Consider the following 144,179-nt stretch of genomic DNA (forward strand, 5'->3'; position numbering starts at 1 on the left):
TTGTCTCTTTATTTTTCCAGTCTAACCTGTGGGCATTCACCAGTGATAAAGTTGTCCTTGTTAAAACACCTAGCACCAGCTTCTACATGGGCATTAACCGTCATCCTGTCAATACTCCTAAACCCCAGTACAGCGCCTCCTTTCAGCAGGAAGCAGAAAGAAAGAAAGAAAGAAAGAAAGAAAGAAAGAAAATCTTCACCCTTTTTCCTAATAATAAAAAGATGGCAGCGAAAGGATTTTGTCCCCTGGATGGGAAGCTGCAGCGGTGGGAGGCTGGGAGGCGGAACCAAGAGGCTCTATTTGAGGTCACCTTTCCTGCCCCTAAGCAATTTACTTGTGGTGCGAAATGAATTCCATTGGGCTACCTGTGCATCAATAATGCCCCTTAGGCTCCACCCCAAACCTAAGCTACATGTATGCCCCCACACCATGTGTCCAGCAGAGAGAAAGCCAGACCTCGGAGGTCATGGAGTCTCTCTCCACATTCTTAAAATAAAGGCCACTTTTAATTCATACTTATCTTTTTAGCCACACCGAAAATTCTATCAGAATCTTGGAATAATTCCCAGTCCGCAGTGAATCTCTAGGTCTAATAAGGAAGAAAATCCTGTTTTTTTGTTTCCAAGTGTTGCAGAGGTAACTGGACACATGCCTTGTGCTTCACTAGAATTAGAAGAAGAGAAAACTCCCAGGAAGCAGCACAGAGAGGGGGGAAAAAAGAGGCTGGTACTTTGGGGCTGGTGTGTGTTAGAATTTTCTGGTGCAATAGAGAAACAAAAAGTTCAAAACAAAAAGAACAGGTTTATTGAGGACATGGAAAGGAGCACACAACCCTTGGTGGTTAGTCTGTCTCTTTCTACCAGATACAGAGAGGCAGAGAGTTATATGATCTCTGATTTGAAGTGGTGCATGGGGTGGATATTGACGACCTGTGAGGAACTGATTGGAATTCTCTGTGTGTGAAAACAGGAAAGAGAGTTGCAATTAGGGCTAAAGAAGAAGGAGGAAGTGATAAGCATTTCTGCTTTGGCTCTCTGCCATATTAGACCACTGCCATAGTTGTACAGTAATTTATACTAGGGCATCAACCTTTCATTCCCATCTTTGTATTGTTACAAAAAGGGCAAAGATTGTCTCTTAGTACTTCCTGCTCGATGAGGGCATCCTGTTGGGGTCCAGGAGGTTGATGGGATGATGGTTGATGCCCGTGTAGAGACTGGTACCAGGTGTTTCAGCCAGGACAAGGAGTTTTTTGTTGGTGAACGATCACATCCTAGATTGGAAAAATAAAGAAACACAAGGTGCTTTGAGGAGGCAGGTCACTATCATAATTAAAGGACCCAGGAAAGGTAGAAGAAAAGCTACTGTTGATCTGAATGTGTCATTCCATCAGGGCCATGGTGAGAATGAATCTGAAAAGTAAGCATGGAGCTAGAAGTGGTGAAATTAAAAGAGGTCATTATTCCCCCAACTGTTTTTTTTTTTTTTTTTTTTTTTTGTCTTTTTCTTTTTATCAGTATCGGGGATCGAATTCACAACCACACATTTGTAAGACAGGCGCTTATGCTGCTGAGCTAAATCCCCAGCCCCATTCCCCCATCTGAAAGGGTAAAAGTGTAGGTAGGATTTGTCCTTGGCCCAGGAATTGAGCTGGAGAGAATGTGAGGCATGAGAAATGTAAGCGCTGACAGTTGAATCATGTTTGGGAAATTATAAACTAAGGGTGGGTAGGGCTGTGGCTGCGTCGCTATAAGTGAGATGAGACTCTAGATCAGAAGGGTCTCATGTTTAGAATGTAAGAGATTAGGAGCCACAAAGGATAACAAAACATGATCTAGCCTGAAAATTGTGACCGTGGGACCTTGGTGAGATGGAGATGGAAGATAGGAGATGTGTGAGCACTCGTGATGTTTAGAGTCAGGGGAGTCAGGGTTAGGAGGGCACCGCTCAGCTTGAGTGATGTGGAACCAGGATGGCAGTCCAGCAACGCTGACCGCCATTGAACTTCCGAGGAAGACCAGTAGGGGCCACTCCATTTTAGCTGTAGTCCTGTTGAGGGATCTGAGAAATAAAGATTAGGCCATTATCTGACTGGATACTCTGAGGTAGACCAAACTTTGGAATTATTTTTTGAAATAGGACTTTAGTAACTACGTCAGCAGTCTCCCTGGTTGTGGGAGAGGCTTTTCTCCATCCTATAAAAGTACAGACAAAGGTGAGAAGATATTTGAAAGTTTTGTGATGGAGCATGTTTGTAAAATCTACCTGCCAGTCTTGACTCGCAGGTAGGTGTGTCCACAAAATTGATGCATAGGAAAGGAAGGGGTGGTATGTGTCCCTCAGGAGAGGTTCTAACCTGATATGACAGGTGTGAGTAAGTTGTTGAGATCTGGGGGTGTCTGGGTCAGTCTACATAAATGCAAAGGAATCCTGACAATCAGGGTGTAAGGGGATGGTAAAGAAGGCATCTTTAAGATCTAGGACTATGAAGTGAGTGGCAGAGGGAGGGATATGAGAGAGCATGGTAAAAGAGTTTGGCACCACTGGGTGAATTGGGGTAACAGTGTCAGTCAGTGATTACTCTAAGGTCTTGTACCAGATGATAGGACCCATTAGACTTGAGTATGGGAGAATGGGACTATTGTAGAGTGAATGGGTAGGTTAAGAAAACCATTGTCTAAAAGATGCTTGATTATATGTTTAAGTCCCTGTAAATGTTTGGGAGCTATAGAGTATTGGGTAATGCAAGGCAAAATTGAAGGATCCCTGAGACAAATTAAAACAGGCATAGCATGGGTAGGGTGGGCAGGGTTGGAGGTGTCTCAAACTATGGGATCAACCAAGGAAGAAGGGAAAGGAGTGGATGGCTTTATGGCACACTGTGATGGTGTTTGGAGGATGAGAGCTGTGGGGAGGGAGAAGGTAAAGGAAAAGTTAAGCTTTTGGAGAAGATTCCTACCTAAAAGAGGTGTGGGACATGTTGGAATTACCAGAAAGCTATGGATGAAGAAGAGTTTGGAACCTGCATGCAATGGGCCCTGTTTGAAGAGACTGTGTTCGTTGGCTATCAACACCCACTACAGAGACTGAGGACTTAACACAATGCCTGAGAACTCAGGAATAACACTATAAATGGCCTCCATGTTTACAAGTACAGAGAATGTCTTACCTGAGACCTCCAATGAGACTTAAGGCTCTGAGAGGCGTACCTTAATGGGGTCTGTGGCCCCCGAGCCCCATCAATCTTCAGCAGCAAGTCTGAGTAGATCAGCCAATGACAAATCTGGTGGTGATGAGATCTCCTGTGAGGGCAAGGAATTAGAGGATGGCTTACCTGCTCTCTGGTGGCTGGACAGTCACTCTTCCAATGGCCCTTGAGGTTGCAAAGGAGGCACTCTCTTGCCCAGCATCCTTTTTGTCACTTGCAGCATGGTCCAGGAGGGGCTTGGGCAGCTCACCTTGTCATGGTTTACTTGTCTTAGAGCTCCAACTACCACTGCTAAAAGATCAGATTTTTATTTTTCCTCTGAGTTTTATCTCTGTTGTTGAAAACATGAAAAGCCATATTAAGAAGGTCTTCCTGTGGGGTTTGAGGGCCAAGTTTAGCCTTTTGTCTTGGGATCTGGCCCACAGCAGGAGGATCTGTCTCCTCAAGGGTCATAAGACACCTGTCCCCTGTGTTGGTTCCTTTGAGGCCCTAACCCTGTCTGACTGCCTATAATATTTTTAACTGACTCAGCTGCCTGTAGCATTTTTCCCTCTAAAGGAGTAACCCAAACTGCCATGAAGGGTAATGGGCAATGACAGATCTGGCTTCTTTAGACTGAAGGGGGTTGAAGCTGTCAAATAGCAGTCAGGGATACTCTGCAGAGCTTTTAATTAGTGGCTCTCAGTAGATAGCAGACATTTTATCTTGGGTAGGTGTACAGCCTTAAGTCTAGAGGAGACAAAGGCAATGAATCAGTTAAGTATGCAGGGGCCAAATAATAGAATCAACAGGGTATCTATGAGTATAATTCTGTTAATGGCTTCCCACAAGGAGGATAAAGATAAGGTCCAGGGAATTTTAGAAACTGGCATATCATTCACACATTTAGCTTTTACAATTATATAAGTATTTACTATGCTGTTAGAATATCTACTGCCATCTGATTTTGGAGGATGGCCTGTTTTATTAATTTTACCTTTTTTATTTAGGAGAGAGATCAGCTGTGGTGCCATTTAAGCCTCAATTGTGGTTAATTATAGCCTCAATATGCATCATATATCCTTTTTCTGGAAAAGATCTGGTGGAGGTCAGTAAAAGGAATCTAAAAGGAATTTATAATTATCTCTTAATTTTACTTGTTCAGAAGAAAAGATTGATAACAGTACAGTGTAGTAGAGGCAGTAAGCTTAACATAGAACATTAAATTGGAACTGTTATTTTCTATTAGCCATGGGTGTTTCAACATTTGAGATGACATTTTGTAACCCATGTCCTTTAATAGGATGTCACTGAAGAAATTTGAGACATTGTTTGGGCTGCTCAATATTTAAGCATCTCTAAGTGTAGTGGCACATACATAACATATACATTACATAAGCTTTTGTTTAAAAATTACTGTTTGACTGATGACTTCACGTTGTTTGACTTGAATCTTTTGGCTGGAGCACAAGAAAAATGCAGATGTCTGGATCTGAAAGAGAATGTTTATCATCAAAAATAATCCCAATTTTATATATGAAGGCATGAATATACCATATGATCAGCAGCACTGAATTGTCTTAGCCATATGAACTTTAGTTGGGGTGTCTCCTATAAGGCTATGGAGATTATTGGGACCTCTAATTAATAAGAGATGGATAAGAAAGTGGCCAGTTTCTTATTCATTAATTGAAGTCTTGTCCAATCTCTCCTCACCGCAAGGGATTTTGTTTAACCAGTTTTAGCATCATTTTGACCAGCTGGCAACCTTAGGTGGAAGCATGATTTTTAGATCTATACCCCAAATAAACCTGGATTAAATGATCTGAAAACACAATAAAATTAAAGGGGAAAGACTGTTGAGCTCAAAAAAGGAACAGCTGTTTACAGAGCAGACAAATAGACTAACATGAGAGATGATCTGCATAGTTTAAACTGGACAAACAGAAAACAGATGTATATCTGTTCAGACAGACTGACAAACATCTTATGAAATCAGAGTACACTCAAATATATTTGGCCAATTTGGACTATAATAAATAAACCAGTGTGAACATTTTTGTAGGTTAATTAATAGAGATATCTTGAAATAAAAATAGCAGAAAAGGCACTTAATTTATGATTACTCTGATGTAGGTCAGTGAGGGAAAAAGGAAGATGAATATGAATTGGTCCTTCAGGGCCAGCCTATTTCCAAAGGGAGGGCAGGGACAGATGCTGACAGGCTGTGCAGTGGGAGGCCACTGAGCAGGCATTTGTGGGCAGTTACCAGGTGATCCACCACACAATGGTCACTCACCACCATGCAAGAGGGAAGCCCAAGATGGCAACTGGTCATCATGAGACAACAAGATGGCTGCTGCTGATCCCACAACGAGGGACCACAAGATGGTGGCCGTTTATTCTGTTACCTGTCATAAGATGGTGGCACTCTGTCACATGGCAGAGGACCATAAGATGGTGGCTGTCCTCCATGTGAGCCACAGCAAGATGGCTGCTGAGGACCATGTGGTATGGAATTGCAAGATGATGTTTGAATACCATGTGGCCTGCTAGATGGCTGAAACACATGAGATCGAGTAGGGTGAGGTGGCGATGTAAGAACAGAGGGGAAAAGAGAAGAGGGCCCATCTGATGGGATGGACAGCTCAGATGGAGGATTCATAGGTTGGAGAGAGGAAGTAAAGGAAGAGTTAGAGACTGCTGGGGTGAGGAAAGGGAAGAGAATGAAACGGGGGGCTCAGAGACCTGTGGTTGAAAAGGCCGAGGGGATATGAGAGGGGGGAGTAAAAACAGGTGGTGAATCATCTAGCAGTGTGGTGGGCAGGAGGGGAGAGATCCTGGGGGAGCAGAGTGAGTCAGAATGTCTGGGCTACTATACAAGACAGACGGAGAGAAGGACAGGACCTCAAAGTGAAAAAGTCCTAAAAATAAAGGGGTTTCTGCCAACCTGCCACCATTGTACCAAAAGTATAAATAAAAGGTCAGCTTTTTGGTTTTTATAGCCTTCTTAAGGCCAAGAGCACCAAGGTTATGAACCAGGCACCTAGAGGTGTTTCTCAGGGGACAGGAAGTGGTCCCCAGGACCTAATTATAAGTGAGCTGAGAGAACAAGTTTGCCTCAGGACATAAGAGCTTTAGTTCCTCAAAGCTGTCCTAGATCCACCTATCAAAAGAAGTCCTCACCTGTTTTGAAGGTGTGACACGGAAGGTCCCAACACCCATTCTCATTGGCCATTACCAAGAATGCGGGTGGGATCCTAGAGAATAAGAGGTAACAGTTTTGCCAATGCTATCTCTGTCCAAGGGTGTAATGGACAGGTTTTCTGATGCAATTTTGTGAATTTTAGGAACAGAAACAGAAAACCTCAGACAGCAGCTCACCTGTGATGACTGAGGAGTGTTGGTTGGTGTTGCATGCAGATTAGAGTTGGCAAATAAACGGGTCCCAGAGGAAGGAAAGGTGGTTCGTAGGCAGGGGAGCTTGACTAGGAGTGACTCCCAGGAGCTAGCATGCTCTGCCATCCGAGTCTCAAAGCACCGAAATGTTAGTTTTCTGGTGCAATATAGAAGCAAAAGTATAAGACAAAAAAAAAAAAAAATAGGTTTATTGAGGATGTGGAAAGGAGCATACAACCCTTCAACCAGATAGAGAGGAAGGTTATATGATCTCTGATCAGAAGCCGCACACGGGTCGGATATTAATGACCTGTGAGGAGCTGACTGGAATTCTCTGTGTGTGCAAACAGGAAGGAGAGTTGCAATTAGGGCTGAAGAAGAAGCAGGAAGTGGTGAGCATTTCCGCTTTGGCCTTCTGCCATGTTAGACCACCGCCATAACTGTATACCAGGGCAAAAATCTTTCAGTGGGGAAGGAAGAAAATTAGATGGTGACAGGCCATGGCTCCTAACGTGGCCCAGGGACTTGCCTTGTGGTGCTTCCCAAGACAGTAGTTCATCTGCCCAGTACTGACCGCAACACACACTCGATCTGTGGTTCACTGCAAGGAAGCATTTGTTTAATACACACACGTTTCCTGGCGGGAGACTGTCCCTCTGCAGCTCTCAGCCCTTGGCTTTAGTTCCATCTTTTAAGACTCAGGTCTACCAGGAGATAAACTCTGGTGAGCTCCTGATTCCATGCCTCGGGCAGGCGGGTGATGCAGGCCGGCTGAGCGGAATCAAAGCAAGGAGTCCACAAGGTGGGCACTGGTGCTTCAAGCTGAGATGCAGTTCCCAATACCTGGGCTCCTGGGCCAGAGCTGATCTCGTAGGAGGGCTCTGAGTTTTCTGCTTGCAGCTCTTGAGGTTTGGCCTTCTGCTAGAAAGTCTGAGTGAAGTGTGTAGCCTGTGCCCAACAAAGCAGAGATGAGGAGAAATGGCTCCTGGCCCTACACCTGTGCCTCCTCCTGCTGGGCAGGTCCTGCCCCTGAGCTTTGCCTTGCCTGGCTTGTAAACTCCCCCTGTGCTTCTGTTTTAGGGTGGCTTCTTTTACCCAAGTATAGCAGCAAACTTGGGGATACCCTCTGCTCCCTCTTCACCAATAGAGTGGAGAAGCAATGGCATCCTTCTCCTTGAGACTTTAATATAGATTCCCCCCCCCCCCATCCCAGGCTTGTCTGAAGCTCACAATGATCCTCCTGGCTCAGCCTCCTGAATGCTAGGGTTGCAGGCACGCACCACCACCTGGGCTAGTCAATACCTCTTTTTAAGAATCAGCCTCTGTGTGGATCATTAGCTTGCCCCACTTGTGGGCTTGACTCTAGTCAAAGCTCTTGAAGCTGGTGTTCAGTTAATTTCACAGTTTTTAAAATAAGGAGGGAACAAGTTAATGAGATGTAACATTTTATAAAGAGACGGGAGTTATATGTGACTGGGTGTCCAGCAGTGTTACTCACCGCTACGCCTGGATTGGAAGCTCCACGACAGAGTCCTGCTTTTTCCTTACTGGCACTTTAAGAATGGTAGTCAATAGCTCCAAATGAAGGGGAAGAAATTAAATTGCCTGGACAAACTTTTCAAGTTTTATCAGTATTGTTTGGGGTTTAATAAGTGTTGAATAGGTGTCGCACATTCTTTTTTCTAGTAAGAGAATATATTTCTCTAAATAAAACCAGCGGAGCAAATGTACACTGTCCTTGGGTCCACGGGGGTGGTAAACGGGCTTTTCTACTCCAGGAAGAGATGTGTTTTCTTGTTTCCAAGGCTTCAACCTGTTCTTCAGCAAGTCCAAAATGTTCCCTACATTTACTCCTAGGATTCAAGTGATGTGTGACCTGGGAAAGTTCCCCAAATGCTTTAACATCTCAGCTGTAACCTGAGCAGTTTGGACGGTATCAGTGGCTTTGACTTCGGTGGTGGGGGGAGGAGTAGGATTCTCTGTTCAAACAAAGCTTACACAAATCCCCGATAAAGTAAATCATCAAACCGATCCCAGCCGGGTGTTCTCCCCGGCATTTTCCAGTTGCAGACACCTAGCACCTGCTCTTCCTTAAGCTTTTGAATAGCTTGGTTCTTGCAAAGGGCTTTCTTTCCTGAGCTGCTGCTGAGGCCTCCTGAGTGTGCCACACCCCTTGGCCTGTGGCCGCCAACCGATTTAGCTGCAGAGAGGTTCACTGGGGCTTAGAACCCCCGTGGGTTTCTCTGGGAAGTGGCTCAGAGCTTAACTGGGAAACAGAATGTAGCCCCAGGCAGTGCAGACCCAGGCCCTGTGCGTGGTCCTCCTACAAATCGCCTCTTCCATGGTCGCTGGAGGTCTGGGAAGCTGTCCCCTGACTCATGCGTTCTAGGGTTAGTGTCACTGGGGGAGGGAAGCCTGGGCCTTTGTTAGTACCTCACCTGCCTTCGTGAGTTCCTTGCCTCTGCAGGCAGAGCTCTCTTTCCCTGAACAGTGTGTCCTTCCACCGTCACCTTCACTCTGGGGCCCTGTGAACCTCCTGGGTCGTAGGGAGATGGTTCACGCAGGATGCCACCCTCCAAGGCTGGCCTCATACGTTGCCTAGAACTTTGTGAACAAGTTCCGAGGCGCAAGTATCGACGGGGTTGGCGCTCCACCTAGTGGCAACAGACAGTAGTGCATGGGATAAATGCGTTAACTTTTCCTTGAAGGATAAATAAATGAATTAATAGTAAAGAAAGCCGCGTTTGGGCGTCTCCTGTCAGTAAAACTGACTGCTTTTAAGTATGCTTCAGAGAAAAAGTAAACTGGATATGAGTTTTGCTTATTAATGATTCCCAAGAAATGCCACTGTCATTATACTGAACACTCATGATTAAATTTCTCAATGATAAGAATCTCCCCACCAGTCTGTTAACGTTATCACCTACAAAAGAAATCAGGAGAAATGATGCGGCCAGTTAAGAGGACACTCACTGCTGAAAAGCAGCTCAGACTGTCAGACTATATCTTCTGAAACATGGAAGATTGATGTTGTGAAAAATCCAGTCCTAGGCTTAGCATTGTCTTAGCCCGGGAACTTGGTTTCTTATAAAATCTTGCTCTGCTGCTCCTTTTTAGATTTATAACCTTGACAGTCGGCAGCAGGGGAAATCATGAAGCTGTACGCGTTATATTTAGATTCAGTAGACACCCGAGATGTAACTTATGCTGTGGATCTACGGAGTTTTTCAACACACGTTCTAAGGTAGCTAGCATTAAAAAAATGACCTCGGAGGCAATGGTGCTAGCATGGACGGGGCCAACCTGAGGCTGTTTTGCAGCTGTCTTTGTATCAGTTTATCCTTGACAATGGTATCACATTGCTTTGGGTTCTGCTCAATTGTAACTAAAGCCTGCTTTCCATGAGAGTTTCTTGGATGATGGCTTTTTCGAAACATTAAATTCTCCTAAAATATGAGAAGACACAGATCTCACATAAGTCACCATCCCTCGCTAACTCTAGGGGACACTTTACTTTTGAGGGGCTCACAGCGATCACTTTCTAATGGTCTGAAGAGGGAAAGATGAGCAAGCGGGTGGGTTAATATCCAATTAGGAAACGTCTCTATAATTTCCAACAGAAAAGTTTCAAAGGGAAGTTGAGGGCCAGAGTAGGATGAGGAAGGCCGGGAGGTGCAGCTCAGCAGCACAGAGCCTGCCTGCAAGCGCGAGGTCATGAGTTCGATTCCCGAGTTTGATTCCCAGCACACACACACACACACACACACACACACACACACACATGCAGCAGGATGGGTGATCGTGAAGAGAATGTGAGTCTTTACAAAGAGGACCGCCTTCGGGATGGTTTGGGCGCAGCCCAGATGATGGTGGAGAGGCAGACTCGATTCCTATGAAGAAAGAAGAGGTAACAATAAATTTGCAGAGCAGTTTACAAAAGTTAAACTGAACGCTTGACTAGTGACAACATAGCCCTCAATCATGTGCTCACTTAAGTGAAATGAGAATACTGGTATAATTTTAATACCCTGAATTATTTCAAGGAAGCAGCACATATCAGTGGTTGGTTTTACATCGGTGCTTGCTGGCTGAGAATAGGTGTTAGGAATGTGTGGTCTCAGCCCCAAGTTTAAATTCTATTTTGATGCTGAGCAAATTACATAAGATCTCTGTGCCACAGGGTGCAGGTAAAGCAACTGTGACGATCTTTGCGCTCCCTTGAAAGAATGTCATAAGGAAGGCAGGAAGAGTTTCTGCTTACAGCAGCCGTTCTAAAGAAAGAGCACAACTGACTGCTGTGTTACATTTTATTTTATTTCTTTTGTCTTTTTCAGACAGAGTCTGCTATGCAGTTCAGGCTGGTCTTGGACTCACTTGGTAGCCAAGGCTGGCCTCAAATTCACAACAATCCTCCTGTCTCAGCCTCCCGCGTGCTGGGTTTGCGGGCGTGAGCCACGCCACCTGGCTGCTATCACCTTTCTTAAATCCGGCAGATGTGGATAAAGGACCAGGAACTTGCTGTGACCTGGGCTGATGGTGTGAGCGAACATTCTCTCCTGAGCAGTGAGCAGTGGGCTTTGTTTTAACCAAAGGTGGTTAGGTCTGCAGACTCGTTGCATCCTGTCTTTAATCCTTAGTTAGGGATTAACCACATGCACCTTGCTCGGCTAGTACTCTCACGACTCTTACTTTTCCCTGCCAGAGAGCTGTTGCTTAACTTGGTGAACTTCTTCACTAGTTTGTGGTGCTGTGTGTGGCAAGTCTGTAGACTCTAGACTAAGCTTTTAATATTTACTTTTGTGGTAATAGGAATTGAACCCTGGGCCTTTGCCCTGAGCTACACCCTAGCCCTGTTTTATTTTTACTTACGTAATTTATTTTTGGAGATAGCACCTTGCTTTGTAGTTCAGGCCGGCCTTAAACTGACTGTGTAGCCTGGTCGGGCCTTGAACTCACATGATCCTCCTACTGCAGCCTTCCAGGATCCAGGCTAACCTTACTGTGCCTGCCCTCCTTTCTTTTTAGTATTTTTTATTTTTGAGACAAGTTCTTGCTAAATTGTCCAGATTAGACTGGACCTTGCAGTTTTCCTGCCTCAGCCTCTCAGAGTGCTAGGATTACAGGTATGAGCTGCCCCAAGCTTTTAATCTATGTGTGTACCTCGTCTGTTATCCTCTGCCTATCCATCCATTCATCCACCATCCCATTGCTTTCATTTATTTATTAACTTTGTTGTTTATTAACTTTATTTGTTGACAGACTAAATAAATTAATTATGCAAGTAATTTAGAGTAGTGGTTTGCTAAGGTAAACCCTGAGATGCAAAGCTGTTATTGTCTATTTACCCACTGGTATCTTGTGTGTTAATTATACATCTATAAAAGTATGCATGATTATAAGACATTAAGCCTCAGAAATAGAACCTCTCTGAGCCAGGTTCCTAAATAATGATGTGTGTGCAGGAAGAAATGCTAATCCTCTCCCACCCAGGTCTCAGTTCAGGGCCAGAAACCTTGAAATCTATGTTATTCTTTCTGATTGTAACATGGATTTTTGCACACTATAATTGTGAGCTCTGTAGGGAATCAGAGTTGAAGGCGATTGTAGGCTGATGAGTGTGTGCAGAGCCTATTTCTGAAGCTGAGGATATGCCCCGTCTCGGATTCCTTCATGGTGATCTTGAAACTTAACACCTGCAGCCTAAAGGGAGCCAGGTTTACTTTGGCTCAGGTTGCTGCCCACAGTCTGGGGCTCCAAACAGAAGGGAATGGTATGGGGCCTGGCGGAGGAAGAGCTGCTCACTTCATGGAGGCCACGAAGCAGAGAAAGAAGAAAGAGACGGAGAGGAGAGGGAGAGGGAGGGAAAGGGGGAAGGAGGGAGGGAGGAGGAGACTGGGGGAGAGATGTGGAGGTGAAAGCAGGGAGGGGAGAGAGAGAGAGAGAGAGAGAGAGAGAGAGAGAGAGAGAGGAACCAGGAAGGGAGATACACCTGTCCAATCAGGCCCCCATGGACCCATGTCTCCCACCCAGACCCTGCCTCCTAACTGCAAGTCATCGACCATACCCTCACAGTCCAGCTGCCCTCCAGAAGCCCCGTCTGAGTGCAGGAGGCCTGGGGGCATCTAGACATGAACCCTCACCCGCATCAGACTCCCGGCAGAGCACGCAGGCTGAGCTCCCTTGCGGGAAGCTGGTTCTGATTCTCAGAGAAAGGCCGTACGGAGGACTCTTCTTAGTAGGTGATATCAAAGACTGATGTTTCCCAGAGCTCCTCTTCCCAGGAATCTGAAGCTCTGGGTTCTGTGCTCACCCAGCGGGCCAAGCATGCTCCAGGGGCCTCATCCACCCACTGCTCTCAGAGAGGTCCAGCGGTTGCTGATTCCCACCCTCCTGTCCTCCTTCCCTGGTGAGGGTGGCACGTTTTGAACTGGCCATTCTGAGTCAGCCCCGAAGTTCCGTAGAATCTTGGGCACAGAAATGGGTGGGGTCCCCAGGGTCAGGGGCTCTAGACTCCCTGAGAGAATCCATTTCTGCAGCTGGAGGGTGGGTACTGGAGACAACAGGGACCCTCAGAGGAGCTCAGCAAGGCCGCGCTCTGCTCTGCTTCATGTGTGAGTTATTCTGCTTCTAATTTTCCTTTTAGTTACAATTAAATAATCACGTATTTGGAAGCTGCCCTTCCAGTCAGCTGTCCAGTTGACGCAGTTGTAGCGTCTTCCATGGAATCAGCCCTGAAGGGACTATAGAGGGAAGAAGGAAATGTGGGTGTGGAAACTGGCGACAAACCACCTCTTTTGAGGTTCAAGGTGAATTCTGACCAGGATAAATATCACAGTGTTTCGGTAAATGGGTTTGGATTCTAGGGGATGTGATTCTACGGTCTGGGGCCTGTGGCCCCCTCCTTAGCCCCTTCCCTGGTGCAGAGGAGCTGTGTTCTGCTTTTCTCCCTGGACTCACAAAATAGAAACACTCAACACTTGAGGAGAAAAATTGTAATAGAAGAGAGATCCAAGCTGCATGTTATATACCATCCAAAGCAAAAATAGGGACTATATTAAGAGAAGAGAATCTGCTAGCAATGCTAAGCAAGAATTATAAAAAGAACCCAGTGGAAATATCAGATATTAAAATAAGGTAACTGAAATAAAAGACATATATGATAGAAACGGGTAAATAAGCAGAAGAATGAATTGGTAAGTTGGAGACAAACTTAAGAGAATTTTCCTAAAGAAGAGTAGGAAAAGACAAAGAGACATAGAAAGCTAAGGTGTAAGAAGTTACCAACCTCCAGCTAACAGAAGTCTCCAAAGAAAAACCCCAAACAAAACAAACAAATAACCCAGACAAAAGGCAACAGGAAGCATGTGAAAAAGAGATAAAGCTAATTTCCCCAGAATGAAGGAACTTGGGAGGTTTTCATTTAAATGGGCCTGCAGCATACCCCACAGAGAGGAAAAGAAAAACCTGCCCCTAGACATACAGAAAAATAAAACGTTAAGAGCGTCACAAAAAGTCTACAACTCTAGAGAAAAAGCAGTTGTCTTGGAGAGGATTAGGTAGCGGATCCCAGATGGCTTCCTGCCAAGTACAGGGTGTTATTAACGGATAGAGAAGCTCACTTCTAATTTATAGTCTTATATTCTGGCCACATTCAAATGGGAGGATTTTCCCTCAGAAGGTTTGCCATCAAAAGCGACACTGGAACTACTTTGGAGGAACAGCCTCACCTGTAACACAGACACATGATGAAGAGAGGAGCAGAAAGCAGGTCACCTAGGATCTTGGAAACTTGATTAACCTCCTCCTAGTGGCCCCGATCAGGATGCTTGGTTTTGCTTTCCACAAATCAGTCAGAGGAAAATTCTGTCTGCATTGGAATGGAGAGGGGCGGAAATTCATATAAAGTAGCAGACAAAACAAGGATCCCTTGTTACTCTATTAACGACTGGCCCTTTCACTTAATTACCTGGTGTTATTTCTTCTCCCCTTTTGGAGTGCAGACTAGTACAACCACTGTGGAAATCAGTGTGGAGATTTCTCACAAAACAAAGATTGGAGGTCCCATTCAACCCAACTTTTCCCTTCTGGGTATTTTCCCAGAAGAACTGAAAACATCATTCCACAGTGATATATGTGCACCCATGTTTATAGCAGCACAGTATATAATAGCCAGATCTCAGAAACAACCTAAATGCCCATCAACAGGGATGGATAAAAAAGATGTGGTACACTGTTTATACAATGGAGTACTACTCAGCTATAAAGAATGATAAACAGCACTTTTATAGGTAGATGGATGCACCTTGAGAACATGCTCATTAGTGAAATAAATAAGACACACACATGCAAACATTGTATCCTTTCATTAGTGTGACAAGCTGAAAGAACTATTTATGTGTATGTATATGTATATAAAAATAGTTAAGATTTCTCTGAGTTTGCTAAAGAGACAAATTTGTGCTGGTATTGTTCAGACAATTGAAGGCAGATTTTGTGCTTTGGGTGAATGACTTGGAGATGACAAGGCGCAATGTATGTACCATTGTTACTCCCGATTTTGTTGTAGTTTACTTCTTCTCTTCTTCCTTTCCTTCTATCTGTGAATAAAACAGACTTAAAAGTAAATGAAAAGTGAACAAAAGCACCTTCTTGCCCTGGGAGGGAGAGAGGACCGGCTTGGATGTAGGAACCAGGGCCTCAGAGCATTTTGTGTGGAACGTGCTGAGGCGGTTGGGGCCCAGGAACTGAGGCTGAGGGCCGGGCCGGTGACTCCATCCAGGGGGCTGAACACCGCAGGGGCTGAGCTCCGAGCTTGCGCTGCAGCCACTGCCTCTCCCTCCCTGGTCTGGAGCCTTCCCAGCCCTTCCTCCTCCTCCTCCTTTTCTTCCTCAAAACTAATTTGGTGCACTGTCCCCAGTTCTCAGGCTCAGCCCACCCCGACTTCCTGCCTGGTTTCACGGTGCCCCGCGGTCTCCTATCAGCGCCTGCCACTCTACCCCGCAGTGCCACTTAGTGGATGTTTCTCTCGGGGACCCAGGCTGGCCTCTAGCGATTTGGGCTCACAGTGATCCAACCGTCTGCTCTCAGCCGGGGGCTCCCCATGGTTACTCCCCTCTGCTGTCCTCTCTCCGGCCAGGAGGTGACCGCTTTGCAGAGCCAAAGATGTGCTTAACGGTGCTTTCCCTTTATTTGCAAAACTTCCTGTGCTCCTGCTCTGTTTAGGGCAGCAGACCGCAGCACTGTCCCTGCCCCATAGAAGAGCTGGCCACACAGTGCTTAAAAGCTTTGCATCTGATTGGCTGCAAAGCGATACAGAAACACAGGCAGAAAGCTGGAAAACCAAAGAACAGAAGAGCGGCGTGCGTCACAGTTCCATCATTCAAAAGCAGTACAAGTAGCATTTTAATTGATTTCTTTAGGTAAAAAAGCTAACAGACTTCGCTGTTTCAGAGCAGGTTTTGCTGTGTGGTGAAGTGGGAAGGCTAGCTGTACTGCTGTTCCAAATGCTGAAGCCGTGGATGCGCCATTACTGACTAGGTTGACGCGGTGTGTTGTGTAGCTGTGGCTTCTGACAAAGACGACAGATCAGTCCCTCCGGCCTCAGCATCACGGCTCACCGTTACAGCGCGTCTTCTAGGCTGTCAGAGTCTGCCAGGCTGCTTCTGTGTGTGCAGCTTCTTCCTTTATTTCTTACGATGAGCCTAACGTAAGCCTGCTCTTCCTGCACCACGGTCCGCGCTTGGCCGCTCCCTGAGGCTGCACACTCTCGGTGCAGACCCTTTTCACTTAAAAATTAGTTCATAGAAACAGCTTTCCAGGAGGTGGGTGGCACACAGGGGGCAAACGTTAATTTAGAGGCCTCAGCAGGCAGAGTCTCCCAACACCTCCCAGACAAAGGGCCTTTGTCCGCCGGCTGGAGGCCTGGCCCGCTGGCCTGGCCAGTGCAGGTTTCCCTGTGGCTGCCCACACCCTGGGGACAGGCAGGGACCGCAGAGGCCTAGTCCTTGGCTTCTCTCCCTCCGGGAAGGACTGGAGGCACACGGCCCCTCTTGCTGTCATCTGCCCAGGGCACCCTAGAGCCTTTACCCTTGCAGCTGCCAGTTTTAAAGTGAAATTAAAACTTTTTTGGCTCTTAGAATTGGTTGGCTCAGTGAGAGAAAATGGCCCTGGTGTTCACGGAAGTGAACTGGGGCAGTGTAGAAAGGTTTTGATGAAATGTGTCACTCTGATCACCCAGCAAGGTCAGACTGCCTCACGGAGGCTTCAGACTATGTCACGCTGTCCAGAAGGCCAGCCCAGAGGGCAGACAGCAGGCAGGGTGACCCTGGCCGCTTCTCATGAAAGGCCACACCAGAATCAGTGAAAATAATAGCAGCTTTTTTTTTGTTTATGCTGGGGAACTGATAACCACAACACTCCACATCTGCACCCCCTGGAATGCCACTTTCCTACCCAGAAGCTCCTGTGTTTAAACATCTTTTATTAGTATATGTTTATGACACGGTGAATACATTTATCGCTGGAGAATCCGTGCATACACAGCTGGCCTCTCCCTCTCCTGCATCCCCCAGGCCCCTCTCCACAGCCTGCCCTCCTGCTCTGTGTTGAGACCCCAAAATCACATTTCACAGTGGCGCCTCCTCCTCTTTCTCTGCCTCGGCCCAGCTGCCTGGGCAGGACTGGAAGCCAGACCGGAAGCTGAATCGGGCCGGGGCTTTGCACACGCACCTCAGCTTCCCTTCATAGCCCACTCCATCCCCACAGATCAGTGAGCCCCCCAGGTCCCAGTGCACACAGAGCTGCTGTGCATGCAACCTTGTTTGTTTTGTGCTCTTGGAATCTGGCCTGTCCCCTGACCTCTGCCCCGGAACTCTGTCCCGACCACTTCCCAGTCTGACATTCTGGCTCACAACAAGTGCACTGAGGTTCAGCTCACTTCCAACCCCACCAGCTCTCTCCTCTGGGTGGGAGGGAATGAGCGGTGTGGCCCTGAAATACATAGCAAAGTGCAGATTCCGTCGGGGCCCTGGTGTCTGGGAACTCGAGGAGAACGTGTCAGAAGCACAGGCTTCGGGCCCCAAAGACCTGGGTGCGAGTCCTCCCTCTACTGGCTATGCTGTCTTGCTTCAAGCAGGTGACTCTCCCACTCTGGGCCTCGGTTTCCTACGCTCGGAATAGGGCTGGTCACAGTGCGTATCTCGCAGAACACTGCAAAGATTATGTGGGGTGTACGATGGGAAAGCACCGGGCCTCCAGGTGCAGGGAAGCCCTCTGCGTGCTGGAGTTTAACCCAGAACTGGAGCCCCAGGTGGTCAGCAGACCCCTCCACATTGTGGGCGGCAGGGTTCAACTCACATACTGTGTAAATAAAGATTCCACTAGGAACTATATAGGAGTGAAACTGTAAAGAAATCAGCATTTTAGGGGCTGGGGATTTAGTTCAGCGGCATAAGCGCTTGCCTTGCAAGCAGGTGGTCGTGAGCTCGATTCGGGGGTACAGATAAAAAAAAAAAGAAATCAGCATTTTGATGATTTTCTCAACCTTATGTATTTTTTCTTACATAAGGATCACATTCCTCGTTGGGAGTTGGTACATACACCTAGTGCATCGCACTTCTTTTTAGGATCTTTCCCCTCCCCTCCCCTCCCCTGTCTTCCCCTCCCCTCCTCTCCCTTTCTCTCGCTTCCCCTTTCTTTCCCTCTCTTCCCTCCATCTCTGCCCCGCTTCCCCCTGAGGGCTGAGCCGGGCATGGTGGCGCATACCTGTAATTCTAGCACTTCGCAGGCTGAGGCAGGAGGATCGCTGTGCGTTTGAGGCCAACCTGGGCTACAAAGTGAGTTCAAGACCAACCTGAATGGCATAGTGAGACCCTGTCTCAAAAACCAAACCAAACCAAAACAAAGAAACAGACAAAGAAACAGACAAACCCCAGCCCTGAGGGCTGGTTTGGAGGAAGGCTGGGTTTCGGCTAGGGTTTTCACTCCTGCGCCCAGACCTGCGGCTCCTGCGCCCTGAGCCCGGCAGAGGGCGCTGCGCCCACGCGCGTCCCCAGCTCCCCAGCGCCGGCCGGGAAGTGGGGCCGTGGCACCCAGGCCGGGCGGACGCGAATGGTGACACGTGGCCGAGGTCGGAAGCCGTGAGGTCTGGCGTCAGCGCCCGGTGGAAAACAAAGTGCTTCTGCTGGGCAGGCCGGGTGCGTACGTCTGCCCACCAGGGGTGCCGGGCATTTCCAGGCAGCATGAGTTCATGCGAAATCGCCCGACTGTGTGTGACTCAGATCCGATCTGTCAGCTGGAGTCCGATTGCACCTCTTCTCACTTTGGGCCGTGATTTGGACTTTTCCGGTCATCAATCGTTTCTGTGCTGGCTGAGGACTTTTGAGTGTTTCATGAGCTGGGGCGCTGGGCGAGGGGGGGGGGGACTGACTTAGGACAGATGCGAGGTGGCTTTATGTGTGTGCTGTCCCCACCCTCAGGGGTTCCCTCCAGGGGATGCCCAGAGCTGCAGGTAGCACTGTGCCCCGTAAGTCTTGGGACTGGTATGTGCCTATGCCGTGCTGCTGCTCTATCTCCAGACAGCGACCTCAAGGCCAGCATGGGTTTCTGTTTCTTCTCCACAACTGCATTCATAGAAGATTCTTTTCTTTCCTTTCTTTGAGACAGGGTCTCACTGGGTACTTCAGGTGGGCCTTGAATTCTCTATGTAGCCCAGGCTGGCCTTAAACTCCAGGCCACCCTCCTCCGAAGCCTCCTGAGTGCTGAAGGAAGTGGATCTTAGCAACCTCAGCATGTGAATTCTTTTCCCTTTCCTTATTAAGTGGAGGACCTTTAGCTTACTGCTTAAAAGAAACACCTCCTAGCTGCTCTTTGGCTTGTGCTTTTGGCTTGTTATTAAATAAGATAAGGGCTACTGGGACACAAGCCCTGCACACAGTGAGGCCATCCTAGTAAGCATAACGGCTTCTCAGTGACAACTGGCTGAGTGGTATATACAGTGTGGATACGCTGGACAGAGGGATGCTGCCTGCTCCAGGCCAGACAGCAGAGACAGGGTGAGGTTTCATCACAGCACTGTGAATAGTGTGCAGTTTAGAACTTAGGAATGGTCTAATTCTGGAATTTCCATTCAATGTTTGGGAATATTGTTGACCAGGAGGCTAACTGAAACCACAGAAATCAAAACTGCGGATAAGGGGGCAACTCCTGTGTACTGTTTATGTTTTCAAAAGAAATCTGTGTAGAAATCTAAGAGAAGCATGCCAAACTTTTTTTTTTTTTCCTGGCAGGAAGCCCTGGAGGGGATTTTTCATGGGGGCTGGGATACCTGGACCAGGCATGGGAGCAGGGGTGCAGGTGACTTGTGAGGGGAGCAGCTCCTCTCTTCCTCACCCCTCCTGCTTCCTCCCTGTCCCCTTCTCCTTTCTTCCTTCTCCTCCTCTTCCTCCTCTCTATCCTCTTCCCTTGCTTTTCTCCTGCTTCTAACCTTTTGAAAAATCTTATGAACTGAGTCAATGACAGCAGTTCTGGGTCATCTGTTTTTGAGATTTTGGCTGAATTGGACACTGGGTGACAGAGACAAGGTGCACTTAGAAACTAGAGAAAACCAGCAGAACTGGGAGGGTTGGAGAGGGTGTGAGCAACTGAACTGGAGAAGCCCAGGTAATAACACCCCGGAGAGCAAGTGAACCGGAGGAGACTGGGTAATAACACCCTGGGTTCACACTGGGAGAACCCCTGAAGAGCAGTGTCCTGGGGGTGGGGGAGAAATGTCATCTTCAGGGGCAGCAGCGGGCCTGAGCCTGCCTGGGTCCTGTGAGGGTGACTCTTGCCACTTGTCCCTCTAGTGCCCTGCTCTAGACGTGCCTCTATGCATATTGAAGGGGAATCCGTCCTTTGAAGTCCCCCACACCCATGGCTAGTTCAGGCTAACTGGGCCCCTTGGAATTTTTCTACTGATTTTAATCCTCTTGCTCAGTTTGTGAAATCCCAAATGTCTGTCTCTCAAAAGTTTTCCACTAGAAATCTTTATGCCAGGATGTATTTTGTGTGTGTATGTGTGTCTGTTGATTTAGGTACTTTCTTTTTTGACCTTTAAGGTTTTTACAGAGGGAAAAGTGTTGGTGACAGGATAACGCACAAGGCATCTGGCCTGTGGCCTCTGTTGGGCTTTCTGGTTGTCTTGCTGAGCTTGTGCCTAAGTGGAACCAGAAGAGGGCGGCGGGGCGGGGGGGGGGGTGTTAGTGAGCCACTGGGCACTTCTGAGATGCAAAGACATGAACATCTCAGGTGGGCAGGTGAGCTGGCAAACACACAGGCGAGCCAGCAAACAAACAAAATCCCAAACATTTGTCCAGCCAAGTCTAGGAGACGTAGCTCTGTCCCACTGGACTCTGCCCCACCCCATGACACACAGGAAATGTGGTGGTCTGACATGTGCTTGGTCCTCGTGGATGAGTGCAGTGTCATGAATAATGTTTGGCTTGTGACATAAATCCTACCCCTTTCTCCCTCACTCAGAGGAGTATGCGGAGGCTGAGAAGAATGAAAGCACTCGTGTGTGTGTGTGTGTGTGTGTGTGTGTGTCTTGTGTGACAGAGAAGACAGGTGCTGAAACTTTGCCCAGTGATAGGTTATGATCGCTCCAGGGCATCGGGGCAGTGGGGAACAGTAAGACTTGGAAAGAAAATCACTAGAGTCAGCACACATAGACTCCCACATGTAGGCTGTCACTTTTTAGTATCTGCTCTGTGCCGAATGGCTAGGGCAGAGTCTATCGTGGTGGAGATACTGATACTGAAACCCCCAGAGGGCTTGAGTGGATTCCCAGAGACCATTCATGTCAGAAATGTGACTAAGGTTTTCAAGTCCCAATCCTGTCTTTGAAAATCTGCCTCTCAGCCCTTTGCAGCCACTGGCAAAGACCAGGTTCGGGTCTGAAAAGCGCTTCATTCTCTTTTCAGAGTAACCGAGGTCAGGTGCCTGACTCCTACAAGTCAAGATGCTCTTGGGTGAAGGTCCTAACCCTGGGTGATGCGGTCTGATGAAGTCTACACCCCTGAAGTAAGCAGACGAGAGGCTGCTAGGATGTTGCACTGTCCTCTCTACTTTGAGAGGAGCACAGTGTCAGTCGGACTTTTATCACGTACCTCTCGTCCCTTCTGTGGACTGTTTGCATAATGGAAACTTCCTGTCTGTATCTTCAGCATCTGATTGTCCACTGTTGCTCAAGTGCATGTGGCCATGCTTCACTGACTCATATCTGATGCCTCTGATAGAACCAGTGACTGTGGAATGGAAAGAAGACGGCATGGAAAGCCCAGCGAGTGTCCCACGGGCCTGCCCTGCGGCTTTCTGCTGATTCTTCAGGACAAGTTGCAAGAAGTTTAATTTTCAGAACGAGCAGTTCTGTTCACTTTCCTTATTTGTGCTGCATTGGAAAAAGGACACAGTGTGTGATAAAGCAGAAGGGCACGGGGTGTGGCCAGTGTCCTAGGCCAGCGCTGGCAAACCCACGGCACCTGTGCTTAGCCGGCTGCTTGTCACTGCTGGGAGCTCTGAGAGTTTTGCCATCACTGGGCCATTCTTTGCAAGGGCCCATCAGCCCCACATCTGCGGCCAGCCAAGGCCTGGCGGTGAAACAGCTGAGTCACAACTTTGCTGCTCCTCTACAATTACAAGGTTATCACTTCATCTGACACAGAAGGGGTGTGGGGTGGAGACAAAACACACGTCAGGAAGAAGCGCAGAAGCGCATGGAAAACAGAAAGCTGCTTTCCCAAAACTGTAGCTTAAGTTATAAAACCCAGAGCAATCGTCTCCCCTTTCCACCCCCTACTCAATGGGAGATGAAAACACAAAGTAAATGGCACCATAAATTTCTCGGCCTAGCAACGCATCTTGTAGTTACTGTGCCTCGAGTTCTCGGCAGCTGTGACCGCTCCTGCACGGTGCCGGCTGCCGTATTCCTTCCCTTCTCCCGCTTTGCTGGCGATCTCGCTGTCTCTCAGCACCTTATTCTGAATCACCTTCACTAGGAAGTGTGTTTGCCCCCTGTCTTGTCCTTTAGGGTATTAAAAAGAAGATTGTTGTTCTTAGGCCCTTCCCTGGATATGCCAGCTGTCTGCATGGAGACCCAGCTGACTCCGATTTCTTCCGGGGCAGAGGTAATACCTTGGGATGCATTTTTATCCACCTGCTTCTTCCTTCGCATGGGCCAGCTGCAGTATCAGCAACACCCAGTGTCATCTCTAGCCACTGCCAGCCTTATCTCCTCCCAGCTAAGCTAAGCACAAGCCCCCTTCCTTCACCCCATGTGAACGCCACCCCCCCAATAGCCAGGGCATGCACACTAATTAAATTTTATATTCCACCTCTACCCAAACATGACCTTGCCGAAGTCTCTCCCATTAGATGACAAATCCTGGTGTTTCTATTGCACGGTTGCTATTTGCCACATGCTTCCTGGATGGGTTTCCAGGTAACCTTAATGGTTGTGTGCTTCTAGGGAAGGAGGGGGAGAAAATAACTCACCTCTTCAGTAAGTGGTTTTAAAAATATAACAGCATTTAAAAGCTTTTAAAGAGCATTTCTTTCCTTCCGGCTGCTCCGGCCCTGTTTGTTTTGTGACAGGCGCACCTGTGGTGCTTGTGAGTTTGGCAGCCTCTGGCTAGGGCAGCAGGCAGTTTGAAAGGACAGAGGATTGATTTTTGTCTTTGTAGGGCTTTCCATGAGGGGTGTGGGAGAGGAATTGCTTGGGGAAGTGCTGGTCAGGGAGGGGTACTTCTCCATATGCTCTTCCTTCATGGGTAAGGCTAAGCAGCGTCTGACTCAGCCTGCGGAGCTGTTTGTCCTGGAAGTCCCAAGGAGGTGGCGGAGAGCGGGAAAGCAAGGGTTTGGGGCTCCCACAGCTTTTCTGCCCACTTTCATTTCTCCTAAACTTGCTGGGGAAGTGCACCCAAATTGCTCCTGTGTTTCGATTTGATGTGGCTGCAGAGGGACCGGGCACAGCTGGATTCCATGCTTCAGACTAAGCCTGACCGTCCCATTGGAAACTGGAAGGTTTCGCCTCTTCCAGGGCTTAGGGTTTACTTTCCCCGCAGCATTGAGCAAGGACCTCATGTTTACAGAGATCCCAGGTGTACTGGTTTCTTCCTGTCAGAGCAGAGAGAGGAGGAAGAGGGTCAGGGTGTGGAGGAGATTTCACAACTGTCTTGGGGACATATTGGTGGAGTCGTGAAAATATACTTTAAAAATACTCACAATAAGCCAAATCATTATATCTTCTGTGTATAGTTTTATTTTTTCCAAAGCTATTCGTAGCACCATAAAAAAAAATCCTGTATACTAAATGCTCTCTGAGAAATGTTACTTCTTGTTTATTTCTGGTAAATTTGGTAAGTTTTTGAGTGCTGTTGTGATGCCTTTAGAAGACACACGTGCATAGCTGAAAGGTTTTTGAAATCAAGTGTTTGTATAGTATCAGATGCTACCTACCAGCTCCTGAGTCCCCTCAGGTTTCCCATTTATCTAGTGTTGCCAAGAGCAGAAACATCCCATCGTATACACACAGCAACCGTGCCCACACTCCAGATATCACCCACAGGCTCTTCTGTTACATCTCCTAGGTCCTCAAACAAATACATCAAAGCCCATTTATATAGTGGGCCTCTGGGAGACTTAAATAATTAAAGTGTGCACATATGTCTTTTAGAAGACATGAGAGGCTGGGGCTATACAAGTTTTTACATACGTGTAGAGAGTAACCTATCGACTTGGTGTCCGTTAGCTCTATAAAATGAAGATTCCAATCTTCCACCAAGTGGAGGAATGAAGGCTCAGCTTTAAAGACTCTAAAAGTCCTAGGTTTCAAAGTTTCTTTAATGAATTGGAGTCCTTCAGGGGTGGAACCACAGGATCTAAGCTGTTCATGTTAAGGCAGCTCAAGTCTTGGTGAGCCCCAGATTTCCAGCAGGATTTAACTCTCTGAGTCACATCAACTTTGGATGCAAGTTTCACTGGGAAGCAGGAAGGAACGAATTTGGAGGATTCTGGAAAGCAGCGCCCCAAAAGGCCTTTAGAGTCTCCCCAAATCAAAACTACCTGGATTCGTGTTCTGCTACCCTACCCCACGTAATTTAAAATAAAGACTATTTGAAGCCACAAGATAAATATGGAAAATAGTTTCCGTGATAACTACCAAGTTGATTAAAATATGTGCAGGTTTTCCTTTTTCACTTCTGCCACCCGAAACATGTGCTCAGCCCCTTGCTGGTTACCTTAGCGTATCTAACAAGACAACGTGAGGGCTGCTAGGGAGGTGGCTGTCTGAGAGAATGCAGGTGGCCGCTGTGGATAGCAGGTGGCGAGCCTCTCCAGCTAAGGGTCAGAGGGAAGGGACAGCCCCAGCAAGAGTTTCAGAGTGGATGGGTTTCAAGATGTACAGAACAGTTCCTTTTCAGTGCTGAGGGCTGGGCGACTTGCACGCTGCTCTTCTTCTCAAAGGCTGAAGGCAGACATATTCCACTCAGTAGGAAAACAACCCAGGAGCTAAGTAGGATGAGGAGGCAGACAAGGGTGTCTCATCATCCTTCGCAGTTGAGGAGAGGCCAAGCCAAACCCTCAAAGGTCAGCCAGCTAGGACTTCATCAGACTAGGAGGAGAAGGGAGTTTCAAAGGGCCTTTTGTGGAACACACACAGCTCCGACCCCTGAGATTCAAATCAGGATCTGGAAACTTGTATAGCAACCGCCCGCAAGCACGATGCTTAGAGACCAGCAGGGACCTTCACGCTCCACTTCTCTCCCGTGCTCTTCTTTTTATGAGCACTGAGGTCTCCCTTCTGGTGGGAAAGAGGTCATCAAAACAACAACAAGAAACCAAACTAATTGGAAAGTAACGCAGAATAATCAAAAACTGAAATTATCTACCTATTTGTAGACCCGAAGGAAAAATGTCAGATAATAGTTTTTTGGTTGCATGCTAGTCAACAAACTACATAGGAAATAGTTTTTGAATCTAAGACATCTTTGTTTGTATCATAAATTCATACTGCCTAGTGGTATGGGGAATGTGTTAAAATATATGTATATATTTAGGCATGGGCTTCTAACAGAAGGTCGCTTAGATAGAGGTTAGACAGAGCTAGCTCTTTTCTCTCATATGTATGTGTATGTCTTGACATCCACATATATTACACAATATAATATATCTATGTATATATGTCTCAACATATACACCAAAACTATGAGTAGATTAGCCAGAAACTTGCTAAATTTCAAACATATTTTAAAGTAGATTCTCACTTGGGCTTGAACTCCTGTTTCTTTTGCTAGATCTTACCTTCCTTGCACATTGTAATTTCATTCCTTTCTATCTTCTGGATTATAAATTCCCTTTCGCTTGCTGGCTCTTGCTCTTGCTCTCTGTCTCACAGGAAATCTGTGCTTACTGTTTTGCTCCCGGGTCTCATCGAGTTTTCAGTCAGCACACAGTCCCTGTTTGTTTTCTGTCCTTGGTTTTGCTCGCCCAGCAACTTTCAGGGCTCCGGGCTCTTTGGTCTTGGTGTTTGAAGAGAAGACCACACCCGAGAGCAGAACCTTCCCTGGCTCGAGTCCCAATCTCTAGTTTGTGGTCTTTGGCTGGTCCTTTAGGTCCTCTGAGATCCAACTTTTGTGAGTGTTTACCTCACAGAGTTATTGGGGACATCAAACAAAATATAGACTACCTGGTACCACTCAGATACAAATTACACATTACTGTTAATAAAGTTTCTATTTTATACTAAGACAAAGGAACACCAGTAGTCACTCGCTTGGTATGTTTTATTTTTTATTCTTATTTAATTCACACGCTCCCTTCTTCTATTTCTGTCCATGGTCTTCAGATTTTATACATCTGAAATGATGCTGTCATTATCGAGTCATTACTGAGTCAGCTACTGAGAACATGACTCAGCTGAACCTCAGGAAAAATCATTGCAAGGCCAGCAGGAAGTGACATTATGGAGTCCACATCCGTGGAGGACTGAGAACTTTCCTTCACTGTAAAGTTCTTAATGAAACCCTAAGTCAAACTAGAACTTCTAGGACAAAGAATCAGGGGGACTCGTTGGACCATAAGGAAAGTCTGAGGGATTTACAAAAACTTCACAGGGCAGTTTTGAACCTGCAGGCCTGTACCCTCTAATCGTTCTGGAAGACAAGAATATCATCCTGCCAGCAGCTGGATGAAGCAGGCCCAGCCCACGGTTATGCAATGGCTTGCCTTGCAGTTCTGACAGCTTGCTGACAACAGGTTTTCTCTCCACCCTTTCATTGAAGTATTCTGGTCCAGGATAGTTGAAACTGTCTAGAAGCCTGGGCTCAATTAAATTCCTTAAGCATTGGTCATTATCACCTCGGATGTTCCTATTGTGACTGATATATTTATAAACCAGCAATTCAAGTTCATCTCTGAAACCTATTACAGGGAGTCTTAGTCTTTGGTTTGAACTGTGGTTTCATAGAAGCACTTGGCCTCATCTCACCAAAAACAAAATAGTCAGGATACCAAGGACTGATTATACGAAGAATAATTATCAGACACATTTTTAAAAACATGAAATAAGTGATATTTCACATAGGTGCTTTATTCTTTTGGTGGTTGTGGTGGTGCTGGGGGTTGAACTCAGGGCCTTTGTGCTGAGCCATATCCCCAGCCCTTTTTAATTATTATTTTGAAATAGGGTTTCACTAAATCAATAAGTTGCCCAGCCAGGGCTTGAATTTGCAATTCACCTGCCTCAGCCTCCCACAGTGCTGGGATTATAGGTGTAATGTACCACACCCAGTTAAAATACCTCTTTATTAATATGGTAAATTACTGGAAGGTTTAATAAATATTTTTTTGTACTTTCAAAATAGTCATAAATTTACATTCTGTAATGTCTAAGTTATTGGCAACAACTACTGACTGATAAAGTCACAGGTCACCATTTCCTGATTGAATGAAATGCTAAGTTTCCGTTAAGGCTGGTGAAAATAAATAGATCTTCTCCCCATCTGAACTGGTAGAACTGCCATGCTCTGAAACCCATGCAGGAGGGCATCGCATTTCTCTACCAGGTAGAGAGGGCGTGCCAGGCCCCGAGCTAAGTGCCGTTGCTGAGGTGGCTCCTTTGGTGCTGGCCCAAAGCACAACCTCAGGGATTCAGGACAGCATCACCTGTGCCTTGGTGACCCTATTTCACCTGCCCAGCATCCACAGCTCAGCCCCACGTGGCAGGCTCCTGTCCTGCCGCTTTAGCAGCAAGAAGTGGTGAGAGTGGGACCTAGGGTCAGCGTATGCGGTCCTCGCTCTGTGTTTTTGCGAAGGTGACCTTGTAGCTTACAACAGGCAGTCAAGGTTTGGGAAGACTTGTCACAGTAAGCACTCAGTTACAGGTTGGCAGAGGCCCATGTCCCGATGGGACACAAGAGGGAGAGTGAGAAGAAGTGAGAAACGTCTGGGCTCCTGCACGAGAGCCAAGGTGGGGCAAAATTTGGCAGAGTTTCATCCCCAGCCCTGGACCTCGGCAGCCACAGGTGTGGTCCGGTGAAGATGCTGGCAGCCACTTTGTCAGCACTGCCCCGAGACACCACATGATAGAACTAAACATAAAATCAATCAGTCTCTCCATCTGTCTGTCTGTCTATCTGTCTGTCTTCCTCCTTCCCTACCTATCCACTGCTTGAGGGAACTAGTTTTATGTAAAGTTCTAAAAAGAGGCAAAGGGACCGAGGATATAGCTTGGCAGCATAATCACCTGCCTGGCAGGTGCAAGGTCCTGAGTTTGATTCCTAGTAACAAAACAAAACAAAACAAAACAAAACAAAACAAAACAAAACAAAACAAAACAGCAAAGGATGGACTGATTTGCAAAACTAGGCAACCACTACATACAATTTATCCAAGAAAACAAAGGAATTCAGTAGACCTTAGAAAAGTGCTTTAACATTTCTGGTGCCATAGTTTTTAATGTAGGTGAAATTTTTTAATAGCTGTGGCTATCAATGTTTTTTATTTTAGTGTGCCTATCTTTCGCAGTGAATCTTAGTGGCATTGGCCACGTTTTATATCCATGTGTGTGTATAAATTTAGAATATGTACTGGGTATTATGTACATACATATTATATATGTATATACATATATTATGTATATACAGTTTGTTTTATAAATCCTCAAACCTGTCCACAGCGGCCATACACACAAAGCTAGATGACCAAGAATTCCTTTGAGAACATGAAGAATGGTCAGCCAAAGCCACGATGTGACATCGGAGGGCTCGTGCTTCCTCTCTTGTCTGTCACTGAGTCATATGCCGGGTATTTCCAGTTAAATGTCCCAGGGAGCTGCACATGCTTTGAGGATTGAGTCAAAAGGAGATGAGAGAACTGCTATGAATAGAAAAGAGAGAACGCAAGTTGGTGGTGGGTTTAGGAAATGTGGAAATGAGATTCTATCCAGAGAACAGCAAGTTGACTTTTGAAAATCACTCTTCCCTGAACTGGTGAAGAGCGAGTGGTCTGGCGTGAACATGGAAGGGGCTTCTGGGAAGTGGATTTGGTTGGCTTCAAGTTCTTTCTCCTGGAACAGAGGACGCTGCAGGAGCCACAGTGGCTTCCAGGTTGGGCTGCTGCTCCCAGGTGGCTCTGTTCAAAGCCATGTGCTTCCTGCAGTGACTCTCCCCTCCATGTCCTCACCGTCTGCTTCCGAGCAGCAGGCTCGTCTTGTTAGTTCTCTACGCAGTGGTTGCTCCCTTTAGTGGAAACTCGCCTGTCATCCTCTGCCCTCAGGTGTGCTGGCGTTGAATCTGGCTGTCCGCTTCCACGGAAGGTTGATGGTTAAAGGCCCAGCCATCTGTCTACCCAGAGATGTGGTTTTGGAAACATTCTGGGTTCTTTGCTCTCCTGAAGAACCTGACCTCGGCTTTACTTTATAGAAGTTGTTTCCTTCCTGGAACATTTAGAAAACCACTGTACACAGTGTTCTGGGAGTTATGGGAGGATTAAGGATGACCTTTAGCTGAGAAGGGAGGCAGCACAACTACAAAAGATTCTGACCTATTTTCTTTTCATATGTATCATGTTGCACCTGTATGGAGAACGCTGGCGAGGCCTCAAGGCCAGCCTCAAGGAGACCCTAAGTATTCTCAGAGAACTGGCTTCAAACTGTAGAAAATTTCTCTAATGACACCCAGGGCAAAACACACTTATAATCTTCTAAAAGTGTCTCCCATTTAATGGGGGGTGGTGTGGTGGGATTTCTTTTCAAAGGAAGAAGGTAAGTTGCAAATGGTGTTAATACTATTACCTCAGACTGGGGGTCACTTGATATCTTGAGAGCACTTTTACAATTTTCCCGCTTGATTTTTCAGACAGAACATTGAGAGCAATGATAGAGCTGAGTTTTCATTATATAAAAGATACAATTAACAAAGGAGCAAACGCGTGCTTTGAAATTTGTCACGTGTTAGTTAATGAAACAGGTGTGGTCAAAGGGATGAATCGTGCTAGATATATGAACTTTACTCCGAAGGAAAACACGGATTCGTAAAACACCTACTGGAACTCAGGCATTGTGGAAGAATCTTAACATACAGGATTCCACTTGATCCTTACAACAGGTTGGTGATGTTCGGAACTTTATAAAGAAAAAAGGCAAATATTCAGGGATAAATGGTGTCACGGAGGGCAGAGGGTGTCCTGTGTGTGTCTGGTGTCTAAATAGCCCCAAAGCCCACTGTTTTGCCATTATACCCTCCTACCTCAGGCTACCTTGGATGAATGTTACCAATCATTTCTTTTCTTTTACCATCCCTTCAACTGACTGTGATTTCCCTCTTCTCTAACTCTCCATAGCTCCATTCTTCACCCATCACCGTCATCATCATCGCCATAATAAGGACAGTCACTCGCTGGTCCCAGTCAGAGCATCTTAATGTAGTTACTTAGAGACTTCTCTTCTTGCTAAGGTTGAAAGTGGGTCTTATTCATTTTTATATGTTTAACTGCATTTTGCATACTGTCCTGCATCTATTATCTCCTGACTACCTGTTTCTGAATGAATCTCAGTGAAGTGAAATGCTCATAATCCGAGTCCATAAACAAGATGGTTAGAAATCTTCCTATTCTAACTAAAAGATGGTATTACTCATTGCCATGAAACCTACCAAAAATGACTTTTTAATTTTTTTAATATGGTACTGGAGATTGAACCTTGGGCCTTCACACCGAACTACATTCTCGGCCCCTTAAATTTTTCTTTTTAATTTTCAGACAGTTTCACTCAATCACTGAGTTGCCCAAACTGGGCTCAAATATGTGATTATCCTGCCTCAGCCTTCCAGAGTCCTGTGATTACAGGTGTGTGTCAATATGTCTGGCTCAAAATGGCTTTCTAACTGTACAAAGTCCATTTATGGGCAGACTCTCAAATCATATAGTGAGGCAAATACAGTGAAACTGAACCAAATCAAGAAAAATTATAGAGATTTCAAACATACATTCTCAATTCCAGTTTGGGAGTGGATTTTCCTGCAAGTGATAGAAGGGACTCTTGGTGCTACTCTTTGAACAAGGACTGAAGTTATGGATAGGACCCAGGAAACAGGCAGAGCATCCCTCGGGCAGTGCACTCTGTAGAGAGAGAGGATAATTAGACAGCTAGAAGGAAGATCCTGGGCAAGATGTCTAGAATTCCTGCTTAGGAGAAGGTGGAGGGGACAGGAAACATGAAGAAGGAGTCGTAGCAACCAACTTCACACTGGCGGAGCAGATTCAGGAGAAAGCAGTTTCTAACAAATAACCAAAGAAAATGTGAAAGTGCTGGAAGTTGCCACCATGGTCTTCACGACTGCTCTCCTGCTGGACAAACCACTCATCCGAGAGGTCAGGGAAAGAGGCAGACACGGCCCTTGTGAGTAAGCAGACCCTGCCTGAAGCCTGCGGTAAACCTTGCTCACCCCCAGCTCCTCTCTATAATTAGTAAAGCAGAAGAGAACTTCATTTCCTTTAGAGCAGAGTGTGTGCTTTTTACTTGAACTTTGACATACTGACAACACCAAAAGTAAATAAAGACAAAATCCAAAAGCAGACAGAGGGAAGAAAATGTATAGTCAAAGGCGGGTGAAGAATATATTCAAGAAGATTTTTCCAGCCAACCAAGAAGTTTTATATTATCTACAGTCTCAAAACAAATTTTAAAAAATGTACAATTATTTGTGATGAATTTTAAAAATGTGATATAGGAGGTCAAAGAAAGATAGGGAAAAGAGCATGAGGTGAGCTAAAAGCAATGAGAGAAAGATAAGGAAGAAACTATCCGAGAAATGCAAATCGCATCAGAGCCAGATAGTTTTGAAAATACACTCAGTGACAGAAGCCAGACTAGAGAGAATAAAATAGCATTTAAATTGGCAGGGAAACCAAATAGTATTAAGCTGGGAGGAGATGACAGCTATTAAAGACTGTCCTCAGCCAGCCAGCACATGGGTTAGTGGTGTCCCTGAATTAGACAAAACAGCAAATGAAGCAGGAAAAAATGTCCCAAGTAAAGTTAGAGAAAATGCCACTGAAGTAAAGGATGCTGCAACTGTGTAGATGAAGAGAGAATTCAGGTGGGAAAACATGGTCAAGGCAATTGCCATGAGACACAAAGTAAGTCAAACCACTGAACCGTGAGGCCAGGGGAAGCATTCCATGTACATTTAATAGAAAAGGCCAGTTTCCTATAAGGTCAAAAAGAGCAGGCTGACCTCAGGTGTTTCAACTGAAATATTCGACTAGAAAAGAAGGGGAGAATGAACTCTAGTTAACCAAAAGATGAATCATAACAAAAGAAGAATCTAAAGTCAAAGGCAAAGGTCAAGACTTGAATCTGCCTAAATATATGGCTACACCACAGGCATGCAAAATCGTGGTCAAAGAACAGAATGCTGACAGGGAAGTAGCGAGAAAGGAACTCAACTACGTTGTTGGTGGGAATGTAAACCAGTACAACCTCTATGGAAACCTGTGGAGATTCCTCAAAAACCTAAAACTAGAAATTCCATTTGATCCATCTATTCCCCTTGTAGGTATTTTCCCAAAAGAGTTAAAACCATAATACGGGAGTACATGCATAGCCATGTTTACAACAACACAATTCATAACAACTAGATCTTGGGAACAACATACATGTCCATCAGTGGGTAACGGATAAGGAAATGATTGTATTTACATACAAAGGAGTACTCCACTGCCACAAAGAAAGATAAACTTGAGGTGTGCATAGATAAATGAATGCAATTGAGGACATAATGTTACATGAAATAACCCAGATACACAAGCTCAAATATCACACGCTTTCTCTTATATGAGCGCTATACATTTATTTATAACTATCTATCTATCTATCTATCTATCTATCTATCTTATCTATCTATCTATGGGTTTAGATATATATTATACACCCAAATGAAAGGTAAAATAGAAAAGAGAGAAATAGAAAGTAGGGAGAAGTTCAAACACTTCCTCAGGTTACATATTCTGTGTAAGAGTATTTCAATATATATAACAATGTTTCATTTATGCTACTACTTAATCTTAGTTCATTGAAAATAAATTTGTGTATTATCTGTTTCCTTTTCATAAGGATGTTTTTGACTTATGTCTTTTTTATTTTAAAGAGGGTAAAACAGAACAAAGCAGACTAGAAGAAAACAATGTAAGTGACACAGATTTCAAAGCAAGACAACAGGAGATCAACAGCGGCTACCATAATGTATTTTGTTTCTTCTGAATAGTTGTCTATATCTCCACACACAATGAATTCATGCAAGACAAAATAGTATAAAACTGATCAAAACAGAATAATGAAGGCATTACAGGCCTTCAAAACCAGACAATATGAAAATCAGCAATAGCTACTGTAATGTCTCTTCAAAATAGCTGTCTATATCTTAATGTATGTTGAAATTAAATAATACAAAACAGACTAAAATCACTCTAAATAAAGAATAACAGCATTACTGGGTTTCACAGCATGATGATACAGAATCAGCAATGGATACCATAATGTCTGTTTTTCTTCAAAGTAGCTGTTTATATCATCACTCATAATACAATTGATTCTCATAAACTGTTTAGGAGAAGTTCTAGGCATGTATAAGCCTCACATATACATCTATCCTTTCTGCATTAGAGAGAAAACCAAAAAAAAATCCAAATTACTAGAGAAAACAAAAAAGACATAAATAATAATAGCAAAGAGCCCAAAACAATGACTATATAGGCCCTCAAAACAAGGTGGTAGGAACATGACTAAGGTTGTTATTATGCCTAGTGGTCTTCAAAAGAGTTCCTCAGATCACCAGACACAAACATGCAAAACTGATCCAATCCTATGAATGTTAACTGTTTTGTTCCAAGAATGAATAGAATTAGTAGCACAATCATCTTAAGTGTGTTTGTACAAATTTAGATAGTTTTTCTTTTCCCCCTTTTTCTCCCCTTTTCCCTGAGATATTTTTTCCCTTTAAGCAAATTCTTACCCTTTCACAGTACTTAGTGAGGATTTTGCATCTTGTGTACTCTCACCATTTCTGACTTATGTCTTGTACTGAGTAACCACTTTGAAGATAACAAATTACACAGTGTAATAATGACTGTTATTCTTTTAGCTGGATATGGAATTTTGTTTTTTGTTTATAAAATAAAAAAGTATAAAAGAACAAGAAAAAGAACGGAATGCAACATCATCATAGTATAAACATACAACATGACATATGATACAATGACATAATCGTTCAAAATTGTAGGCAGGAAAATAAGAAAATTAGCTTTTACTTTTCTCTCCTGAGTCACAGGATGGAGTCATAGTTACCACTAAAACTTACTGAATTCAAAAAACAAAATTTACTTTCTCATATCTAGAAATCAATGATGTACCATATTTCAAAGTTCTAAATTTATAAATGATTTCTGAACAGTCTGTCAGTTATGGTATATTTTTTTTGTCTTAAGAGGATTTGATGACTGAGACAAGAATTAATAATTAAAATGCTGAGCCACAGAGATACAATTTTTTTTCTCTGGCCATTGTTGGAGATGGTTTCCGTGTTTTGTTTCATGTTGTTTTGTTTTAGAGACAGGGTCTCATTATATAACTTGAGTTGTCCTTGAACTCACTATGCAAGCTGGTCACAAATTTGTGTTAATCTTCCTGCCTCAGCCTCTCAGATACTGAGATTACGAACATGCACCACCACACCCTGATTTTTACTATTAGGAATAATCTGATTCTCAATCAGGAGGACTTATTATAATATAGAATTATGACACAAATGAGAGAATATCATGCAGTTGTTAATAAGGATAAAATAAATCAAGAGGGACTATCATGGGATGATATACAAACAATATTATTAAGTAAAACTTTAAGTGGCAAATCTATAGCTTGGTATCCTATTTGAACACACACAAAAAAAGCAAAAATACTGCATGGAGCTGTATTTTCTCCACAACTATCTTTGAAGTACGGGATTAGCGAGACAGAATAGAAACATACTTTTTGTTGTGTTTACTATGTAGTACTTGAAATTTTTTGCAAAGAGCAGGAATGGTTTTCCACATCAGATGAACATGACCAAGGTCACATCTTTGTTTTGAAGTGGATCACTGTTATGGTTTGTGTCTAGATGTCCCCCTAAAGCCTCATTCAATCATAGAATGTTTTTGAAGGTAGCTGAATCTACAGTGTGTGATTGATTCATAGGGCCATGTTGGGATTAACGGTGCTGGGCTTAAGGGTGGGTGACTGCTCGATCAGGCCACTGATTGGAATTGGCACCTCCCTAATCCTGGTAAACTGGATACCATATAAGGGACAAGAAGAGGTTTGTCTCACTCTTGTTGCTTTTGCTGTCTTCTGTGGCCATGAAGATTGTCCAACTGCCATGTGCTACCCTGCCTTGGAGCCAGTCAATTACAAACTGAGACCTCTACAAAGTATAAACCTTCCCTCAACTTTGGGGTAGGGTATTTTATCCCAGTAATGAGCAAAGTAACTAAGACAATCACCATCATAGTCATGGTTGTTTAGTTAGGGAGGTCATGGGGTGAAATTACTTTGCTTGAAGGTGTCCTTCTGATTCTGTCCTCTCCTAGAGCATTTCTTGGGTACACTTATGCCACAGAGTCCACACCTGACCCTCCCATCTGTCCTGTCCTTCCCTCCTGTGAATGGGGTCCAAACTCACACTTTGATTTCCAGATACAGTGTATACTGCAACATCTCAACCTGATGTCTGGCAGTGTGTGTGTGTGTGTGTGTGTGTGTAGGAGGGTGGGGGCCTGCAAACCCTTTTTAATGGGTATTTTTTAAAATATAAAGACACCATAAACTTCTGCAGTGCTGCCAGCATTGGCCACATGGCCACACACACCTGCACACCTCATCCTGGTCAGCTGGAACTGTCATGTCCCCTTTGCTGTTTACCGTGGCCCCTGCAGCATCATCAGACCAAAGCCACACACTGCCTTTTGTCCAGCATGACCTTCATATTGCATTCTGCTGCTGGTTGTACCTTGCTTCTGAGCTCTGGTTTGCCCTTTTTGACGTTGGCAGTGGGGAGTCCCTTGAGCCACGCCTGGGTCCTTTCATGGAAATAACATGCAATTTCCTGCTGTGCTGTCTGCACAGCTGATCATGGATTTTGCCCAAAGACCCAGCAAAATGCAACACTTTGTACCAGAGGACCCAGCCCCATCCCTGCCTTGTCATCTTGAGAGATGTGGGAAAGGGACCAAAAGGTGACAAGGAAATCCTTCCAATTCTCCACTTTTATTTTTCTACATCAGGCCACTTCTGGAATCCTTTTCTGTGGCCTCTGATTCAATTCTTTAGATACTGAATGCTAAAGAAAACTTCTCTTTAGAGGAAAACTGTCAGTCTTAGGTCACGGGTCAATGTTTGCAGTAGCACTTAGTGATCAGAATGTTCTGTTTGTGGGTAAGTTTTAAACTGGCACAAATGGTCACTCAAAAATCAGACACAACACTCCAGCATTGTGCTGGCGGCAACAAGAAAGCACTCCGCCGCCATCTTGCCTGGGCCCAGAGTCCTGCTCTGTCGCTTCCTGGGTGGCTGTGCAACCTTGAAACAGGTACTGAACCTTTCTGTGTTTCATCCATAAAGCGGGGATAGAACCATCAGTGATTATGAAAAGCAGATTACTCAGTTATTTCCAAAGTGTTAAAGCAACACTAGGCATGCAGGGAAAGTTATACAAGGGTCTGTTAAAGAAGACGTTTGAATACAGAAGAATTTGTTTCCTCTGTTCTTCCCCTGAGAATGTTTGGTGCTGACTTTCACATTGTAAATATCTTGAGGACAGGGACCTTGTTTTGTTGACTACATTATCAGTGCCCAGAGTGCTGCTACCCCATGGCACATGTGCCAGAATGATTTGTTTTATTGAATGCATGAGCTATGCCATGAGGTGAGGCAAGCCACCAAACTTGGACAGGTTGCTGAACTATTTTTTGTGTCTTCTCTCACATTTTCCCTCTTCTGTATGTTTTCACATCAGAACCTTGAGTACTCACATAACAGACTGCTGCATCCTTTCAGTTCACTACTTTAGAATTTCTTGGATGGCAATCAGCTGTCATTCATGGACTGACAAATAGAATATTTTTCAGAGACAAGAAGAATCCATATTCTGTTTTGTTCTGTTTTTAGCAAAAATTAAGGTAGTTTGAGGGCTATCGTTTTATTCCTAAAGGAATTATAGTGGACACAGAATAGAATTGTTACCATCAGAGTCTGCATTTCTGAAATTAGGTTATAAGGGACAGTGACTTTCATCATGGGTGTGATTGCCTGTGTTCGATCATCTCTCTGGAAGAAGCTGGTCTGTATGTGTGAGGACATTCCCCAAGGGTATGAACAATTCCCCATGATGAGGAACACTGCGTTCTGGCCAGCAACCATGTGAGTAAGCCTGGACATGGATTCTCCGGCCCCAATCAAGCGTCGTGCTGAGTACATCCTGTCATCCGCTGGTTACAACCTGTGAGGGATCCCGAGCTAGAACTACGCAACTAAGCCCTTCCTAGAATTCTGATTCTCAGAAACTGCATGAGATAACAAATATTTGGTGTTTAATCTACTAAATTCCGGAGTGATTTGTTGCACAGTAATAGACATGTATTTGGTAAGTGTTGGTACAGGACATTCAGTTTACTATTTGGAAATTTCTTAAATGATGAGGTATTTGTGGAGAATGCTCCTAACCAAAAAATAATGAGTCATATTTTCAGAACTACTCATCTTTAAAATATGACCATTACAAATTTTTATTGTATTCCAGGCTAGATTTTGTAGAATGTAGCAGTTGAGATGATGAATGTTTTGAAGTTTTCTTTGCTTTCTGTAACTCAATTTTGAGTTTAGGTAGTATGAGTTTTTAGATGCAGGAAACCCACAGAAATATAAACACTCTATTCTTTTGTTTTTCATTTTAGAAATTATACCAATACTATGTTTTTAATCGCGTAAAAAGAGATTAGAAACATGCAATAAATATTAGTGAATCACAAAATTATTAAAACATAGATGAAAAGATATCACTGACTACAGACGCGGGGACATAGGTACACACCAGAAAACCCAACTAAGGCGATCAATTACAACTGAGTACTAAACATAGTTTTCAGTCTTCCAGGCTGACAAGCAAATTAGACAACACAGTGGGCTCCAAAGTTCTCATTATCCAGTACAGGGATACATTGGCTCACCAGAAAAGACATACTTTTGTCTCCATCCTTGTTGTGGTCAGGGTTTACAAGGGAGTGGATTTGATACAGGACACATAATTTATAGGATTATTTTACAATATTAACCTAAAGAGTCAAATGCAAAAGAGTGCAGGAGATCTGTCCATGCATTAGAGACCCAAAAAGTCTAGCTGAGGGCTTGGATACCATAGCAATGTCCTGAATGAGTCCAGCTGAAGACCCAGAGTCCATGGCAGTGTCCTCCATGAGTCCAACTGGAGGCCTAGAGCCTACAACAATGACTCATACAAATCTGTTTTACAGTTCTGCTCTGGGAAGGCCCAAAGATCAGTGGTAGAGGTAGGAAAGTCTATGTGAGTAGGATGAAGGATCTGGGTCAACATCTGCACTAGCACTAGGAAGGAACTTTCAAGGTATGGACTGAGCTCCCTAGAAGAGAACCACAGCCTTCCTCAAGGACAGCAAGGACCTGAGCTCCTCTGATGACAAGAACAGCTGAGTTCATATCAGGAAAACCAGCCAGACAGAGAATCAACACCATCTTCTCCTCCAGTTCTCTTTTCCTGCTGTTGACCACATTCCTCAGGTGGGTCTTCCACACCCAGATCCATGCCAACTCCACTCAACAAGTCGACCATTAGTTAACCCACCACAAGCATAAAACTAAGAAAATTTTATTATGTGGATTTATAAAGAATGGTAGAAAAGTTTTTGAGAGTGATGGATAAACAAATGAAAGGATATTCTGTAGATAGCCATTTCTTACGGGACCTCGGAGCCCTGGTAAAGGGATGTAGCATATGGTCACAGTTGCGCCCCAGCTCAGATTTTCTCATGTGAAATCTCAGGCACCATCCTGGAGTCCACAGGCTCACAAAAGCAATGTCTATTTTGCAAACTTTCCTCAGAAGAAAATGGTAACATGAGGCTTCCGGATAAGAACCTCAAGCACTTCAATGTCTTTGGTAAGGCAATCATCTGAAATGCTGGGTCTTGTGGAGGGAATCATGTCTGGGTTCATCATCTCAGAAATGCCTCGTGAAGGCAACGCAGCAATGGAAAGAGGAAGCCCAATAACAAACAGAGCAAGACGCTAAGTGGCTTTTACTGTTGCGAAGTGAATTGGGTAAGCATGCACTCAGCGAGTGCCACAAGCATTCTTATCACAGGGCTTTGCAACATGCTCTTTCATTCTGGTCCTCTCCTCTCAACCAGCAAGTCCGAGCTCCACAGCGCTTCCTGGGGAGGCCTTACCCCATCCCCCCACTGCTCTTCATCTAATTGTTCATCCCACAGCTAAACTTATTTTGCAGCATTTTCTACAATTGGAATCAATTTCTATAATTCACATTTGCCTCGTTCAGTGCTGTTTTCCTGCTATCAAGCACAAAGCCTAGGTGCATGTAAATATTTGCTGAATTAAAACACAAATGCTAGACTCACAAAAACATTTAACAAGTATTATGTAGGACTTTCTGACAGCTTCGGTTGAAGGCATAAGGCAATTGGAGCTATTTCATCTTGGTTTACCTCTACAAGAAAAGTTGTGTCCTGAACCCACATATGGGGTTGCAAAGAGTGTGGTGAAAACCCTAGTTTTGTTCCCCTTTGCTTGTGCCTCCTTTCATGGCATAAGGAAGGGATAACAGTTGAGAAATCAGTGGATATGGGAAAGCAAAGGTGTCTGTAGAGAACTGATGACGTGCTCTTTTCAAAGGGCCCTTGCGAGCAGTGCCAGAAAGACCACTTAGAAAAACTGACTCATGTCTTTTTAGGCTTGGAAACTCAGAGGGCTGCTGTGATTCATGCCATAAAATAAAAGTCCACAGCCGAGCTGAGGATGCATTTGGGAAGTTGTTGTGCTCCAGGCATTGGCCTAAAGTGTTTGTGGTCAGGACAGGAGGGTGGATGAAAGCCTAGCCATCACACCTCCAGCTGGCATGTTGGCTTGCCAATTTAAAAAGGGCACCAAGCACTAGCTTTCTGAGGCCAGGGGTGTCCCATTGGAGGCACATGCTGAAGGGACAATGCAAGGGTTAGAGGAGGGCCCAAGGTGCACCGAACAGATTCTGACAGTGCCTGGGTAGATTTCAGAGGTGCCTGCCAAGACTTCTGCCTCTCACTTCTCATCTCTCCCTTGCTCTCTCGACCCCAGAGGAAGCTGAGCTGGAAGAAGGGAGGATGGTAAGATACGCTTGGCTTCCAGCTTCAGCTAGACCTAAGATGGAAAGGCAGGTGCTTTAACTTAAAATGTACTTCTGAGTTTTGGATACAAGACTGGACTTGTACACTGCTGAACTGAGACCATGCTAAATGGGGCTATGGGGTTTGTCCAAGATGAGGTGTTCTGAAGAAACTATGGGATCAGTGAGACATTTTATTTCTGAAGGCAGAGTCTCTGAACGGGGCTTGCAAGGGGTACAAATGAGAGGAGGGTCGCTCTGTGATCACCCTCCCCAGCCCCTCTACTTCAGTGCAAGGGTCTCATTTACTCCTCACCTAACAGTGGTATGCAGCTGCTACCCTAATTTATCAGATGTGGAAGGAAGATCCATGGCCTTCAACAAATTGCAAATTGCCCTGGGTCATACCCTTAGGATTCAGACCTGGTGTAGGGATCCACATTCCACTGCTTCCCCTCAACACTACAAAGCCCTTTCAATCCCACTTTCCAAACCTTATACTTTGCTTTTACGCTTATAAATGGCGAAGTGGCTTTCTCATCATCTATAAACCAAATCATCTTTAACCAAGGGCAAGGAAAAATGGTAAGCGGTGTACAGTTACAGGAGGGAGGAGTAGGATAGTTCATTCAGGTAAGAAGAGCCAGGAGCAGGGGGTTAATTGGTTACCACAGCAATGCAGACCTGTCAACAGGGGCAGAGAGAGAAAGAGGTGGGTGGCAAGGTGGCTTTACCATCGGTCCCCAGTGTCCTCTTACAGCGGTTGTCAGCTGCGGAGTTTTGTAGCTCAGGTGGCCACCAGACCCCTGGAGATCCCTAGGTGCCCCTTAAGTGAGCTGATTTAAATGAACTCTATCCAGGAGTGAAGGAAGCACTCAGAGGTGTAAGAGGGAGTCATTTTCACAGCAGCACTTGCCCCCAAAGCATCTTGTCTGTATGTCCCCCCAGTAACTAAACATGTAAGCTTACGTCCCCTCTTTTAAATAATATATTTTATATAAAAAACTGCAAAAGAGGGTAGAGAAAATATTCAAAGTTAAGCTCAATTTTGGAACAAAGGCGTTGGCACTACATAGGTTCCTGGGAGCCATGATGCAGCGAGAAGCTAATATACCTGAAGAGATTCAGAAAACAACCAGGAACAGAGCCTTGAAAACATTCTGGGTTGTGTCTACCCGGGGAGCTCAATCAATTAGTAAAATGTCTGTATCAAGCCAATAGAGGTTTTCAGTTCTGATAGGCTGCTCTGTCAAGAATACTGCAATATAAAAACTTTCCATATTCACATAAAGGATGGAAAGAAATCATTTTAAAATATGCAATGAACATGCATATGCCTCTTTACACGTGCAGTTTCCCAGCTCTGAGGCAGATGGGAAACTGAGGGCAGAGGGCTTCCGAAATCCAACTGTGGTCTATAGCTAGTACGTGGAAGAGCCAGGCCTCCGAGCCAGGCTGTCTGGCTCAACTCTGCTCTGAAGCCCTGGGCCCACTGCCTGTGCCACGGTGCAGCATCTTGGTTCTTTCCCACTCCCAGTGGCCACTCTCAGATCCGCCAAGGAAGAGTGTGCAAGCTTGCAGGGTCTCACAGCTGTCACTCGGCAACCTCATTTCATCATCTGCGGAATGAAGGCTGTGGATCTGGATACCACTGACGGGCTTTGCTAGCTCCGCCATGCCAGGATGGGATGCCAGAGTCCTCTGATTATCCTCAGGATGTCTGCTTGGGAGCTGACACAAATGTGAGGCGTCTAATACACGGCAGTGAAAAACCACTCCTGCTGAATTTAAAGAACTGTCAGGCTAGAGATAGTTTTAGAAAGATGGAAAAATCATACACTATTTTAGACTGTTATTCACTACTGGGACCCTGAGAAATGAAAGCAATTTAAAAAATACAAAAGTAACTATTAAAACTGTTTCATTTCATATTCCACTGTAAACTGTTTCAGGGAAACTAGAAATGTGAATGCTAATATTGGGAAAAAAAAACTAGTTCTTATAAGGGCCCACATAGTCAGTCCTGGCTGAAGACTCCCAATCTGCCATTGTTAACTAATTCCTATCATGATGATTTTGGGAGGAGAAATAGCACAGAAACCTGATACAGTATCAATTTTAAATATGACCTATATGAACAGCCTCTCTAATTTATTCTAGGGCAAGATACTCCTTAGCATAAGATCCTCAGATTTCCTCCTCAATCAATAAATGTTGGGGTTCTGGCTGACTCATGGCCTTTTGTTCCTTGTGAACAACTGCTCAACAGTTGTTGGTGTCCCCATGGCACCACCATTTTGTCTCTCGGTCTTTTTTTCCCTCCCTAAAAACACCTGATGAGATTGGAGGCTCACTGCAGGGGTCCCTGATAGGAGACAGAGGTGCAGAGCTCCCTCACTTATTGGGGGTTGGGGCGGGAGCAGCAGTGTACATTGGAGAAGCAGAGGGAAGGCCTATGTGACCATGTGCAGAGTGGATGTAGCAGGAAATGAGGCTAAGATAGATCGGGCTGCCCGCGTAACACAATGGGATTCTGTAAACCCAGTACAAAGGGCATTGGGACCAGCTCCTAACACACTGGCTAATTATGTGGGCTCCTTTTCAGAAAGCACCTACTGGCCTTTCGTAGGCCTAGATACGTAGTGTTTACTGTCCCATCTCCCAGTGTCCACATTATACCAGCTTTCTCATTAGAGTAAGAAAACCAGCCCGGCTGGTCAGTTGAATCAAACAGGCAGCCGGTAAAAATGACACATCTTCACTGTCACCCACAGTGGAATCCTCTGACTCTCAACTTGACTATTAAGCAATTGTAAATATCAGAGCCACCTGCTACCTCTGCCAGGCACCTGGGCGATCTTTGAAAGGTAAAACCTGAAGAGCAGGTACACATATATCTAACATTCAATAAAACAAACTCTTAAACACCCCACCTTGAAACCTCAAGGCTGCTCTCTGCCCTTGTCCCTATTGCCATCAGTCAAGGCTGATGTCAATGTTTCTACCTGCAAAATACTTCAACAAACACTCCTAAGTGCTCCGGGCAGACAGCACAGCTATGCTGAGCAGGACTCTCAGGTGCTTTCCCCAAGGAAACTTCTTTCCTAGCCCAAGGAGGAGGAGGATGGGGGAAGGGAAGGGGAGAGGATGTTTTCATTTAGAGTGGAGCACACCTGTGAGTGCCATGGCAGATGTTGCTGGGGGAAGGGCTGGTAGGCTTGGGGACACAATGACAATCTTTAGGACCTTATTCATCCTCCAGGCTCCTTGTAAACCTAATCAGTCCCTGCTGGCACTAATTGTCCTAGTCCTTTAATGCCAGTGCTGAGCTGAGGCTTTCTTTTCTCCTACAATATTCCTTCACAGAACTTCCAGTAACTGGAGATCACTAACTGGTAGTGCTCGTATGTCTGATTTCAACTGGGCACCCCTGAAAACTGGAGTCTGCTGCCGGGAGAGTCTTCTAATATGAAGAGAAGTTGGTATTACAAGAATGCACTCTTTACCCCCACGTCTACCTGTGCCGCTCCCTGTGAAGAATGAACATGCTTCAAAGTGGCAAAGTAACAACCTGTTCTCGGTATTTGGATCTCTCATCAGACTTATTCTGTCACTTGAGGTGGGTTAACTCCCCAAGAGTCATTCACAGTCGACACCTCAGCTCCAACACTCTACCTCTGGAATCGAAAGGGTTTCGCTAGCCTGTGTGATTGGAACTGGCACTTGACCTAAGTAGAGACAGGAGGGCCTAAGGAGGAGCTCGGCTGTCTCAGACACTGTCATTAGCTGTGTGTTTGAGAAGTTTCTTTTCTAAGCCTCAGGGTATGCCCCTGAATGAAAAAAGGAAATAACCATGGCAAAGAGAGATGGATACATGCAAAATGTGAGCAACAGTGGACTCTTGATCACGTGACGGTGACGAGGTCCTGTTCCTCTTTGTGATGCTGCCATGATAGACACGTACTATGCGCAAAACAAGCAGGGCCCTGGGGCAAATTCCCTGTTCCTGGTTTCCTGGAGTCACAGATAAGCAACATCTATGTCTGGGGAAGACCATTTACACTAGGGCATCAGAGAGCATTCTGTTGTCTGTATGTGTGCCGTGCATGCAGGTACATATTTTATTTTATTTTGTTTAAAGACCAAGAGCCTTGAAATGACACAAAGGAAAAACAAGTACCAGAATTGCAAAGTTAACATTTTTATTGAACTGAAATCAGTGTAGAACAACAGGGGCCACCACAGCTGCTGAGGTCAGTAACAACTGAAAAGCCCCTCTGACATTTCATCTTTGAGAGGCCTAGCATGGTTGGGGTGGAACAACTGAGAAACAGCGTATGTATGGGTGTGTGTGTGTGTATTTTTAACACTTCAAAATAGTTTGAAATGAGTCTCACACCCTCATTCAGTTTTCAGGTTACAAAGAACATTGACAACATCTTCTGCCATCTTCATTTAGTAGTGTCAGTTACATCTCCCCCCAAATGTTCCTCTCAAAGCACTGGCTCTAATTTTCCCCCATCCAGGACACACGAGAAAAGAGTTTAGTAACACTGGGGCAAGTAATAAGCTGCAAGGATTTCTGAAGCAGAGCAGCACACATCAGGCACAGAGATGACATGAACTGGCCAGAGACTCAGCCAAATTTCGGAAGCAAAGGACATAGAGGGAGGGCCAGGCAAGACGCCCATGTAGCATCTCAACTGAGGGCCCTCTGGGTCTAAACCTCACAGCAACATCTTGCAACTGTTTTACATAATAGAGTGAAACACTTTTTTGGGGGGAAAAAAGCTCCTATAAAGGTGGTAAGATCAATCAGAGAGGAAAGAAGGTTAATACTGAACTTTAATATCAATGCATTGAGTGATAATTAAAAACTGACCACACCAATAACCTCCGAGAGCAACTACTGACGGTCTCTTACTGCTTAAAGATTTGAAAGTCAGCCCTTCTAAAGTGTTTCAAGGGAAATAACCAACAAGGTAGGTGAAATCCCTACATAACAAACCCACACGGTCAATTTTTTTTTTTTTTTTCTCAATTTGGTTTAAATTAGCTGCTTGTTCAGTCTGGAATAGATTTGTGGGTGTTGGTATAAACCTTCAAGATTTCAAATTGTTTTCAATGATATGTGACTTTAAAACAGCACAACTCACTTTTTAATATTGACAGTGCTGTTTTACACTTAGGATTCTTCAAAACAAAGACTACATTCTTCCACTGAGTAACTGATACTAAGGGGTAACTCATTTCTAGGGCAATCATTTGCAAGGGTCTAAAAGTCTTATAGTGTGGAATGAAAAAGGATTATAGTGATACCACGTATTCCAAGATTTGCAGCCGATAGATATACAATATGTCCAATGTACAGAACAAATGTCTAAATTAAGGCTTTTACTGGTATGTGGTCATGTGTATGGGTGTGTAATGCTGGATTTTCATAGAGCATCTCCAGATTTCATTGTTACCCAACTTGTAAACCAGAAGATGTGCTGATGTGGGTGGGGAGGAGCTCCAAGATATAATGATTAATCAACTGGAAGGCTTGTTTGTAAACAGGTTCTGAAACAAGATTGGCAGTGAAAAGGCTGAGTGTGGGTGCCTCAGATCATGCAGAGGGGAAAAGTGATTTGCACCTGCTGATAGTGATGAGCTAAGAAAAATACAAAAGCCAATGGCTGACCTTCAGTTCAAAATTTCCAGATATATAGAGCCTTAAAAGTTTAGAGCCACATTCAAGCCTATGGTTCTAATAGTTCAGCTAGCAAAAGTCAACACATAAAACTTGTGAAAATGCAGGTCCCTGGGCCCTACCCAGAGATTCTAATTTGGGTAATGCAAGTGGTCCAAGAACCTTGCTTTTGAAAAACATTGATCATAGCATAGAGCAGACACAGTCTCTAATAAAAAAGCCAAGATGTCCAAGAAGTAACACCAACAAAGTCATTGCCTATAGAAAAAGCCCTCAGGAGACTCTGCCATAATAATATGAGAACCAAATTTATCACTACTAGCTTTATATCTTTTTGTAAGTAGAAGTATGTAATAAATTAATATTTAATAATGATTGTACCAATTCTGAGGTAAAAGGAACAGCACCAGGGATCTCAATGCTAAAAGGAATAGAATTCCCAAGGATGTCCATGTTACATAGAAATCAAATTTCTGCTATAATATTTTAGAATTGTAGTGGAAAGGGATCTTGGTAAAGTCTGTATACTTTTGTATACTACTTTTAATATATTATATAATCTTTCCAGTTAGTTTTAGAAAGAACTCCAAAGAGAAAAGTTCAGCTACATAGTCTCTTATATTCCCTAGATACCAACATTTTCTGGTTTACAGTGATACACGACAAAGTTATTTATTTATTTTGTTGGATGCTGGAGACAGACATCTTTATTAAAGATACTACCAAAATTTTGGCAAACATTTCAAAACAGATTTGTAAACATAATGCTTCCCTTTTCAACTGGCAGCACTTTGAAAAGACAACACGATAAGACAACACAACTTGAATCAACATTAGTCCAAAATCCTGTATTTTTGACCATATAACTTATGTTCCCACATGATAAAACAAGTGATAGTTTAAATCAGCGTCAACAGATAAACTCCATGAAATGAAAGTTTGTGCTATTTGATGAATCACAGTATGTTATGGTTAAATATATCCGCTTTTTAATATTCCTGGCACCCAGGATGAAAACATCTTTAAATATACATCTCATGTAGGTAATAGCTTCTTTGCATATCTCTCTTCAAAAAATACTTTATAGCAGTATATAAATATGTTACCTACACATTCAATTTTTATAATTTTGCCCCAAAACTATAGATCTGTTTCATTTTTATAACATATCAATTTTTGTCCAACATTAATAAAGCTGATAAACTGTTGAAATGGAAATGCTTTCCTCTTCCATAATAGAAGTAGCGATTTGACAGGAAAAGAATAACAACAAACCCCTACAGTAACACTCGTCAGCTGTTTAACCTGAGCGTTTGGCCTACTGAGAGTAGCAGCTTTTTCCTTCACGCATGCTCACGCCCACATCACCTCGGCACGCACACAGGTTGGGCACACGCTTTCAGACGCTGGTAGGCCACAGTGTGCTTCCCGTGGCTCTGATCGCTGGGAAGCAGTGTAGCTAATGATTAACCACACTATGTACATGACTAGCAAACACCTTAAGGCAACCATTGCAATGGGGGGTTAACTTGCAGGGTGGATTTAATAGTCTGGATCAAGTCAGCCTGTACACACAAATGTGTATAATACCTATACACATACACCTTTCTATTTTTAACCCTCCAAAACAATGTTTTAATTTTTTTTGTATTTTGTGCAAATTTCTAAATATTCTACCATTTAAGGCAAAGAGTTTGCATTAAGAAAGGTCAGAAAATAGGCTTGTTTATCCAAAAGCATTTCACCTGACACATTACTTTTTTTTTTTTTTTTAAACACACACAACTTTTAAGTGTGGACATTGGATCCCCAATATCTAAAAAATCATTTCTAATGACAAACACAAGTTTTTAAGGAAAAAAATGATTTGAAGTATATAAACACTGGATCCCCAATATCTAAAAAATTATTTTCTATTAACAAACACAAGTCTTGAGAGAGAGAGAAAGAGACGGGGCGGGGTGGGGGGGATGACCAGCAAAAAGCAGCTTCAAAATGCAGGGAAGCAAAAAAAAAAAAAAAAAAAAAAGAGAGAGAGAGAGAAAAGTAACTCAAGTTTACTAATACTGAAACTTTCAACAGGCAAAGTTTCATCTTTTTAGAATCTACAACAACTCATTTGGAATTTTAAATAAATAAGCTTAAGTTTATTCACATCTTCTGGTCCAAGCAGAGTTTTAGTGCCATGACTCTGCTTGCTGTTGGTCAAATTCACCTATTAGTCTTTTGATGTGAGCCAGCTTGTTATGAAGATACTCGCATCTGTATTTTTCTTCATGGTAATTGGGACTCGACTGCAGATAAAAAAATAAAAATCAAACAGTAAGGAATTAGCTTGATGAATTTACTGTTCTCAACTATAGGTTAAAAAGTCAACAGCGATGATACTTACCTGCTTGATCTTCTGATATTCTTGTAAGACTTCTTCATGAACATTCTACAAAATCAAAAATCAGTGATCAGGAGAGAGCAACACTGTTTTCTTTGGCAACAGAGTAGCTAACATGCAGTCATCCAGAGTGTAGCAAATGTTGACGTGAGAACTTAGCTTGGCACCACCTTCATGGGAGGCAATTTGGCAACAGCTATCAAAATAGCAAATGCAAAACTGACTCAGCAGTTCTCTCATACTACAGATTTACTCTCCTCTGAGTGAAATGATACATGCCCAAGGTTATTCACTGCAGCACAACTTGTAAAGCAAAAGACAGCAAACAATGTCAAGATGTTCCTAAATCCATACAAAGGATATCAGCAGACGGTTAAAAATGGGGGAGTGTTTTCTGTGATGATATAAAAAAAAATTCTCTAAGATGCATTATATTGGTTGGTGAAAAGAGTAAAGTACAAAATAATATCAACAGCTTCAAATACCACTATAATATAAAAATTTCCTTACTTTTAAGATGCATCTATCTTTTCATTTTAGTGAAACCAGGACAAAAAATAATGTGTCATGGTTTTTGTTGCTGGGGTGTAACACAACAATGCATCTTACAATAGAGGAAATCACAGATTCAATTAAATGTAGTACACATGAAAACTTACTTTCATATATGCATACACACATTTTATATACACACCTTAATAAAACTTTTGAAAGACTACTCTGGAAACCAGCAGTAAGGAGTGACTGGTGGTGATGGGGTAGGCAGCTGGGGGAAAACAGCTCGCTAGCCCTTATGTACCGTGTATCTAGCATGAATCTAAGCAGTTTGCAAATGCTTACTTACATTTATTACGCATAACAACTCTATGATTATCTATGATTTGTTTTGATTTGTTTCTTTGAGGCAAAGAGGCATTAAATAACTTGCCCAAGGTCATGTAAGTATTAAATGATAGCTTGGAATCCAACCTATAAAACATGTCTTCAGAGCTAGCTCTTAATCACTAAGCAATCCTGCGAATTATATTTTAGTTTAAATATGACCATGCATACTTTCGTATCATGATAACTGTGTAGGAAAAATAAAGCCCAAACTACCATTTCACCAACTTCTAATACCTTCAAATACCCCATTTCTTTGGAAAAGTCTGTAACTCCTATCAGCTTTTGATCAAGGCCCATTAATACAAGACCTCAGGCATCTCTAGGATACAAGTGGTCTTGGATTGTTTCAGTGTGTTGTGGGGAAACTCATCCATCTCTTGCATATGCAAAAACAGCAGTAGTGGCTGGGAAAGAGGCCCTGTACCATGGATGGTGTGAAGTGTGACAGAGTTATCTGGCTTATTCAAAGAGGGCAGCATTGATTTCTGTTGGTCTTTTTGCTGAGGACTATGAAAAAAATCAAAGACAGGTCAGACACTTTGAAGCTATAGTACTGCCATGTAAGATAAGGTAAAGATGGATTAAAACTGGTCACAAGATCTCAGTCTCTGGAAGCATCAAAATTTCTTCATCTCAAGCCAAAACTGTATAGTCTTATGCTCCCTTTATGGCTCACATCTGTATTGAGCTCCCCATCTTATGTCAGAGTGTGGTTTTCGAAAAGAATAATTTAAAAACAATTTATTTGAAACAGTACAGTCTGAGGGAAAGTGCCAGACCTAGGATCTGTAGTCTCAGTTGAGTTGTGGTGTAACCAAATACTTGAAGGAATCCCAGGATTCAACAATTTTTTCCTATTTGTGTCTGGCATGCTTCTCAACATGCTACACGTTACATTTCTGCCACACAAAAGTTTTTTCCACTGTGTTTCTTTATTTTCAAGAGGTATTTCAAATGTTTGGTTTCATGAACAGCAGAGAGGCTAGTCTGTGAGAAAACTGGTGTTTGGAATGGCTGGGGCTGGGGTGGCAGGAAGACAAAGAAAGAAGGTAACGCATGTGAGTGCGTCCGTGTGAGTGCACACACATTTACCTGATACTCTTTTGAGCCCGGAGAAAGGCGCTTCCGTTGTGCATCCAGTTTGATAAATCTTCGAGCTACTGTCTCCATTCTGGCATGCAAAGCCCTGTACTCGTCATACTCAGCATTGAAGTCATCCTTGTAATTCTGGCGTTGCTCATAGGACACAATAGCGATATATTTTCTATTAAGAAAGGTAAACACAGATCAGCCAAAGAACAAACTTGATGGTGCCTGAGTCTGAGATTTAAACCAACAACCTAGAAACTGTATCCCATGTCTATCCCTAGTATTTAGTGCTACTCTGCCACTGGTCTGTTGCCAGGTCATTCCTTCAAAAGACCTTCTAGGTGAACTGGTCACACAGGAGGACTTAGAAGATTCAAGGAAGAAAAGTAGACGTGAAAAAGGCACAGCAGCAATGGAATTAAAGTGCAACTACATAAAATGAGAATAGTATTTACACACATCTGGCTTCCTGAACCTGTCTCTCTACAAAACAGTTCGCTACCACACTAATGGTACAAGCCAGTTCATCTGTCACCAGTTGCGTGGAGCAGAAGGACTTGATGGGTAATGGGACACCAGAAGAATGTCACAGTCACTGCGAGCTGAAGTCAAAGCTGTCCCTGGGCCCACTCCTTTAGGACAGGGAGCCTGTTTTTTGGCCTTTCAGATCTGTAGCAAGCAGAAATCCTCAGCAAGGTTTCTCTGGCCTGCTCACCTCTACCTTTTTCCTTGTATTTCTGATTAGATAAATATATAAAATCGCAGAGGGATAGTATATTATTTTTTAAGTGAGAAACAGAAAAAGCATCCTTTAGTTCGTTTCTAACACTCACGTGCCATACTATATGCAGCAGAAAGCCAGTGCTCTATCATTAGTCAGTGCACATTTAGTAAAATGTGCAAGTCTGCTTTCTCTTCCGGGGTGTGAATGCTCTTAGGTAGGTGAAGGGCAGTTTCCCAGTGTGTCAACTCATTCAGTGGTAAGTAAATTAGGCAGCACTATTTATTTGTGAGTACAGAAACTGGGGTGTCAGGCCTGGATCTCTGCATTCTACGCTCCTGTCGTGGAATGCAAAATTCCCTTGACCACTTAAGATTAAAAACAGGTTTCACAGAGGTAGTGGGAGCACCAGGCTGCACCCTGGGGGCACACACTCTCTCTCCACTGTGGTAATACCTTAGATTTCAGTCCTTTCCAAGTGGTTTTATGTAATCATACCAGTTTTATTTAAGTTGTTCTATCACAGATGCCTAGCTAGAAATGTGAGAAAAGCGATGCAGCGAGCAAACTCAGTGTCCTCATTAATATTTTTATTCATGCTGAGATAGACAGTGTGGAGGGTTAGTTTTCTAAGTGTAACTGAGACTGGTAGCGTGCTGATTTAGAGCTGCCCTGCTGGTGGCTCAGCTGTGAAGGGAACACTGCCAGCCAGAGGGAAGCTATGCTTCCCAGACACCAGACGGAGCCCCGGGGGGACAAGAGTTTCCTGGGGATAAGCATACACAAGCAAGTGGCTGAACCAATTTTGAAAATCAGAATTGGTTTGCTGTATAATACATTTATCCTACTTTCTCCAAAGTCACACTATTAATATTTTGTTTAGTAATCTTCTTGGGGTAGAAAAAAAAAGCCGAACTGGTCAACAATTGTGTTGTTGTTTGCTTCTACTAGCATTTAAACAGAAAGCGTTTCATTACTTTTAATGAAAACCATAATGGCTTTACAGCTGGTTCTCCATGAAGTGATATCATAATATCTTTTTTTTGATATCATAATATCTTAATAAGTCTGGAAAATTCACAACCACAAGGAAAAAAGTATTCTTACATAAAAATTAATGGTGTTATGGTTAAGTATGATTGAGTCAAAGGCTTTCTAGTCTGTCCTTTTGGATTTCTTGTGAGGAAACTTAAATTCTGTAGTTTTGGAACTTTCTCATCACTTTTATTTATGTAAGCCTTAGCTTTCGGTTAAAATAAACTGCTTTTATCTATGCACACAGTTTCAGCACTAGAAACACGATAAACATACAGAAATACACTGAAGCAGATGTAGCAACCACCCTTAGACCAGTAACCTAAAAAAATCTTTAAATATAGAATTAACTAATTAGGTTGGCAAAACACAGCAACTGCCTCAAATCCATAGGGAAAAGTTCAGATTTTTTTTTTAGTCTTCCCACATGACTTTGTCATATATTACAAAGATAGATCACTATTAATAAAAGAGGCACTCAAAATCTGTCACAAGAGAATGTGAATACGGGTGGTATCCTGGTGGTTGCTATGGGAGGGGCTGACTCACAGCAGATTTTTAAGGCGAGGTGGCTTTGCAGCTGGAGGGGTGGAGAGTTGGGGGGTTGTCCCCTCTAGGTCCCTTGGAGGTAGCTACTTTCCATCAAGGTTTTCTAAAATCATATACTGTCTCAGACGACAGCGCTGTCAGTGTGGTTTTGTGGCTCCTGTTAGATGACAGCCAGCATTATGGATTCATGCTATCTTGTTCCTAAGTACAGTTTTCACACTACTGTTAAGCGGGAGCCACACATTTTAAATCAAAATGTTCTCTCCTCTGGAGACAAACAGGGCCAAACAACTGAGCTTAACTTTATCGCAAGATAAAAATGATGGAGATGCCCCAATAGGGGGGAAAAAATCTCAGTTCATGGCTGATTCCGGCTTTCTAGTCTACAGTGTAACTATTTTGCACATTTGTTCATTTTTAAAGATATCTGTTGTCAGGTCTGTTTGTTCTTTTACTCTACTTTTCATGGCCCTTGCAACTTAATCATTTTGTTCCTACAGAAGCCTTTTTATTCTATTAAAAAAAGCTAGAATTATATGTCCAACTTATAATTTTTGTGATAAGCAGTTACAAAAATGTCCCCAGCTTGGCATGTATCAACTTATTGCCATAACAGAAAAACATAGCTGATACTAAAGTGAAATCACTGAATTTTACTATTGTTGTCTCCGAAAATTAATTTGAGGGCAGAATGTATTTAAGTGAAAATCACCCCAACTCTACTTTGTGTTACTCAGTGCAGAAGTTCAAGCACTTTGTCAGTAATGAACCGTCCCTTTGGGGGGCCCAAGTGAATGGCTATGCATTGATAGACTTGTCAGCTTTGAAGAGTCAGACCCCTGAAATCTTCCATAATCAAAAGCTTGGCCTGGCCCTGGAACAAAGGCCAGGCTTCTCTATACTTAAAGGCCAACGAACACAGCTTGGAGCAGGGGGAGGAACAACCTGCTCATGCAGACATGGGTGGCTTGAGGACGGGCAGGCTTAATGGCAGCCTTTCAATTGCAGGGGTGGCTCCAGGACTCTATTTCTGGCATTTCTGATTTACAAATTATGGGAAAAGAATCTGCAAACTTTCTAAAATTAAATTGTTTTCTCCATTGGCAGATGGATGGACTTACATCAAATAATCCGGGAGTTCAATTGTTGAAGAAGGCTCCACGGAGGCAGTGTAACCCTCTTTAACTCCTAGGAAAGAGAAAACAAATTTAGAGCATTCACCAACCAGCATGGTTATCAAATGCCTGTAATTCAAAAATAGATTAGAAACATCTGGAACACTTTTCCTCAAATTCTATTCTTCCATCTCAATAAGCAACAGTGAGCAAGGAATACAATTGAACACAAACAATAGAGGCCCTATGACCAGCGCCAGCAGAACTGACGCCAGGCATTTAAAGCACCCTGGCTACTGCAGTGTCTGCACAATAAAGGAATTCCATCTTAACCCAAGGTCAATCTTCTATTCTTTCAACAGCAGTTGTGGCATCTGCCCAGCAATTCAGAGACTGTGGTGGCAGATGCAGCCACACAATGGTAGATACAGATTTGACATCAACATCTACTTTTCATGGGATTCAAACACGGCGGATGAGACAGTAACATCAGGTAACAGACTGCTTTGGTCACTGGATTTTTACTGCCAACCTTTTTTGTATGCAGACAGTGGAATTGGGTAGGAAGCTTTTCCATCGGTTTAAAATAAGGTATTACTGAATGTTGATTTATTCTCCTTTAACCTCTGGTCCTCATAACATGAAACAGATTTCTTTTAAGAACCTCACCCCTAAAGGAAAATCCACAGAAAAACAAAAAACCTCCCAAATCCCTGTCAGTCATGACGATGCTGTTACACTGGGTACATTTTCAATATTACATTTACAATGTACCATTTTCAAGGGCTATGTTTAGATCTTATACTAGGATAATCTTTTTTTTATCATTTAAAGTAAAGCTAAGCTAATAACTACAGCCCTAACTTGCCTGTTAGCATAATGTTTATGTCTGCTATAAAATAAACATGAATATCTATTCACTCCTTAGTCTAGTATTTTAAATGTCAAAACACACTAAGTTACACAGACCTGGTGGGCTTACAAAGGTCCATACATGTGATTCAGGCTTGGGTACAAGGGAAGGATAATTTGCTCTCTGCCACAGGTGCCAGGGAACAGATACAGAGGACCTAGGTTCTGAAAGATATTCTGCATGTCCTCAAGGCAGGCTGCAAAGAGCCTAGGACTGCTTCTCCCGCCAACTCTGAGAACACAATTTTGCTGGAGTCCAGTCCTCCTGGCAGGAGGTGGTGACTCCGGATCACTGTCTGAGGTGGGAAACGTGGACAGTGGAGTGTGCCCAGGAGCCTGGCTGATTAATACTGAACACAGAGTTTTACTTCTTTGTGGCTTTTCCTGACTTGACAAATTCAACCATCGGAGTGTTGGGGGGTGGGGAAAGCTTACTCTTACTTCTCAGGCCATTATATAGTATTTCACTGGTCTAAATATTTCAACAGATATGCTTTGACATGCAACATATCCAACCTAGGGCAACAAAGGCACTGTAGTATAGTATTCTACAACTCCCTTGCAAGCACCACTGAAAAAATCAGAGCTCCTCTCACAGAGCAAAAATGGTGATTAAAAGTAGGGGTTACGGTTTTCAGTGTTATGGACAAAACACAGAAAGTCAACACTCTTTCAAACTGTAATTAAAACGCTACTCATTAAGTAACCTTCTTAATGTTTCCTGGGGGATTTTGCCTTAGCTGTCCTGAGTTTAAGACTGGCTGCAGTGCTAACTGACGGACTTAGATCTTCTATTTCCTGGAACATGAGACATTATATTTTAGAGGAGTCTGTTGTTGTTAAATAAGGAAAACCTAAGTTTGCCATTAGATTTTAAACATCAATACACTGCAGGTAAGCAGTCTTCCTGCAGATTAGCTTTTGTTTAGAGTCATTAAAGTATTATTTTGAGTCTTTAGATAGCTGGCCTCTAAGCTTTCTCTTAAAGCCTGATGTGGTTAATTTTCCAAAAGCCTGAAGTATAAATTTTAATCACAATTATGCTGATTTACTAAAAATTAAGAAACCAAAACAAAAAACCTTTAAGCTTGATCAGGCTAATAATAGCCCACAATTTTGCAAAAGGTGAATTGTTTTCACTGCAAATGAAGATGATGCTATATCTCTGCAAATGTAATTTTATCTTGCGTATTTTATAAAGAAGTTGACATTTCCTTATGCTAATATTAATTAAGGTAAGGGTGACACTGTTTCTTTAAGAAAGGAAGGAATATTTCTACTGTTAATTATGTCTGGTGAAATCAGTTCAAGAATTGGCATATCACATTCATACTGAAGTCCACAAGATCTTAACAAGTAAGGAAAAGAGCATCAAAGTCCACTTCTAAAAGGGAATCTCTGGGAGGATATAAGGTCATTTTCAAATGTCATTATCTTATTAACAAATAGAGAAATCTTTATTTGGCTAAAAAGAGACAAAACACAGCAGTAGAACGAAGGTAAGTTCTGCTCAAGAGTATAATACTAATAGTTAAACAGAAAGTCATTTGCTTACAGAATGTTATTTATTTAAAACATTCGGGGATCTCATGACCTTATGCCTGGTGCTGGTGCTGCTGAGCTAAATCCCCAGACCTTAAAAAAAATTATTAATTCTAAGCAGAATAATGTCAAATTCACGACATTTTGCACCTCGAGTTCCATTAACACAAGAAGTCAGTTTTTTTTTACAGTACCTTCACTGGAATTCAGACTGGAATTATTCAGCTTGGCAATTTCCTCTTCTTCTTGAATGTCTTCTTCCTTCTCTTCAATAGTCTCAATATCATGCTTTTTTATTTGGTCCTTTTCCTTGTGTTTTTTAGACTTCTTTTTGGACTTTTTGTGAGACATTGAATGGTTTTCTTCCATAGGCTTTGGACACTTGAGTAGAACTGAACCAGGGGATAAGGTTTCCACAGAAGTCCTAGAGGTATATTTGTCTTGCTGGTCCTCATAGATGCTACCGTTCTGACTAAAACTGTCAACAGGCAGGTCTTGAGTTCCCCGGCCTTCGGGCGTGCTAGGGGAGTTGGAGTTAGAGTGCACAGTCTGCGGTGGTGGGTTGGAAACAGGCAGGTGGGTGGAAGGCAGCGGCGGGGGGCTGGGGATGGCAGCGGCTGCGGGAAGCGGCGGGAGGCTGGCGGCGGACTTTTCACTGGTGGGGTTCACATGACCATTTAATGTTGGTGGTACTCTACTTGTCAGGTGAGATATTCGAGCTTTTTTATTCATTAAAGGATCAATAAAATCTGATTCTAAAGGCCGTTTCTGAGAGGGAAAAAAAAAAAAAGATCCAGCTTGTACCAAAATTCAGTAAATTCAATAAATGTGTGATTGGTTAAACAATTGAGCAACCTTACTCATAACTAACCTTTCTCCAAGCTTAAGCAAAAACAAAACTCTACAATGACCCCAAATCAAAGCAACACAATGAAACCACAAGTAGAATAAATTTTCATGTCTAATGTCAAAAGCAAAGTCTGGCAAGTATACATCTCTTTGGAGGGTTTATTCAGTGTTTCCCGGTCACTCAGTCTCATCCTAAGAACATAAGCATTTATGCAATCTCTGTGGATGACCACTCAGGAGGGTACTACACACAGGCAGCATCTGCAGTGCTGGCTGCTGCTGGCCGAATCCTATTAAAGGGGAGGGGAAGTAACCGGTGCCTGAGGCTGGCAGATCTATAAGGCTAGGCAGGAGGCAGCACGCCGATGTCCACTTAATGTCTGATGTGCTGAAATGCTCCAGGTATGAGTATTTGAGCTGCTGTTTTTCATTTCAGCTGTCTTGAATGGGAAGTCAAACTTTTCAGAGCAATTTCTCTATCCCTATCATTGCTGAAATGCGGTTGCAATTTTTTTTTTAATTCTTAGATATCTCTTCACCATATTATAACAAGTATTTATATCTGGTCCACTAAAGAAATGTAGAAACCCTTTATAAAAAGAACCTTGAAAATATCAGCTCAGTTTAATAATATCAATAGTATTTAAGTTGAAAGGGGAGCAGATACCCCAAAGTATAAAATATAAGTCCATATTTATGTGTAAATGGACTACTGTGGCTTATATTTGAGGTTGAAAGAAAATAATAAATCCATTAGTTTATTCTGTTTTTAATTTAGCACCATTTATTTGGCACCTGCTCTGTACTTTTTTTTTTTTTTTCTTTTTCCTTTTTTTTTAATCGGTACCAGGGATGGAACTTACAACTGCCTGCTTGCAAGGCAGGCGCTGATGCCGCTGAGCTAAATCCCCAGCCCCACCTGCTCTGTACTTTGATCAGAGAAGCAGGAGCTTGGCATCTAAGGTGAGGCTTCCCCAGACAATGCACATGCAAGGACAGAACACCCCCACTTCCACATCCTGTGTGGTAGGTTTCTAACACATCCTAGTATGCCCTTTGCGTTGGACACGCTTACTGTTCTCCACACTCTGTCTGCTGTTCCCTATTTCTTAGGGATAGGGTTCAGGGACAGAGAGTGCGACAGGAGACAAGGTCGTTCCCGTGGTCTGTGCAAAGCACTCAGGACACTGAAACTCTATCACTCTTTCAGGCAGCGCTGCACCGCCTGACCCAGTATGCTCAAACTCCAGCACTGCTGGGGAGCACCCCATGTTTTCTAGGAAGGATGGCTCTTGTGGGGAAACTAAACTGGAAGTCTGATTAGGAGTATCCTGGTTCAGATCCCACTGGAAAGGGCACTTGTTGTTTATTTGCTTATTGCAAACACATTTTCCCCTAAGAACATTTTATTAGAACATGTTTTAGATAAAATTCTCAGATTAATCTACGAATTGGATGCAACTGGACAAGCTGTCTAGTTAATGACCAAACTGAGAAGCAGTAAATCTTATTAGCAAAACATAGACTTTAAAAATGGAAAGCAAGCTCGGTGTGGTAGCACACGCCTGTGGTCTCAGTACTCAGGAAGCAGAGTCAAGAGGATTGCAAGTTTGAGGTGTGCCTCAGCTACGTGGAATTTGAGGTTAGCTTGGGCTATACAGTGAGACCCTGTCTCAAGGAAAAAGAGCAAGGTATGCATTAGGTACTCTGACAAGCAGTATGGCTTTATAACTTCATTATATACCTGAGGAGAGGAGGCAGCATCTCTACTAGAACATACAGGAGATTCTGAACGGCTGGTGCCAGCAGAATTCTGAGATGGATTTAGTTTTCTGTAAAAGACACACATGTTCCAGATAAATAAAGAGAACTTTCAAACGTGCATGATAGAAAGCTCACCCTTACTACTTCTTTCCCATGTCAACAGTAAAGTAACAGTGATTAAAACAATTACTTATTCACATCATCTTTAAAGAAAAAATGGCACAAAAGAACATACCTACTGAGCACTGACTCCAGAGCTCGCCTGTCTGCTTCGCTGTATCCCGGCCAGTCCCGCTGAATCTCCTTGAACACGAAATCCTTTAGCGTATAGGACAGGTCCTTAGGATTCAGGTTGGCTACCTGGCACGTGGTATAAATACAGAATGACAGATGTTTTTGCTGTTTTAAACAGGGGCCATTAGGATTTACAATGAACGTAATTACAGACATTGGCCTTACAGTGACTGCTAATTTTATACATACCAGATCCTAATGAATGCCATTGGACTTCATTTTGGGATGCTAACAAAATAGAGAAAGTATTTTTCCTTGGAGGACCATTTCATTTGCAAAATTTCCAATCAAAAATAAACCCACACTAGAAAAAAATAATGGAGGGAATTTTTAAAAAATCAGTTTTTCTAATCAAAGGGATCCAAAGCAGTTAATTAGCACAATCACTATTTACTTCTTGTCATTACCTCCATTACTTCTGAGTCACAGGGAAAAGTCCTGATCATGTGTATCAAGTAGAAAATAAATGCTGAGTTATAAACTTTCCTTTTAGCTGTCAAGAGAAACTGTCTTTATAAATAGCGTCAATTCTAGAAACCTCCTGTCATTTTCTTTGGGGCAACCAAGTTCAGGTTTGCTGTTTGTGTCTGATAGCTCTCCTGAAGAACCACTTATTAGAAGTCCTTGAAATTCCCCAAAACTAACAAATGAAAACATAAACTTAAAAAACAAAACAAAACAAAAACCAAAAACCCACATAACTGTTATTAGCCAGATGGTTTATTCCCAAGTGTAATCTCTTTCTATCCTTTAAATACAAATCACAGAGTGTTGAGGTCTCTAATCCATTAACTACACAAATGCATGGCTTTAGGTGCTAAACCAAAAGTAATTTTTAAGTTTAGGAAAAAGATATTTCTGTCTGACATTTAGATTAGGAATGGCCTTTTAAATAACTTGACTTCTGTTTTGAAAAAATATTATAAAGTATATAATAATTCATACTTCTCTCATAGCCCAGCGCAATACTAATCTAATACTGAAGTTGTTATAAAGTAGAAAACAGGCTGATTTCAAAATTTAAATTTGCCAGTAAAAATATAAGCCACCAACAAACTTTTTTAAGTGGAATAAATAGAGCAGTTTTTCAAATTTCAAATACCCCCGACACATGTGGATACTCTGCCTCCTGGTTCCATACTGCAGAATGCTCAGTGCTTTTCTTCTGCCTGTTGCTTTTACTCTGTCTAAGATAATGGTAGTATGTTCATCTATCTATAGATACTCCACTGAACTGATACAGAGAAATTACAAGAAGAAAGTAATCCAAAAATTAATTTTCCAAGTAATTTTTTTCCTGTTTTGTTAATCTAAAATAGGGCAATGCCCTTTTATTTACAATGCTCATTTTTGCTGAGCATAGTACTACACACCATTAATGCAGACACTTGGGAAGGCTGAAGCAAGAGGACTGCTTAATCCCAGTAGCTTAAGTCCTGCCTGAGCAACACAGCAAGACCCTGTGCCAGAGGGGAAAGCAGTGAACATCTTAAGTTACTTAAAAAACCTATTATTTTGATAAATTAACAGTGCTGAAAACTAGTATATAAACAACAAATCAGCAAATATATCTGTTGGCTGTACAAGGCAGGACTTAGCACTTTAGGTACTTGTTGGCCAACTAGTTTGTATTGGATAGAACTACCAATTTTTGAATGATTTGTACTTTTTTGCTATACTTGGTTTTTTCCCTTTCATGGCTGATTTGGTCACTTTCACTGGAGCACAAGTTATTGGATGTAGGCTGTTAGATGTGTGCTAAGGGAATGTTTTGATTTAAGTCCAAATTCTGAATATGCTGTAATTATCTTCCTTGAGAGGATTAAGTGAGATTATCAATGTAACCATGCCCCACAAATAATAGATGTTATTAGTGCTTATAAGTGTATTTTCACTAGGCCGGTGGTTTTCAGCCCATATTACACATTAGAAATTACTCAACGGCTTTACACAATATTGGTCCCCAGGGTCTATTTTCAGACCCTTGGATTTAGTTGGTCTGGGGTGGAGTTCCGGCATTGCCATTTTTCAAAAAGCTCTCTGGGGTATTCTAACATGTATCCAGGACGAGACTACACTCTAGACTCTACTGAGCGACCCGTACTTTAACGACTTATTTCTCACTTGCTCAGGGTCAAGCATGTTTACAGTTTTAGATGTCTGTCTGTACACAGATAAACGATCATGAAGCTACCGTCATCTGTCAGCAGGAGCCTCTTTGAGAACCATCTCTGTCATCATCATGCCTTCCCCATCTTCAAATCAGAGGGTAATTCACAAGATTTCTAAAGATGCAGCTACCAAATATTTTATGGTAAAGACTGAAAACACTCCTTTACCCCCGTTTTTTTCTGTCATCCTTCCATTTTGGTCTCTTAAAAATGCTACGTGACCTACGAATTTAGACTGCTTCCAAAAAGTGTTCAATGGATTTAATAAAAATCCTTGCTACTGACCAAAGTGTCTAAGAGATTTGTTAATCCTAAACTGGATTTCATGACATTTTATATTATGCTTTAATATAACAAATAATGAGAATTAGGCTGTTAAAATGTTATTCTTTGAACGACAGATGACAATTTATAGGTGTTTTTTAAACAATGGAATTTAAGAATAATTTTGAAATGTTACTGCTCTAGAAAAAGAAAGATAAAGATGGACCACTCTGGTGGATCTGAATGTTAACTGACATTTCTGACCTGAGTTGGTATGAAAAAGTATACTAATTCACACTGTGACAAATCCTGACTTTATTAAAAGCAATGGCCTACTTCTATATGTAAGCTTATGACTTTAAGGTGACTAATGACAGCTCACACTTTGCACATTTGTGTCCTTTAATACAGCAAACGACCCATCTTGGTGCACCAAGAGGCAGGAAAAAGGCACGGAAGTAAGGGTAACGAGCAGCATGAATGATGCTACTAATTAGGCAACAATATTCCGGCCTATACCAACTGGAGACCAACAGAATACATCGCACAGCTTTACATAAACCAATGAAAAATAAAGTTAGTTTAGGTGACTCAAGACTAAAAACAGACAATACAAACTTCTTCCTTACTTTTTAGTGGAATTTTAAGGCAAAATTAGTTTGACCCATATAAAGACATCACCTACATTTTAACTAGTTTTTAATTAAATGCATAAAAAGTTGATTTAATTTAATCATCAAGAGTTGTTTTCATATACAACTGAAAACGACCCTGAAATGTCTCTGTCTCAATAGTACTCATGACAGCAAGAATGCCACTAAGTGAACTCTCAGGGAGAGGGGTAAGCAGAAGGAGCTGGGCCCTCACCTGTTGCAGAATGGCTCCCAGGGAGTTCTTGTCTTTCTGATTGACTCCGTCTTTCTGCAGTCGGGCCAGCAGCTCGGGTTTCTTGTAGGCCTTGAGGGCCAGTAAGTGAATCACTCTGTCCCTGTATGGCCGCTGAGAAACACTGCTGCTGCCATGTGCCTTTCGAATTGTGTTTGCAGGGTTCATGGGGGTGGACCTTTTCCTTTCAGGCACTGCGTCAGCGACAGCTTGAGGTGCTTTCCGAATCTGCACTCTTTTCCCTACAGTCCAGTGGAAATGACAGAGTTATGCATTTGAAGGTTACAAAAGCCTCCCAATTTCCACAACTGTGATTTAGGTAACTCTTCAATTCTGGAGGAATAAAGTACACTGTATTTCAATTCTTTTTCTTTAAAAAGACATACAAACAAAGCATTCTAAACAGATGGCTTCCAATATGAATTAGGAATTTTTGATGGGCTCGTTTCTTGGAATAAATAGGTATTATAGATGGATTTTGGCCACTTGACTATGCATGGATAGTAATTAGTGACACAAACTGTAATAGACTAGAAACCTTTAGTCTGCAGGTTATTCGATGTTAAATGGAAATAAAGTGATTCCCATGCTCACCTGTGCTATTTACAGAACTTACATCTGCATTTCTGAAAAGCAGATATGAATACAGTGAACATGGTGAAATGTAAGAACCTCTTCAGACCCCACTCTTGGCAAACCTAGGATTTTAGTTTATTAATTTCAGATTCAGAAGCTGTAAGCAGGAAAATCTATAAATACTAACTAGAATTATTTCTTTTCCTGTTTCCTGAAGCAAATTTTAGGAGTCGAGAAACAAAACCAACCAACCAAACAAGCAACCAACCAGCCAACAAACAAAACAATCTCAGAGGACCGAACAGATCTCTCCTCTGTGGAGCTGGATTACATAGATGAGTTGGAGGAATGGAAAATGGTACAAAGGAGGCCTTTACACCATTTGTGCATGGGCTGGTACCATTCATGAAGGTGATTCATTTTCTGCTTGGACTGAGCACTGACACTTGGCAAGTGTCTACTTCTGGAGAATTTTTGTGGGCTGCAGTGACCTGGACACTCGTGTGTGTGTGTGTGTGTGTGTGTGTGTGAGAAGCTGGTGCCTGAAACCCCCTGTACCCATCCCCTCTGAAGGAAGAAGAAGAAGGAACATGAAATTTGCAACACCTTCATTTTATGATTTCTGGTTAGACTGTTTTAGTTCATTTAGTAAACATGAAGCCCAGCTCCATGCTCTGTGGTTACAGTGGGGGAATAATTGGCAGTGACATGTGATGTGGGGTGATTACTTTAAGAACAGGACTAACAACAAGGAACAATAGGTATCTAAAAGCAACTTCCATGAGCTATGAATCAGCTCACCACGGCAGAGCTTTCCTGAACACTAACTGTGTCCATTCTGGGTTTCCTGGCCCTGTTTTGTTTGTTTGTTTATTTGTTTTGGAACATCATCCTACTTTAAGAGAAAAACTGAATATTCTTAGGAAACTTTTACCAGCTGGTTTGTTTCTTTACTATTTATATGTAACTGATTACAATGATCAGATCAAACCACAGTACAGAAAAGGAACTCAATACTAAGTGGACACTGTCTCACAAGCAAAACTATTCAATTAAATTACTTGGTTTTAGAGACAGACAGGTCAGGTTTGTGTTCTTCATGACTTAGAGACAGCTAGATCAATGATGGGAAGGGAGCTAATATTTATTATGCACCAATTGTGTGGGGAGCCACTGAACTAAGAGGGTCACACACATTACGTCACTAAGGCTCATGGTCATTGGAAAAGGTGAACACTGTCTTCACCTCAGTGAAGAGGTCTGAGGCTTTCAGTGGGCTCTGTGCAGACGTACAGTGCTCGCTTCGTGTATGGGAGGTTCTGGGGTTAAGAGACCCCAACCTTCTCACATGCACTTCTTTGTGGGGATGATTCTGTGGACGAATCCTTAACTTTCTGCTTCTTGCTGCTTGTGAGACTATGGGCTCTATAAGGACAGGGCAGTGGCTGCTTACTCCACCAGCTGAATCTGAATGGGTATTTGATGACTAAGTGAATGACAGTGAGACAGCAAATAAGCAGATTTGTCCACAGTGCCTGAATGCAGGAGCCAGAGGACACACTGAAATCCCCAAGGTGGTTGTTTTTTCCCTTTTCTGTGATGCTGGTTATTGAATCCTGGAACTACAAGATATATCCCCAGCCCAATTTTTCTTTTTCTTCTTTTCTCTTTTACTCTCAGTCCTTAAAAAAAAAAATTATCTTGAGACAGTCTTGCTAAGTTGCCAGGCTGGCCTCAAACTTAGGATTCTTTTGCCTCAGTCTCCCAAGCAGATGGGATTTTAGGCATTCATCACCAAAGTGAAAAGCAACCTACCATTTCTCAGTTATCAGAGTGTTAATATTAGATTCTTTGAAAATTTAATAGAAATTGTGGAAAAAAAAAAAAAACAGGGTTATGTTCATAAAAAGTTAGGAAATGCCATAAATTCCACACTTGCCAAGTCTTGCAGAAGAGAAAACTATTTAACTCACTCTTTTCCAGACCAAGCTGACTGGCTATTTAGAATGAATCCGGGTCAACAAAGCAAACACAAATAAAAACAGAAAGCGACAGAACTGTTGCCTGCTCTCCTGCGAGCCTGGGTCTCAGAAGGGCCCTGCCCTCTGAGTTTACCATCCTCCAACCCCAAGGAGCAACCAACAATAAAAAAAGAAAAAAAGAAAAAAAGAAAAAAAGAAAAAAAAAAAAGGAGGCTAACTGTCTGTAGGAGGACAATGTGTATATTTGATTAAAAAAAATTAGTCAGCTCCGGGGAGGACAGAATTGGAGTCTCACCTGAAGCCTGGAGCCAGGATGCGATCTCCCTCGGAATGCTCCACCCTCAGCAGACTCACTTCACCTTTTTCCTAATTGTCCTTTTACACAGCCAGTTATGGTGCAACTCATTTTTGTCAGATTCTTCAAAGAACAATCCAACCCCTAGGAACTACTGAATTATACTCAAAGATTACCTGCTCATGAACTCCTCACCCTTTTTTGTGCTTATTCAACCAGGGAGGCCTTGGCTTTAAGAAAAGACAAACTGTAGATGACAAAAATATTAGGGATGTAAAGATTTACAGGCTAGAAACGCTAAGGAAAGGAAAAGGTAAAGCAGGAAAATGTCAGGTTCAAAGGAGGCAGAATGGTTTTATTTTTATTTTTAATATTTGCCTCAGAAAAGCCCTTTTAATAAAGCCCATGGGAGAACCTAATTTTCTTCCCAGACTCAACTGCTAATCAATTCCCCGGGCTCCTTCATCATTAGCAGCAGCAGCAGTGGTACCAACAGGCCTGGGCAGTCTGAGGCTGCGTCGGTGGCACTGTTTCATAACAAGGAGTCGACTTCCAGCTCCTCCTTTCACACGGGCTGGTCAAAGCACTCGGCCCTCAGGCCAGTGGCTCTGAGGGAACAATCTGAAAGGCAGATTTCCCAGCCACTGGGGCAGTCCATCAGAGAGGCAGAGGACTGCATCGTCTGCTGCAGCTTTTCTCTTCTGCAGAACCTGACCGGACGCCCTGGTGACACACTTGTTTCTCTTAGCTCACTGAAAAGAAAGTTTTGTGCTAATATGCTTGCTTCTTCTTTGCAAGAGAGAATCTATTTTGTCTATGTCTTTTACTGTAAGTAAGTACTTTGAAGCTAATGATACACAGTATATTAATTATTGCTATCCTATTAATTAATTGATTTTGGCTTTTTGAGACAGGATCTCAAGGTGGCCTTGGGCTCACTTTGTAGCCCAGGCTGATCTTGAACTTGCAACACTCCTTCTGCCTCAGACTCCCAAGTACTAGGATTGCAGGCATGCACCACCACACCCAGCATATTCTATTATTATTATTACTGTTGTGAAATTTTGATTTATTCATAAAATAAAAAAAACAAAGCAAGTTAGTTAGGTTTATAAAACACAACTAGAAACAGCAGAATCATGACAACAATGTGGTCTCTTCTCTGATTAAACACATGATCCACTGTGAAGGTATCTATTTCTACCACCTGGCATTTGTGATCACCTTTCGAAAATGTATAGATATACCTAACAGACACAAAATGTTAAACTACAAAGGGCTTTAGATATGGTCTACTTCAAATCTTCCTCCTTTACTACTGGAAAAAATTATGCTGGTACGTGCTAACCCATCAAAAATAAGGAGACCAGGGTAGAAGCTGGGAAAACTGGAAACAGAATTTTATATATTAGGTTCATTCATTAGATAAATTTTAATAAACATAAGGATTTGCAATACAATAAAATTCTATACTTTAGTAGCCAATGAGTAGTCTAAATGCTGGGGAACCAGGATTTTTCTTAATCAAAGAGGAGTTGGAACAACTTGGTAATGTTTACCACTGACATATAAGTGTCATAGCCAGAGGTGAAACGAGAAATGAGAGTACTATTCCTAGGTAATGTTCTCTCTGGCTCCTGCCTAGGTGAGAGATTTGACTTTTCCCAGCCCACAAGAGGGAACCAAAAGTCCCTATTCCCTTTGACCTCTAAGACCCTAGCAAAACTGTCGGCTCTTAAGCCGGGCTGGTGCCCACACCAGGTCACCACAGCATCAGTAACCTCTGCCTTCACCCAGGCTGAATCTGTTGAAAGAAGCCTTGTTCAGCAGGTACCCAGGCTGGTACCAGTGAGGTCTGGTATATGTGTATGGTATAGTCAATTATGAACGAAAGGATGATCTCCTGCAGTTTCAGGAAGAGAACACAACACGTTCCTGAGGCCAGGCCCACAGCATTTGCTATTTTGCAGGTTCAAGGACTTGATACATAAAATGGAGACATGTCCACAACCGACTTCACAGACTGCATTCAGATGAGTACACGTAACGTGCCAACCACGCCTCGTATACAAGGACTCAGGAAGTGCTGGAAAACAGTGTTAAATGGGGCCTGACTAACACTGAAAAGAACTGAATGAACCAGACAGCTCTCCGATACTGAAAAAAGCAAGAAGATAAAAATTATCTGGCTAGTAGGAAAGAAATATGTGGCAAGGGTCTGGCAGTGGATAAGCTTAGAAGAAAAAGATCAAATCAAATGTGACATAACAAAGTATAGTGAAAAAACAGAACAACAGAAATTCCAATCAGGATATTAGTCCTCAGAATTGACTAGACTTTTATTGGAGTTAGGCTGTCCAGTTTGAACATAGGTGAAGAATTGGAGGCAGTCAGAAGTGAACAATAAAAATAATTAAAGGGTTGGGACTTTGTCATATTAAGAAAAGTTAAAAGGAGCTGGACTTACATTCCCCAGAGGATAAAAGGCTAAAGTTAATGGTAAGATTTAAACTCAGAGAAGAGCAGCACTATGACAGTGAGGGGGCAGGTGAGGGAGGACAAAACAGACGAGGAGGCTATACAGGCCAACTGGCTGGCAAATAGCACTCAGGGCTCTGGGGGCAGGACAGTCCTCAGAAGGGCGGAGATGGAATTTGGTTCAGACTTAAACTTTGAAAAACTCAAGTTTTCTGTGTCTACTGTCAAAATTCATATATATCATGCCTATAAGACATCTTGCAAATTCTAGAATTTCTATACCACTAGAAAGTGTACAGCATGTAGAATTTTAGGTATTGGTAAATTTGTTGAACTGCATCTGACCCTATCAAAACAAAACAAAACAAAACAAAACAAAACAAAACAAAACAAAACATTATATATATATATATATATATATATATATATATATATATATAAAACATATATATATGGGCTACTCAGGGACCATTTGATGAAAAAGTGCTGATTCAGTAATCAGTGCTGATTTTCAAACTCTGGTATCAGGCTTGAGTTTTCAGTTAGTGATACTGCAAGGGAAAAAATCACTTCGATAGTTTAAGTTTTATAGTCTTTTGTCATACATATCAAACTGTTCCACTGTTTCTAAAATCGTATTATGGTACAGATTAAAACACTTCCTAACAGGAACAGTTAATTTGTAGTTTGCACCTAATGTAAGTATGGGAGACAGCAAGTATTTTAAAAATAATTTTGAGATTTAGCCTACTAACATAGAAAGCTAATTTACTTATGAGGGGAAAGAAAGAAAGGAGTTTGGAAGTTATCTCATGCTATGGGAAAGAGAAGGAAAAAATCTCACTGCTGGTAACTTACTAGGCATGGAACTGGGCCTCCGGAGTCATGATACCTGGGGAAGCCATGAACTGTTGTTAAACTAAACTTAATGTATCTAAGCTAAGCATCAAGTCCCAGGAGCACTGGCTTTGTTCCAGAGAAATACTTATTAAAGCCACTGGTTGAGTTTCTCAAAGCTGAATGTAAGGCAGTTGGATCAGCAATGGGAAAATACAGATGAAGAATTACACTAAAACTCAAAAGACCTTGACTAAGGGATCTGCTTGTTCAAGAGGCTTTTTGTAAGCATTTAAGTTTCCAAATGCACATCCTTTAATCATTTACTATAGTGACTTGTTATGAAGCTGACCAGGGCCTCAAAGAGCCCATCCTGACTCTTGATTGTTCTATTCCTGTTAATAGTCACCATGAAGTGACTCCTCATAGTTGTCCAGGGCACTGCTCATAAAGAAGACTCATCTTGCTGGGCTGGTCTTCCTTCCCTGCAATCCAGCGCATATTTGAGTGAGCTGATGATAAAGATGACGGGAGTGGGGCGGACTCTTAATTAATGGATACATGAGGATGCAGATTATAATTGTAGCACCAAAGAGTCATCACCCTAAGGCTTTACTGGGATGCTTTGCCATAAACACATTGTACACTTTTGCAATAAAATTTCCGTGTTGTTTGTGAAGATCCTCAGAAAATATAAAATCTGCATTTAATAAGGCTATGTTCTCCAAAATTCAACTCACATATTTTACTGTAAAAACAGCTCTGTGAAAGTGTAGAACAAGAACCATATTGTCCATCACGGAAATTACATCATTCAATGCCAAAGAAAATACAACGGTACCACGGTTGCAACCTCAAGGAACAATGTGAGCAGATTCCAGTACTATAAAATAATAATATATAGACAAAAGAAGAGTCAAGACTAAGGGCCGTCATAAAACTTTCAGATCTGTTTTTCAATCTACCGCAGTCTGAAAAGACTAAGTCACTTTTTCGGGGGACTACATTATGCAAAATGCTCTGAAAACTAATCTCTGTGTTCTTACAAAGTTAGCATTACTGGTATTTACCTACAGCGAGCTTGAATTACTCCCATCAATCATCAAGAGGAAGAAAGACATCTATACAAACCTACATATGGTCCACCGGGTTTGATAACTTTTGTGCTTCGGTTGCGGGATTCCTCCTCTGCCTGGGTCATTCTTTCTCGTGTCATCTGATACGAGTCGTTTGTTGCACACACTGTAATTTTATCTTGTATAAATCCCAGGCAATTGAGCTGGGAGGCTCCAGAGCTGTCAAGTAAGACAGTGGCTTTGTTAGAGATAACCCTTATTTTGTACAGTAAAGGCAAGCAAAAAAAAAAATTGTATTATGTTAAAATCAAAAACCTAGATAAATTAAAGATCCTAAACTAATAACTAATTTTAAATGTAGATTGCTTGAAACATTTAAGCTCCTCTTACTCATTGTAAACCACTTTTTTTCATATTTTGAATATAATAGGTAAAATGAGCTTTCAAGAGATCAAATCCATGAATTTTTAAAAAACAATCAGTAGGATGAAAATGAGAGTTCCAGTGGACACTGTAACTCCACTTCCATTTAACAATTAAATATTTTAAAATTGAAACATGATGAGAAATGTTTGACACAATAAATGTTTAGCAGTTTACTTTTAGTTGGTAGCAGTGTGCCTGGTTCAGAACTGACTGTATGAAACATGCTTACCAGAATTTTTTTTAAAATAAGGTACTAGTTTTAAGGCTACAGTACTAATAAACATTAGCACATTATTGATCCAAAGTCCAAATTTGTAGAATTTATAGTCACTACTTTTGTTAAATCTCTGTATAACAAATATGGAGCAAGTGATTCTTGCAGAAATTAAAGGGAAAACTCAACAGAAACAGTCATTGAAGTTTAGTATTGACTTCGAAGATGGTTTTGTTTCAAAGTAACATCTTAATATTAGAAGAATCATAACTGGTGTTTTAAAAAATACTATAGGCTTAAAACCAAGTGGAATATAAAAGTAGATTAAGACCCTACAGCTTTGGTCCTTGATTTCCAAACTGAATTGGAAGTAACTCTATTATGATCCAAAGAAATCAAGGTAACTAAAAAATTTTGTAATTTTCTAGTAGCAGTCTTTACAAAAAATCTGTTCACTTACACCATAAATATTTATTGGGCAGGACTGCACGCTAAGTCATATGATAGGAAGAGCCTGTGACAAAGACCAGACATATACGGTTCTTCCTTCACGGAGCTCTTTTCGTGTTGCGTGAGGAGGAGCAAACTGAAATTCACACAGTGCAACAAATGCCAGAAAACAGGGGGACTCCCCTCAATTCCTAGAGTACTTCACTTGGACTTCACAGAGAAATTAATAGCTAACTGATTAGAAAGACGATTAAACAAAGGAGAGGAAGGAGGAAAACCAACCAGGGCAGGCCCAAGGAGAGTTAGTTTTTCAGTTTGGCCAGAGTGAGCTGGAAAGCACAATTAGAGAAGAGGATGAAGAAAACAGGAGAAGTAGATCACCTAAGGGTTTGAGGGTTAATAGTGTGGATTTGAGACTTCACCCCGAAAAGAGAAAAGAGGCTGAAAACACAAAAAGCCTTCATTTTATTCCAGGAAGACTAATCTTTACGGAGAACAGGTGAAGAGGAAGGGGTTGCAAGCCTGAACGGCAGGAGACCTGTTAGCAGGCTACTGAAGGGCTGGGGCAGGCAGTGCCGGCCTGCACCACAACACAGTGGCTGAACGAGGCTCCAGAGGAGGAAAGAGGAGTTGCAGGAGTTGACACAGGTGGAGAGAGAAAAGCATTAAAGATCAAGCACCGAAGTGGATCTACCATTTACGGAGGCACAAAAACAAGGGTGAGTAAGGGGCAGGCTTGGAAGAAAGAAGGCCTGAGGTCAGCATTAGAGATGGTGACTTTGAAGGAATGAGGAGAGAAGGGGCCTTAGAAGTGAATCAGCTGTGAAGAAGTCAATATTTAAACAACAGGAAGAAAAGAAGCAAGACCATGGGACGGAAAAGGTACCCACACAGAGGCAGGAGGCAAAGCAGACAGGTACTGTCACAGGTGCCACCAGAAGTGAGTGCTGCGAGCAGCAGTGTGGTCAACAGAGCTGCATGGAACCTAGGAGCATCCACTGAACTTACGGGCAGCAGAACTTAGTTCACAGCACCGTGGGGGAGCACTGTCAGCTGAACGGTGGGGTTTGAGGCCACACTGTGAGCTAAGAACCAAGTTCTTGAGGGGTGGTTTTAGTGTGTATTTCGTTTTTCAATGAGACAGACTTGAGTATGTCTGAATGCTGAAAGAGAAACAGTGGAAGAGGACAGGAGGCAGGTTTAACCCTCAGAGAAAGTGGGATAGAGTGCAAAGGGGAGGAAATTACTGCAGTACGGTGAAGGTCTAGCAGCAGGAGGTTGGTATTTAGCACCTCTCCGTAATTCATATGGGGGATAAGCAGAACCTACTACCAATCATGATGACACTGCTGCTTCTACAATTTGAGGTCAAGAAACAGATCCTTACATGAAAACAACACAGCGCTTTAGTCCCTACAGGCAAAAGCTTTTCTCTAGGTAAAATTCTCATGTCCTCTCTTCTCAAATGAGTTGCACTGAAAGTAACTCAGTCACCTAAAAGATTTGCACATGTGTCTAAAAATGTTCCTTTCATCATTCTCTGGTCTGGCTCTGGGCATTTCTGTATGCCGTAGGCCATTATTTTTGCTAATCTTGTGGGTAGGTAGATTTAGGATCTTTTTCAAAGGTAATTTTGACAGTAAGAATTCCTCCATTTTATATATGAGAAAAATGAAGTTCAAAAGGTAGGTAAAGAGACTAGTTAACCTACTAATTTGCTGAATTTGTATTTACTAAACATTGAGTTTGGCTGGAACTAAACGATTAGAAAAAGCCCATCAGAAAGCCCCTGATACTGAAGAGTTTGTTTTACTGCAGGTGAGACAAATCTGAGGAAAAATAAAAATTAAACTGAATAGAAATGATGGAGCCAGATTATGGAAAAATTGCTTGTTAGCCTGAGAGTAAAAATTTGAGCACATTTGCTTAGAAAGTGGCAAATTTTACTATCGGCCTATTATAAAACATCTTGAATTATACTGAAGGGATAGCAATAATTGTGCCTCAACTTTATCAAATAACTGGTTCTATTTTCTAGCTGTTTTATGGACAGTTTGGTCAGATTTTAAATCTCTCTCTAAATAAGCAGGGTAGAAATCAATACCCAAGGTATTAAATAGGGACAATACTTAGGATGATCTGACTGGATTTGATGAGGGGATTCAATTCCGACCTGATGTCAGAATGTTCCATTACAATAAAATACCTACAGACCAGCACTGCAGCTGAAGCCCTGCTATCAGACCACTGTGCCCTGCAGCCGTAGGAAAGCTGGCCTGGGGACCAGGGGAGCTCCTTCACTAAGCTCATCTGTTAAGTGAAGGCATTCATCTTGGGTCCTTACCCTTGGTGACCCTGCAATCTATTCCAGCGCTGTACGGCAGAGCTTTTGCTGGGAATGTTGTACATCTGTGCTGCCTACTGTGACAGCCACATGTGGCTCTGGGATGGTAAAATGTGGCCAGTGGGAATCAACAAAGGAATTGAAAATGTTATCTAACTTTTATCAGTTCCACAGTAAATAGTCACATGTAGCCACTGGCTATTGGACTGCCATGAAGAAAAAGCTCTCCAATCCACGATATAGTCAATTCATATGAAAAACGTGTTCATAGGAACTAATTTATAGAAAGCAAAATTAACACACACGCAGGGGAAATTATGGATTAAGTTAAAAAGAAACAAAAGTACTTGGCCATATTAATAGGAAGAAAATTTTAGAATGCCTTCAGTGCTGTGCCTTACTTTGTTAGCCCTGTCTCCCTTCTGGCCTGAATCACAGCTTCCGTCCCTGCTTTCTCCCAGGGACAGTGCGGCCGCTCCATGTCAGCTGCTGCAGGGATGGGCCACAGACGGGTGCCAGGCCTCAGAGCTTGGAGCCCATGTCAGGAAATTGTACCCTGAGGAAGTGAGAGCCCCCAACTCGCCCTGTCTTATCCAGGAGCAGAAAGAAACTTCCTACAAGGGCCCATTCTTCAGTCAGAAACAACAAAAGCAAAGCACAGGGAAGCAAAGGGCTGACTGTTTCCCGAGGACCTCAGTGGACAGGGCTCCATGGTACCCGTGTGAGTATATGTTCTTGTCTTCATTTCTCCCTTTCTTTCTCTCTTTCTTTTAAAGGAGAAAAAGTGACTGCTGTACCTCTATGTAATATCTAATTTCCATCCTGCTGTGAAATAAGATTTTTAAAAATCTACCTTCAAACAAGGCTTGAACTGGGAAGCTGAAAAAGGGCAAGATGTGTATTTTTTTCTTATCCAAAGGTAACTTTGAATGTAAGCCTTAAGTACCTTCATTTAAATGCAAAGAGTAAAACCTTTCCAAAAAACACAACACAACAAAACAAAAACCTCTAAAATGAATCCAAGAATGATAAAAAAAAAAACTTCAAAAATGTAAATTAAAAACTCCTTGTTGGGTGTGGTGGTACCCGCCTATAACCCAGCATTTGGGAGGCTGAGGCAGGAGGAGCATCATGAATTTGAGGCCAGCCTGAAATGCGTAGCAAGACCTTATCTCAAAAAACCAAACTAAACCAAACAAAAAAGAAACAACTCCTTATTTTAAAACAATATATCTTCTGCACTTAATAACTGCCTACCTGAAAAGAACTTCGGAATATTTGTGTTCATATCCTTGCGACAAATATAATGTCCAGTATATAGTAGTAGATACTTACTGTTTTTCAAATAAATGATCTCTGCAATGCAACTCTATAAACTATTTACAGAATGACTAACATTTATTTGATTTTTTTTTTTTAAAACACTGTTATGTAAAACCTTTGCCCTCGGCATACCTTGCAAAGCACTTACCTGGAGAAAGTCTGCTGGATGCAGTCAAAGCTGCCCTGAGGGTTGTCTTTGCCCACATTTGACAAATAGAAGTTAAAGGTATGCACTTCGTTGAGGGGATCATGTTTGGGAATTTTGACAAGCTAAAAGAGGGGGAAAGAGAGAGACACCTCAAATTACAAATCTGCCCCAGAAGATCTTATGACAAACTGGTTTGACAAGTGAGTTATTTTATAACCTTGATATTTAAGTGACCAAATACAGAACCTGACAAGCTCACCTGTATCTCACATTTTCATTTCCATTTTCTACCCTTTAGTGTTCCTAGTCACTTCTGCTGAATAATTGCCCTATGAAAGGAATCTTCTTTGTTTCAGATAAGCAAACTTATTCCAGTACCCATGCAAAGGTTATTAGTAAATTTGCTATCAAGTTCTTTCTCCTTTGAGCTGCACAAATTCTGTCTATAACTGATATAACTCCCTGCAGAATAGCTTCAGTATTTGAATGGTCTTTGAGATACAGGCAATATCCTAATCTTTTGTTCTCTTAATAAAAACACATTTTATCTTAATTTTTGCTTCCCAGAGGAGTATTTGTGAGGAAGAATAACAAGAGCACAAGGTTAATGTCCTAATTACAGACAGAGGTAAAAGGCAACTGCAGTGTTTCTTCTTGTCCCGCGATTCCTGATTCATCCTCCTATTTACATGACACCACCAGCAGCCTATAGAGAGGCTCTCACAGGCCAGCCCCGGGCTGGGCCCCAGGCAACCTGCAACCTGCAACCTGCTGATGTGTCTTCTCCTTTCTTGCTTCAGGTCTAGTTTTCCTACTAGATAAGAAGCCCCATAAGTGAAGCCCCACAAGTGAAGCCCCACAAGTGAAGGGACGGTTTCTCTAGGTGACCAAAGCCCCATTTCATATGGGATTGAGCCTAATAAGACTGTTAGCAAACTGCAATCTCACTCTCCAACTGTACCCCCATGTTAGCACCTGACACTCTTCTTCCCTTGAGTTTGCAGCTGTTGCCATGGTATAGGTGGTGAAGCTGTTCCCCGCCCTCTTTCTCTAGTAAATTACTAAAACCATGCTTGGGGGCTGGAGATTGGGAAACCACATTTTACAGATGTGCCAACAAATCCATTTTCAATCATCACATAGCACTGCTAAAGATCCATTTTTCTGGAAATCTGTTTTTTCTTCTGTTGGAAGCTGAAGAAGCAGAGCTAACTGGTGATAGTGTATGTGATGCAGTCATGAAGGTGCTAGCGGGCACCAACATGTGAGGACACCCTGCAGCCCCTGACCTAATGCATTTGATGACTCACAAACTGTGGCCTGTAGGAAAGACCTGCAGGTACCATCTTCAACCCCCAGAAGCTGAAGAAGAATGGTAACAAGGGAGATGACTTGTAGTATTTACACATAGCAGGCTTCTAATAAACACTTACTGAAGAAATGAATGTAAAAAGACAGGAAGTCAAGGAAAAACACCTCTTCAAAGGAGATTCAGAAGACCTTTGTATGGAGCTTTGAACGATCCAAGTTTTACCAAAGTTGCTATTAGAACATAACCGACAGGGCCTCCCACTATCCATGATTTTAAACCATCTTTGATTCCAGATCACAAATTAGTACCAATTCCTAGAAAAACAAGTCCCTACATTTATTACCTATTCTATAAATAGTATCTCTTGGGGATTCTTACAGTTACTCTTTAATTCTCCCCAATTTCTTCCAGTTCTAAAATGCTGTTACTTTGTGAACAAGTCTTAATTTACTTTGTCTGCAGGTACTCATCAGGCTGTCTTACTGGGTATATAACCCCACACCTAGTTGGCACATACTGCAACCTCTTAATCTCATAGCAGTGGGGAGAACAGGAGGAAAAGGAAAGCTTATGTTAATGGCAGGGGAAGCCAAAGGTCATGTGTCTGCTAACAGCATCACTAGTGTCTGCTTTGGGGTCCTGCTGACACTGAAGGAATATGCAGTATAGCCTAAAGCCTCCCTAAACCTTGGGAGAGGAGAAAGAAAGGCGGGAAAGACACCTGGATGAAACACCTTCCCAGCCACGACTCCTTTCACCTCCATCTATCTTTTCTGCTCATCCTCTACATCAACCTGCAGAACATGGTTGGCAAGATTTTCATAGTAGCCGTGGTCTATTTTCTAAGCGTGACTGGACTCTATATTCAAGTTCTACAAATATACATTATTCTTTCACTGAAAACTTTTAACTTAATTACTAGAGTCCTTTAGCTCAGATGTCTGCTAAGAGCATTACAGGAAAACTCCTAAGCAAACTTCAGAGTCAGTATAAACTTTTCTTTTCTCAGCCTCCAAACCACCCACTCTCTCAAACTTCTTAAGCAATACTTATACTTTTTAAGGTGAAAGAAATATCTTCTGAAACATCTTTTCATTTTTTAACACACAGATATATAATTCTTGTCTAAATTCAGAGAGTTTGATACAAAAGCATCTTATACGAAGCAATCACTGTGCATACTCAACATATTAGGGACTCTCCTGATGTCTGGTATTAAAGATTTTCATATTTTCATTCCTTCAAAGTGTCTTCAATAGAAAAATACTCTACAGTTGTTTAAAAAATATGATAATGATCAGAATAGGAAAGAATCAGATTAGAAACAAAAATTTTAAGTACATTTAACCCATATTATGTACCTACTAAGCTGTTTAAAAGTTTGTGATATACGTAAGACTAGAAAACTCGTTCTCAACAAAAGGTCACTGGCCACCGCCCACCCCTCCCATGCCAAGGGACATTCTGCTTAGGAGGGAGTTACAGCATGTGCTGGGAAGCGAAGCCAGAGATATTTCCTAACACCCTACAGTTCCCAGGCGAGTCCCAATAATGAAGAATTGCCCAGTCTGATGTGCCGTAATGGCACGGGTTGAAAATGTCTAAATGAAGGAGATATAGGTCAGTGCCTAAAGAGAGAAACCAGACTTTGGAGTTCCAACTTTACCCCTTTTATTTCAAATGGGAGGGGCCACTCTAACTTTATATCAGACACTCATTCCAGTTAGTTCTGTAACTTCCAATAAGAGGAAATTGAAAAGCACCCTGAGTGCACAGAGCCATGATGGCTACACATGGGTTAAATGTGATGTGGTGGGCAGGGTGGAGGCTTCGGGATCTGCCTGGGTTGGTGAGACACAGTTGTGGGAATATCTCGACAGGTTATGAAGGTGTGACTCTGCGCCTACCTCTGGTCCCTGCCCCCTTCCCTTTATACACTGCTCCCCTTTTCCGCTTTCCAGACCTCATGAGCTTAGCTGTTGCTACCCCACAGCCTTCCACCATTATGTTTCTGCCCTAGAGCCCGTTAACCATGGACTGAAACCCTGAACTGCAGGCCAACTTAAGCTTCTCCTTTATATCGGTAGGATATAAACAGAAAGCTGACTAATACTTGTGGTTCACGTATACTTACTTGCTTTTCAGTTTCCTCTCATTGGAAATTATAAAACTTAAGGCAAAGTTCAAGTACATAATGAATTGTTTAATACTGTATAAAGACATTCTCACTAACTTGTAGGAAAAGATTAAAGTATTTAAAATAGAAAAAGATTAAAGCATTTAAAATAGAAAAGGATTAAAGTAGAAAAAGATTAAAATATTTTTTAAAAATTGAGAAAATTCCTAACTCACCAAGGAATGTTCTCCTAAGATTGTTTCTAAATCAGAACTCAGAACAGATTTCTTACAGTACTATCCTGGTTTCTAAAAGCTGATCCTAGATACATCAAAATCAGTTCATGTTCACTCTCCCCTCTGTATTCCACACATTTGAAGGCCAGTTTAAAAAACATACTTCATAATCACATGGAAGAAAGAACTTTCTAGACAAGCTATGGCATAGATTCCGTACCACAGAAGTGATACACATTCCAAAATGGTCTCAGACTCACCCCAAATGTTTCTTCAGGAATCCCATAGGCTCTTGTCTATCGGAGAGTCTCCCTAGTTTAGCTATAAAGTCCCTCTCCCCAGCCTGTTCTAATGATCATACATAGTTTGCTCTATTAAGCCTCCTGCTTTCTTGCCCCTAGGCCAAAGTGTTATGCAGGCTTATTAGCCATAAACACTAGTGTTACTTTGTGTACCTATTTCGTTCTTGGGGGCTTACCTAGAGATGGATACAAGTAAACTTTTATCTACTGCCTGGGATATAGTGCAGTGGCAGAGTGCCTGCCCGGCAAATGTGAGGTCTTGACTTTGATTACTGATATTGAAAAAAAAAAAAAAAAAGACCAAAAAAAAAAAAAAAAGATTAAAGAGTGTATGACTTCAAATAGTTTCTTACTCAAGATGAAGGATATAAAAATATATCACTATGTCTTGGCAATTTTAATTTTAATTTTCATTCCAAAAATGAGACTGAAAATCAATGGCTTAGGACCACAGTCTACAACCCTCCTACCCAAACTCCAGCCTTAGATAAAAAGCTACAAAGACAAAGTCTCAAGAAACTTTCAGACATTTATAATTAACATAAACACTGTATCCCAAGACGTGTAAGTCAAAGCTTCTAATTATTCTGAGATACTAGCTCAGGCATGTGGCAGTGGAGTATGTCTGAAAGGTCATTTCAGCATCCAGTCACAGACCTGCTACTTACATAAGGATCTGGGGCAGAAGTGCAATGTGCACACTGCTGTGACTTTCACACACATGTACGCTAATAGCTGCTTAAAAGCAGCAGATAGCTTTGCAGCAGAGGTTGCCTACCTTTAAGTCAAATACTTTCTGCGCAATATTGGATTGAGTTATGTACTTGATTACAAATACGACAATGCCTTTTTTCATTTATTTAGCTGCACTGTTCTTTTGTAGATATTACAAATGATTTAAATGGCAGAGCCCTTCTTCAGCAGGAATCCTATCAACATTAAGACCCAACTTCTTCTGCCAAGGAGACAATAAGTGCTCAATGATATACTTATGAATCAGCAGAACCATGGTTTGATATGATAATTCCAGGCTTTAAAAGTGGATGGATGGGGGCAGGAAAGAGAAAATCATCTAGTTTAATTTTTCCATTTTATAAGCTAGAGAAAAAGAGGCTTGGTTTAACACTGCAACCCTGGGATCATAGCTCAGCTGGAGCATAGTTCACTTGCCTAGCATGCATGAGGCCCTTTGTGTGATCCCTGGCACAGCAAAAATAAAATAAAATAAATTAAAATAAAATAAAATTGCAATCCCTATACTCAAATCTCTTTACTTTGTTCCACCGTTGTCTAAAATACTCATTACCTCCTTATACTTGCATATTATGTTTATGGTTTTTCTTCCTCCACTAGAACATATGCTCTGCAAAGACAGAGGCTTTTGTCTGTTGTATTCCTTGAATATGTTGCTAGTATCTCAAATGATGCATGGCACAAAGTAATCACTCAACACATATTTGCTGAATGAATGAAAATGTTGCTTAATGTCTAAGCCAGCACTAGACCTGATGTGTCTGCTTTCCTTCCACCAGGATTTCCAAAGCATGCTGAAAAGTTTCCTTATGTATAAAAAAGGAGATCCTATCCTCAAATAAATTTGGGAAATGCCAGGTTAGACAAAATGACTTTCTTTATTGTAGGTCCTTTCAAACTGAACAGTTGTTTTCCAATTTGTGTGGCCTGAGAACCTATCTCCTCCATCTCTCCGTATTTCAGGAAGCTAGGCTGTCGTTAATATTGCTTGATTAAAATACCTATCATTTGACAATACATTGTGTAAACTGTACCTTTTAGTTTAGCTATAGGTAAAACCTATTGCAAAATTTAAACAGTGGAATTCTCTGTTCTCAAATTCTTTTTAGCTTCTTTATGCTTCCAATTTTCTAACAATCTAGAAAATTTACAAAAATGTATTTGCATGTACTATTCTGGTTCCACAGTGTAGGGATAGAACAGATAACCTAGAATCAGAACAGAAAATAGAAACCTGAAAGCCACAAGTCCTATTTTTCAAACTAGAGCTGCTGTCATGACTTTAGATCAAACATTATAGGTTTAGGGAAGGCGGGGGGGGGGGGGCTTTTAAGATTAGCTCCAGATGTGCAGACCGTTGGTGGAAGGGTGGTAGACCAGCTATAGAAAATGAAGTATTAGACCAGCAAGAGTTAAGCATTCTTAATGATAAGGAAGGGCAGGGGGTGGAGAGGTTCCAATGCATACTACGAACATCAGGAATTTCTTGAGAGATATTTTGCTAAGGAGAATAGTACAAAATACCAAACTCATCTAACACAAAGAATAATATTGGCAGTTATCCAAAAAATTCAGGTCATGTAGCAATTAACATACATAATTTCAGGACAAAATAAGCCCATTTATTTCCTTGTATTCTTCACCTTAATAAGTTATATTTTAAGGAAGGAAAAAAGTTATCTCACAAAAAATTAACAGTGCTATTGTGCTGGGTATTGTTTACATTTCTGTGACATATTACTGCATAAAATTTTCAAAGATCTCCACTACTGTGGCAAGTATGTAAAGAAATCCAGGAGATGCATGATAGTAGCTAGGACCAGAAGAGAAATGGGTGGATTTGGGATGCATTATGTAGTTAAAAGGATGGAAGATTCCTAGGTATAATCAGTGTGAAGAATAAGAAAGGATGACAACATAGTTTTTACCTAGAAGAATTAAATTATGTGTGCACACATACAGACATGCATGCACACATATACGAATACACTATCTTGGATGTGATGATGAGCATCTCACTATAACTGACCCCACTAACTAGCTAAGTACACTTCTTAGTTTTAAATACAATTGACCAATGTTGGTTTCACCAGCTAAAAAGGGGCTCCAAACTGAGTCCTGTTATGACTCATTTAGTAGCTGCATGGCTAAAATTAATTATCAAGAACCCAGGTGGCTGGGTGTAAACTGGTTTCTAGCTGGTTATTTCCAGGAAAAAAGGGGGGATGGCAGTTATTGGCAGGGGAAAGATGCAAATAACAGGTACTAGAGATACTGTATCAGGGAAAAGATGCTCCATGGAGCATAAGAGAATGAAAACTTCTGTTTAAAAATGAATGCAAAAGTAAGCCAAATGCTAAAGTAGTTTTTGGATGAAAAGCAAGAGAACCATGGAGAGACTCTAAGTTGTTTTCAAAATGTCAGGCTGGACTAAGCACTAGTTTTTTGATGGAAGAAAGTAGCCCCCCCCCTTTTTTTTTGTGGTACCAGGGATTGAACTCATGACCTTGCACTTGCCAGGAAGGTGCTTATACTGCTGAGCTAAATCCCCAGTGCCCGATGGCAAAATCTAAAACCTCCCACTGAGTTCAGGGATTCTTATCACAAAGCTGCATTTCATTTTTTATTAAACGGATGGTCCCCAAACTTAAAAACATTCCATAGAATTAATTCTGAGACAGAAATGAACTTCTTGCCTAATCCCTAAACCTCCTGCTTTCTATCTCCCATTTAACACAACACCATTCATCTTACGGGTAGCCCAGGGCATCAATCTTGAGTATTCTCTCTCTCACACTTCTGCTTCCAAACCATAAATTCTACTACTTTTTCCTCCTAAAATATTCTTTAGCTGTATGCTCTCATTTCTATCCTCTGCTTTGAATCAGTGTCATCATGTGCAATAACCACTTTATCCTTCGGCCTCCATTTTAAGTCTCTTCTCAATCCCTAGTCCCTCAGTTTTTATCCAAACACTGCTCATAACATGCAAGTCTGACCATTCTGACTTCAAGCATCATTTGTTTTCATGCTCCCTACAGCACAGTACAGTACTCATAGCTTCTGAGTAGGACACACAAGATTCCCAACAGATTAGCACTCTTGCCACTAAAGCAGTTCACCTGGGCCTCATGGCCCACACTGTTTTAAGTTTCAGAAGCAACACTGCCCTGTGTACCAGAGCATACTTGTCTGGGTCCCTGCTCCGGCTTTATCTTAGGCTAACCTACCCTTTACTTATGACTCAGCTTAGGTCCGTCCTTGTCTTCCTTCCCGAAGCTCTGTCCCTCCCGAGTAAGGCAGGTCTGCAGGTGTGGCCTCATCTTTGTCACTGCCTCCATTACACTGTGCTGAGTACTTTGGAGGCAAGGACCATGGTCTTGTATCTACACACACAGTAGATTTTTAATGACCATTTGTTAGATTTACCTGAAGAAATTTACAACTATATTAAATTCACTCAGAAGGTGCCAGTGATTTATAACAATTTATAAGTGCATTTGAAATGCATCATTTGCCAGTCTGTGGAGAACCAGGACTCCCCAGAGCAAGCATAAAATGAGACATGGGCAAAGCTCAGCGAGCTACTCCAAAACCTAGGCCTCATGGCAAGTTTGTGGGACTTCAATTAAACTACGTGCTTTTCTTTTTTAAAAAAAACTCTATCTCAATTTTATTAGAATACTCACAGAAAGTCTGATATCACCAAATTCCATTTGAAAATATGCCCCAAACTCTTCAAAAACACCTTATATTTTAAAGGACATCAGGAGACCAGACTAAATAATTCTAAATTTAGTAAGTAGGAAGCAGAATTGTTTTTGTTTTAAAGTTTATTTTTTTTCTCAGAAACAAAGCCCAAACCTGAACTCTGCAGGGAAAAATAGGTCTTAAATGTGACTCACAACTTGTCAGTGCCAATCCTCTCCAGTGGCTCCTGAGGAAAGTCACCCTGCAATGCCAGGAGGAGCTGCTGGCCCAGGTGGCCAGAGCCCAGCAGCTGGCAGAACTTGCAGAACCTGAGGGAGGGCCTGCGCCTGACAGACGGAGTCCTCGTGAACAACCTGGGTTCTGAAGGGTGGTGGTTCAGGCCCTAGATTTTGCAGTACACATGGTTTCTCCCCAACCTAATCAACACTACCATGAAAACGTGTAAACTCAAAGATAAATGATGGTTAAGTAAGAAGAGTATGTCCTTATAGATTTGGAAATAAATCTTGCTCTAATAGTCTGTTTTTCAGAATTGGTTATTTTTATGCTGTTAAGGGGAGGGGAAACCCCTAAACACCTAACCATAGTATTTTTTCAAAATAAAGTGCATGGAGCAAGCACCATGTATTACAAATAGACTCAGCACTGCTCTCAAGGAGGAGATGGATGGCGAGAATCTGGAAGCCTGGTGTGGCTTCTGTGGTAAAGGCCACAGAATTCCTGGGGGACTAAAAGCACAAAGCCACGGTCTACCCTAAGGAAGCATAACCAGTGACAGACCCCAATATCTAGGGGATATTATTTTACTAATTAATTACAATCTGGAACAAAAATTACCCAAGTGTGTACAAGAACGCACACTTTCCTGTGCCCTCTTTCATCCTCGTTACTGGAGACTGATCTGTGGCCTTGTGGACAAGAAGCAAGCACCCTACCACCGAGCTACATCCCTAGGCTTCGTGGGCATTTTTAAAGGGTATTAGAGCCACTCGCTGGAAGGATATGGAAGAAAAAAAGGAAATGGTGTCCTGCTGACTTGTACTGTCCCCTTTCTACAGTTTTTTTAGTTGTGAGTCCCCTTCTGTTTTTCAGTTTTAGGTTGGGCCTCCCTCAATGGGGTGAGAAGAAACAGTCTCTCTTTTTTAGCGCAGGTGGAAAAGGCAGCCCGAACTGCCCAACCAAGCCAGGTCGCGTGCTCTGCAGCAAGTATCCCAGGTTTTCCTCTGGCTCCAGACCCTGCCGACCAACTGTGTTACCCAGGGCAAGTACCCATCTCAGTAGTCCTCAGTTTTCTCACGTCGAAATGCACATAGTGATCTCGCCACTTTGCGGTCTGCTGTGAAGTCGAGAGGTGACTTATCTAAGGTGTTGGGCATAGTACTTAGTATACAGCGTGTGCCTCAAAGTGTTTGCTTGGGGGATACAGAGCTCCCACTCAGATTTCTATCTATTGATGCATGCACACATATGTGTTTTTTAGCATAATAACATGTTTGATTTTTAGATTTTCAAGGTCAGTATCTTAATGGTCAATGGCTGACAGCAAGTAGAACAGCAAGTTGGTTCTACTTATTGTCCGTTCTCAATTTCCCATGTTGGTATAAGAGAGGTCAAAGACGCTATCTAGGAAAGCAATTAAAAAGATTAGAAATATTTGTAATTGTCAAAACCCCAAAATGCAGATGGATAAGATGGAGGAACAAATCTGCCAAAGTAAGCATCGGTAAGGTTGCTGAAAAATTACAGATGCCTGTTGCTACTCTAGAAGGAAGCAAACACTGCTTCCCCAGTGCCCTAGCCATAAAAAAATATGCTGCCTTCAGAGCCCCAAGAGCCCCACATACTAGCTACAGCACAACAAAGAAACAAAGGAAATAGAATTAAGGGCTCCCTTAGGACCAGAACATTTTACTTTAAAGCATTCAATCTTCATATATTCCAACAATTTTTTTTAAGTTTTGAGCTTTTTCCTTGTGCTAAAGCTACATGCAGACCTAAAAATGAAAAGTCTGTGGTATTTTAATTTATAGAGATCTTTTCCCAAATACTACTCTGAAAATTCATTCTCGTGATAGTCTATGCCATAAAATTTATTTCTATTGCACTTGCACGATAAGATTCACTTGCTAATTTTCCTCAAGCCTATAAAGGAAGTAAAACTATTTCTTATTTCACTGCTTATTGATATGCACAGCACATCAAGAACTAAATTAGAGACTTCAGTTGATTTCTCAAAGACTTGCACATCTGCTATAAATAAGAGGTCCTGTAAAGTCTCTGAGATAAACCCATTGATGACTGTAGGAAATAAAGGACTGAAAAGATTTCTAAGGATAGAATGGTTAGACTAGTGGTAAAGCCATCAAATCTGTCTTTACTCTGAGAAAAAGTGACAAAGAAAGGGCAAATATTTACATCTGGACAGTTAAGATGACTACTGTATTTGGACAATTTATAACATAAACAGTAGCTTTTTAAAGACAGTTCTTTAATTCTATTAGGAGGTAGCTCTCACACCACAGGGTTCCTCTTGGACAGCAAAATGATATTAAGTAGTAAAACATTTTACCCCCCCCCCCATGCCAGTAACTTGCTGTATTGTGTCATTAAAAAAGAGAGACATCCATGTCAGTAACCTTCATGAAGAATTTGAAATGTTCTTTTAAAGACAGGCACCTACGGTGAAGGGTAAACTCAAAAACACTAAATTACTAGGCTCCTAAAACAACAGTATAGAGAAACATCAAAACAACAAAATACGTAAACAGTTTATTATAAACAGCATAATTATTTTTAATAGAAGGTACAGAAATAGAACAAGTATACTGGGAGAAACATGAATAAGATAAAGAAACGAAAAAGCTCAAGACCACTCCTTCTGGCAAGTGGAGATAACAAAACATTTGATGATACTTCATATCTTAAAATACTGTAATATTTTACTCCTGCCAGATATTACTGAGCAAATCACACAGTGTTTAAGTGTTACCAAATGATTAACCTTGAAACAAAACAAAACAAAACAAAAACCAGGCATTTAAACTGGGTGTGGTGGTACAGCCTGTCATTCCAGCACTTAGGAAGCTGAGGCAGGAGGATCACTGACAGTTCAAGTCCAGCCTGAACTGCAGACCCTGCCTCAAAACTATTAAAAACAGACAAACGACCCAAGACAAAACAAAAAAACCCAGACATTTAATACTGGCCAGGGACGAATCTTGTGATAGTACTTTCCCAGAGCGAGGGAAAGAGAAACAGCAACTTGGCAGTGGTGGTGGGGAACGCACAAATCAGAGGCGGCTACTGAAGGTCTAAGGCATTCTTGTCTTCTAGTCTAGTAGATACCTCACCTAGGGATCAACCCAGAGGAAATCACAAGAGATGGAAACAAGACTTTGCGCACAAGGGTGTTCTTTGTTACACAAAATCAACAAAAGTGGCAGGAGGAATGGCCAAATCAGTGATGGTGTATCATACACAATTAAATATGAGGCAGCTACTCAAAAGTAACTTTTACTGTAAGAAAATGCTTACAGAAAAAAACACTAAGTGGAAAAAAGTAGAATATATAAAAAAATCCCAAATGTACTGCTGCCACAATTTTTAAAATGTGTGTTTGAGCATGAAAAAAATGACTAGATGAAATCCAACAAAACTGTTTTCACTGCTAAGTACATTTCTGCTATTTGAATTCTTGTATGTACTTTATATTAATTCTAAAATGTTTTGTTTTTCAATCAGAAATAACAGAGGCTACATAAAAATAATACCTTAGATTTTAGATAAACACGAGATTTGTGCTTCATAAATTAACTGTAATAAATTAACTGTAAATATTTTTAAATGCTTATTTTTTGGTGACAGGTTCTTGCTATGCAGATCAGGCTGACCTTGAATTAACGATGTAGTCCAGGTTGGCCTGGAACTCACCATGATCTTCCTGCCTCAGCATCCCCCCAGTGCTGGGATTACAGGTGTTTGCTGCCACACCTGGCAAGTGCAAATATTTTTGAAAGAAATTAGAGATCTTCTTTTACAGAGTCAGAAATTGTAAACTATGAGATATTACCCAAAGTGAATCCTAGATTCTTAATCCATTCCTCAAGTTGTCCAAGGAAGGAACAGCATACCATCTTCCTTAAAAACAAGAAACAAAACACCAAGCAACCCTAGCAGTTTTCTATTCGAACCACAAGCAGAACATTCAGTCTTCCTGTTCAGTGGAGAAGCCTTCCTTCCTTCCTAATCTGTGAAGACTGACTTGTATGGCTGTGCCTTATGTTCTCATTCTAAAGTATGGTCAATAACAGAACGTACTGAGAGATTACTAAAGACTTCAAGCTTTTTAAGTACTACAATATTATAAAAGACTGTCTTTTTCTTTAGCTGCTTATGTACCACATTTCTACTGGTATAGACCCAGTTTAGTACCTAATTTTGAGGTTTGTTATTTGAAGCCCTTTAAGAATCTCATTGAGAAAAATATAACCTACAGCTACTTTTTTATTCCCGTTTTTTCCAGAATGATTGTTTCCTCCTCCAGACACTTTACAATGTCACTTCTCCAGAACGTAAAGGGCCAACTCACAGGAAAATGGCCTCTTCTCCATACCCTCGATAGCACCAGCAAGTCAGCCTACACCACCTCCACCGCACAGAGATCACAGACAGGGAGAAAACTTTCTTTCTCTGCTGATAGATGACAAAGCAAGCCTATCGCGTAGTTGACTAGCAAGATACTTAGCTGGTGTCCAGCTGTAGATAAATCCTCAGGACCTGCCTTCTCTATTCTCGTCGACCTGTTTTTTAAACTTTTCATATTCAGTTTTCCTCCTAGATTCTTGTCATATTTAAACTTGGTATCTCCAAAAAATCCTTTTATGCTTACAGGGCAATTAGGAAACACAGCTAGCAAATATCAGGTATCTATTGTTACATGTTCTAATTTTCTCATTTGGCCCCAAAGTGACAAATTATATTTAAAACTAATGATAATGGGAGCAAACTTTAATTCAAATAATATTGATTCTACAAATGAATACAACTTGAATTATGAAGCTTGATGACAAATGAACAACTGTAAATTCACCATTCAAAAAAAAAGAGCAATAATGTATTTACTGAGCTGCTCCTCTCCTTTCTCTTCTGCCTTCTTTCCCTAACCAGAGGTAACCTCTATCCTAATGTTTGTGACTATCATTCCTTTTTTGGTTTTTAATAATTTTATCATACATAAAACCTATACCTATTTAATATATATAATCCATATATAATCTGTCTGCTTGGAGTTTTCAGGTTTCCAATGAAGGAATCAACTTTGGCAAAAGGCAGTTCTTTGTAATAATACTAACAATTTTTATGTGAACCAGTATTCTTCACAGTGGATAACAATTCTTTAAATACAGCTTCATACCAGAATTCCTTCTATAAATCTACCTCTTCTTTCTTTTTACTACTGGACTTCAGGTAATATTCAATCCCAGGAAATAACCTTTGGAGTTGCTTCTTATGGATCCTTTCCAAATCCCCAATGCTAATAAAGCTCCCTAATTCATCTTGATTGAATATGGCTGGAATGGTATCTGGTCACTTCATGTATACCATGACCCAAACAAACACACCTCTCTGTCTCAAACCTGCTTTCATTTATTTCAAATCTTGAATACTGGCCCCAGCACCTAACCAAATGCCCGGGTAATAAATTCAGACCGGTCCTTGACTCTTCCTTCTCCATCTGTCTCATATACAAGGAATAACTAAGTCAGCTACTGGAGAAGCATACTAAAATGCCTATCTGACCACAGGACTCCCTATTGGAAAGTAATGACATTAATTTAGTGAATTGTGGCTGGAATTCTTTTGAAGTGAGGGAATAGCACAGAAAATATCAGAATACACTGAAGGAATGATAAACATTATGTTGTGAAATTTAGGTTTCAGCAATGTGAATGTGCACTCCTTAATGTATAAAGGACCACAAAAACCAATCATAAGAAAACTTGAGGGGAAAATGTATGAAGTTCAGATTTCCAGGCCTCTGAATAGAATTCCAGAGATTTTATAGATAAAAAGCATGGATCTCCTGAAGAGGAGGAGGACATTTGGCCTACCCATTTACTGCTTTGCTCACATTGTATGTTACCGCTAAAAAGTCTCCCCGAATCCCAACAGTCACCTCCTGGTAACCCTTCAAAAGTCAGCTCAAACACAGATTCTTTAAACCCTGTCTGACTGGAACTCTTCCCCTTGCAATCTGGGGAAGTACTCAAATGTTCATGTGAACATGAGAATGAAGAAAAATGCTTAGCAAACATGTATTACAAGAGGGTACATTAGCACAGTAATGTATGTTATGAGCTGTGTATAGGTGTCTTAGCACTAATATGTAATATATTTTAATGGTACATGTTGAAAAACAACTGGAGTCTTTAATTTTATGCTACAAAGAGGACATATAACTCTGCAAAACAAGTTACTATCCCTCATCAACCCCTAGGGATGGGGATTAAATTTAGAGCCTCATACATGCTACGTAAGCACTGTAGCTCTGAGCTACATCACCAGCCCGAAAACAAGTTACTTCTACAAGTAAATGTTCTGGCCCAAAGACAAAAAAAAAAAAAAAAAAAAAAAAAAAATCAAGAACATTTTTGTTTTGCACTCTTGTTCATTCAGGTTTAAATAACATTTCAAGAATGGTCATAAAAGAAAGCTTTCTCTTTAAATTTTCCAGGTAACTAACATATTGAGCTATTAATAATAAGCAAGCTAGTCAAGGGTGGGGTCAGGAGAGAAAACTTTTGCAAAGGCTCAAGTGAAATTTTACAGCCAACATAAACTCTCAATTTCCACTGTACTGCTGTAGTTCATTGAATTCAAGATGCCAGCAATTGTGAGAAGATACATGAATTTATATACCACTACATAATGAATGCAAAATACTCACAAGGTATGACACAATACCAAGATGCCACTATGATAATGGAATGCATTCTAAATTCAGAGTTCACATGTTAAAAAAGGAAATCAACAAAAATAAAAAATGAATCATACATCTTGGAATTAATAAACACATAGTGATTTTTGTTATTGTTCTGTTAAACATTATTTGAAATCAGACCAGGGCCTTGAATATAATCTTCTAAGTATTTTTCATGTTTTAAATTCTGAACTACTTTTAAAGGGATGGCTTAACTATAAAAGCCACAGGTGTCATGGAAAGGTAAAATTATCTCCCAAGTTTAAATAAGGGAACACTATTAAGTGACATTGGCTGGACTCAGTATCACAAGTTTTAGTTTTTCGTGGAAACAAAGCCGCTCGCAGCAGATTTTATTGACAAGCAGATAATGTCACTAAGGCTGGCATTTTGAAGTCATGTTTACCTTGGTCTGCACTGCCTCTACGATGGTGCCTGCACATCTGCTGAGCTAAGACAGCACTCAGCATACTGCTGAGCCATTTATGTGACATGTGGCACCTGCAGATTTCACACACATTTCTAGTAACTGGTTTCCAAAGTGATGCAGTTTGGTGAAGGACAGAGCAGGATGAGCACCTTGAATTTTGTGTTTTGTTTTTATTATTTGTGGTACAGGTCCTGGCGCTCTCGGTCTAGGAGCTTGTCTTGCTGGAGCTATGGTCAGCAAGTCGGTTCAGACTGTGCTGAAAGCTGAAGCTGGCCTGAAGTCTCTGTGTTGCTGCTGGTGGCAGCAGTACTGGCACACTCTGAAGACAAGGATGATGAATTTAGCTTACTGCTTCTGCTTACTTAGGAAGCCCAGAAGCTAGTCCTTATTCAGAGAGAAAATCAGGGCAGAAGTCGGTCAATTTACAGTAGTTTCAAACTAGAGTTTCATTATTTTTTGAGAGAATGAGCTTCCAGGGGCAGCTTACATCTTCGACTAAAATGAGATTTAAAAACAATGTGTGTCTGTGTGTATTGCAGTTAGACATTTTTAAACATTAAGTGTTTTATGAATATCTCAGTAAAGTAACATGTGGTTAAAGAGTTGTTAACTCAATGTAAGTATTAAAATGAATGTTACTACCTACATGAAATACTATAATAATAAAAAAATTAAAACAGAACTGCCATTACAAAAGGATATAATTTTAATATCCTTCTAGTATTAATTATATGCAGAACCAAGAACATAAAGGTTAGTCAGCAGCCTTCAGAGCAGACTAACTAAACACAACTGTGGGCAAAACCAGTGGGCAGCCAAACCCAGGACACCTGGCAACAAAGTCAGAGGGAAAGCGTCTCATTTAAGAAGGATGGTAGTGCCTGGGGTTTATTTTTGTCTTTGCTGCTTGTTTGAAGCTGATAGTTATCTTTGCTACCCAGGTACCAAGTCGGATAGGGAAGGGCAGTCTGCGGGAAGCGTTTTCAAGGCGGGCTAAAATTGCCTATTAATTTCAAATACCATATAATTTAGTTTTTTAGACTCAATCTTCTCCTTAGCCTCCACAAAGTACAATAAATAATTAACGAAGTATTTTTGATTGCTGTGCTAACTTTAGAAGTTAAAAAAAAAAAATAAGAAACTTCCAATCCTGTGCTCTATGGAGTTTAATGACTTTACTGTACGAGTTTTATAGCATTATTCAAGCCTTTAAAGTTACCAGTTAAATGTCATTTGATCTTCAGAAGGTCACCATGCCTTTTTGGAAGGCACACATTTAGAACTTGTTTGGCTTGCTATTCTTTGTTCATTCTTGAAAAAGTGTATGTGACTCAGTGTCTCACTCAGTGTAGAAAACGCATACCACTTCTAGAAAGCATGTTATATTTCCTTTAAAAATTCTAAAAGTTATGTGCACAAAACTAACTTTTTAAAAGACTCTGGGAAAAAGTTAGAATTTTTAAACAACATTCTCATAACTAATATTAAACTGATACAGAGTTTGGAATCCCATACCATGACAATTGTCCTGGGGCAATCAATCATCTCTGGACATCAGGCTTTAGACAAATCAGTTCTGCAAGGGTACCGCACATGAGCAGATATGGCCATTATTTACTGCTGAAAACCATGCCATTTCAGGTTTTAGCTCAGTCATGGCACAGACGTGTGTGTGTGCGTGAGACAGAGAGTGAGAGAGTCAGTCAGTCTTTGGAATTTTATATACCCAGTGTCAGAATATAATGTTCTGCATGCACTAAAACCTTTTTAAAAACCACTGGTTCATACCAAAAATACACAATACTTACTTCCTGTACTCTCTGATTTCTACAGAAGCTCTGAGTAGAAGGTTCTGACTAAATCCTTCATACTAACTTTTTCCTGAGTATTAGTCCTATGTGTTTGTCAGACTCAATTCCCTAAGGCTAATGCTCATATCTACCTATCATTTTATACTAAGCATTTAACTTGGCTTCAACACAGGTTGAGAGAATGTTTGGGCAAAAAAACAAGCAGAACAATAAATTAACCTACTATGATATTTCTTGATTAGGAATATATTTATCACAGTGTACAGTTTAGAATAAGTATACGATTGATAATCACACTAGTAATGAATGCCACTACATACAAATATTAACTTGCTTCCAATGACTCTTCTTTTAAAGCTATATAATATGGTGGGAAGAATTTTTCATTGTAGTTACAGATCTGACTTCCTCAACTGTGTGTTTAGACACAGAACTTCCAACAGACTTAAAAATGCAGAGTTTAGTTTTTAAAAATTCACTGGAACACACATATTTGGAAACTATCCACCTGCCACATTTTCAGGATTTGATTAAAATATAGAGACTGAATGAACTATCCCAGTTTTTATAAAGCGTACTCAGGGCTTTAAAATGGAGATACGGCTTTTGGGAACTGGGTGCATTATGCCAACACATCCCTCTGAATTTTGTAGCTCAAAGAACACATCCATGTCCTTTAACAATGTCTGTCCATGTGAATCTCACCAGCTACCTTGTCTGTTCATACATTGCTGGCCTATATTAATAACCCTAATCAGCCTTTAGCTATGATTGAGTATCCCAGGTAGGACCAGAACTGTGATGATCATTGTTGACTCACACTCTTCAGAACCAACAAGGCAGGTTTAGATGATGGGCTCAGCCTCTAACATTCAAGAGTAATCAGAATCAACTGCTGCCATAGACATATCTTTTTGAATCAAAAAAAATGTCTTCAATGACCATTCAATTTCCTAAGTGCCCTCTTCCACATAAGAGGAAGGGGTGGAATGAACTGTGAAAGACAGAACTTTTATTTTTATGCTGTAAAAGCTGCTGCTCAACTGTGAGGATAAAAATTCAAGGATTCTTACAATTCTTTGACAGTATATTGCTATATTTTAATGTTTCAATCTCAAGTTTTTAGAAGTTAGTTTCAAACTAAGACAGATTCAAGCAGAAAAGTAAATATGCTTAACAGCTAACTTGCCAAGACCCAAATTCTGGCTTCTAGAAATGCTGCTGAAAGAAAAAAAGTCCTATAATTAGTAACAAGAAACAGTATAACCATGTGGTACTTAGCATAATTCTCATTGGGGAAACAGGACATAATTTGAACATAACACGTTCACTTTTAAAAGGCTATTTTAACAATGCTTCAGTTATGCTTCAAATATGCCTACATGTAACACTGTCATAATAGTTAAGGTACATTTTCAATCATGTTTGATGCAGAAAGACAAATAACATTTTTCACTAAGGAAAAGTATCTTTTGTGGGAAATCTAAATTTAAACCTTGCAATTTAAAGCCCTGCACATTTCCACGTAGGAAAAGTCTGTAAGCAGACTTCGTGTTTAAAGCAATCTGCATGGGCAATGTCGAACCTATCATGGCTCTTGAGAAACACAGAGGCACACTGTATAGAAGACCCTTACATTTATGGACGCACATATTCCCTGTGGGCTGTGCCAACCCACTCTCTTCCCTGTAATGACTCTTTGTTTTTACCAAGTCCCAAAGGGCTGGGGAGAGCTCTGCAAAGAAGAGGGGGAAGGGCAGATGGAATGCAGCTGCAGCCTCTAAAACAATGCTGAGTCCATATATTTTATTCCCAGTTAGAATAATAAAAAGGGGTGGGGGTTGAAGAGTCAGACCCAGAAAACGTAAGGTAGGGTCAAGCATCCAACAGCTCTCAGTCTGCAGCATTTCACCCCACAACTACTGTACTGAACCCAATCACCATTCACTTGGCCTAAATACTTTTCTTTTTTTAATAGGTACTGGGGATGGAACTCAGGACTGCCTGCTTGCAAGGCAGGTGCTTATGCCACTGAGCTAAATCCCCAGCTCCAATACTTACCTTCTAAAAGTCAAACACCCATTAAGATTTAACATTATCAGTCACTTATAATGACTTTCTTTTTGGTAGTAATAATCGAACTCAGGCCCTTGCACTTTCCAGGCAGGTGCTGCGCCCTGAGCCACATCCCTGGCCCTCATATCTTATCTTTAACAGCAGACTATATTCGGGCAAGGGATAGAGTGGGAAGAGCTGTGCAGGTAAACATAAATGGTAGGAGGTACTGGACAGATTAGTACAGCAAAGCTGCAGTGATACCTAGGTGGAAAATCCAGAATACAGATAGAGGCCCAAGGTCTCAAATACAAACTGCCTGCTTTGTAATGGTGCTAGGGAAAACCATGCTCTGAGACTGCTGAAACCTGAAAGTATTTGAATCAAGTGAGCCTGCACATGTTGGCTCTTTACTGGTCCTTCAGACTAACTTGGTGCCCCCTAAGAAAAATGTCCTCTACTTGCATTTATTTCCCTCGCTTAGATGTCCCAAACTAGGTAAAAGAAAATTAAGGGAAGCAGCAGCCATAAAATAAGGTGATGGCTCTACAACTCCCATTGAGAGAAACAGAGGCTCAACCCTTCATTTTTTCCCCAGGTCTTGGGCAGCCTTCCCACAAAGCCCTTCAGTGAAATCTGTGGAGTCCTGGAGGATTAGGGACCCAGGCTTGCCTCTTAAATATTTCTTCACATATTACTGACACCATCAAAACATGCAGGGAACATCCAGAAGCCTTAAATAAACAACAGAATTACCTCCTCAAATACAGATTCAGCACGCACTGAAGACTGCCTAAGAAGCTATACAACAAAATTCAGAACACTTGTCTAATTAGGATCCCATTCATGAACACTCGGTTACTGAGAGGGCAAAGAAGGGCCTCATTGTAAAGCTGTCATGTCGAAGCGAAGCCTTGACAGCCACACAAACATTGCCTTCAAGTTAGCATTGCACAACAGATTTAGAAGTACTGTCCTCTTAGTCCATGTTGAATGATGGAATTAATCTGACTCTTAAAATGTGTTCAAGTAACAAAGATTAGAAAGATTACATTCATTTATATGGATGTTTTAAAATTTTGTGACTTAAAAATTCACAAACATGTAGCTTTACAGTATCAAGAACGTTTTGTCCCTCTCCCTGACCTTTTTGCTATAGTTCGGAAACCCATTTATAAGTGTACTCATCTCTACAATAGTCAGTATGTGGGTTTATAGTTAGTATATTCATTTAAGGAAGCAAAAAAATCTAATGTTAAATATTAACCGTAATAACTAAACAATACTGATAGTTCTCCTGTACAGTTTTATCATCTATTGTAAATACAAAACCCACAGGTGATATTCAAAGCTATCACATACTATTTTGGCGTGTATGCTGGGAACTGAACCCGGGATGTCTCACATGCTAAATGCATGTTCCATCACTAAGCTATATCCACACTATGTCTTGTCCCTTAATACAGCAGTAAAATTGACACAGACAACTTTATTTGGTATCCTAGAACAGCTTAATTGCTATTATTCTATTTCACTTCCCAGTTTGCACAATCAAAAAATTAAGTGAAAAGACATTAAACAATCACAAAAATCACAACTTGATTGAAATTAGTAATTCTTTGTTTAGTTGTAGCAAAAAAATTCACAAAAAATTCAAATACTGCCTTGATGTTTGAACCTTCAATTAAAAGTTTCAAATTTGCAATTATCCATGACTTAGAGAAAAACACACTTAAAACATAACTATATCTGAATTTTTTAAAAAATTTAAGATAATTCAAAAATTTTGACAAAAGATGTTGTAAGTTTTTATTTAGTCAGAAATTTCACATATCTATGAGTGATTTATTATATTAAGAAGGTCAAAGTGAAGTCAAATTTTAAAAACTTTTGTAGAATAAGGGAAGAATATTAAACAGTACTTACCCCTTGAAGCCCCTGAAACTGGATAGAAGGTCGGAAAGGAATCAAACTCTATTAAAAAGAACACAAGAAACAAACAAGTAAACCTTAGTTACTGTGACACAGGACTAAGTATTTAAACTTTAAATCCATGTATTTTTCAGTGTCATAATGTATGAAAATCTCTCATCAGATTCTTACTTTTGCAGTTGGTTACATTAATATAACCCAATGAATTGTTAACATTTCTCTGAACCATATAACCAAAAGGTATATTTTAGCAGCACAATTAATCATGTTTTTAAAACTGACTGACACAATTTGCAAAAAAAATCCCAATTAGTATGCAAATTTATTTTTACATATACAAAATCTTAATTTTCTGACATTTTTAAAGAAGGGAGGTTAAAGAGATAATTAGAGAAATTCTGAAGAATTTCAGCAGATGCTAGAAAAATAAAATTAGAATATTCAAGAATCAGGTAATTTTTCACTTTCTCACATTTTACTGGAGATTAGCTTTTACTTGAGGGTCAAACAGGCTGTCAATTTTCTCACTAGATTTTGTCCAGAACATAATTTTTAGAGCAATTTCTGCTTTATTATGAGCGTTGTCTTCTTTATAACTCCAATATTTCATAACAAAATTGTGAATTTGGAAGAAAAGCTGTGATTACAAGTATTAGTCATAGTTTCCAGCATCATTTCTGTATTCAACACTACCGGTAAGTTTTTCTATGGAGATGCTTTTTCCTAAATTGCTAGTAGAAATTAAAATTCAGTAACGTTTAACAGTAACATATCAGCCTGTAAACTATTTTTCATATCCTCAATTCCAATCCAACTGGCAGTGAATTATGGTCCTAACTCTATCCCAAATAAAAATACAGAGGACCCTCACATCTCTTTCCTTACCCATAGCACGTCATCTACTATTTTTAGCTATCCTGCAAGACTGCTTAGCAGATTTAAAAGTTCATTAATCAGGATTATAATAGACAAAGAAAAAAATGGGAAGAACAGCTACTTCTTTATAAGACTACCAAAGTCTAATATTGTTAATGTTAATAAATATAATTATAGTACTTAAGATGGAGACATCTTGAGGAAAATTACTATGGACATTTTTTATCTCATGAAAAAAAACAATATCATAACAAAATACTAAGGTGTTATTATAGTTTGTGTCATTATCTTCAAAACAGTTACTCAAAGTAAAAGACATAGACCAAAAGGATTCTCATAAAGCAACAAGCATTTCAAGGAACTAAGGTAAATGAGCAACATAAACAAAACAAACTAACATATTAAAATATTTCTGAAACCTCAGAATACGTAATTTGAGGAAGTATTTAAACTTCTCTGTTTAAATCTGTTTGAGTCTTCTAAAATTTGCTTCTTTATCTGTATACACATAAACAACATACTGTGCTTCTTATGTAAGAGAAGTTATGCGATATTTAAGCTTGCGTGTCTGTCTGACTTATTTCACTTAAGACTATGTTCTCAAATTGCATCCATTTACCTATGAATGCCACACATTTACCCTTCTTTATGGCAGCTTCATACATCATTATATATAAATATATTTTCCCTATCCATTCATCCATTGATAGATTTATACACTGTTTCTAAGATCTAGCTATTATATTGTGCTGATTATAAACATGGGTATGCATGCATCTCTGTAATATGATGATTTCAACATTTTGGAATGATTTCTACAGCAGGAATACCTGGGTCAAAAGGAATTTCTATTTTTAGTTTTTTTGAGGTATCTCCACCCTGGCTTCCATAACGGTTGTACTAGTTTACATTCCCACTAACCATGTAGAAGTTTTGGGGGTTTTGAGACATGATCTTGCTATGTAGTTTAAAATGGCCTGGAACTCACTCTGTAACCCAGGTTGCCCTTGAACTTGTGGGAATCCTCTACCCCAGTCTTTCCAGTGCTGGGATTTACAGGTGTGCACCACCATGGCTGGCTACGATGGACAGTTATCAACATTCTACACCACCAAGTACGAATTTAGCTTAAATTCATCAATTGAATCAAAGTACTGAAGGGTGACAAAAAGCCATTTCTTGGTGTCAAAGAAGTGGGGTTTTTAAAAAATGAAATATAAAAAAGTTACTATTTGAATTTTTAGTAGTGATCCATATAACTTGTAGGTTTTTATGAAAATATAAAACATAGCTTACTTTTTTCTTTATAGTGGAAAACACCACCCCAAATGACCTTCCATGGCTAACCTTAACTTTTCTAAAATAATGAAACGATCACACAGGAGCCCAGGGAGCCCCTCTCTGTGTGGAAATAGCATGGCCCATTCCTAAACTTGTGTCTCACCACAGCCTACTACTATTGCCTAAAGGACCCTTTGGATTGGAAACAAACAGTAAACTGTCTAGCTGGCAAGCATGAAACCAGCTGGCCCACCTCCTTGGTTCTCCAGGCTCACAACCTCAGAATTAACTTACAGTCTCTTTCACTCCCCATATTCTATTAGTCAGTGAGATGCGATCAGAATCACAGAAGCCCAATGCAGAAGAGGCTTAGAAATACGATGTCCATGCTCCCAACCCAGTCCTTGTGTTCACTTAATAAGTAAGCTGGGACCAGATCCCAGGACCCAGTTGTCCTACTGTGCCTTGCTGTGCTCCCCACACATCCCGGATATGAGGACCCGGGGCCTGCCCCTTCATGCCACAGCTCATATTTTAGTTGGGGAAAATTTGAGAATGATTAAGTACTAGAAGAAGTACTAGTGGGGAAGTGCAGTAGGGGCTGGAGGTTTAGCTCAGCGGCATAAGCGCCTGCCTTGGAAGCAGGTAGTCGTGAGTTCGATCCCTGGTACCCATAAAAAAAAAAAAAAAAAGAATTCTCAAAAAGGAGAGGAGAGCATGTGCCAGAAATAGATACCAGGAAAGTCAAAGGGTTTATGGAAAATGGTGAATCTTAAGTAGTAGATTAAAAGAAGATGAACTGCAGAGAGAAAGAGAGCCCGTCCCTGTGTAGGTGGCGAGCATGTCTGTGTGGGTACAGACCTTCCTCCCCACCAGAAACGCAGCACAAAGAATGGAAGCTGGACCTGCGATTTCTGCTTAAGCTAAATTTTCCTTGTCCTCCAAATTTGTTTTTAGTTTCTGTCTGCTGTAGAATAAAGAGGACTAGAACGTTCATACCTCTGGCTGTCTGCTCAAAGGCTCATCAAGTAACTCTGCATCAATCATCCCTTACCTGCTCTCTGCTGCTGACTTTTTAGGGCCTTCTTTCGATGTGGTAAACAAGTATAGGCTTTCTTGATTTTCAGAATAAGGAAACAGCTGCTGAAAGAAGGGTAGGGTGGTGGTAGTGGTGGGGCAGGTATTTCAGCGGTGTTTAAAGCAGATGGAGAGAGAGAAGATTGGAGTGGGATGGGACTGGGGGCAATGGCACTGGAAGTACTCCGGAGGATGCTTTGGAAATACTTTGCAAGTCATGATAAAGGTCTAAGTTAGTATAGTTACATCAGGAGCAGTAGGAGATGGTGGATGGTACAGACATTTCCAAGGAAGAGGAAGGTAGGCCAACAGTTTGAATATCAGGGACCAAAGAAAATGATATTGATGTGGCTCTGAGGATATTAGTCACCAACAGAGGCTACTCAGTCAAATTAAGCTTAGAATCTTCTTTGAAAGCCCTGGTCCGTTTCAGGCCCTGATCACTTGACCCCTAGATAATGGCCTTCCTCCCTTCCTTCATGTATTTCCACAGCAGTCAAACCACTAGTGGAGCTCTTGGCGTGTCACACAACCTGCAGTGGTTCTCATCTACCAAAGCGGAGCAAAGCAAACGCCTCACAGACCTCGGCACCACTGAGGCTTCTGATACCTGCACAATAGGGTGGCTACCAGGAGTACTAACTTCTAAAAGTAAACAGCATGCTAAGCAGATATTTCAAGAATTTTATTTTGTCCAAATGTTTTAAAGCCTATTTTCACAACAAAACAATCATCTCAACTCATATATCCTTAAAGATTTCTAAAAATCAATTCCATTTTAAAAGATAAAGTAATTATAGCTGGCCAAATATGATACAGCATGTGCTTAAGTAATGTCTTACTAAGTACACTTCTATCAGAAATGAGTTTTGGTAGGGCATCAATTTTTACTGTTTCACTTTAAAACATTTGCACAATATAACTCTTCAAAAACCAAAAGTTCTAGAGCTCAATGAAACAGTATTTGTGTGATAAGTAAGACAGTGACCTGGTATCTACATTCAGCCAAGAAACAGGGCAGATTGCAACCAGCTAGACAAATGCCTTTTGACAAATGTTTCAAAAATGATAAAAGTGGTGGCATTTAGTCCAAAGATTCTGTTAAACTTAGTTTCACTGTTTTACTCCTTGAATTAAGCCCCTATATGTCTTCTGAAAGACAGACATTTTTAGCACAGACTAGAAGTATAGATAATACTAAAATGTTCCTAAGTTTTAAACTCTTGATTTTGACCATTATATGGCAGTACTGTTGCAACAAAAATTGTTTCATGACCAGAGATCTATGAATACTTATTTCTAGGAACTGTTATTCAAAACTCATCTGTAGATTATACATTACTAATTAATTTTACTATGTAATATCACTTCCTGAGTATTCCTTTAGGTGGAAGAGGAGAAAAGTTCAGGAGCTAAATAAAATAAAGTTACATATAAAGGTAGTTTCCAACTATCTCCTAAATATTTACATATTACTTATTCATGTAAGTAAATTAGATCTATACTTATTTTTACCCTATCAAACATCCTCTCTCTCTCTCTCTCTCTCTCTCTCTCTCTCTCTCTCTCTCTCTGTCTGTCTGTCTGTCTCTCTCTAGATAGTCTTGCTGTGACCCAGGCCAGCCTTCACTTTGCTGTGTAGTTCAGGCTGGCCTCACAGTTGCAATTCTCCTGCCTTAATCCCCCACATGCTGGGATTACAGGTGTGCGCCACCTTACTCACCAGTTTTGTGAATACACAAACATAAGAAATAGCATTCTGGTCCTAAAAAAGAATCCTTTCTCTGAGAAACAGATCTTTTGAAGTTTAGTCTCTAAAATCAGAGATTTACTTGAAATACTTGGAGTTTCTGAATTTATCATGGAACTGTGTTAAAAATCAAAGCTAAGGCTGAGGCAGAAAGATTGCTGCGAGTTCAAGACCAGCATGGGCTACAAAGTGAATTCAAGGACAGCCTAAACTGCAGAATGAGGCCATCTCAAAAACAGAAACAAGAAATAAAGTTCACTGGAATTATTTAATATTAGCAAGTATTTATTAAACACCTGCTATTTACCTGTGTATTTAAGCCACACTATATGTAGTAATAAATATACTGCAAAAATTTTCCAAGTCGAATATAATTTTGGCACTTCGCCCATTACAAACAAACCACTTTCTATAAAAGGCAATGGTTTGGGTGGCTGCTTTGAGTGAGATTGTTTTAAGAAACAATTGCAGCTACTACTCCAATAGTAATTGGAGTGCCATTATAATCATTTTTACCTACTACTTCCAGGAATTCTCACAGATGCTCCTTAGGGGTAGATACTACTGTATTATTCTTATTTCCCAGACACCTCAGAAGCACCTGAGGGTGCACTGCCAATGAGTGACCTGAGATTCAAACCCAGTACCACCTTAAGAACTGGTCTGAAAAACCTTTTGGGAACTGTGCTTTTGTCCAGCACCATTTCTTGCTTTTAAAAATGTACTTTCACCACATCACTTTAGATAGAGAGTTTTTTCCTGCTTCTCTCTAATACATATTTAAAATTTGAAAAATATCTTAATGCTAGAGAATTAAGAATTCAAAGCAAAGTCCCTTTTTTGTACTATAGCTTAAAGAAAGCATTTAGCAATTAATTGTTTTCACTTTTGCAAGAAAACAAAAAAAAGTAGATATGACTTTCCCTGAGATACAAGTTGAATACAATCTATCATCTGTCTTTTCTAAAAGATGTTACTATGCTACTTCAGAACTTGTGGTTATGGTTTGTTTTTTATTTAAAGAGTCATTTTATTTTTTGTTCATTATAACATCACCTGATAAAGAATCCAAAGGCTAGTAAGTACATTTTAACCAATCTAATAAAATAAGTATCCAGGCTGGGAAAAAAGGAGGAAGAAAATTGGAGCTAGAGCAGGAAATCAAGCCATTGATTCTGGAAAAAAATAATCAAATATACTCAACTTTTGTCAAAAGCTAGTAGTATACTCAAAATGATACAGGATGTAAAATTTACTTTAATAAATATCTCCTTTGTCTCAGACCTTTCATTAAAAACCAAAACAATAGTCATTTAAGCTTCACAAAATCAAATCTAGTATATTGCCTTGTCATTCAATCCAACTATAGATGCAGGAAAAACTCCTTTCCTAGAGATTTGGGAGAATAAGATTCAAGAGCATCTGAGGTAGAGAATAATTTCTTTGTAGCCATTATAGAAAAGTGTGAAATACAAAAGAAGCTACCCAAACAGTGGAAAAGAAAAGAATGAAAAATGTATTTAACACAATTCTTGTTTTAAAGAATAGCTTTTGAAAAACTATAGCTGTCTGATGAAGCTCAATTAAAAAATTATTGTTGTCTTAAATTTTAAGGGCTTCAAACAGTTCTTAACTGAACATGGAGGACAAAAGTCTGAGCTGAGAACCCCACCAAATAGTTACTGTAACCCACACTTTAAACTAACAATGCCAGAAACATAAAACCTCATCACTGTATCCCAAGAGTTTAAAATTGGTATTATAACTATAATAAGCTTACATTCAAATGTGATTTGAAAAGGCAAAAAAATTGTTTAAGGAATTGTGTAAAAAATGGTAAAATAAGATTAGAGAATGGGGATAATTTAAAAAAAAACTATAAATTAATAAAATGTAGCATCTAAATCACTTTTTCAAAGAGCACCTGGTGGCTCAACACTGGAAAACTGCATGACCAGAATTCTGGTCACTGCTATGACCAGAGCCCTGCTATGTGGTGTGAGGTGGACGGAAACTTGGAAGCCATGGTAGAGACGCAGAAGACGTCCAATAGCAGTGGAACAGGAACAATGGCAATGACTGGGGTAGGTTCCAGATATTTTTAAGATTGGCAGAACTTAGGGGCTGGGGATTTAGCTCAGTGGCATAAGTGCCTGCCTTGCAAGTGTGTGCTCATGAGTTCGATCCTTAGTACCGATAAAAAAGAAAAAGACAAAAAAAAAAAAAAAAATTGGCAGAACTTGCTGATGAATCCAGTATGTCAAGAGAGGAAGAGACAAATCAAAGGTCACTAGTAAATTTCTAGACCACTGCAGAATGTTGTCACTTATGGAGATAGGAAATACTGAGATGGGTGTAGGTTTAAGGAGCGAAGTCAAGAGTTGTTTGGATTATGTTAAGTTCAAAAGTGTCTCAAGTTTTGAAGAGCAAATGATAGGCTGACAATAAGCACCTGTAGTTGAAAAGATTGGATTTGAAGATAAATATTTGGGAACCACTGAATATATATCTGACATTTAAAATCCACAGAGCTGGATGAAGTCATCTGGAGAGATCGAGTAGAGAAAGGAGCTGGGAACTCCAACACCTTAAGTAAAAGACAAAGGGGCGGGAAGAAAACCAGAAGAATGTTGCTATTATGAAGAAGTGGCCAACAAGCTGGAAACCCAGAGTCTGGTAAGGCAGGAACAGAGATGCTGGCCACAGGGCCCTGGTCAGGTGCAGTCTGGAGGTGGGAGAGACATGGTGGGCTCAGTAGAGGGTAGTGGAAGAAGACAGACAGACATAGCTTCACACCTAACCTCTCTCTTTTGGTGGTCCCCTTGAACAGATGGCATTGTGTTTATGTATTCTTGCATGTTTTTCTTACATGTATTTCTTACATGTTTACCTGCTTCTATTATAAGACAAGTACTCACTTGATTGCAGGACCCACCCATACCTATTCAGCTTTGCATCTCCAACTCCTAGTTCTTTGCCTGGCACATGTCAAAGATAAGTGAAAATGTTGGACAAACAAATAAAAGAATACTGGGTACTTGTACCTCTGACTTCTATCTCTTCATTTCTAAATAAAAAATTTCTCGAAATACTCAACTAAATTTTCAATACATGCACATGTTTTGTCTTCTGAGGCATCGTGGTTTCTAATGGTGATGTGAAAAGCAATCATAGTAATTAAACAAATCTTAAAACATGCTAACATTTAGGTAAGCTTACTCCGATCCTAAAGTCTGTCAGGGACTCGCACAAAGAAAGTTCAAGCCTGGTTTTACCCTTGAATAAGCTTTCTGTTAAGTAGGAAAGTCTAGTTGAGCTTAGCTCCATATAGATCATAAACCATGAGTATGTAAAAAGTAGTTTTATGTACTTGATTATTTTGCTTTGTTTTTAATAAAGAACTTTAAAAACAGAATCAAAATACCAAAATAGGGGCCACAGTTATATCTCAGTGCTGCATTTTTATTTAAGTTTGATCTCCTTCTACAATATATATAGATATATATATCTATCTAACAGTAAGAGAAATAAAGGCAATCTGGAAGAAGTGAAAACACTGACCCTCTGAATATAATTCTTTAGGAATCATATTTTTTCAAAATGATACTTCAAATATAAATCCAGGCATGTTATATAGAGTTAACTGTGTTTCATTAATCACTAGGAATAGAAAGCACAAGATTAGGATTTCATTTTAAAATCAAGTTAGACATTCATATTAGCTATGCACTATGATGACTTTAAATGCAAATGAGATTATTCAATAAAGTAAGTCTATAAAAATACAAATACAAATTTTTAAATCCCTGCTCAAGCCAGTTCTTTTTTCAATATCAGCATTCTCCAAATCAACAATCCTCAAAATAAACAGTAGAATTGATGTAAGACATATACCCAATATCAATGCTGCTGTGAATATGCCTACCCTACACTCCTAAATATACTTCTAAGTAGAAAATATTTAATCAAACCTAAACTTCCTGGTGATGAAATAAAAGACCAAGTGAATGTTCACCAAAATGGTGCCCATCTTCTTCATCTTCCCCACCCTCGCCTCTCTCCCAGTTGCTTCTGACTTTCCCTAGAAAGTGGCTAGAAATTTCACTCAATCTTTTTTTTTGTCCTGTGGAATTCTACAGTCTATCCATCTTGGTTGTTATCTACAGCATTCTAGTGTAGACCCCAATCATCTCTGGCTTGGATTACATATTTTCCCTAACTTGTCTACTTCCTTCCATATTCATATTATAGTCATTCTGCTCCCAAATGACAGGGAAATTTGAAAGCATCTCTCAAATCATCTCACATATCTATTTAGTGCCTCCCCAGTGATGAGAGAATAAATCCAGACTACTTAGTAAAGCCATCGATCTGCTCTGAGCTGCTCTCATTCTCTTCAACTCAACTATCCTTCTCTTTTGCCCTCCAGGGCAAGTAGCACTGGATCTTTCTGATAAACCCTGCCTAGCTGTTCAGCCCCTGCACCTTCTTTATCTATGATTTCCTTTGGTGGAGATGTGGGCTGCTCTCCAGTCTCTATTTGCTGAAACCTTAATACTAAAATCCTTTAAGACCCAAGGATCTTTTCTAGACTGATAACAAAGGATCTCCATGAAGAAAAGAAGCTCATGCTATTTGTTTAATAATCCAGTTACTGCGAAACTAGTAGCCAAATAAATGCTCTGACTGTACAGGTCAATTCAAGGCGCTAATATGATTCATCAATCTTTAAGTAAGAAGTTTACAGTCTAAAAGGATTCTCTCTTCTTACATTCTATATTAGATTGCCAGCCATGAAAATACTAGCTGGGTTTGGCCTTGGGAGGCAAAGTATTAGTAGAAACCTTTAAGTCAGTCCTTAAAAATTTAACATGGTTTTCCAAAGCTCTACAGCCACAAGAGAAATTATAGATAGGGAGAAACTTAGGAAAGAAGGAAGAAAGGAAGGAGAGAAGGAAGGAAACATTCAAGAAAAAATAAAAGCTCAGAAAGCAATTCTCCTTGATAAATCTGACCTGCCTTATGTCATGGTTTTCAGCTTGAATTTGGCAGGGGAGACAACAGCATTAACTTACTGTATTCTCCTCCAGATCTGCTTTTCTAGATTTTTGCATAAGTCATAGGAAACGCTGTACAGAGCTATGGAATGCAGCAGTCAGATGGGGGTGTTAGATTACATGCTTTTAGTTTTCCCGTGAAACCTCTCATTTTAAATGCAGAAATACCCATAATATCACATTTTAGGGACATCTTCTCAAATGCTTCAAATACACTTGACCCTAACTAGCTGGAGCCTGGTGCCAGCTGCAGAGCCTCTTTGTGCCAGAGATAAAGGTTCGCTGCAAATTGTTACAAATGATCCAGCATTGGTTCAGCTGAAATTCTCATTGTTCTTCCTTTGCTAACTTTATCACAAATTATCTACCAAGCCCTGGGAGAACAACTTCCATAATTTCTTACAAGTGCAAATAGAGCAAATGAAAGGCTGAATCTGGTGATTGTCCTTGGTAAGCTTTCCTGGAAATCGGTCCAAGAATTCTACACTCCTTTCCTTTTAAATCCTTTTCTTGAACACGTTCCAGTCCTTCACATATGTTCTTTCTTTCTCCTCCCAATTCTGGTGCCAGGGTTCCCTGTCTATCTTTTTAAGCAATCTGGCTACTACTTTTCTCAGGGAGGAGCACCCTGCTTTGTATTGAGCAACAAACTGAGGACATGAATAAACTTTTCAAACACTGCATCATGGGCACAGACTTGGCTTTCCTTGATTAAGTTAAAAGTCAGTGAGGTTAACTTATTGAAATTAAACCGGGCTGCATTTTTGAAGTGGAACAAATGGAATCTGCCACAGCAAGCCTCATTGTTTTACTTAATAAATGTGTCTGGCAGCGATGGGTGCACTACACTGGCAGGTCTGGATACTGAAGCATGGCTTAAGGAGTACACAGCCCTCTGCATTTATAAGGCAGAGTCTTGAACCACACAACTGTTTGAAGGCAGAAAGAAAGAGAAGGAAGAAGCCAGGGATGAGACCTCTCTGGACCTTAAAAGCATAATGAATCAAAAGCTGAAAAACTCACCAGAGAGCAAGAAGGACTACAGTGAAGGAATTGCCTACTCCAGGTTCTGTGGAAGCAGAGACTTAGAAAACTAAAAACAAGTAACACATTAAAGGGAGGTATTATGAATGTCCATAACTTTGGGGGCTTAAATAATATTTTATGCTTTGATTGCAAATATTTGTTAATATAGAGAGACTGACTTCATGCAATACTAAAGTGTATTTTTACAAATTTTGAAAACAGTAACATTTTCCTAAATGGCACTGGTCAAGGCAGGAAAAATTTATTTCAAGGCAACAGAGTTGACAAGAGAAAGTGTTAACAGAATCCTATTTAAAAGTATCTGTTTTTGATCTTCAGGGATAGAGCAATAGCTTTAACAGTCATTAGTACACAGCACTTTTTATGTAATAGTTGAATACGCATAATATTTGAGCTACCACCTTTGAAATTCTAAGCAAAAATTTTTTAGAAACTAAGTTGACAGCCTCAGCAATATCAAAATCTAAAAACAATCTAAATCTAAAACAATCAAAATCTAAAACCAATGTCAAAAGAAAGCCAGCTATATTACTTGGGGGGGAATTAGCCAAAATATATTACAAAATGTTGTATTTTCATTTTAAATTTAATTTCACATTTGGAAGAAATATATAATTATAGTAACACACATTCATTTGAAATGTGCAGGGGTTCTACAGACTACACACCCATGGATAGCAATTTAAATGAAATTAAAGTTGTAATTTGTGATTTTAGTTAGTGACCTGTTCTCTCATTTAAAAATCATCTATCTACATTTGAAAAAAGCTTGCATTTGAAAAATTCCTGGGTATTTGTAATAGCATGTTTAAATTTTTCTGGAAACTATGAAAATAACCTTCCAGTCAAACTGTATATACGATTCATTTGAAATTAGTCCCATTTTCAAAGTGACTGGAGAACAACTTTTAGGAGATAATTCCAGCTATCACTCCTGTTGCTGAGCTTACACTGTTCCTCTATCCATTTAGAAAAGGCCCCAAGATATTTTCTCTAAAAGTAGAAAAGTAAAAATGATAAATCAAGTTTAGCCAGGAGTGGTAGCACAAGCCTATAATCCCAGTATTTGTGAGGCTGAGGCAAGAAATATTTGCAAGTTCAAAACCAGTCTGGGCTACAAAAAGAGCTCAAGGCCAGTTGAATTGCATAGCAAGACACTGTCTTAAAAAAAAAAAAAATCAAGTTTGTGTTTTCAAACAGGCATTTTGTTTTTAGCTAATGTTCTGAGAAAACCAAGATCTCAGTGTTTTCAAAGATTCTGTTTTTGTGAGCCCTAATAATTAAGTACTTTTGTTCAATTACATCTACAGAACTTAAAGAACTTCTTCTCTATTCTCCCTAAATCATAGCTTCCCAAACTCTTAAAATCACTTCTCTGAAGCTGAAGTCAAGTGAAAAGTTTAGAGCAGTAAATCAACTGGACAAAATCATATGTACAAAAAAGAACTCTCTGACGCTTAGTTTGGCAAATTAACCTGTTGAAATTTCCAGCCCTGGCAAAGTCATTAGAAGAGAAGGAGTAATAGTCGTCACTCTGCGCATGCCAAAACTGCTGGGGGGCCATTTGTCATCACGCATCAAACATCCTCCTATGTGAGCATAGAAATGGGGAAGCAGATAAGTCACCCCCTCCCCCTCGACAGAGAATAAACTTCACCACGTAAAACCTTTTCCCAATCATTCCAAATAGCAGCTATAATTTAAAGTCATGAACCCTGTATCTGACAAGGATGGAAAGCAAAAAAGGCAAATAAATATCCTTCCACTGGAGGATAAAAGCTCACTCTGATGCCGACTGCTGATAACTATTATTCTGTCGCTGGGGAGAGTCCTGGTCTGGCTGAGACAGGAGGCCAGGCAATGGGGCATAGCTCTGGGCAGCTTTGGGGACCGCTCCAGAGATACTGCAGTGAGTACCAGCAGTGCACAGCCACCCAAAAGGTCCCACATTTTTTCAGCTCCTTCTCACTTTGCAACCAACTGGCCTTGACATTTTTACCCCACTTCCAGCTAGTTTTTCCAAGCCCCATAAAAGATGTTTCTGAACTGAAGTGACAGAAGCTAGTTAAGCCAGAAAGAAGACAATGTCCAACAGCAAATGCCAAGTCAGCTTATTCAGCCACAGCAGGCACTGCTTCTACCTCCAGTTCTTCAGGAGAAAATGAATTCCGAGACTAACTCAATCTATGGGGCTCCACACTTAGAAAGGTGGAGGGACTCAGAAACTAGGTCTTCTCCATTTCCCTTTCTGCCTCTGTATTAATTGACCAGATCCACTAATATGCATGTCCAGAGATGGAAAAAGACAGTAACAACATTAGCAGGCAATACAAGCAGTTTCAGAGCAAACAAAGCCATTGATTTCAGTACTTTTAATAATGAAAAACATTTTTAAATCAAGAACTAAGTGGTGAGTAGAACAAGAAAGAGAATTTTTGATCTCTTGGCTCCTGAAGACACTGGTACATAAATGTAGGAGGTTCCCTGCCATGAAGACTTTAGAATGTAAGAGGCCGAAATTATGGCCACATGAAGAAAATAATCTGCACTTTCTTTCCAGGATCCAATGGCCATCCAGATCAGTGCATGTGTGTGATCTCACTTGACTCACCCTGGGCACCACCATCTCACCACAAGGTCTTTCCCCTCTCCCCTTCCCCACCAAGTACTGCACTTTTCAGGCACAGCCTGCCTGGTGTTTCTTCAGGAGGGTGGCTGACCTGCTGTCCCCGGAGTTCCTCCCCTCACCCACTGTATGCCAGTCTTTCTCTGCTCCCTACTTTCTGTCTAGGCCTACTTTCTGTCTAGGGGCTGGCTGCGGACGTCTGGCTTCTTCCTCTCTAGACCTCTGTGTATTTTTCTCTTTCCATTTCCTGACCTACCTTCTTCCCACTATCATTCCTTCCCACGCCCTTCCGTCGGAACAGGTACGCTTATCTCTCCATCTGGCAGATCTTTCTCTCCACCGCCTGCCTGCCTGCCTGCCTGCCTTTCTCTGCCTGTGTGTCTGGCTCTCCCCATAGGGGCCTCCTGTTCCATGCTGGTGCTGGGTTCTCTGCTGCAAGTGCAACTGTGCAGGAGCAGCTACTGGCACGTGCACTTTTCTATTTCTTTTATCTCTCTGCATCTTTATTGCTGGTATACACTGAAATACCGCTGTACTTGAGGCTCTCTTCCCTTGGATTTCATTGTGGGTCCTTAACATATCTCTCCCTGTTGTTTTCCCCACACCCTGCACAAGCCTGGGGTTTTCAACATAGCTTCTCTGGTGGGTAACACACGCATCCTGGTATTAACACTGTCTGTGCTATTCTGAGTGCCCTCCTAACCATACTCACTTCCGAATCTCTCTGACCGAATCACCCCTACCTTGTGGGTTCACATACAGTTCCTTAGGTGTGAGAAGGCGTGTGCAGGCGAGTGGAGGAGCCTCTCTAAACTCAGCTGACTCAGGTTCACACTCTAGCACAGCTTGCTTCCTAGTCTTCTCCCTATGCATTTAAAGTGCCTGACACTAGTGGGAGCTCAACAGATGTTAATTCTTTTTCCCAGTTTTATCCGAATAAGTATGTGAGGCTGCGTCTAGGTGTCCCTCGGTCCCTGGCTTTATGAAATCTTTTGGCAGTGTGTTCCACGTTATGGACTAGGCTATTTATCACGACACCAAGCTGGTTTTTATCGCCCTTCGACTCTACCCTCTTCTGTCTGCAGTACGGCATTGCCGGACCCCATACCGTATAGCCTTCTTCCAGGCAATGTGCCCATCCTGGGGTCGCTTTCATCCCACTGAGTGGCCCCCGGTTATCTACTGGTCTCTTTCTCGGTGCCCTACCGGTCTCCCACTTTTCATCACTGGGAGAGCGTTCCCGGATCTGTGACCCAGTGGCGGCGTCCGTGAGTCTGCGCCTCTCCCCGCACTCGGGGTGCGTGTGTGTCCCGGAGGACCCCCAGCCGCGGATTAGCCGGAGGCTGCGGGACGGCAAGGACGCTCAGTACGCTCGTCCCACCTTCAGGATCGCTCTTGGCCGCTGGGTCCCAGTCAACCCGGGACGCGGCGCGTCCTCCGGGGACGCCGAGCTTCCGCCAGTTTCCTTCCCCGAAAAACCCTCAGTCATCTCACTGAGTGTGCGTCAGTCCTCGGGCGCCTCCGGGAGCGCACGGCGTCTGGGTCCCGGGGCCCGGGTCTGCAAAGTGCGTCCCCTCCCTGCGCTCGGAGCGTCGCGTTCTGGCCACAGCGAGCACACGGGGTCCGCCCGCCCCGGAGCGCCCGAGTCCTGGAGAGCCTGGGAGCGAAGTTGTGTCCCGGCCACAGGCGCGGCGCCGGTGTCCCAGTCTCTGCGGGTCCCGGAGCCCACGGAAGCGCCGACAGCTGGTGCCGCCCGGTTCTTTACTGGTAGGCGGCGCGCGCCCCGCTCCCGGCCGCGGTCGGCGTCGTCGCCCCGCTCCTTGCCCCGGGGCCTCTCTCCCTCCGGGCAGCAGATGAGCTGTGAAACCCGCGAACGCCGTCGGAAAGTCCCGCAGCGCCCGTGCCGCCGCCCGGGCCGCGGCTGCCACGGCCCCGCCGCCAGGGGCCGCCCGTCCTCGCGTCGCCCGCCGCTCCCAACGCCGCGGCACCGGCGCCCCTGGCTGGCTCCGCGGGCGCCGCTCCGAGCCCTCGCCTCCCCGAGCGTCGCCGACCCCGTCGCCTCACCTTGTGGCTCTGGTAAGTCTCGAGCGCCCGGATCGCCGTCTCGGTGAGCTTCACATGTAGCACGGTGATGTGGTCCTGCCCTAGCCGCCCGCAAGACAGTCCGTAGCGCTGCTCCTCCCGCAGGCCCGCCGCTCCCCCCGCCGCCATCTTAAACTCCCCGGGGTGCAACCGCCGACGCCGCTTGGGCTGTAGCCTCCACTGCGGCCGCGGCTGCTCGGGCTTCTGCAGCCGCCGCCGCAGCTACGGCCATCCCGCTGCTGACGTACTGTCATAGACTGCGCGCAGCCGGACCTCAGGCTGCCACCGTCGCCGCCCACCCCACCCCACCCTCGGCCGCGCGCCCCGCCCCCGGAGCGTCTCATTGGCTCGATTTCCCTCGGGGCGGATTTCATTGGTCGCCTCCTCTCATGAGGGCGGGGCCCAAAGTCGCTAGAGTTTTGCTCCCGGGATGGGACGTCCCAGAAAAGAGAGGCTGACGTCAGAGTGACGAACCAATTTAATCACACTTGACGTCACGTCTGGTTGTCTGGGTTTACTGGCCGCGATTGGCCGGGCCGATTTGGGGATCCCCCTGATCACTGAGTGTCCAGTAACCAGGGTACGGTTACTTGGAGTCGGAGCCTCGCCTATCGGGGACTGTAGTGGAAAATCGGGAGAGGAGCTACCCTTGCTGCTCCGGTGGTCCTCGGAGAAAATGATTGGGGGCCGAGACAGGACTGTCCCCGACGCCAGCGGAAGGAGCGAGGAGACGCGGCAGGCGGGGTCGGAGTTCAGTGCTGGGGTTCAGCTCTGAACTCGAGTCTGCAACCCTACAGAAGGGTTAAATGGGCTTCCTCTGGTGGGCTCCGCGGAATAGAGAACTGCATCGGGGTCTCTTCCAGCTTCGGGATCCCACACCTGGAATCGATGCGTGCTCCTCTGAAACGCCGTGTGGTCAAGATTATGGTTTTTAATGGGTTACGGACAGAGAAGCAGTCATCGTTCAGGTGGTACTGTATCTTTGTCCAAAGGACCCTGTACACGAATAGAGCTGGCCTAAAGTAGAAGAAACAGAGTTTTGTCCATCGTGTTTGCAAGGATAAGGTGTGAGAGAGGATAACCAGAGTTTAACCTAGGAGATAGGCTTTTAAGGGAGATAGAGGCTCTAGGGACCTGGCATGTTTGTCTTTCTCTGCTGATGATCTGGGCGTGAATGTGTCTAATCCAGGTTTATTCAAACTGTGTGTAATCCGGGTAGACTGGCAGGCTTTCCTAGAGGGTGCATTGATTGGATGAGCAGAAGCACCAGATAAAAGCAAACCTTTGATCTGGGCGTGGTGGCGCACAAATGTAATTTCGGCACTTAGGGTGGCTGAGGCAGGAGGATCTCAGCGAGTTTGAGGCCAGCCTGAACTACGTAGTGAGATCCTGTCTCAAAAAACAACAAAACAAAAAAGCAACAACAACAACAAAAAGCACTGAAATGTTTGAAAACATTGAGAAGCAGTTTTAAAAATTTTTTTGAAAACAAAACAAAACAAAACAAAAACCTGAGAAGCACATCGTTACCCTTTGATTGTAAAACCACCTTTTTATTGGGATTCCCAAGTAAAATTTATGCAAAAATTGTAGTCAGTGTTTCCCACCTTTTAAAATAGGAGTAGTGCTATTTTTCCATGATTCACGTCCCTCCCACACCTGAATAAATTCTTCCCCACTCTACAGGTATACTCACTTTTGATTCACCGTAATGTGAATTTCAGGACAAATTGTCTTTCTGTAATGAATGCATGGGTTAGGTTAGGTAGAAACTGCATATTTTGCTGTTTCATCACAGGGGAGTAATTTGTAAATGGATTTAATTTCAACTCACTAGATTTGACTAGCTGTTAAAGCTTGTTAATGTTAGTTTACATTCGTGTTAATACAGAGTGTCAATTATCTTAAAAATTTGAATAGGCAATCAAGGCAATCTCATAAAAATTGGATTAAGAATTTGACTTTTACAAAATATGGAGGGTTTATTATACAAATTTTCTCAGCTTTCCAAAACAAAAATCTTAGACACACCCTATAATCCCATCATTTGGGAGACTGAGGCAGAAGGATTACCAAGAATTTGAGTTCATTTTGGCTGCTTAGTCAGTTCAAGGCTAGTTTGAATTACATAGTGAGATACTGTCTCAAAAAAATCCAATTCTTACCCAAGTAATAGTTCATATCTAATTAAATACCCCCATAGGGAAGGTTACCCACAAAGGCCTTAATTATTTGGTGATCAGAACAAGTAAAACCTGTATCCCACTGTTTTCTGGTGAGGGTAGGTAAATGCCATCCCCGCCCAAATGACATCCTAACCTGGTGTCCTGTTACTCAGAGCTTCTGTGACATCCAAAGGGTGGGGAGGAACAGGGTTTTCACTTTAGTTTTCAGATGTCAAGACTGTGACTTTTTGGTAGTAATTGATTTTTGTTCTTAATTGTGGTAGAAAAATTTGTCTTATGTCCTTATTTTAGTGAATAACAGGTCTTTCAGTGGATAACACTATAGTAGAAGTGCATTAACATTTGCTTGTGTTTTTTCCCTGTTGAGGTTTTCTACTGTTGAAAGCCATGAGTATGTACAAAGTAATATGGGAATCTAGTAGTGTCTCCTAATTGCTGTGTCACTGCATAGTACACATTATCCCTGCCTGAATCAGATGATCAAGTTGTGTTGCTCATACACGTAATTAGTTTTGAGGAAGCTGATGAAAGTTCCTCTTTGGGAAGGTTATTATTGTATGCATATTTTCTGTATCTTTATTCAGTTTCAAGAATTAACCACTGAATAGCAACTAAGTATAAGAGGCTGTGGAGGATTTAAGTCAAACTTCATAGCCTCAAAAGGAATTTTCTGTTTGAATGTGGTGAATAAATCATTACACTCAAAGCAAAAGAACTAGAGAATTAGGACAAGCTAACTTGGATGGTGTTGCTGATAAGCTCAAAATTCAAAGAAAGAAGTCTGAAGATTTGTGTGGGAGTGGTGAAACTTGAACGCTGCTAAAAGGCGGAATATAGTAGATCCTAGATAAGTGGAATGGTGTAGATGGGCAGAGGTCAACCACAAGTGAGCTCAGTGATCATTCTCCTAGAAGCCATCTATTTTATCAGTAAGGAAATGGAGACCCCATTAATTTAAGAGCAACCTGCCAAACCTATTATAAACAGAAGATTTAGGTTTGGAAGCAGCTCTTTCATTTGTCCTTTTGGTACCCGTATACACCAAGGAGCTTGTACCTACTGTTTAAATTTAATCGAGAAGACATCTGCCTTATCATGTATTTCAGCACAGGAGAAACACAGGAAGTAAGCCGCCGCAAGGCCTGCTCAGTCTCCGAGGGTACATTGGAGCGTGTAGTCAGAGGATGTGAGAACGCCAAGGCCTCCTTTGGTCTTCAGTAGCTGGAGTAGTCCCCATTCTTGTTTTCATAGTCATTTGTGACATTTTTGTTGCTAAGGTCACCCACTGAGAGACCCCTGGGACCCACTGGGTACCCAAGAAGGAAGCAGACCAGAGGGTAGAGGTGCTGGGCGGTGGCGAGCTGCCGGTGTTTAAAGAACTCAGGGGTTTCTTGGTCCAGCTGATTGTTGCCAAGTGAATATCCAGGGACTCAGATCTAAGTTTTCAAGAAAAGCTAGGAAACAAAGGATTTTTATGTGGACCGATTTATATTCGTTAACACCTTCCTGAGATTTTAAAGGTATACTCTTTGAACATTAAAAGTCTTTGAGCCAGAGTTAGCCTGCTGATTTCTAGGTTTCCATGTTTGCTTTAGTGATTTCCAAGGTAGAAGGCCATTTTGTCTTAGCAGTTTTTTGAGTTCTTTCTTAATTCTACCTATACAAAAAATCAGTTCATACTAATATCACAATACAAGGCAGTGGTTTCTGCTTTGGAAACAAAACACTGAACCTGTGGAGTTATAGTGAGAAGTTCTCTGGGTGTAGAATTCATCCCTGATACACCTCCTCTGCATTATGTTTGGCTCACACCATTACACTGCTCTCCTTTCAGAATTTTGCCTTGCTCTGTACAAAAATCTCTTTTCTTTGGACAACCGAAGTAAGAGCTTGATGACTTAAAAAAAATGCATTGTTAAACTGGCTGTGATGGCCCACACCTGTAAATCCCAGCACTCAGAAGGCTGAGACAGGAGGGTCACTGTGAATTCAGGAGAGCCTGAGCTGTAGAGTGAGACTCTGTTTCAAAAACCAAAACCAAAAATATCCCCCCTCCCCTGCAAAAAACAACAAAAAAACCCTTAATTGTTTAGGGAGAATAACAATGTAACACCTATGGGAAGGATATACATATTTCTTGTATAAACACAGTTTTCAAGCTAAATGATTATTATTGTATCCTGTATGAATTTTAAAAATCTTAATTCATGTAAGAAACTGTATTATCATCATCATCAATGATTTTTGTAAATTTGGTTCTGAGCCCCTTCATCACATTGAAGGGTAGAACAATAAACCTGTAGATTGCACAAAAAAACCCTAGATGCACAGGAGTCAGGGGCTGGATTATGTCTATCACTACTCATTAGAGGCTCAAGAATTTCTCTATAGGAAGAACTGGGGTAGAGGGCAATGCAGATGAAGGCAGTCGAGGACCTGAATTGAAGCTGGGTTTACACAGCAAACATGCAGTTTGAGTTTGTGAATTTTGAGTAAGGCTCCAGGATTATGAGACCAGAGGATGACGCTCTGTCTCATCACACAGAGACGACAGTGGTCCAAATCCACATGATTTTCTGAAACAGACAGCTAGCTTTTCGGGGAACTCTCCTGCACAGGCAGCCTTTAGGGTGCCAGGTCCAGCCTCCTTCTGTGGCCCTGAAAGGACACTGGACCTGGATTGTGACTCCTGGGAACGGCTGTGGCTTCCTACAAGCTATCTTGTATCCTGAACATCCACCATTTTCATTTTAGTCTCCCAAGTATCCTGCCTGCTTTTGGAGCAGGCTGATTCTTTTCAGAATTGAGGTCCAGGGTCAGGGAAGAGTCCCATCTGCCCTGTGTCTTGACCAGCAGTGCTATCCTCCCCTGTTCTATCCCCTCTTCACTCTTGGGGCTGAGGATAAGGACTGGGCAGGACTGGCTCTCATTCTTTCAAGTGTATGGAAGACAGGACACTCAAGCTTTCTATGACGGAGATGCTCAATCCTCACTAACACCTTCCTAAATATCTTTCTTTCTGCTTTGCCTTTCCTTACTTGAAGAGCATCCTTTCAGAAGTTGTATGCCCTCTAGAAGAAAAGAAAATCAGACGGAATTCTCCTGCAAACCAAGAAAATTTTCCTTCCTTCCTGATTGAGGGAAGCATCTTGTCCACACAATTGTACAATATAATGATCCAAGCATCTCTTTCTCACACCTGGTAATTGTTTTATGGCTTTGCAGCATAGTGCAAAGTGCCCTAAAAGCTGTCAAATAGGCTCAGTGAAGGACTTGTATTAAGGAGTAACTTTGGCAACCGATGCTGTTTTACACTGAATATGCACATGTGTATTTCTCAGTAAACTGAGGGGTTAGGTAAAAGGGGCCCAGGAATATCTGTTCAATTTTCTCTTCTCAATATGCTAATTGAGGGCCAAATGTCACCAGTATTAAGGATAATACTAATATTTATTTATTTTTGATTCAGGGTCTCACTTTGTAGTTCAGGCTGGCCTCAGACTCACTGTGTAGCACAGGCTGGCCTTGAATGCATAGAGATGCTTTCTGCCTTTGCCTCCCAGCTAATGCCAGTGATTATTAATAGTGTGTCCTTGATAAGGCTTAACAAGTTTTTAAATTATAGTATCTCTGAACTTTCTTTATAACTCTGTGATGTTAACTGTTGTTTTATTCTCTTGTTACCTTTCAGATAATCACACATCAGAGGGTTTGGATATTGCCTATTTGACAAATGATAGAGTCAGACCAGAAACTAAGATTTCCTTTTTCAGATCCAGCCCATCTACCTCCCTTTAAGGTGTGAAGAAAAATTATACGGAATATATTAAGTTGTCCCAATGAGTTAATAAAGAGAAAATGATTTATTCTACTTCCCTGGACATGTTAAGAGTTGTGGTATTGGTCTTAAAAGCAAGGCTTATGTCTTGTGAACCACTCTTTCTACACCAAATACCAAATATCCTTCTAAATAGCAAGAAAGCAAATAAAACAACCCATTCAACTGCAGTTTATTATAGTTAGCAGAGTGACTTTAGTGGGATTTATGAAAGCTAATTCTATTTTTATGCATGGCATATTGGTGATATATTAGAATTCTTTGTGTAGTGAATATGCATAGGGCATAGGTCCCACCTGAGAAAGCTCAGATTACAATTTTTAAATAATTATATTAAGATTTGCAGTTGGTATGATTTGTGTGTCTTACTAGGAATTGAAACCAGGGCCTTTGTACTGCGCTATACTCCAGCCCTTTATATTTTTTACATTTTGAGACAGGATCCCACCTATCTAAGTCACTAAATTGCCTAGGCTGAGTTTGAACTTGCGATCTTTCCAAAATGCTTCCTCAGCCTTCTGAGAATGCTGAGATTTTAGTGTACACCACCACTGCTGGTTTATTTTTGATTCTGTTATATGTTGTTTGTATCTTTGATTTATCTGATAATGAACCTTCAATAAGGCACCTAAATAATATCAGTTAGTTGTTCCCACAGGATAAGGGGTTCCCATAAGATTAGGTTCCTGTAGGATTAGGATTAAGTAAATATAATATACTTCTTGATATGGTTTCCAGAGAGTATTATGCAAACAATACAGAATCAGTGTATCACACTTACGATTGCAGATTTTCTGATTCAATTTAGAGAGTTACAGTTGTAGCTGAGGCTGATCCCATTTTGTTTTCAAGCATCACATTTACCTCTAATCTTTGGGTCTGTTACGGGCTTCTATTTGGGGAGCTTTTGCTATTGCTTTGGAGTTTAAAAAATCAAGAAGAATTAAAATATTTACAGAATTATAAACAAAGCATAATAGTATAAGAGAAGATATAAAATGTAAGGACAAGACATATTAGGTGAAAAATGTCATATAAGCTCTAATTCAGTAACGTAGGAGTTCTGATAGGAATTTTTCAGCTCACATTATGAAAATCATTATGAGAGAGTGGGCATTGGAATGTCAAAGGTTTATAGCTGTGATACTGCGAGTCTTAAAGCATGTCAGTTGAAGTATCTTTTGAGTTTCATAGAGCATTTGGGGGATAGAGTTATCTGATTTAACTGGTAAAGAGGCACATAAAGAAATTTGTAATAGATTGTGAAGAAAGCTTTCAATATTGGGTTAAAGATCAGTGGGCAACCATTGGAGGCTTTTGCCCAGGAGATGTATGATCCAGTCAGTCTGCGTTGGTACTATCCAGGTAACAGCAACATGAGAAATGGATTGTCATAGGGATACTGGAAAAAAGAGACCCAGGGAGCAAAAAGTAATGCAGCTCTGAGTTCAGTTACAGATAATAAGAATGGAAAAGAGAAGGAGGCTATGAAAGGCCTTCTGAAGGCAGAGCTGGTTGATTTGGCAACTTTAATTAAATATATGAGGTGAATGAGTATGAAGAATCAGATTACTACTAGTTTTAAGTTTGATTTCTTAGCTGACAACATGGTATGAAAAGGAATAAGGAAATCAGGAGAAGGAGCTGGTTTTAGAAGCATTGGTGAATTGTTTGGCCGGCATTTGAAAATGTGAGTCTTTGACTTTAGTATCAACTACATTCAGCAATAATTAGAGTTGTGGAATTGGATAAGTTTTCCAAGCCAGGTTACAAGGAAAGGGGGTGATAAGGAAAAGAATTAGGATGTTTTCTCAGATCTTATGCCTTATGGCTGTATACTTCCTCCTATTTAGAATTATGACTATAATGGCCACTCTTAATGGCACAAATATCTTATATCTGCTATGTGTATGTGTCCCTTTCTATATTTTCAAGATTTTTACTAGTGGTAGCTTCACTGTCAGTTGCTTGCTTCAGAGAACAAGAGGGTGGACCTAGTAGCTGTTCCTCAGGCACTGTGCTTGTTTGGTGCACAGCAGTGGAAGTGTGTTGACCTTGCATACCTCATCCATTGGGTATGTTATGGTGGAAAGTAGGTGGCCATTCACTGTTGTAAGCAGTAATTGGGGAGCCTGAAGGCATTTTGATCTGGAAAGTACAGGAAACTATAGATATTATTGGCGAGAGTAAGCACTGAGACCAAAGATCAGAATTTGTGTTATTTGGAAATGAAATAGGGTATCCCAGTAAAATAATGAATAGTAACACTATGATAATTGGCAAAAAGTATTTAGTAAAAGATCATTGCTATTTGTAATAGCCATATATGCACTGCATAAAGTTTTTGGAGTGTGCAACACATGTCCTAGGAAATGTTACTTAACTGGGAAAAGGAAAAAAAACATCTATGTTCAAGGGCTGGTATTATTACATAGTACTAAAAGCTATACCACCTTCAAATCATCATAGCATTAATTTTAGTGATAACTAGTGGACAGAAATATGTTTGAGCCAGTGTAAAAATTATGAAAAATAGAAGGCATGATTTGATTTATATGCTAAAAGAGTATTAGACAGTAACAGGGATAGCTACTACATTTCTTTAAAATAACAGTTCAGAATATTGATATTGTATTATGACTCTGACCCTTGGTGAAAATACTAAGACTGGAGCCAGCAGATTGTATTAAACTTCAATAGTATAGAAAGCCAAGAAGCATGACTTAGCTTTATCAAGTGCTGAAAAATTTATTTTGCACAGAGGAAGAAGTCTGTGTTCAGTAGGTTTCAAATTCACAAGTATCTTTTCCTCATTTTTAGGTTTTTGAGTCTTTATTTAAAAAAATAAAATTAACTTTTTAAAATACACTCACTCTTAAGCATACAGATTTGAGCAGACTGGTTGAATGTTATTTTTGAATATTGGCCAAAACAGAAACATGACACTGGAAATTTACCTTCAAAGTAGAAAACCTGAAGGCCTCTTTGAGTTTGCATTGATAATGATCCCAGAAAAGTTTACTGTAAAAGTCAAGTACTAGCTTTTAAAATTCTATTTTTAATTTACATACAATCAAATTTATTCCTTTTGTTTTATAATTCTGTACATTTGACAAATGGAACTGTTCTATTACCCCCAGCAAACTCCTTGAAAATATACAATCCCTTTTTGGTCAGACTCTCCTGCAACCACTGTTAATCCCTAACAATCACCTAACTGTTTTCTATCACAGTAATTTTACCTTTTCCAGAATATCACATAAGTTAAATCAGACAGCATGTGTAGACTTTTTTTTTTGGTACCAGGAATTGAACCCACGACCTCATGCTTACAAGTCAGGCACTTAGGCCACTGAGCTAAATTCCCAGTCCATGTGTAGACTTTTTGAGTCTAGCTTTTTTTCACTTATCCTAATGCATCTGAGATTCATTCATGTTGTATGTACCCCTACTTTATAGCTTTTTACTGATGTGTAATATTCCATTTTATGTATGTTCTATGTTTATTTACCAGTTGTAGGACATTTACTTGCTATAAATGGAGTGATTATGAATAAAGCTATTATACACATTTACTAATAACTTTCACCTGAACATAGTATTTTTTCTTGAGCCAATGCCTATGTGATTCCTATTGATAATAAGTATATATTTAATTTTACAATAAATTCCCAAACTATTTACAATGGTGGCTGCATTTGGTAGTCAAGTTTCTCTGCAGACTTGAGAGAACTTGTTGTCAATTTTTTAAAATTTTAGTGGTTCTGGAGGCTGTACAATATCATATTGAAATAACTCTGGCTTAAGTCTGGTTTCATGTTTGGATGATTAAGTTTGGCCCAAACAGCCCCTGTACCCTGCATTAAGAGTGCAAATAAATTGTAACCTAAACTAAGATTATATCTTTGTAACTAAGCAACTAAATCTCAGCCAATCACAGCATATGAAATTAAGCCAAACACAGGCTGCCAACTGATCAGACCATGTAAGGTAAATGCCCACTGTAGCCAATCAGGTTGTTTCCTTAAGGCACTTAAAACTGGCTGTAAATATAACCTGTACCTGTGGTGTGGTGGGTCATTCCTAACCATCTTTGGCTTGGAATGCTGCCTGGTTCTAGAACCTTTCTTCTTGCTCAAGTAAAACTTATTAAATTGAACTGGGCTCAGTTTTTCTTTTAAAAATAGTAGTAGCTCATGGTGATTTTAATTTGCATTTCCCCAGTGACTAATGCAATAGAGCATATTTTTATGTGCTTATTTGCCATCTCTATGTCTTTTCTTTAGAAGTATTTTTTCAGATCTTTTGTCCTCTTAAAAAATTGGGTTCTTGTGTTTTTAAGGTTTTATAATTTTTCATATAACCTGGATATAAATTCTTATCAGAAACATGGTTTGGCAACCCCCACTCCCAGTTTAGGGCTTGTTTTGTTCATTTTCTCAAAGTGTGTTTTGCAAGGCAAAGGTATTTTAAGTTTTGATGAAATCCAATTATCACATTTTTCCTCTTGGAGAATGCTTCTGGTAGTTTACCTAAGAACTCTACCTATCTTAATTTCACAAACTTTTCCCATATAGTTCCCTTGGTTTTATAATTTTACATGAATATTTAAGTCTTGGTCACTTTAAATTAACTTTTGTGTGAGATATGTGTCTAGGTTTCCTTTCAACATTTGAATCTGCACCATTTGTTAAAAAAAGACAGTCATTTCTCTATCCAATTGACTTTGCACCTGTATAAAAAATCAATTGGTTATAGTATTTGTATGGGCCTATTTATAGACTCTGTATTGATCTGTGTCTCTTTTTGCCAGTACCATAGTGTGATGATTATTGTTGCTTTATAGTAGAAATAGCTTTTGAACACCTCAGCTAGAAAGGAATTCTCGTGAAGCCCTTTAGCCGATTTCCTTTCCAGTCTTGTTATTCAAGGAAATAGACATTTCTCAACATTTTTAATATCTTCAGTCCTCACTCAGTTTATATATTAATTTTAAATTCAAAATAAATTATAGCCATACACTTTTATGCCTTTCGTAGATACAAAAAGACCCAAACACTATGACATTTAACTTGTGTTTTCCCAGGATCAAAGCCAAAATGCAAAAAAAAAAAAAAAAAAAATTGCAACGAACCATCTACTAAACTACCATTGGCAGAAATTCCCATGAGGGGCTTCCCAGGGGACTTACACATCTTCCAAGCCCCCACCCAACCTGAGCAGCCTGGTCACACCTTACCAGCCACTGATAAACCAGCTTCCTGCGTGGCAGGGATGGGGGTGGGGATGTTGGTAAGAACCAGCTGTTAGAATTCATCCCATGTAAGATTTTTCCCTTTTGAGAATCAAGGCTAATAGAGGCAGTCTGAATGGTGTCTGATTGAAAGAATTTTCTATATGAAAGCAGTTTGATTTTTTTGTGCCTTGATGAACTTTGTATTTTTTAACAGATATATTTCAGTTTCCAATCACTGTGTGAGCTCAGTGGATAGATAAATGTTATTTTCATTAAGTGTTTGTATGAGCTGTTATTTCTCCCCAAAAAACAAACAAGCACGGCAACTTCCACAAAAAAATACGGATAGCAGTTCTTAATGATTTCCCAAGCTTTCTGGTTTCTGATATTCCCTAAAAGGCAAAATATTTCTTACACAAGATACCATGTGCTACATCTGGACTTGGTGAAAGAATTGAGCGCTAGAGGGGATAGCTTCACATACCTTGAGGGCATAGCCTTTTTCCTGGGCTGCTGAAGCCAGTTTCATCCTGTTTTGTCCAATTTTTGACATTTTTCTTAACTCTGATAGACGTGTGAATATAGTTTTAAGGAATATTTATTAGAGATTTTGAGCCACTTACTACATAGGGATAACACTACTGTAAATTTACTGAAAAGACCCATGTAAGAACAATACACTTTAAAGTACTAATAAAGGAAAGGTGTACTTCTTTTTTTGAGATGGGGTCTTGCTGTGTAGTTCAGGTGAGCCTTTTACTCACTGTGTAGCCTAGGCTGGCTTTGAATTCCCGGGAATCTTCCTGTCACAGCTTCCAGAGTGCTGGGATTACAGGTGTGTTCCACCACACCCAACCAGTTGTACTGGTTTTCTTTTCTTTTTAAATCCATTTTACTTAAAAAACAAATAAAAGAAAAAAACCCCATGGAATTTCAAGACACATCAATCAGGGAGCAACAATGGTACATTCTTTGCGTGTATTAGTTTTTGTAAATTAATCACAATTAACTTTGACCTTACTTTAGGGAAGACCAGCAAGTGTACCTTGAAAGGAGAATGACTGAGTAAGTTTGGAGCATACCAATCACACAGTGACAGTAATGTGCATGGGAGATGGAAAGCCCCAGGGTAGCTGGGTCAAATTTCTCCGGCATCATTATAGAAGTCTTTTTCTAGATGAAGAATCACACTTCCAAACACAAGTCAAATTGTGGCTAGAATTTTTCTAATCCTAAGAAGGGCTGGTTTCTTATGTTCTGTTAAAATTGTGCTAGAAATTCAATAATTTATGACATACTGACAAGTGATTTTTAGCTTTGGATTGGGGACACCCTAGGGCAGCTCTCATACTTTATCACACATAATAATCACCTGGGGAACTTGTTAAAATTTAGGTGCCTGGGCTCCAGCCCTCAGAGGTTTGGATTTAGTAGGTCTGGGAATAGGCCAAGAATCTGCATTTTAACAACCTCACTTTAGTTGGCCCTCTTGCAAGATTCTCCTAACAAAAACTATTGCCCTTCAACTGAATTTTTAAAATAACATTGCACTTAGCACAAGTAAGTTTTATATAACTTGATGATTGAGCTTCAGAGTTCCAACGACATTAGTAATAATGAGTTTAGAATTCCTAGGCGTAAATTAAGATTTAACGTTCAATGAGCAGTACACATAGACTTAAGTTAGATTTCTTTCAATTAGAAGTTATTAGTTACACGATTTCCATTTCCAGGTCATCTGTGCATCCACAGATGGCATTAGATAAGGGAGACAGACCAAGGCATAGATACCTAGGGAATTTCACAAGCTTCTTTTATAATCATTTATTGCCTACTGTGCCCTTAATGATGTTACTCAGGATCCCATTAAGTTAGCTGTGAATGTAGTAATTGGTCCCCTGACTATAGCCAGGGGGAGTCAAATCCTGCAGCTCCACCCCATTCTGGTCCTGCTGGAGACAGGAGAGAAGTGGTTGCTTGTAATCTTCAAGGGCATTTTTCTTTCTGGGGATAAGGTGTACTTTTCTCCAAAGGACATTTCTCAAAACGCAGCAGGAGTCCCTAGAGAGTCCTTCTCCTTTAATTCAGGCAGGCGCTTATGAAAAAGTGGGTTGAAAACCTCCATCAAACACAAGCAATCAAAATCCATGCTACCAGCTACCCTGTAGAACTAGTATTGCATTGTTTCCATCCGCCCACATCAATGGCTGAAATATATTTTGAAGTTTTTTGCTCCCTTTGTTGATACTTAGGTAAGACACAGCACTTCTGTGCAAATGAACATGGTGTAAATTGGTTCTTTCGGTATGTAGGCAGCAAGGAAAATCAGATTTGCTGACCTGGTGTTCATATTCATAGAGCAGAGTGCACAGAATTAGAGTCCTGAACCAGAAGTTATTCCTCCCTTGTTGGAATGAATCCTTGTACTTGTAGTTCCTGTAGGTACCTGACCTATGAACCGTTCTGACTTTGAATTGTGAGATCCACAATTTAGAGGCTTTGGACAATCCTCTGATTCCTAAAGGAATCCATGTTTACCCGAATAACTCATTCCTGATCACCTCTAGGCAGAATGTGCTGTCTTGATTTTAATTGTTTCAGGTTTCTTTCTGTTGTTTTTATTTTTTAAATTAAAAATTTTTTTATTTTTAGAATTGTTATTAGAATGTGTTTGCAGTATGCAATATTTACATGATTTCTGCCACTGATCCTATTTACACTACTGCCTTTGACCCTTTAAGATTCAATCTGAGTTGGGCGTGGAGGCTCACACCTGTAATCCCAGCACTCAGGCAGGAGGATCCTTGTGAGTTGGAGGTCAACTTGGGCTACAAAATGAGTTCAAGACCAAGCTGAACTGCATAGTGAGACCCTGCCTCAAAAAGAAGAAAAAAAAAAAAAAAAAAAAAAAAAAGAAAAGAAAAAAAAATCAACTTGTATTTCTTTACTTGTTCATCTCTGGCTATATTTTATCTGGTCAAATGCTGCAGTACCAGGAGGCATGTGCCGTGCTGAAGGCACTGGGAAGATATGTTGACAGCCTGTCAGAATAGATAGCAAAATCCAGGCTATAATGGAGCCCATGCAATCTTGGATCTGCCACTTACTTGTTTGACTGGGCTAAATAAATGTACTTAGCTACACCTCAATGCATCACAAGTAGATGACAATAGTGCCTATATCATGAGGTAAAGTAGGAAAAGGATTGGAAATAGCTGAAGTACTCAGAATTCTGAGTAGCACATATAAGGTAGATACAACCTCCAAGCCTCATACTGAGGTTTTGGGCAGATTGCTCTAAGATAGGACTCTGGTATTAATATAAAGTGAAAACTGTCTAAGTGACTTTAGAATGCTGCTAGGACTGAGAGTCACTGTACCTGATAATAAAGTCTGGTCTAATCAGCAGTTGTGGTAGACTTACATGTTTATGTTTCCTGTCTCTGCTCTGTCTAGCAAACACTAGGAGATCAGAAGTTATCTGAAAACTGCTGAAGGAAAACAAATTGATAGCAAATACAAATGGAATCTAGCTGGTTATGGTAGGTTTTTCAGGATGCTAAGTCAAGCAGTTTTTCAGCTGAAAATACAACAAGGAGTTTTCAGGCTGCTTTGCCTCACTGTGCTGTAACATATGGAAATCACTCTCCCCCCACATAACAAGATTCAGTTAACGAAGTCAGGGTATGTGTGCTCACATAGAACAGAAGAGTAAATTAATTGGGTATTTGGAGCCTGATGCATTGTAATGAATTGGGTTATCAGGTGGCGACTTAATTGTGCTACTGAATGAATTAACACTTCTTAAATGTGGGAAATTCACATTCAGTTTTATCACTCTTTGAAATGAACTTGAGGGGTGTCTAAAAGATCAAAGTACATTTCTGAAAACAATTCAAGTAGTTTATATTAACGAATAGTGAATATTAAGTTTAGGGACCTATCCTGCAATGTTGCTAATATTTCCTGTAATAGTCCCTCCAGATAAACTAGAAAGATGTAGAGAAATAGAAATTAGAAAGCTAACTCACCTACAACTCCATAGTTTAAGAACTTTATATACCAATGCTTCTATATATGTTGCACGCTGATAAAATTCAAATCATATAACAGTTAAAAATTTATACTTACCTGTTAAATAAAATCACTGAGAGCACCTTTTAAGACTAATTTTAAACTTCACTTTTCTCTTTAGTTATACATGAAATATGCTAAATAATATCAGTTTAAGATAAAAGATGTAAGTAAAAGGAAGATTGATAATTCTCAGGGCAGAGAAAGAAGACTAGGAAGAATAATTATGAGTGTTTTTCAGAATATCATTGTAAATTCATCCATAAGTTATTTATGGGGAGGAGTTAAAAAAAGACACATATATAAAATTGTTAATGAAAAAAGCATAGGATCTCAAAAATGCTTCAAAGAGAATTAGAGTTCACAGATGATCTTTTTGGAAGTGGCTCATTGAGTACATAAGTTATATGAATGACTTTAAGATGTGCTGAATATAAGAAGACAGACCTAGTCCTTGCTCTGGTTTGAGTGTGTCCTCTGAAGTTGTGTTGGCAGCTTAATCTCCAGTGCAGCAGTGTTGAGAGGTGAGAACTTTAAGAGGTGATGAGGTCGCAAGGGCTCTGTCTCATGAATGGATTAATGTTCTTCTCGTGGGAGTTGAGTTGTTCCAGAGCAGGTCTGGCCCGCTCCTGTTTTCTCTTGCCTTGCGCTGCCTTCTGACACGCAATCACAGAGCACAAAGAACTCCACCAGATGTGGCCCCTCAATCTTCGACTTTCCAATCTTTAGAACTGTGGGCCAAACAAACCCAATTCTTTATAAATTTCACAGTCACTGATGATTTTTTGGGAGTGGCTCAGTGAATACCTCTGCTGCATGAATGAGTTTAAGAAGTCCAATAGGAGCTAAGCATAGTCCTTGTTCTAGCTTGAATGTAGCCCCTTGTTCTTTAAAAAAACAAAGAGAAAAAAAAAATAAAAAGACAACGGATGGCCTAAGATGAGGATGATAGAAACCCCTGAGACTGGCAAAGACAGTGGTTAGGGGCAGGAAGAGGGTCCCAGCAGGCTCCCATTGTATTGCTTTTTTGATCTGGGTGGCGACTGCAAGGGGATTGGTTCCCTTTGTGGGTTTGCACCCTTATCTGTGTGAGTAACTGGTTTCATAGTGAAAAGTGTTGGAAGGCATAAATTGTAACTTTGCGAGGTGTTTCTTACATGTATAGTAGTATTTTAAAAGGGATCCATGTCCACACAAAAAGAACTATGGGCATTTGTGACTGCTGGATTGTAGGGATTGGGAGTAGGAAAAATTTCACTCTGTATTTTACAATTTGCATTTTCTGTGTAATCATGTGTTCTTTATTTTAAAGTAGTCTTTCAAATATGTATCTGAAAATAAATTGCTCTACTTTAATGTGCTTCTGTATTACTTGAATTTGCTTCATAATCATGTTCCCTTAAAGTATTTTCTCAAAACTTGCATATGTGTTTGTGTGTATACACATAGGCATATAGTATACACATATATATATTTACATATGCTTCGGGAATTCTTTTTAAAATTTTTTTTATTGTTTTGTCTTCTTGAGACAGCGTCTTGCTATGTTGTTCAGGCTGGCCTTGAGCTCACTTTGTAGCCCAGGCTGGTCTTGAACTTGCAATGATCCTTCTTTCTCAGCTTCCCTAGTGCTGGGATTACAAGCGTGCAACACCATGCCAGCTGGAAAATTCTTTTACACTACCCTAAAATTACCTCTAAAGAAGGGGCACCTGGTGTCAATATAGTAAGACAGGAGAACTTTCACTTTTATCTTATAGACTTCTGATTTGCTTGACTATTTCTTTTACAAGGAATATGGACTACTGTTTGATTTATAGTATATATCCCAAACAGTATGTAGCATATCTTAGCATATTTTGTTTTGTAGGCAAAATAGATTTGAAGGGTTAGAAAGGAATCAGTTTAAGAATGTACCAAATTTGGAGGAGAAAGTTTGTCTGTAGGAAAAGATACCTATAACACAAACTTACACCTTATTTATTTATTTATTTATTTATTTATTTGAGACAGAGTCTCACAATGTAGTGCATGCAGGCTGGCCTTGAAATCACCATGAGCTCAGGTTGGCCTCGAACTCTCGGTGATCCTCTTGCCTCAGCCTCCTGTGTGCTGGATTACAAGTGTGTGCCACTATGCCTGGCACAAATTTATATCTTCCCTGCTCCAATACTTAATGCCATGCTGAGCCTCTGATAATGGGTTTATGTGAACCTTTAAAATTAAGTCACCAAATCAGGACTCTTCAACACCAAGCATAGCTTACAGCTGTGGAAGGTATTCAAGAATATTTGTTGAACTTATTGGAAACTAGTGCAGTGTTTAACTGATATTTGACCCACTAAATTTTCACTGTTGATGATGATTTTTTTTGGTTTTATTCAGAGGATAATTGGCACAGAACATGATTGATGGGGTGCAGGAGCTTGGCTTCTGGAAAAAAAATAGTAGCTCTTTAGGTTAACCATAATTTTAGTCTGTTTTTAAAAAGGCCCAGATATTTTTCAAATTGTTAATTAACAATGATACTATACTCTACTTGTTCTTTGAAGTTTTGAGTAAATGACCTGGAGGTCAATAGAAATGACTCAGCCAGATTAAAAAAAAATTCACTTGAAGAGCAAATGTATTATAGGGTAATAGCACTGATATTAATCAAAGGTCATATACTGAAAACTCTCTGAGTAATTTAGGTAGATTCTACAGTTTATTGCTGGTAATTAAACTTTGCCAATAACTGACAAGTAGGAATAATGGGTTTTCTTTGAGCTTTTAAATTTTATTGGTACATTTTAGATACACATTAATGATCACATTCATGATACAAAATTTGTACCTGCACATGGTATATCTTGCTGCTACTTTTTTTCACATTCCCCTCCTTCCCTTTGACCTCTCTTCTCCTCCTTATTTTTATTTATTTTTTGAAGTTTATTTTACAGAGAAAAAAAGAAATAACAAAAATCAAGACACGAGTAAAAAAAGCAAAACAACAACAGCGAACAACAATAGCTATGTAGCTTTTCAAAACAAGATGATAAGAATTAAACAAGGGTAGTTATAGTGGATTTTGTTATCTTCAGAATAGTTGCTTAGGTTACCAGATACAGGAATAAAATAAAACAGTAAAATGGAACAAAACATTGGATTTCAAAAACAAGTCAGAAAGAAATCCCTCACAGTTGCTGTAAGGCATATTGTTATCCTCCAAATAGATGCTCAGACTACCAGCTTTAGACCTGCAGCGTCGATCAATGATACAAGCATTACGTTATTATTATTTTTTTGCTTCAGTTGCTATCATCTCAGCCTGACTTCCTCCGAATCAGCCCACTGTTTATGGGAAGGGGGGTGGAGGGAGGTTTGCTCTCCTTGTTTCCCACCTGCACACCAGCTGGCTCACAGGAAGGCATGGTTGGCTTCTTGATTCTCTTCCCATTCCCATGGTGGCTGCCCCTGACTATGGGAAGGTGTAGTTTGGCTTCTTTCCCTTTCCTTATTCACAACATTTTGTTCCATTTTTTTCCTTCTATTCTGCTTTTTTCTCTTGTCCCTTCTTTCTCCCTCTCTCCCTCCCTCATTCACCTTCTCATTTGAACATTTCTTCCCATTTCTCAATATTTATTATACATTTTGATCCTTATTTATACTTTCAGTTTCTCACATCAGAGAAACAGTGCAATATTTAAACATATGTCTGATTTACTTCACTTAAGAATATGGTCTCAAGGTGCATCTATTTAGCTAGAAATGCCTCAAGCTTATCCTTCTTTATGGCAGATGAAGTACTTCATTGTATAAAAAATCCACACTGCATTCTCTCTCTCTCTCTCTCTCTCTCTCTCTCTCTCTCTCTCTCTCTCTCTCTGTGTGTGTGTGTCTCTGTCTCTCTCTCTTTTGTGCTGGGAATTGAACTCAGGGCCATAAACTTTCCAGGTAAGCACTGTACCACTGAGCTATAACCCTAGCAACACATCTTTATCCATTCATCAGTTGATGGGCTGTTTCCAAGATTCAGCTATTATGAACTGTGGTGCTATAAACCTGGGTGCACATATATCACTGTGGTATAATGCTTTTAATCCTTTCAGGAAGATATCAAGAAGGGGACTAGCTGGTTTAAACGGAGCTTATGGTCCTAGTTTTTTGAGTAAACTCTGCACTGATTTCCACTGTGGTTGTACCAGTCTACACTCCCACCTACAGCGGAGAAGTTTCCTTTTTCCTTATAACCCCTTCAGCATTTGTTACTAGTTGTTTTCTTGATGACAGCCATTCTTTCTGAAGTGAGATTCGAATATTAGCATTGCTTTAATTTGCTTCTCTTAAATGACCAGAAATGTTGAACATTTTTTCATATATTTATTTGCAGTTTCAGCTTCTTCATCTGAGAAATGTCTATTCATTTCAGATGCCCAAATAGTGATTTATTTTTGGCAGTGCTGGCATTAAATATAGAGATGTGAAAGTGAACTTCTCACCAAAATAGAATCTCTGTGGAACAATGTCCAGCACTAGCCTAAAAGTGCACTGTTCAAAGCAGCAGCAATCAGCTATATGTGACCACTGAGCACTTGAAATGAAGCTCATCTAAACTGACGTGTCTTGTGTTAAGTACACGTCAGATTTTGAAGATCTAGTTTGCAAAGTAAGCTCTTAAAAATATTACCAAAATATTAATGATTATAAATGATTATGTGTTGAATTAGTACTCTTTTTAATATGCTGGAATGAATAAAATGCATTATTAAAATTAATTTCACCTGGTCTTAAAACATTTCTTAAAGTAAAAACCTTAAATGCCAGTGAAGAAGTTTTGGATAGGAAGCAAGCCAAGAATCGTTTTCTCTCCCATACTTCCCAGAAAAGGGAAAAATGCTCCAGTCAAAGGCACAAATCTGTCTGGGAAGACATGACTCAGGCCTCCATCTTTCCCTTCTTTGTCTCAGGGCTTCACACTTAACCAGCTGTCCCCAGTGGAGAATTTAAGGCTGGAGAAAAAAAGAAGAAAGACTTTCTTAGGGCATTTCAATATCGGATGCCATTTTCTTTAACATTTTAACAATACTATTTGGTAACGTACAGGTATTAAATACATTCTTTTGTTCAACCGTTGTCAATATTTTTACTTTCTCTTCTTATGCCATCACTTTCAAGCCTTTTCAGATAACATTTTAAGATAAACTCAAAGGTTTGATAGGGAAATGGATGCAACGAGAGACCATACTCTTAAGTGAAATAAATCAGACTTGCTTGTGTAAACAGCACATTGTCTCCCTAGTGTAAAAGACTGAAAGAGTAAATAAGATTCAAACTGTACAATAAACACTGTGAAAGTGAAATGGGGTAGAAACTGCTTAAAAGGAAAGAACAACGGGGGTGGGGGAAAAGAGAAAAAGAAAGAAAAATTATGTGTATATACATATATATATACACACACACATACAAGATAGACAATTATACTACCAATTTTTGTTCATCAAAAAGAATGATTTGTGCTTTCATGCCTATATCTTGAAATCTGAGCAACTACTTTGAAAATAACAATATATAATGTATTAACCATTGTCATCTCCTGTTACTTTGTTTTGAAACTCTGCATCATCATTTTTATTCTTTTTTGTTTTAAAATTTAAAAAATAGGCTAGTTTATAGGTAAATGGCAATAGCTATTGCCCTATATAAGCAATAGTTTAAAAATTTGGGGGACATTGAGTAGGACTGACAGTAGATACATGCTAGAATACTGCAGTGTTCTACTTTATATACCTCTGTGTTATTTGTAAACTTTGGACTTATATTACTATTAAGAAGGAAAGAGTGCTGGGAAGGAAACAAATGGGTTGTTTTTGTTTTCATTTTTGTTTTTTAGGGAGCCATGACTTGAAATTGAAGTTGGGATATTTGAAGTGACTTATCTATTAGTATTACCTTCTTTCACCTCTCTGAATACCCACAGTTAATTCTTTCTGCACTCTTGAGGTTGTTGTACTTTTTATGTTACTGAAGCAAAATCACCTGGTACAAACTAATTTTTGACTGTGCATTGGTAGAAAAATAAAAAAACCACCTCTGTTTTCTCCTGCTTTTGTAAGTAGCAGGCCCATCAGAATGACAGGTGACTTTGTTTCAAGAGAATTGAAGTTTTTCCTTCCAAGAGGCACTTGTGAACAGGCTAGTTGTTTTTATTTGAAGTCATTTGCTACAATCATACATGAGAATTTTTTGCTCGTGGCTTTCAGAGCCTTTGCTTCTAAAGGCAAATTCTTAGAAGATAAGTTCACTGAGCTTTGGAATATCCACAGGCTCCTTGTTGGAGCAGCTGCGCTGAGAGCTTGAATGGAAAGATGATTTCACCAGCACATTTTATAGCCACACATCATTCCAAGCCATATTTATTTTTACTTCCTCAATGTATGACAGAAAGCAGAAGCTAGTCTGAGGAGCAACAGTGACAGCAGCACTTTCTATTTTGATGGCATTTTCCTTCAAGAATTTCAGTTGTTGGCTTTCTCCACCCCCTAGACCTTGATTTAGTGCCCCCCTGACCTAGGACGGGGACAGACAGAGGTTTCTTGTAGTTAAGAGTGTGTCTGGGTTACATCCAGGCATGATGTACATTCTTCAGCTCAACATTTTGTCAATATTTTCACTTTCTCTTTTTATGTCATCACTTTCAAGCCTTTTCAGTCTCTGAAACAAAAAATAAGCCCATCCTAGGGATTCCCATCATTTTCTTCATCCACTTTCGTGAGACAAGTGCCAAGGCTCTGAAAAGGGACTTTCATATTTAATTTTTAAAATGTTATTTAGCTAAGATATCAAAACCCACCTGGAACATAACTCCAGTCTTTTGAATTCTAAAATCTGTTTCCCTTCATTCACAGCCAAACCGCTACACACTTGCATACTATGGGCCACAGAGGGGCCCATCCACTGAAGCCACCTTGGCAGGGTAAAGGATGCCACGTAGAATGGCAGGAAGAGGAGACGCAGAGGTTGAAGGTGACAGCTCTAGAAGTGGAGTTCCTGCCTCCAGATAAATGGAATTGGGGTACAAGTGCAGTTCCTGCCTGTCCTCAGGCTTCCTGCTGCCGCCTGGGGCTCCAAGTCCCTGAGCCTCAGCTCAGGGACCTATAACTGATTGCTTTTTCCAAACTCCACAAGCTGGGGATTCTACCTGGATCCTAGTGCCAGGGCCCTGATCTGAGCTCTGACCACAAACAGCAGCTCTGCGGCCTCCCTTTGCTCTCTGATCTGCAAAACAAAGGCCTATGCTCCCTTTGCAGCGCTCATTCTTAACCATGAGTAAGGAGGAGTAGATGAGAACTCCACAGCTCTCTCTCTCTCAGAAATGGTTTCCCACCACTGGAGCAGGGGGCCTTAGTCTGTTCAGTGGTGTTGCACAGTGGGCATTTTAGAGGTGTGCACGTACAAGGGCCTGCCTAAACCCAAGTAAATGAACATTTCTGGCTACTCAAACCTGGGGATTTTTGTTCTTTTCTGATGCTGGAGATCAAACCAGGGATTTATGCATGTTAGGCAAGTGCTACACCACTGAGCTATATCACCAGCCCCAGGAAGATACCAGCACAAGTTAATATGTACCCAGTATTGGTAGGGAGAGCATCAGACTTTGTGTGTGTGTGTGTGTGTGTGTGTGTGTGTGTGTGTGTGAGAGAGAGAGAGAGAGAGAGAGAGAGAGAGAGAGAGAGAGATGTAAGATATAGAATTTGCTACTTATCCATGACCAGTCATTTATTCTCTCTGAGCTTCAGGTTCCCCATCTATAAAATGGGGAAAAAATATATTTTCCTCAAAGTAGCTACGTAGCACGTAGTATAGATGTTAAAAAAAGTATTGAGGTGGGTCTGCAGAGGTTCTGTTCAACACAGTAGCCACTAGTCATATGTAACTGTTTAAATTGGTAAAGTTAAAAATTTGGTTCCCAAGTTGCAGTGACAACATTTCAAGTGCTTAGCAAGTTACATGTGACTGGTGGCTTCCACCCACCCTGGACAATGGAGAGGTCAAACATTCCCTTCACTCAAGATGTCCTATTGACTGGAAGGCATGAGACCGTGCAGTGATGGCAAACCTGCACGTGCATGCTGCACTGGGCACTCAGAGCCTTCTCTGGTGGAAAAAGAGCCAAGTCGCTCCAGGAGTCAAGCACTGGATAACAGTGGTTGTTGTTTTCTAACCTAAAACCTCAGTATTCAGGTTTAATTGCAGTGTGGCACTTTGCGATAAGTAAGTGGGTTTTGAGTGGCAGTTGGGCTCTCGGGTCTCTAAAAGGTTCGCCATCTCTAGAGTAGACTGTCCGTGCTTCTTCACTAACATCCAATCATACGCAGAGAAAATGCATTTTTGACTCTATTCTGGAAAACCCACACCTTTAACTTCTGTCAGGTTTGTGTTTTTGGCTTCGTCAGAGAAGTAAAGGAAATGTCTAAAATAAGGATTTTCTTTTTAACTAGGCCTTGTGTTGAGACATTTTTTGTTTTTTCCTATTTTTGTATGCCTATGAATGAGTTTGCCTGGAAGTCAACAAGCGGTGGGTACATCCAATCAATTGAACAAATTATGAGCTGTCCTCCCCACCCCCACCCCGCCATTTTTAAGGCTACGCTGAGCATTTAGTCCGTTGGTTGAAGTAGAATATTAACTTTTTCAGCTCAGTCTGTTACTAGCACAAGCCCTGTGTGGTGAAGTTCCCCCCACCATATAGAGTGGAAGAGGAAAGGGAGCTGACATTGGGAATACTCCTAAATACTCATCAGTGGGGAAAGAAAGGCCATCGGTAGCTTGTGCTTCATGATTTTATCTCTAATGCTTATTCCAAGTGTTTTGATAGCTCTTCTGTTCTAAAATTTTGTTAGTATAATTTTGATTTGCACACCATGGATAAAAGCAAGGCTCTGAAGTCAGAGAGCCTGAGCTCAAGCCATGCTGCAGCCTTTACTAGCCACGCGACTTAGGGTAGTTTCCTTAACCTAAGGTCTGCAAAATAGGGACCCAGTGTTGGTCTCTTATCTCAGGCGATCATTCCAAGAAATCAACGACAGAGTACACATAGAAAGTCTTAGAATATTCTGCTAATAGCAGATGAATGCTCAATGTAAAACATAATCGTAGGTAAGTAAAGATAGCCTATTGTCAATAAACAATGATGCAACACATTTAACTTCAACAAGGACAAAGCATATATGTGTTTCTCACAGGCGTTTTAAAGCTACTTTAAAATATAAGGCTCTTATCCGTTTGTCATATTATGTAGAATGAGTAGGCCTGCTTCTCAAAGAATATTTATAGTTCCCGAGTTACATAAATGTCCTACTTATACCACTGTACTTGTTTAGTTAAGCACAGGCCTTGTAGCTGGGGAAGTGTCAAAGTCTGAAGAGCAAACGAATTGCTGGTTTGTGCTACTGTGTGTTAAACATCGCTAATGTAACCAGTCAGTCTTGGAAACAAGGGAGGCAGTGGTTCTTAGCAGGAAAGAAACCACAACCTACCTCTTAAATTCACTCCATACAGTATTTGTTTTGTCTTCCTGCAATGATGTTGCTGTTGGCAAAGTTACTTTATTATCATTTTTAAAAATCCTCCAGCCTGGCATTACCTTTCGGGGGTTTTTAACTTTTTAGGCGTTTCACACTCTTTTGTTTTGTTATGCAGTGTGACAGTGTGACAAACCTGCCAGGCTAACAAAGAACTCCCCAGGGAGTGAAAAGTGCTATCTTTTATTTTTAGTAGGGAAGCTGTATGGGTTCATATAGCTGCTTTGCCAGCTGAAATAACATAGCAGGTTGGTGCTATTTGAACGCTGTTCATTGCTGGATGTTCTTCAACTAGAAAATAGGCCTGATTATCTGGAAGCCAAACAGTAACCCAAATAGACCGGACCACTTTTGATAAGATAAACACAACTAGCCTTAAACATTCCCATTAGATTATCTTTTAGTGCTATGAAATGTTAAACTAAAAATGTTTTTTTCCATTTAGAAAAATTGTTTGCAATTGTTGAAACTAAGTAAAAGGTCCAGTGTCATGTAGTGGCTAATTATCAGTGGTGCTGGTTCTATACTATTAGTCTGTAAGTGCTAAACAATAAAACATTGGCTGGCTCATCACCAACAGTCCTAGTGTGCAGACAGTGTCACACTCTGTCATTTCTGTTTGGACAACTGCGAGCAAACAATAATAAATGCTAACAAGAGAACAATGAGCTTTTAATAAATAAAATGTAATGTGGGTTCTTCATGAGACACTTTATATCTCAAAGCTGGAAAGCTGCCTGGAATAAAACTCCATTTTTATTTAGCATTTCCAATATTTATTAGAAACGTAGCTCTAGGATGCCTTCCCTTTTCCAGGTTGTAGGACATTCAAATTAATATTAAGTTTGAGAAATTTTATTTAACAATTTAAAATTCATTTTAATCAAATATTGTTGTTATGAAACATGCTCATCCCCTGAGCACTAGAAATGGAGGCTGCATTACAACAGAAATGGCCAAAGTATGGTGCTATGTCCAGTCAGGAAATGCTAGTTTTAGGAGTACTGCCAAATTGTGTTTGGAGCTTAGACAAATATGTTAAACTTTCTGTGTCTCCTATTGATAAGGTAACCTCCTTATCAATAAAATACAGGAGTAAACTAGTCTTCTAGAGTTCTTTATGGCTCAGAAATTCAGTAATAAGGTAAGTTTTTAAGATTAAAACGTCTTATGTTTTCTTTGCTGGTTAATGAAAACAACAAGTAGGGAAAAGTGAACGAAAAACATTTATAGTCCCACCCGCCACCATTCAGATTATGGAATATTATTTTCTAGTGTTTTGTTTTATACTTTGAAAAAAAATAAAAGTTGAATTCAGGTAACATATACATATGCTTAATATTATAGTACTGTTAAAAGCTTTTTAGAAACATTTTTAAATGGCTGTGTCCTAAGCCTATGTATACTATTACCCATCCATATAGTATCATTAAAAAAACCCTGTAGGACTGAGAACGTAGCTGAGTGGTGTGTGCTCAGCATATGCAAGGCCTTGGGTTCAATCCCCAGCATCTAAAAAATTATGAAGTGCTTTAGTGAAAATATTGGTGAATAAGGATCACGCTTGTATATCTCTTGCATTATTTCTATAGAGTCCCCAAGGTGGAATTAATAGGTCAAAGTTACAAATAATTTTAAGACTCTTGTGCATTTGTTTCTCAAAGAATTTACTGAATTGCAATACCATTAAAAGAATTACTTTACAGACACCTGTCCATTTTACCACGATCTGGAGATCACTGAATAATTTTGCCAAGAATCAAACATGATTTTCCTATGTTTGATCTTTTAGGTTATGAAATTTTAACCAAACATGAAGCTATCAATTCTGTAGAGTCAGTTGTCTTTCATGTTCACAGCTATGTGTCTGCCCACTTTAGGAGTGCAGGCTGGCTTCACACAGACTGTGATTATGGCCACAGGTATGGATACCTGAAGGTATCCAAGGGTAATAATGTCAATTTCTCGTTCATGTTTCTCTGCCTGTCTTTAAAAAGTACTTGAGACAATGTTGGTTTCACTTTCAGAAATGGCCAAGTTAGAGCTCACTGAATCGACCTGCTGGTAATAACTGTAGACTGGGACATTACAAGCAGGTACTTCGGAAATAGGAGTGTGAACCGATGCGGATAGATTCTAGGGAGAAATCTTCTCTTACAAAAGGTGAGGGAAATTAAGAGCTAAATAAATAAAGAAATAGCATGTTTATGGATTAGTAAGCCCCATTTTTTAAGATGGCAATTATCCTCCAAGCTGATAGATAAGAGGCATTGTAACTCCAATAAATATCCCAATAGACTTTTAAAAAATAAATTGACTTCAAGTTAATATAATCAGTTATACAATGTGAATATAAAGCATTTAACATTGTCTGATGAGAAAGCACCACAAGTCCTGTTTGTGGGTTATAGGGAGACATCAGATAAACCAAATTGGGGAACCTTTCACAGAATATTTGATCAATACTCTTTAGAACTGTTAGGTGTTATACCTGAAAAATGAGAAAGGTTGGAAAATACCAGAAAACACTGGAGAGACAAGATGACTGAACAAAATGTGATATTCTAGACTGAATCTTGGAATAAAAAGAGAATATTAATGGAAAGACTGATGGCATCTCAATAAAGTCTGGAGTTTACTCCATAGCAATGTACTGATGTTGGTTTCTTAGTTTTAACAAATACACTGCAATAATGTGAGATGCTATCATTGGGAGAAACTGAGAGGAATATGAGAACTTTGCAACTTCCCTGCAAATCTAAACTTATTCCAAAGTAAAAGCTTATTTGATACAAGAAATTAAAAAGTGTATTCTAAAATTTATACAAAGGCAAAAGACCTCGAAGAGACAAAATAAATTTTCAAAAGAGCAAAGAGTCAAAAGACTACCTGATTTCATTACTTACTTTAAGTACAAAATCAAGCCTATGTATCATTGGCATCAGGACAATATGAACAGAATAGTGAGCTTAGAGATAGAACCCCAGTTATATGATCAACTGATTTTTAATAAGTATATCAAGGTAATCCAATGGGAAAAGTATAGCATTTGTGACAAATGAGACTAGAACAGCTAAATAGTTATATGGAAGAAATGAACTTTGATCCTTACTTCACATATTTCACAGACATTAACTCTATGGATTGCAAACCTTAAGTGCAAGAGCTAAAGTTGTGACACTTCCAGAACACACATGCTCATACAATAGAAAATATTTATGGCTCTGGGTTAAGTCAATACTTCTCAGCCATGGGTGATTCGGTACCCCAAGCGATATTTGTCAATTTGCAGTGACCTTTTTGGTTGTTATAAATAGGAGTAGATAGAATTGCTGCCTAACAGGTAATGGCCAGGGGTGCTATGGATGGCCCCAAGAACAAAGTTCCAGTGCCAGTAGTGCTAACCTTGAGAAAGTCTGAGTTAAGCAGCAATTTCTTAAGTAGAACACAAAGTCATTTATCATTTAAAAAAACCTGACAAACAAGACTTCCTCAAAATTTAAAGCTTTTGCCCTGTGAATGACACATAAAACGAAGAGGCAAGATGTAGATTGGGAGAAAGTATTTGCAAAATACATATCTGACAAAAGCCTTGGATTCAGAACATATAAAGAACTCTCATAACCAATAATAAGAAAATAAACAACAATGGCAAAGGATCTGAACATACATCTCAAAAAATAATGCATTATCTCCAAATGAATCAGACAAAAAGGGGTCAACACATTCATTATCAGTGAAATGCAAGACAAAATTACAACAAAATACATTATATGCTCACTGGATGGCTCAAGTAGGGCTGGACATTGTCAAATGTTGACAAAAATGTAAGCAAATGAAATCTTTTGCTTCTGGGATTGCAGAAATGGTTCAGTCTGTAGAAAATAATTTGAGACTGTCTTATACCACAAACATACCACCTAGCTTTTCTATTTTATAGGTATTTGCCGAGGAGAAATGAAATATGTGTCCATACAAAGTGTTATAGGTAAATGTCTATAACCACACTTTATTCCTAGTGGTCTCAATTGAATCAATCCAAATACCTGCCAACTGGCCAATGAATAAACTATTATGGTGCAACCATACTGTGAAATCTGTTTGCCAAAAAATAAAGAGATGTGAGATACTGGTATACAGTAAGAACATGTATGCACTGCAAAATCTTATGCTAGGTGAAGGAAGGCATACCATTATATATTCTGTATGATTCCATTCCTAAGAAATTACAGCAAAGTTAGAACTATGAAGACAAAAAAGCAGATCAATGGTCATATGAAGTTGAATGTTAGGTAGGTAGAGGAGGATCAGTTGTGAAGAGGTTGTTGGAAATAGTCTGTAATTTGCAATGATGGCTATATTATACAACTGTAATGATTTGTCACACACACTATATATCTATATCTATCTATCTATACATATAATATATATATATCTGTTGTTGTTGGTTATTCCTTTTTTGAGAAAATGTGTGATAGGCTTGAACTCCACTATGTAGCCCAAACTAGCCTCAAACACATAGCAGTCCTTCTGCTCAGCCTCCCAAGTGCTGGGGTTACAGGTGTGCACCACCATGCCTGACTCCACACTGTATATTTAAAATGAGTGAATTTTATATTATAAAAATGTATCAGAAAGCAATTTGAGTTTGGTGAACAACTATTACAATATGAACAAAATAATAAAGGAAAAATTTAATTGTACAAAAAACTCAGCTAAAGAGTTATTGCAATTGAGCACAAAGTTGAGCTTCAGGATTCCTTGTAGATAACACAAAAATGAAAACTTCATGTGCTATATGCTTGTACCCATGAGAGATTACATATTTTAGCAAGCAGGAAAGAGAAATTTTAATATAAGAACATTAAATCACATACTAGGCAGGATTTGCTAAAGGACTTTTACAAAGAGAGAAGCATTCTTGTTATGGCTGGCTTTTATACTGGTCATCCATAAGGCACAATCTGCCAAGGAACTAAAGTACATAGCTTCCTGTTCTTCTGCCCCTGGAAGCAGCTTTTTCAGATGTCCGTAAGCTGACCCAAACAACTGACATGCAGTCAAGTATAAAGGAGATGTGGTGGCAATCCACGAAGAAGATGATTTTCAGAGGAGCAAGTCACTGACATTTTTATAAACATTTAACCAGGCACAGTGGTATATGCCTGAAATCACAGTACTCTGGAAGGCTGGGGCAGGAAGACTGCAAGTTCAAGCCCAGGTGGGCAATTAAGTGACTTAGCAAGACCATCTCCAGATAGATAGATAGATAGATAGATAGATAGATAGATAGACAGACAGACAGGTGAGAAAATAAAAAGGGTGGGAATGTAGCTCAGTGTGAAGACCCTGGGTTCGATTCGCAGTATGGAAAGGGGATGTGGGATGGAAATCAAACACCCCAAACCCAGTGGAGTTCTTTTCAACCTGCCTGGGCTTTATCTACTTAAATGTCTACACATGCATTTTTTGACTCTTAGATTATTTTGGGTCATAAGCAGAGAGGAAATATCTTTGGCCTGACAAATTCCACTTGTGAGAACTTTGGTGTGGTTCACGTATCATATTTTGGCTTCAGCGGGTCTGCAGCCTGGCAAGCTCTCCAGGTTATCCTCTAGACCTAGGCTCGGATAGACACTTTAGTTGGCCTATTGAATTATTTAGTATTTTCCATCTGAACGCTGCTGAAATTTGTATGTGGAAAATGAAGATTTAGCTCTTATCATACTTGATAGTGGATTCTTGTGGATTTCAAAGCAGTCAATCAACAGATTCAGTTACTTCTTGTGATCTCAGGTCATTAGCAGAGGGGGAGGACTCTCACATTCCCATCTCCTGTGTCAAGATCCAGTTTAGACTGTTTAGGTATGGCAAGGGGGAGGGAGCTTTGGAAATATTTATATTAAATCCCTCCAGGGTTGCTCTGTAAAGTCCTCATCCTTCCCACTCGAAGAACTTCCTCCATTCCATGCCTGGCTCGTATATGAGCAATGAGAATACCTCTATTCTTGGCCACTGTAAAAGTGGAGTGGCTAAAAGCCTACATTCTAGAGGTAGGCACGGTAGACAGGAGCTTGAAATACTCTCACTTTTACACACATTTTCACAGTTCCCTGCAATGTACATTTCAAAACAAAAACTAAAAGACATGTTTGCTAGTCTCCCCATCTCTAGTGTCAATTTGTGTGGCTCTGGAGATACTCGTGTGATGCACCAAGTAAGACTTTCACTCAAAAGTGACATATGGGAGGAAAGAGGCTGGTCACCAGGTATTACTTTGTTGGCTCTAGAGTAGATGGATTAGTAGAGGCAGCAGCTTCTTCATCCATCCAGTTCTGGAGTGCCATTTTGAAAGAATCCTAAAGCAATGTTTCAAAAGTAGCTACTGTGGCGTGAAGCTCTAGTGGTAAGACCCAATCCTCGTATTTCCTCTGGGATAATTTCCTGACTCTGGTTCATCAAATGCATTTTCCTGTGTGCCTCATTTCTACAGTGATAGTTATTGTTGTAATACTGGTACCACTGTTACAGTAATTTATTTGGAGACCATTTATTCCAGAAGTTTATGTATAAAAATTTTAAGGGCATTTTAAAAGGGTATGCTGGCACATAACTGCCACTGAACTAAATAGAGATATCTCATTTATAATGTGAATCCCTCCTATTGCAGCAGTGATTGGCAAACTTCAGAGTATGTAAGAGCTTGCTAAGGTGTGTGTATATTCCCAGTTTTCCCTTGGGAGATTCTGATTTATATGGGATAGAATGGGGCCTGAGGCATGTATTCTAATAATTTAATTAGAATTCACATACTAATGGTCCATATACCATGCTTTTAACGTACTGGACTATACCTAAACTACTTATGCATCTTTCATCCCTGTTTAGTCTCCTTCATCACATCATTATGTCCAATGCCTGGCACATAATTCAGTATTTGTTTAATGGCTAAATGTGTGATATTGCATGATAAATACT

General features: G+C 40.8%; 1 protein-coding gene and 3 long non-coding RNA genes across 6 annotated transcripts in view; 2 read left to right on the forward strand and 2 right to left on the reverse strand.

Moving 5' to 3' along the window:
* Positions 1 to 2,383, forward strand: part of LOC134475292 (uncharacterized) — a 4,820-nt gene extending 2,437 nt beyond the window's left edge. Inside the window, exon 3 of the long non-coding RNA XR_010046432.1 lies at positions 21 to 2,383. This is a non-coding gene — a long non-coding RNA (uncharacterized LOC134475292). The remainder of the gene's footprint in view (positions 1 to 20) is intronic.
* The window catches only part of LOC134475291 (uncharacterized), a 10,818-nt gene extending 3,920 nt beyond the window's left edge, over positions 1 to 6,898 (reverse strand). The window contains exons 1-5 of the long non-coding RNA XR_010046431.1: positions 6,572 to 6,898; positions 4,605 to 4,679; positions 4,185 to 4,310; positions 3,335 to 3,499; positions 1,145 to 1,273 (exon numbers count right to left, since the gene is read on the reverse strand). This is a non-coding gene — a long non-coding RNA (uncharacterized LOC134475291). The remainder of the gene's footprint in view (positions 1 to 1,144; positions 1,274 to 3,334; positions 3,500 to 4,184; positions 4,311 to 4,604; positions 4,680 to 6,571) is intronic.
* An 11,605-nt stretch (positions 6,899 to 18,503) lies between these two features.
* On the forward strand, positions 18,504 to 23,948 carry LOC106025720 (uncharacterized). The gene is made up of 2 exons (XR_001199293.3): positions 18,504 to 18,780; positions 21,547 to 23,948. It is a non-coding gene; the product is annotated as an uncharacterized LOC106025720 (long non-coding RNA).
* Positions 23,949 to 44,751: 20,803 nt separating this feature from the next.
* Ell2 (elongation factor for RNA polymerase II 2) lies at positions 44,752 to 112,580 on the reverse strand. Of its 3 annotated transcripts, XM_003479437.5 has the most exons (12): positions 112,287 to 112,580; positions 96,503 to 96,550; positions 74,872 to 74,993; positions 70,022 to 70,185; positions 62,705 to 62,964; positions 59,344 to 59,468; positions 59,089 to 59,176; positions 56,690 to 57,263; positions 54,048 to 54,114; positions 50,625 to 50,796; positions 48,651 to 48,695; positions 44,752 to 48,552 (listed from the first exon to the last, which is right to left on the reverse strand). In XM_003479437.5, the coding sequence occupies exons 1-12, from the start codon at positions 112,431 to 112,433 to the stop codon at positions 48,436 to 48,438; spliced, it is 1,929 nt and encodes a 642-aa protein (XP_003479485.1). In that variant the 5' UTR covers positions 112,434 to 112,580; the 3' UTR covers positions 44,752 to 48,435. The 3 variants fall into 3 exon arrangements, with proteins under 3 accessions (XP_003479485.1, XP_063101455.1, XP_063101454.1); XM_063245385.1 differs by lacking the exon at positions 70,022 to 70,185 and having other exon boundaries at positions 112,287 to 112,420; XM_063245384.1 differs by lacking the exons at positions 96,503 to 96,550; positions 112,287 to 112,580 and adding an exon at positions 87,232 to 87,250.
* Positions 112,581 to 144,179: the final 31,599 nt, after the last annotated feature.

The sequence above is a fragment of the Cavia porcellus genome, unplaced genomic scaffold, assembly GCF_034190915.1.
Source record: "Cavia porcellus strain 051 isolate PalLab524CR breed Dunkin Hartley unplaced genomic scaffold, mCavPor4.1 scaffold_2, whole genome shotgun sequence".
Lineage (NCBI taxonomy): Eukaryota > Metazoa > Chordata > Mammalia > Rodentia > Caviidae > Cavia > Cavia porcellus.

Excerpts from the sequence above, each read along its gene's own strand:
- Ell2 (XM_003479437.5), bottom strand. The coding sequence starts at position 112,433 with ATGGCGGCGGGGGGAGCGGCGGGCCTGCGGGAGGAGCAGCGCTACGGA. Across the intron at positions 59,469-62,704 it reads TGGGAGCCATTCTGCAACAG|GTAGCCAACCTGAATCCTAA; the intron begins GTGAGGGCCCAG and ends ACCACGTGCCAG. Across the intron at positions 48,553-48,650 it reads AATATCAGAAGATCAAGCAG|TCGAGTCCCAATTACCATGA; the intron begins GTAAGTATCATC and ends TTTTATCTGCAG.